This window comes from Dipodomys spectabilis, unplaced genomic scaffold, assembly GCF_019054845.1.
Source record: "Dipodomys spectabilis isolate Male_0828 unplaced genomic scaffold, ASM1905484v1 ptg000051l, whole genome shotgun sequence".
Taxonomy (NCBI): domain Eukaryota; kingdom Metazoa; phylum Chordata; class Mammalia; order Rodentia; family Heteromyidae; genus Dipodomys; species Dipodomys spectabilis.
Genome location: NW_024870728.1, coordinates 20336878 through 20472399, shown reverse-complemented (window position 1 = coordinate 20472399; position 135522 = coordinate 20336878). Strand labels below are relative to the sequence as shown.

At 38.1% G+C, this 135522-nt stretch overlaps 2 protein-coding genes across 3 annotated transcripts; one reads left to right on the top strand and one right to left on the bottom strand.

The window, feature by feature from the left end:
* Positions 1–26963: 26963 nt before the first annotated feature.
* Positions 26964–50936, bottom strand: Idh1 (isocitrate dehydrogenase (NADP(+)) 1). Of its 2 annotated transcripts, none has more exons than XM_042679005.1 (10): positions 50841–50936; positions 45168–45239; positions 42751–42888; positions 39831–40122; positions 37304–37409; positions 35535–35712; positions 34573–34724; positions 30755–30895; positions 29527–29689; positions 26964–27887 (listed from the first exon to the last, which is right to left on the bottom strand). In XM_042679005.1, exons 3-10 carry the CDS (start codon positions 42870–42872, stop codon positions 27797–27799), a joined length of 1245 nt encoding a protein of 414 aa, XP_042534939.1. In that variant the 5' UTR covers positions 42873–42888; positions 45168–45239; positions 50841–50936; the 3' UTR covers positions 26964–27796. The 2 variants fall into 2 exon arrangements, with proteins under 2 accessions (XP_042534939.1, XP_042534938.1); XM_042679004.1 differs by lacking the exon at positions 50841–50936 and adding an exon at positions 46241–46363.
* A 282-nt stretch (positions 50937–51218) lies between these two features.
* Pikfyve (phosphoinositide kinase, FYVE-type zinc finger containing) lies at positions 51219–131985 on the top strand. The gene is made up of 42 exons (XM_042678998.1): positions 51219–51306; positions 54542–54722; positions 56966–57115; positions 60253–60371; positions 60664–60835; positions 64051–64258; positions 67078–67167; positions 71806–71944; positions 73542–73699; positions 74756–74867; positions 76795–76942; positions 77494–77661; positions 85115–85174; positions 87275–87404; positions 88127–88307; positions 89274–89348; positions 92623–92730; positions 97477–97617; positions 98137–98263; positions 98512–99668; positions 101144–101244; positions 102578–102649; positions 103462–103633; positions 105926–106104; positions 107915–108028; positions 108721–108829; positions 108943–109097; positions 110096–110186; positions 113786–113846; positions 114704–114841; positions 115171–115291; positions 117779–117874; positions 119859–119942; positions 120721–120818; positions 124292–124456; positions 125765–125824; positions 126718–126894; positions 127589–127692; positions 128373–128501; positions 129526–129787; positions 130217–130291; positions 130805–131985. The coding sequence occupies exons 2-42, from the start codon at positions 54551–54553 to the stop codon at positions 130918–130920; spliced, it is 6294 nt and encodes a 2097-aa protein (XP_042534932.1). The 5' UTR covers positions 51219–51306; positions 54542–54550; the 3' UTR covers positions 130921–131985.
* The last annotated feature ends 3537 nt before the right edge of the window (positions 131986–135522 follow it).

Here is a 135522-nt window from a genome sequence, read left to right as displayed (position 1 = left end):
CCATGGCAACCCTATGTAAGAATGCAACTTCTTCTTTTTCTTCTTCTTCTTTTTTTTTTTGAAACTCAAGGCATTGAGTTTCTTTGTGCTCAAGGCTAGTGCTCTACAACTTGAATCAGAGTACCACTTCTGGCTTTTATGGGGTAGTTTATTGGGGAAAATAGTCTCATGCATTTCCGGCTGGGGCTGGCTTTGAATTGTGATCCTTAGATCTCAAGTCTCCTGAATAGCTTGGATTATAGATGTATGCCACTGGTGCCCAGCTGCAACTTCTTTTTAAGTGCAGGCTGGAACTTAAAAGTCTGCATGCCGTGCCCAGAGCCTCATGACTAATAAGTAATTGTGCAGGATTTAAACCTATATTTACATTGCTTCAAAATGTTTTCTATTCTCATGGTAGTGTACTTTTCACCAGCTAAATTGGAATTAGACACAAGCAACACATTTATTTAGTATAAATATGTCCTAAATATCTCATGCGGTCATACTCATTTTGTTTCTCTGAAGTTCAAATTTCACTGAATGCCCTGCATTTTTTAAATAGAGCAAGTAAATTTGACCAGTAAAATGTTTTTATTTTATCATTTGAAAGGAGAGAATGTTCTATTTGACTCTTGAAATCTCTGAAAAGGGAAGTTGAGGCCTTTTTGATTGCCATATGAACTAACTTTGACCCTGTCCCCCAGAAGATTGTTTTCTTTCAACTAAAACCTTGATATTGCTAAGAAACCCATCTACTGATGATTTACTAAGCACTGCCATTTGAAAGTTTTTGCAGAAACCAGTCAAATGTCAGACTAAATTCTGAATTATTTCATTCATCACTCTGAAAAATGCTGAGCATTTTGCAAGAATTCCTGGAAATATGTAATGATGGCAATGTTGATATCAGTTTGTAGCTGTCCACATAATTATTTATAAGCTCATTGAAACGCTGTTTTGAAATTGCAACTTTTAATCTCTATGTGAGTCAGCTTTGTACTACTATTATGAAATACCTGACACAGGCTATTTGTATAAAAAGAATATTTACTTAACTCACAGTGTGAGAGGTTTAAAGTACAAGACTTTAAAGGCCATTGATCTGGCCTTTGGTGAGAGTGGCAGATAATGTCATGATGTGTGTGTGTGTGTGTGTGTGACAGTTCATATCACCAACCAGACAGAGACCAAGGTCCCACAGTCCCCTATGAAGGCATGCACCCAATAACCTAAGGATTTAGCACTAGGTCCTTCCCTCCCAAAATTTCCCTCCACCTTCCAATAGTGGCGGGCTGTAACTAAGACTAGAATCACCTTGGAGATCACTGATACCACATACATAGCAGTCACATTATTTAATTTTTGGCTTATAGCTGCTTTATTTTATTTTATTTTTGCTCTTTCATGCTTCTTTTCTGAATAAAGTATGTAGGAAAGTGACGTTCTCAGTTGCCATCTCCTTTAACATATTGGAAATGATTTCTTGGCAATCTACATGATTCTTTAGAGGCTTCTTTAAGCCCTTGAGTTGAAATAACCATCATTTCTCCCCATCATTTTCTTCAGATTATGACCAACTGATTTTTGTTTTAATATCTACTCCTCTGTTTGAATCAAAGCTCCTTAAGAAAGGCGACTCTATCAGTCTTGTTTATTTCTGTTTCTATAAAACTAGAATGGCCTGCTATGTAGTATGTTCTTGAAAGACCTTCGTTGAAAGAATGAATGACTACATGAATGAATAAATTATTCTTATACTAGTACCTCATTGTCCATTGACATTTAACTTTTTTCTTTGTTGGTTGTGGGCCTGCAGTCTGAGCCTGGGCACTGTCCCTCAGCTATTCAGCTCAAGGCTGAATAGCTCTACTACATGAGCCACAGTGCCACTTCCGGCTTTTTCTGCTTATGTGGTGCTGAGGAATTGAACCCAGGGCCTCATGCATGCAAGGCAAGCACTCTACCATTGAGCCACCTTCCCAGCCCCTTATTGACTGTCATGTGTTTTTCTTCCAAACAGACTTTAATTACTTCTTCAAACATTTCTCTCCAATCTCATCTGAAAATACATTGAATTTTTACATTTGTGAAAACTTGATACATTTTAGTAGACTCCATCTCTACATCTCTCCATTTAATTAAACAAAAACCTTCTCTTATGCCTCCAAGTTTAAAAGATAACTCTTAATTTTTAGTCATAAAACGGTTAGCACTAAATGACTTGAGGTAGCTTTAATCTAAAAAAGATGAATACATTTCAGACTGGAAGTTTTAAGTTGTAGGTGCTTATTGCACTTGCCCCAGAGGTGTAGCTTTGAGGTGAAGCCCAGAGGTGACCAGAGTGCAGACTGCTTCATTTAGTACCAGGGATTCGGAGGCATGGCTGGAGGAAGCCGCAGCGATGCTTGAATACATTTCAGTTTATCAATATCTTCTTCAAGAAGAAATGAAGTATTAGTGACAAGGTTTGTTCATATAGCTGTAGTTTTGAGATAGACTCTTGCTATGTAGACAGCATTAGCCTTAAGCACTAGAATCTCAAGATGTGAATTGCCACAGCGAGGTGGCCTTTTTACATATTTTGCTTTATTATTTTTAAGGGTTTTTGTTGCTGTTGTTTTATTTTTCAATGTGCTGGGGTTTGAACTCAGGGCCCTGCACTTGCTAGGCAGGCCTACTGCTGAGCTACTCTGCCAGTCCTTGTTTTATTGTGATAACCTGCTCTGCACTGATATAATATATATATATACACATATATATATATATATATTTTTTGTTGTTGTTGTTGTTGTTGGTCAAGGGTCTTGAACTCTGGTGCTGTCCCTCAGCAGTTCAGCTCAAGGCTAGCACTCTAGCACTTGAGCCACAGTACCACTTCTGGCTTTTTCTGCTTATTTGGTGCTGAGGAATAGAACCCAGGGCCTCATGCATGCAAGGTAAGCACTCTACCACTGAGCCACCTTCCTAGCCCTGATATACATATTGATATTGACTATAAAAACATTTATGTGTTTCAATGTTAAGAACTGCTCCAAGAACTTTAAATAGCATGTGGCCTTTGTTATCTTTCAGATATCTGAAAAATGGGCCAAATTTTTAGATTTCTGATTTCCACATCTTATATTTTTTAGCATATTTCACTAAATCACAGTATCTGGATATAGGGGCTATATGGTTGGAAAATGAAAGACTTTATTAAATGAGTATTTTTCAACACAGGACTTGGCCATCAATAAACAGTAATTTTATGAACATAGGTTCTAATTTTTAAGTGTCTGTAGTTGCTTAAACTAAGATTTCTATGTAACAATAGATACTATCACAGCCTATTCATGCCTCAATGATTTCTTTTACAATTTATGCTACATTCTAAACCACAAGCTGTGCTGGGCATTTCCTTGAAAGCGAGACTCTATAAAGAACATCATTCAGAGAGAGATGATAAATACCCTAGTATAAATCTCTTTATCATGACATTTAGAATAAAGGAATTATTTTAACCAGTATAACATAGTAGTACTGTACAGATTAATCTGAGGGCAAATTCAAATAATTTAGTGAAAATACCTTTTCTCTAGCTTTGCTTGTTATCTCTCATTGCTTAAATTTGAATGAAATATTGTCTAACTTACTATTGGCTTGATTAAAAGCAATCTAAAAAATTTTTTTACTTTTATTATTAAGTTGTTGTACAGAGTGATTACCATTTCATAATTTAGGTAATGTGTACATTGGACAATGTCACCCCAAATTAACTTTTTACTTTTTTTTTTTTTGCCAGTCCTGGGGCTTGAATTCAGGGCCTGGACACTGTCCCTGAGCCTCTCTGTGCTCAAGGCTAGTGCTCTACCAGTTGAGCCACAACGCCACTTCCAGCTTTTTCTGTTTATGTGGTGCTGAGGAATCGAACCCAGGGCTTCATGCATTGCTAGGCAAGCACTCTACCACTGAGCCAAATTGCCAACCCTCGAGCCACATTCCCAGCCCCCAAATCAACTTTTTGATTATCCTTTTTTTTATTTATTTATTTATTTTTGGTCCGGTTGTGGGGACTGAACTCTGGGCCTGGGCGCTGTCCCTCAGCTCTTCAGCTCAAGGCTAGCGCTCTACCACTTGAGCCACAGCTTTTTTCTTTTTTGCTTATGTGGTGCTGAGGAATCGAACCAGGGCCTCAGGCATGCAAGGCAAGTGCTCTACCCCTGAGCCACCTTCCCAGCCCTTGATTATCCTTTTTGATCAGGAATTATTCTCATCTCTGACCAGGTTTTGACTCAAGAGTGAAAGGCAGGAAGAGGAGGGAGAGGTGGCTCTGCAGATTTTTTTAAGGTATTAGTTATTTGTCTTTTGAGGAGAGAAACAGATGCAACTTTGCAGTGAACACAGGCCCTTGTGTTCTCTTCCTAGCCCACCCTTTACCACCAAGCAGTGCTCAACTGAGTGCTGCTTATTCAACGCATGCAAGTAGCCTGTAGGGAAAAAGACTCCATGCTTATGAAGTAATCACTTGAACCTTTCAGATAGGCAAGTAGCTTAGCTTCTCTGTGCTTTATTTTTTTAATCTGTAAATTGAACATAATAAGTATACAAAGTTGATATTGGCTAATCTTTTAGGACATGATTAAATGCTAGCAAAACCAATTTTGCTTACCAAGCAGGAGTTGTTTGGAAGAGACAATTCTGCTGGATTCCTTGTGCTGGCGGAGCTTGCTTCTGCATAGACATTAGACAGACTTTTTTGCAGCTTTTATGATTGCTCAGTTTAAAGAAATCATCAATCCAGAAGTTGATGGAAGATGAAAACCACTACAGAGCTGGGCACCAGTGGTTCACATCTGTGATCTTGGCTACTAAAGAAGCTGATATTTAAGAATCATGGTTTGAAGCCAGCAGGAAACTCCATGAGACTTGCATTTCCAATTTAACTAGCAAAAGCTGGAAGTAGAACTTTGGCTCAAATGGTAGAATGCCAGCTTTGAGCAAAAAAGCTACGGGAGAGTTCCCAGATCTTGAGTTTAAGCCCCAGTTCCCACAGAATAAACAAGTAAATAAAGGAAAATGAAAATCACTACGAAGACAAGTGGGAGAATGGAACCTTAGTATTTTTCTAGATGCACCAAAATTTACTCAGTCCCTCAAGCCTCCAGATTTTGGGATTTTCTTTGTTTCTTAACTTTGTCTCAACTTCCATCCTGTTCCAAATTCTGGGGGCTTGGGGTTTTGTTTCTCCCACTGTGTTTTTCATGTTAGCCCATTTTCATCATGATGGATGTAGTTTTGGTCCTCTTTTCCTTGAATGATGACAAGAATTCTCTCACTGGTCCTGGGGTTATGCATATGGCCCATCCATTTCTATCCACATGTCCGCTAAACTTTTATTAAAGAAAAAAAATTGCTTCAAGATCCCTGGTGAAGTGTGTAGAGAGGACTTTCTTCAGCACCATCTTGTTAGGTACAGGGACCACTGCCATCAGTGGGGAGAGAGAATCGGGGTCAATTTCAAGTACAAGTGGAAATTCATAGCTGAGGGACAGGTTGGGGGTAAGATCAGTGGATAGAAAACTACTGAGGGGAAGTATCAGTGGTTCACAGCATTCTTGCTAAACTGAACTAGAGGACTCTTGCTGAAGGCATAGAAATGTGATCAGAGCAGGGGAGGTAAAGGAAACTGAGGAAGCTCAGGGGGAAGGATGCTTGCTAAACTGATTTACCAGGTTCCTGCCAAACCTGGATTTTACAAGACTATGCCTATACGGGCCTAAGTTCAGTCAAAGAATCTTTGTTATCTTGTCCATGAAATGCCCTCCACACTGCTGTTAGAGCAAGTTTTCCAAAATGGTCAGTCTAATGAAATTCCTTTTGTGTACTTACTTCTCAGTGTCCTACTTGACAGAGGGCATTCATTTGCCTAACAGGTTAAAGTTGGTGTATTGTCATCCTCAAAAAGACATGTGCGGGGCTGGGAAGGTGGCTCAGTGGTAGAGCGCTTGCCTTGCATGCTTGAGGCCCTGGGTTTGATTCCTCAGCACCACATAAGCAGAAAAAAAAAGCCAGAAGTGACTCTGTTGCTCAAGTGGTAAAGCGCTAGCCTTGAGCTGAAGAGCTGAGGGACAGCGCCCAGGCCCAGAGTTCAGGCCCCACAACCGGACCCCATCCCCACCCCCCCAAAAAAAAGACATGTGCAAATTTTAACCTCTGCTACCCATGAAATTGACTTCTTTGGTAACAGGATGCTTGTAGATGGAATTAGGGAACAGGTCTCTAGATGAGATCATCCTGGATTAATAGGCTGGCCCTATGGCTGATGACAATTGTCTTCCTAAGAATGAAGAAACACAGACAGGGAAGAGAAAGACCCAGATGCATTTCTTCAGGTAGAGAACATCCAATCCTGGCCTTTTAGCTTCTGGGGGTGCTAACAATCTTTGGCTTTCCATATTTGTAGACAAATGACTCCTGTCACTCAAAGAAAGTACACATTCTGGATGGTGTTCCTTTTAGCTGAATAATTGGCCAAGCAGAAGACAGAACCCTTTGGGAAGCTAGAAGTGTGGTTCTAACTTTAGAGAGTGCAGAGATCTTCCTAGTGGGAAACATTTTTCTGAGTACCTCCAGAAAATAGGAAGTTGGGATACTGGAAGAATTAAATATGAATTACTGCTTTTTTTAACTTCTAAACTGCTCACCTAAATTTTTCTTACTATGATTTTTTTCCCCAGTGAATATGTAGGATTTAAATTTTGTCTTTCTTTTTTAGCTCCAAATTCTTCCAACTTAGAATTAATGCTATGTATTTAAGATATTCATACAACTTTTCTTTGATGTAGCTTGCAGTGATTTTGTTCCCATTGTGGTAAGAAGGTAGGATGTTGAGAGTTATAAGTCTGTTTATGTATACTTGCAGAGTTTGTCACTCTGAGAATATTGAGTTTGAATCCCATCTTTACGATCTCCCCTCAGTGGCAGATCAGACAGCAGTTCTGCCTTCTTACAGAGTTCACAGTGGCACTACTTCAGCAAGCTGGGGCAGAGGATTGTATCATTCCTCCTCCCTTTAAATCTAGGCAAGCCTGAGATTTCAGCCTATGTGAAACTGTGATTTCCACAGTCAGGTCTCCAAGGTGATATGAGGAATATTACTAGCAATAAACGGCACTGTCAATATATGCATAATTGGCTACATCTCCAGAGCTGTAGTAGTGAACAATGACTATCACCTATTTTTCCATTTCTATGACATTGATGAAATGATGAAACAATAGAGAGAAAGAAGAGATTAATGCTGCCAGCAGACAGGGTGTTAGGGCTGATTGTGACTACTAAGGGATGGCCCAAGGGAATTGTTTTGTGGGACACACACACACACACACACACACACACACACACACACACACAGAGATGCATGTAAAAACTGGCCAAGGAGATTAATCTGTAGCCTAGATAACCATAATGTGCAAATATCAGTTTTCTGGATCTAATAATGTTTTACAGGGATTGAAGGGCTTAGCACTGTGGGAAGTATAGTGCAGGGTTCATTGGACTCCATGCTGCATTGCTAACATGTAATTGATTCAAAATAAAAATATTTGAAAGCCAAGCAGCAGTGACTCACACCTATAATCCTAGCTACACATGAGGCTGAGATCTGAGGATCAAAGCCAGCCTGGGCAGGAAAGTCTGTGAAACTCTAATCTCCAACCACCAGAAAAGCAGAAGTGGCACTGTAGCTCAAGTGGTAGAGCACTTGCCTTGAGCTGAAGAGCTGAGGGACAGAGCACAGGGCCAGAGTTCAAGCCCCATGACTGACAAAAAAAAAAGTATTTGAAGTCAATAAAACGTTCTACCTATCATCTTGGATGCTTGGATTTGGAGCCTGTGGCTACAATGTTATGAGGACATGCAGGCCACATGGAAAAGCCATGGAGGAGGTTTTAGATGAGACTCAAAGAAAGAAACCGTCAAGGTGACTGAAGTCACAGCCCATCTAATTGCATCTCAGTGGAAGATGCTGAGCTTCACTAAACGAGGATCTCCCAGCTGAGTCCAGCCAGCCTCAGAGCCATGGAGGGGGGGAAGGGGGTGACAAGAAGCCATTCTTGTTGTTGAGATAAGCCAACAAAGTTTGACATCATTTTATAAAGGTATTACAGGTGAGCAGATTAGCACTAAAGTCACTCTGTGACTTAGTTTTCTTTTAATTTATAAAATGGACTACCTTCACAAGCTTATTGCAAGCATAAGCAAGTATAAGACAAGAATCCAGGGCAGCAGTCTATATGAGGTTGACAAATAGTAGCTAGAGTTATTATAGTATCTCCAAAAGAAAGATGGAGATTCACCCACATAGCTCAAATGACACTGAATGACTTTTTGCCTATTAGCCCCAGAGACTGAGACTGAAGCCAAAAGAATTTGGCAATCTAATGGCTTTTATTTTGGGCATATCCTTACATGACCTCTATCTCTTGGTTGGCTAGTTTGATAAACATCTTCTAAATATAACTGATGGTTCTATTAAGTTGTCTCCTTTTCCTCATCCCTGGAGGTTGTACCCTTGCTCTTTTTTTATGGGCCAATGCCTAAAAAGCAAAAGGGATTTATGGGTGATGATCTCTCCCCTGGGGTCAAAGGCCGGTCTTTCAATGTTGCTTGAACAATACTGGAACTAATTTGCAAGCCCATTCTTGTACCTCACAGCACTATAAAGACTTCACTATTTTTTATCCAATTTAAGCAGAGTGTACAAAATCAAGGTATTTTTAAGGTTTCCTTTTTTAAAAAACAAACAAACTACATCATCTATGCAAGCACTCTACCACTTGAGCCATGCCTCCTTTACTAGTTCATCTATAAAAAGGTAATTTCAAGTCTCCTGAATTCCTACCATACTCATAATCCTGAAAGCTGAGATACTGTCTATGTCTCTGTGGCTCTCAGGGGACAGGAAGAACAGGCAGAAGGGAAGGCAGAATTGAAGAGACAGAGTTTGGAATCCTGAGATCACCCTTAGGAAGTCTGAGTTTTCCTCACGGGCTAAGCTATGCCTGGTCAGGAAGCAGGAAGGAGCTTTTCACTCACAGTGCTGACTGTGGCTGGCAGGACAGGCATTCCATGTTGTTTCAAAATGCTGCATTTGGAGAAGTATCTAGAACTTCAGACTTTGGAAACTGCCACATCATTATTTCTTAGTTTCTGGTCCTTGCTCCTGATCTTTGAAGTTTACCTTGGAATCTGGATTTGACTGACTGATTTTGATTGACTCAGCCAAGTCAGTTTTGTCTGAGAAACTTAACCTGCAGACAGAAGAAAAGGAGAGAGGAGACTGGTATGTGAGACAGGCGCATTCTGGGTAACACAAAGGACAGGCACGCGAGCACACACGTCCTTGGCCGATGGAAGATTTATTTAATCTGCTTCTCCGAGTCATCGCAATGCACACAATAAACGGGACTCAGTTACGCAACAGGATACTCTTGATGTATTTGTAATTAGCGGCCTCTATCATTAAAGTTTTCACGTCAAAAGTAAGTTGATGTAAAGTAGTTAGAAATTTGAATGTGAATCTACCCAGGAGAGTCTGAGGAAAACCAGGGCAGATTTCTTAGCTGTAGAATCACCAATCCTGATCACCAATGTCCCTGCTTCATGAGATGTTATAGGAGACCTTGCTATTCTGATGGCCCAACCACTGGGAGGTGGGGTGTGTGTGTGTGTGTGTGTGTGTGTGTGTGTGTGTGTGTGTGTGTGTGTGTGTGTGTGTGTGTGTGTGTGTGCTGTTCCTTGGACTAACTCAGACCTGAGTTTTTCATTTAGCTTTTTCTCTCAAAGCTGGCACTCTATCACTTGAGCTACAGTTCTACATCCAGCTTTTTGGTGGTTAAAAATTGGGGATTAGAGTTTCACAGACTTTTGCCCAGGCTGGCTTCAAACCTTGATCCTCATATCTCAGCTTCCTGAGTAGCAAGGATTACAGGTATGAGCAACAGGCACCCAGCTACAAGAGCTCTTAAAGAATGAACTGTAGAGGGGGGACCAAGATGGCGACGGGGCAGTAGGGAAACGCCACAGCTCTCTCCAACCAAAAAGAGAGTTCGAGTTCCAACCTTTAATCTCCCCAAGAGACCGACAACAACAAAAAGACGAACACTCAGAGAAAAACCAGAGGTGGAAAATAACAAAAAAAAGAAAGAGAGGAAAAGAAGAATTTCAGAACAGAGAAGAGCGAAGACCCCTCCCCCAACCTTTACTGGCCGCGCGGCAGTGCGCCAAGCCGCCGGCCAGCCGCCCGGCGGGGGCTGCCGGAGCCACAGAGACACAGGGGCTGCTTGCAGATCACCAGGTACCGGATTGCAGAACAGCGGATCACCAGGAACAGAGAAACCGGGAGTCTCCAGGAGGATCCCACCCCACCCATCACTCTCCACCGGAGCGGAGAGGCTCCATCCCGCCAAAGCCGCCCGGCACCAGCAGCGCAACCTGTCCGCAGACCACCCGCCCAATCGCGATCGCAACAACCCGGCGGGGGGCCGCCCAACCCAGCCTGCAACCACCCCAACTGAACTCGGACTGCAACAACAACTGACGGACTGCAACAACAACTGACGACCTACAGGGTGAGTACCCATCAGGGGACAGGGAATCCATCAAGGGAGACCAGAGCTGGAGGGAATCCCCAGACCCTGACCTAGACTCCCTACCCCAACACCCGGACCACAGGACCCACTAAAACTGGGAACTGTTCGAGAGCTCCACCAGCCGGTGGAGCACACTCTGCTGGCCAGGCCAGAGCAAGAGCGCCCCTGGAAGGGAGCTTAAATGCTCAAGCCAGGAACAGTGCCCCTGGGTCAAGACTACCAACAGTAGAAGAAATTTGAACTGTGTCCTCCAGGCTGCATAACCAAGGTGGTATACACATTAGCACAGGCCTAACGAGCGCGCTCCAGGCTGGGGCCGGAACCAGGCCAGGGGACCGGCGCCTGAACAAAGCAAAAAGGGTCAGAAGTGGGGCTGTGGCTCAAATGGTAGGGTGCCAGCCCTGAGCTGAAGAGCTGAGGGACAGCACCCAAACCTAGAGTTCAAGCCCACAACCAGCCCAAAACAAACAAACAAAAACACATCAGGAGCCCATAGCAGACTCCAGTATTTGGGAGAGTGCATCCAGAGCATCTGATCTTCCCAAGAGCACCCGCAGGCGCAAACACAAGCAGTCTAGGCTGCTCAACCCTTCCAAAGGCGGGAATTGCTACAGCAGAGAGCTGAGAATCCTAAGTGAATAGCAGCTGGAAATAGGCTCCCAACAGAATCCAGATCAGGCACAGACTCTCTCTACCAATACAGAATCAGCAACCAAGCAAAGACAGACACACCAAAACAAGATTGAAGAGCAGTCTCCTGAACCCCCATGCGAAAATCACAGAGAAAAATCACAAGGTTTACCACTACCCAGGACAGCAAGCTCACCTCAAAAGCCAGCAGCCACGCAGGGGAGAGCCCCAGTGGGAGCAAAGCAGGAATGGAAGACAAAAACTACATCCAAGGGTTGCTGGAGGCAATGACTCAAGAAATAAAGCGAGAAATGGATCAGAAATTGAAAGAGCACAAGGATGAACTATCAAAAGATATACAGGATATCAAACAAAAATTGGATGCAAAAATAGAAGCTGCACAAACCTCAGTAAGAAGTGAGATAAACGCCAAATTAGAGGTAATGCATACTGATCTCACCTCATTGAGAGGTGAGATCAGTACCCTGAGAACCAACATTGAATCCATAAAGGGATCCATTTCCACCATGCAAACCACAATAGAAGCCACGGTCAACAGAGTGAATGAAATGGAAGGTAGAGTGTCAGATACAGAAGACAGAATACACCAACTGGACCAAAAAGTGACAGATATGGAAAAATCACTCAAATTAAACCAAAGGGAAATTCAAGAGCAAGCAGATAATGCTAAAAAATTTAACCTTCGCATAATCGGAGTGGACGAAGGTGAGGAATTCCAGAGCAAGGGAATGCAACACCTATTTAACAAGATAGTCAATGAAAATTTTCCCCACCTCAAAAACGACCATCTTAACTACATCACAAAAGCTTATCGAACACCCAACAAGCAAGATCCCAGGAGAAACACTTCTAGGCACATAATAGTAACAATGATGGATCTGAATAATAAGGAAACAATCCTGCATGCAGCAAAAATGAAGAAGGAGCTATACTACAACGGGAAAAAAATTAGAATCACTGCAGATCTCTCCACACAAACAATGAATGCAAGAAAAGCCTGGGAAAGCACCATACGAGCCCTGAGAGCCAATAACTGCCAACCCAGACTGATATACCCGGCAAAGCTAGCATTCACATTCGATGGAGAACTGAAAACTTTTAATAGCAAAGAAAAACTAAATGAATACATAAACATTAAGCCAGCATTACAAAGAATTCTAAGAGGGGGGACACAACCTGAAGAAAGCAACCAGGAACTGGGACCTGCCCCAAACAGGCATTACTCAAAGTCTAACTGAGCAAGCACAGGAGGAAAGGAAAGAAGAAAAACTTAGGAAAACGGAATGGCAGGGACAACAATGCATCTCTCTATACTTTCTCTTAATATAAATGGGCTGAATTCGCCAATTAAAAGAAAACGAACTGAGGACTGGATCAGAAAACAAGACCCATCCATCTGTTGCCTTCAGGAGACCCACCTCTCAGCCAAACATACAAACAAACTCAGAGTGAAGGGGTGGAAAAGGATCTACCAATCAAATTCCCCCAATAAGAAAGCAGGTGTAGCTATCCTGATATCTGACAAAATAAACTTTTCATTAAAATCAGTACAGAAAGACAAGGACGGACACTACATATTAATAAAGGGAACAATCCAAGAGGAGGATATAACCATCATCAACTTATATGCCCCAAATATCGGTGCACCCAGATATGTTAAACAAATGCTCTCAAACTTACAGAATAAAATAGATCCCAATACGATAATACTAGGAGACTTTAACACGCCACTCTCACCAAAGGACAGGTCTACCAACCAGAGGATTGGCAAAGAAGCTACCGAATTAAGTGAGGCCATACTTCAAGCGGAATTAACTGACATCTACCGAGTATTTCACCCTAAAACAACACAGTACACATTCTTCTCAGCAGCTCATGGAACTTTCTCCAAAATAGACCATATCATAGTTCATGCAAGGAACTTAAGCAAATACAAAGGGATCGACATAATCCCCTGTATCCTATCTGACCACAGTGGAATCAAGCTAGCTCTCAATAACAAAGCATACCGCAGAAATTTCTCTAATACATGGAAATTGAACAGCACACTCCTTAACAAGGCCTGGGTAACAGAAGAGATCAGAGAAGAAATAAAGCATTTCTTAGAACTCAATGAAAATGAAAACACCTCACAAAGAAACTTGTGGGACACAGCAAAAGCAGTCCTGAGGGGCAAATTTATTGCCCTCAGTGCCCACATCAAGAGAATGGAGACAGACCAAGTAAATAATCTCATGTTGCAACTAAAACAGCTAGAAAAACAAGAAAAAATGGGACCTAAAGCTACTAGACGAAGCCAGATAACCAAATTGAGAGCAGAGATTAACCAATTAGAAAATCAGAAAACCATAACCAAAATAAACCAAACAAAAAGCTGGTTCTTTGAAAAAATAAACAAAATTGATGGCCCGTTGGCAAGACTAATTAAAAAAAGAAGAGAGGAAACCCATATTAATAGGATTAGGGATGCCACGGGAAACATCACAACACGTACCCAAGATATCCAAACAATTCTAACAGACTACTTTCAAAAGCTATACTCTCTAAAGGAAGAAAATCTGGCGGAAATGGATGCATTTTTAGAGAAATACAAGTTACCCAAACTGAGCAAAGAAGAAGTTAACCAATTAAATAAGCCAATATCCTATAATGAGATACAGGAAGCTATCAAAAGTCTTCCAACAAAAAAAAGCCCAGGACCAGATGGATTCACAGCAGAATTCTATAAGACCTTTAAAGAAGAACTAATACCCATACTCCTCAAGCTCTTCAGAGAAACAGAGAAGGAGGGAGCTATCCCAAACTCATTCTACGAAGCCAATATCACACTCATCCCCAAACCAGGCAAAGACCCAACCAAAAAGGAGAATTACAGGCCAATCTCCTTGATGAACACAGATGCAAAGATCCTTAACAAGATTCTAGCTAACAGAATCCAGAAACACATAAAAAAAATAATACACTATGATCAGGTAGGCTTCATCCCAGAGACACAGGGATGGTTTAACATACGTAAGTCAATAAATGTAATCCAGCATATCAACAGAGCCAAGGTCAAGAATCACATGATTATCGCCACAGATGCAGAAAAGGCCTTTGATAAAATTCAACATTCATTCATGCTAAAAGCTCTGGAGAAAATAGGAATAGAAGGAACATTTCTAAAAACAATAAAAGCCATTTATGACAGACCAATAGCCAATATTATACTTAATGGAGAAAAGCTACAACCAATCCTCCTAAAAACAGGAACAAGGCAAGGATGTCCACTGTCTCCACTCCTCTTCAACATAGTCCTAGAACCCTTAGCCAGGGCAATAAGGCAAGAAAAAGACATTAAAGGGATCCGCATAGGGAAAGAAGAAGTGAAACTATCCCTTTTTGCAGACGACATGATACTATACCTCCACGATCCCAAAAACTCCATCCCCAAACTTTTAGAAATCATAAGTCACTTCGGCAAAATAGCAGGATACAAAATAAACCCACAAAAATCAGTTGCCTTCCTATACACTGATAACGCACAGGAAGAGAGGGAAATAAAGGGAGCAACCCCATTCACAATAACCTCCCAAAAAATAAAATATTTAGGAATTAACCTAACCAAAGATGTAAAAGAACTATTTAATGAGAACTATAAAAAGTTAAAGAAAGAAATTGCAGAAGACACTAGGAAATGGAAAGATCTCCCATGCTCCTGGATAGGCCGACTTAATATAGTAAAGATGGTGATACTTCCAAAACTAATATACAAATTCAATGCAATTCCTATTAAAATCCCAATGACGTACATCACTGAAATACAGAAAACAGTCCAAAAATTTATATGGAACAACAAAAGACCTAGAATAGCCAAAACAATTCTAGGGGATAAAGACAATATGGGAGGGCTATCCATGCCGAACTTCAAACTCTACTACAGAGCTATAATCACAAAGACAGCATGGTACTGGCACAAAAACAGACCCGAAGACCAATGGAACAGAATAGAAGATCCAGAAATAAATCCACAGGCCTACAGCCAGCTGATATTCGACAAAGGAGCCAAAGACATACAATGGAAGAAACACAGCCTCTTCAACCGCTGGTGCTGGGAAAACTGGGCAGCCACATGCAGAAAACTAAAAGTGGACCCCAGCCTATCACCATGCACCAACATCAACTCAAAATGGATTAAAGACCTTAACATTAAACCTGAATCTCTGAAACTACTGCAGGACAGAGTAGGAGAGACACTTGAACTAATAGGCACAGGAAGGAACTTCCTGAACAGAGTCCCAGGGTCACAACAAGTTGGAGAGAGACTCGACAAATGGGACTACCTTAAAATAAAAAGCTTCTGCACAGCTAAATCTATCGCAACTAAGCTAGAAAGACAACCAACTAATTGGGAAAAAATATTTACCAGCAATATATCAGACAAGGGGTTAACATCCTGTATATACAGGGAACTCAAGAAACTAATCCCTCCCAAACCTAACAAACCAATTACTAAATGGGCAAGGGAACTAAAGAGGGACTTCTCAAATGAAGAAATAAAAATGGCAAAGAAACACATGAGGAAATGTTCATCATCCCTGGTGGTGAAGGAAATGCAAATAAAGACAACCCTGAGATACCACCTTACCCCAGTCAGAATGTCCCACATCCACAAATCAGCCAACGACAAATGCTGGAGGGGATGTGGAGAAAGAGGAACCCTATTACACTGCTGGTGGGAATGTACACTTATACAACCACTTTGGAAAGCAGTCTGGAGGGTCCTTAGAAAGCTAAAGATTGACCTCCCTTACGACCCAGTCATACCACTTCTAGGCATCTACCCTGAACAACAGGAACCAATATACAAGGACACGTGCACCTCCATGTTTATTGCAGCACTGTTCGCAATAGCTAGGATATGGAAACAACCTAGGTGCCCCACCACAGATGAATGGATCCAAAAATTGTGGTACCTATACACAATGGAATATTATGCAGCCATTAGAAATGACAAAATAATGGCATTTGCAGGGAAATGGATGGAGCTAGAAGGAATCATGTTGAGCGAGGTAAGCCAAGAACGAAGAGACAAACGGTACATGGTCTCCCTCATAAGTGGATGCTAAATCCAAAAGGTTAGGTGATACGACAAAACTAACAGGACTTAAGAAACAAAGAACTCCCGCTCATCTGGTTGAACCACTACTAAATATCCTCATGCTGCTGATCACAAATATGGTATATAACATGTGAACACTGTTATATATTACAGACTGTGGTAGACAATTTGCTCCAGGGAAGTTAGAATGAACTTGTGACTTTGAAATTATGTAATCATTTAATCACAATCAAAAAAAAAAAAAAAAGAACCTCGGGGAAGGGAGGGAGGGAGGGGATGGTAGGGGGAAAACAATGGAGGGGGTAACAATGTTCAAGAGGAAGTGTACTCATAACCTCACTCATGTAACTGTAACCCTCTGTATAGTAGCTTTACAATAAAAAAAAAAAAAAAAGAAAAAAAAGAGAAAAAAAAAAAACATAAATAAAAAAAAAAATAAATAAAAAAAAAAAAAAAAAAAAAAGAATGAACTGTACAACTTATGGAGGAGTGGGGTCAGAAGGGGAAAAACTGAAAGAAAATGAGGGAAGGTGACATTATTCAACAAGAAATATACTCATTATCTGACTTTATGTCACTCGAACCCCTCTATACCTCACCTTTAGAATAAAAATAAATGAAAATGAATTATTGTGACCCCAACCCCAGTTGAAGTATTTGAAGAACTGAGATAAAAGAAGTTGAAAACAATAACCTGGAAAAGTGGACTTCAGAGAAAGTCTTCTATAAACAAAAACTTGGTGATGTCAGCAAGAGACAGTAAATGATTGGTAAGGATATTTTGTGTGTTAGGTTGTTCGAATTACTTTCCAGTAGTTACCATCACTCTTTTTTAAATGGTGGATACTATTCAATCCAGACTACATACATTTACCACATCAAGTGGTTTTACCTAAACCTTTCCATAATTCTCAAAATTTACATTTCATAAGAATCTCATAAGGATCTTGTTAAAAGAGAATGATTCAATAGGTAGAGCCCAGGAATTTGTATCTGAATATCTTACAGGATGCTTCCAGTTGAGTTATCAAATAAAGTACTCTCCCCATCCAATGTAAGCATATATGGAGCCCTGGATCATGTTTTAAGTCAGTCTAGATTCATGGAGAATATGGTAGCTTGGCCTTTGTTCTGCTACTTTCTGGCTGACCCTGAGCAAGTAATTTCTATTCTGTAGGTCTTCATTTCCTCTGCCGTAAATCTCAGTGATGGATTATGTTGGGAATTAAATGAAAATAGGAGGATTCTAAATTCAAGTTAGCCAGAGCTAGTCAGCTCCTGTGTGTGTGCAAGAGAGAAAATAGAGGGAGAGACAGAGAGAGAGAGAAAGAGTGAGAGAGAGAGAGAGAAAGAAAGAAGAAGAAGGAGAAGAAAGGAGGAGAGGAACAGGGAGGGAATGAACGGAAGGGGAGAGAAAGGAGGGGAGAGAAGGATGAAGGGAAGAGGGAGGAGAGGAGGAGGAAGAGGAGAGTAGAAATCCCTATGAAGTATCACATTACAGAGCAAAGATTCAGTTCCCTCAAACTTCACCCCAATTAGAAACTGAAGAGTGGCTACATTGCTTCTCTAAAAATTTGTGTTCTTGGGGCTGGGAAGGTGGCTCAGTGGTAGAGTGCTTGCCTTGCATGCATGAGGCCCTGGGTTCAATTCCTCAGCACCACATAAGCAAAAAGAAAAAAAGCTGGAAGTGGCCCTGTGGCTCAAGTGGTAGAGCACTAGCCTTGAGCTGAAGAGCTGAGGGACAGTGCCCAGGCCCAGAGTTCAGGCCCCATGACCAGACCCAAAAATAAATAAATTGTGTTCTGACAAATGACTGGATTCTCTAAACTTTAGAAATGATCTCTTGGCAAGCTTGTACTTTGAACCTGGTTTAAAGTTAACCTTATTTACTGAAAACTATCTGTCCAGAAAACCACTTACTTTCTAGTGCTACAGATGGCCAATATAAATGCTAAAGTCACTTAATTTTGCCTAGCCCTAACTGGCATAACTTCACTTACATATTCCAACTACTCTCTGTCTAATGGTTGTCACTCTGTCACCATTTTAGGGTTTGGTAAGGCTTTCCTTTATTCTTCCCTTTTCTTTATATTTTCTTCCAATACTTTCCCTCTCTCCCACTGTTATGAATTTCTCATAAGATGTATAAGATTAGATTAAGAAAACTATCCTAGGACATTAATATTTCTATAGGTTTATACAAATTAGATGAAGAAAATAATTTCAAGACACTTTACACTTGACTGAGCAATAGAACTGGATTTTCTATGATCAATGGATGCAAATTATGAAACAGTGGATTTATATTAGTTTTGCAAAAGTAGCCTGTATAAGGTGTGTATGGGCCATTAACTGCTGTTCTAGAGTGAGGTATAACTTTGCAAGTCCCTCTTTGTTTTGGGCAACATAGGCCTCACTGGGGCAGGAGCCAAGTCTAACTTACCAGGTGTGCCCATTGGCTGAACCCCTCCTGGGCAAAATGTATTCTTGAATGAATGCATAGTTTAAATAGAAATTGAATTTCTCTTAGAAGCTTTTTCGGGTGTTTATGAGCATCCTGTATTTTGTATTTTCACTGATGATGGTTTTACTTCATTCAAGGTAATTCCTAATCATAGATGGCGAAGGGTATCAATCTAGAAGATGAGAATGTGTTAAGTTTCAGACAAATAAGTAAAGTCACACCACTACTGTAGTACCTTCTGAAAACAGTGTCAGGTGTGTACTTCTTATCCAATGCCTCCTTGATATGGGCCTTAATGTCCTTTCCTAGATTTATCCAACATCTGAGTAGTGCAGTCTAGCAAGTCCTGTGATAGCGTTTCTGATGTGCACACTATTTTTTTTTTTACAGTACTAAGATTTGAATTCAGGGCCTCCCACTTGCTAGGCAGGTGCTATATGGGTATGCCATGCCTTCAGCCCTGTTTTTCACTGGTTACTTTTGAGATAGGGTCTTACATTTTTCTTGTGCCTGGACTGCATTCTGCTTTTTTATTTTTTCCTGGGATGAGAAGCATGTGGCACCACATCCAGTTTTCCTTCACTGAGGCAGAGTCGTGAAGATTGTTCTGCCCAGGTTGGGAGCTCCTCCTCCCAATCTCAGCTTCTTACATAGTTTAGGATGGCAGAGGAATGCCAACACACCCAGCCTCTGGGTGGACAAGGAAGCTTCATGAACTTTTCTACCCAGGTTGGCCTTGAACCATGACCCTCCTATTGTCAGCCTCCCAAGTAGTTACAGATGTGAGCCACTGGCACCCAGTCATATTTTTATTATGTCCATACATAATTATTATAGAGCAGGGGCTGATGACTGCTCTAATTCTCTTTGGGAGGTGCTCTCTTCTATTATGTATTTATTTGTTTGTTTGATTTTGTCAGTTGTGGGGTTTAAACTCAGGGCCTAGGCACTGTCCTTGAGCCTCTTTGTGCTCAGGCCTAGTGTTCTAACCACTTGAGCCACAGTGCCACTTCTAGTTTTCTGGTGGCTAATTGGAGATGAGTCTTACCAACTTTCCTGCCTGGGTTGGCTTCAACCCATCATCTCTTCTTTTTTACTATTAAGACAATTAAATCTAACTGCTGAGTAGATAATGAGGAAGCTAACATGTTGTCATTTCAAAGACACAGTGGGTTATAAATCCTTCCTCATGACTCTGAGTCAGGGAGCCTGTGGAGCAGTACTTCTCCAGTACTTCTCCACTGACTGCCTGAAGGAAATAGAGTGTATTAACTGTGTGGCATTAATACTTTGGAACCCCATAAACTCATCACAGCTGTGACAAAGGCCAAGGATTAAATCATCCCAAATACAGATAAAACTATTGTTATCTTGCCATAGCTTTCGGATATTTGAAGAACATGTTTATGAAAAATGAGAGCAAAGTTCACTCCAAATTAATTCTGAAGGCATTCCTGTTATAATTGTGAAGAACCACACTAACATAATGGAACAAACACAATGACTCAGAACTCAAGCTGTCTGATACTCAGAACTGGTGCAGTTGGAGTACCTGTAGATATGAATACTGGCTTCCAGAGGCTGTGGGTCCGGTGGAATTGATTTCCTAAGAAAGGATCAGGATTAGAGGACATAATCAGATTTGTGTGTTGGAGTAAACTGGGTTCAAGGACATAAGTGAGGAAAATACTACTCCTATCAAGATGGAAAAACCACACTGAAAACTTTGGCTGGTAGCCACATTGTAAGTCTTCATGGAATAGTACAAAGGCATGGTAACTTACAGGAATAAACCAGTCAGCAATATCAGGCTATCTCAAGCAACAAAACCAGAAACATGGCCAAAGCAAACATAAACATGTAATTCTGGCAAAAAGAGTAACTGCAAATGGTTAATAGGGAAAAGTTCAAGTAGGTGAGACTAGCTTGGAAAATTAAAATAAAAAAATGCAGAGTGCAAGTCATTGCAGGCTTTTGGAGTCAAAATCTTGTGGGAAATGAATGTAAGATTCTTGAAGCAGGAGAGAATTAAGAAAAGAATTTGAAGTGGGTAAAAATTTAGCGCCTTAGCAGGGTGCTGGTGGCTCATGCTTGTAATCCTAGCTATTCAGGAGGCTGAGATCTGAGGATCACGGTTCAAAGTCAGCCCAGACAGGAAACTCCATGGGACTCTTATCTCCAATAAACCACTCAGAAAACCAGAAGTGGCGAAGTGGCTCAGAGTGCTAGCCTTGAGCTGAAGAGCTGAGGGACAACATTCAGGCCCAGAGTTCAAGCCCCATAACTGACAAAATAAATAAATAAAAATATAAAAATAATAAAAATAAATAAAAAATTAGTGCCTTGAAAATGTGATTCAGTTAGACTATGTTTTGAAACTTAGGCTCTGAACGTCTAAATAATATGTAAACATTAATTCCAGATAAAACAAAGCCTCAGTCGGGCACTGGTGGCTCATTGCTATAATCCTAACTACTCAGGAGGCTGAGATCTGAGCGTCCCTCTTCAAAGCCAGTAGGGGCAGAAAAGTCCCTGAGTCTCTTATCTCCAATTAACCACCAGAAAACTGGAAGTAGCACTCTGGCTCAAAATGGTAGAGAGCTAGCACTGAGTGTAAAAGCTCAGGGACAGCATCCAGGCCCTGAGTTCAAGCCCCATGACTGACAAAAACCAAACCAAACCAAAACAACAACAACAACAAACAAAAAAACAACTCAAAGCTTGACCAACTAGGAAACAGTAATTCTCATACAGAAAATTGAACAAAAGTTGCTGACAGGAAGAGTCATGGCTTCTTCATGTTGAGGAAATGAAAGTCCAGAAAGCCAGTTACTTCTTATAATTCTTAATGCACAATCCAGTTGAAATTTACTGGAATATTCCAATTGAGCAATAGAATATCTTTCCTTTTTCCTTTTTTTTGGTGTGACAATACAAGGGCTTGAACTTGAAGCCTGGGACCTGTTCCTGAGCTTTTCCACTCAAACCATCTTTACCATTTGAACCACAGCTCCACTTCTGGCTCTTTGGTGCTTAATTGGAACTGAGTTTCATGAACTTTCCTGAGCTGGCTTTGAACTGTGATCATGAAATCTTACCCTTGAGTAGCTAAGATTACAAATGTGAGCCATTGGTTCCTGGCTCAGAATTGCTTTTTATTTTTTTTTGTGGGTTGTGGGGCTTGAACTCAAGGCTGGGGTTTTGTCCCTGAGCTTTTTCTCTCAAGGTTAGTGCTCTACCACTTGAGCCCCAGGGCCACTTCTGGTTTTCTGGTGGTTAATTGGAGATAAGAGTCTCACAAACTTTCCTTCCCCGGGTGGCTTTGAATGGCAATCCTCAGATCTCAGTCTCCTGAGTAGCAAGGATCACAGGCATGAGCCACCTGTGCCAGGCTAGAATATCTTCTTAAACAGTAGTGTTCTAGCTTATTTGTGGTAAGGATAAGATAAATGGGATGAATCATGTTATTCTATCTAAGGCACAGCAAAAGGAAAAAAAAGGCTTTATTACAGGAGGTAAAAACACATCAGAAGAAAGGTTCTTGGCTCTCTGCCTGGAGAATGTGGCCTTGTGCTGTTGGCCTAAGGGAATTCAGAATGTTTCTGAATATAGTTAAAACTTTTTTTTTTTCTTTTTACTGTTAAAACATATAGTGAACCATATAAAATAAATATAGCTGAACAAATTTTTACAAGGCACTCTTCATTATGACCCTTGTAAAGACTGGCACTCTGCCAACTGCCCCGCAGCTCCTCAGTGCCTGTCCGATTATCATCTTTGCCCCACTGATTATGACCTAACTGTGTATCCCATAGACTATCATTTAGTTTCAATTGTATGATTTCAAGATCCCTTATCTGCAAAGCATCAGTGACTCTAGCACTCTAGTTAGTACCTTTGTTTGCTTGTAAACAGACTTGTCTTTTAGTGGTGGTAGCAAGGTTTTCTGTAAATCTCCAGTCTCTGGAGAGCCCATGTTGAAAAAATGTGGGTTTCCTGCTAGGTCTTCTGTTGAGTGATTGGCAGAGGTGAGTGTCAGGTCCCAAGACTCAGTGGCTGAGCCTTTGCCTAGCATGCCCACGAGCCTGGGCTCATCCCATTAAGGAAGCAAGGCTTACACACATTTCAAGGTACTGTCTAGGAATCTGGGAATGTAAACTTTTTTTTTTTTTCGTTGGTCGTGGGGCTTAAACTCTGGGCCTGGGCGCTGTCCCTCAGCTCTTCAGCTAAAGGCGAGAGCTCTACCACTTGAACCACAGCGCCACTTGAGCCACAGCGCCACTCTGCTTTTGTTTCTATGTGGTGCTGAGGAATTAAATTCAGGGCCTTATGCATGCAACACAAGCACTCTACCACGGAGCCACCTTCCCAGGCCCTGGGAATGTAACTTTAGTCACTGACACTCTTTGGCTACAGGCATCTGCAAAGGCTCAATAATAATAGTATCCAGGGACTCAAAGTGTTTGTTAAGACGCTTTTGGACTTTTGTTTTATGGACATTTTTTTTTTGCCAAGCATATACAATCTTTTCTTTGTCTTCTACCATGCAATCCTATTCTTTGCCAGTACTCAATAGTAGTTTCCTATGTAAGAATTTTACCATTTTGTAACAAATCTGCATTGCTTTCCCATTTTTCCTGCCTTCTTCAGAACCCAGACTTGGAGCTATATAGCTTTATGAGCCTGCTTCCTGAATTGCAGTTACTATGATCTCCAAATAAAGTACTTTTAAAGTTTCTGGTTTTGAAGAGACTTGACAGATAAATGTAATGTGCAATCCTGGACTGGATCCTTGAGAAAAAGTGTACAAACAGTAAAAAAAATTGGCACAGCAATGTCAAATTGGCTCAAATTTCAAATACTGAAATTTGCATGTTAACTTCCTTTATTATTTTTTTCAGCACTGGGGTTTGAACTCAGCTTCCATACCTGAATCATGTCCCTGCCCCTTTTACTTTGGTGTATTTTTCAGGAAGGTCTAACTGCTTTTGCCAAGGGACAGGCCTCAACCCACTATCTCCTGTTTCCGCCTCACACAAAGCTGGGACTACAAGCATAAACTATGATGCCCAGATTGCTTTTGCCTGTCTGTGCTAGACTTGAACCAATCCTCTTATCTCACTCAGTCTTCCACATAGCTGGGATTACAGATGTGAGCCACTAAGGCTGAATTCCCTAATTTTGATCACTGTAGTTATATGAGAATTCCTCATTTCTTTTTTTGGGTGAGGGACTGAGGGAGGCCTACATACCAAAACATTTAGGAAAAAGTGAGACAAATGTGCTGGGTACTGGTGGCTCACATCTGTAATCCTAGCTACCCAAGAGGCTGAGATCTGAGGATCCTGCCAGCCTACGCAGGAAAGCCTGAGACTTTTATCTCCAATTAATCACAGAAAAAGTTGTTAGTGGAGCTGTGACTAAAGTGGTAGAGCAAAAGGAGCTCAGAGAGAGCATTCAGGCCCAGAGTTAAAGCCCCAGGACTGGCAAAGAAAAAGAAAAATGTCTCAAGTTACTCTAAAGTAGTCAAAGAGAAAAAAATTGTGTGTGTGTGTGTATGGAGAGAAAGAGAGAGAGAGAGAGAGAGAGAGAGAGAGAGAGAGAGAGAAGATTGGGGATGAGGTACAGAGAGGAAAGAAGAGCCAGAGAAGGGGAAGCGGGGAGAGGGACAAGGAATTAGCATAGCCAGTAGCTCAGGCCTATAATCCTAGCTTCTTAGGAGGCTGAGATCTGAGGGCCATAGTTCAAAGCCAACCTAGGCAGCAAAGTCTATGATACTCTTACCTCCGATTATCCATCAAAGTGGTAAGTGAAGCTGTGGTAGTGCTAACCTCAAGCAGAAAATTTCAGGAACAGTGCCCAGGCCCTGAGTTCAAGCTCCTGTACTAGCACCACCACCAACAAAAAAACCCCGGAATTAACAGTCTGGAAGTTACTTTGTCCCTAATATTAAGACTATGAAATAAAAATGTCTACCAGTAGAGATGATAAAAAGCCTAACATTTTCACCATTGTTGAAATAAATGTTCAAAGTCTTCATTAAAATTTTCTATTTGCCTAGGGGAAATTTTATATTAGTTTCAGGGAAGTTTTTATTAAGTATTTAAATGATAAAAAGGAGCTCACTGCTCAGTGTCTTAGAGGCCTGGGATTCCAATTGTGGAGACTAAACTTAAAATATTTTCATTACAAATTCTTTCTAAGTCATACCTGTGAAATTGGAACTTTCCTCTCCCTCTCCTCTGTCTCTGTCTCTCTCTAGCCTCCTGGGGCCATCAACGTTTTTTGCTAAAGGCAGTCATTTTCCAGGTCAATAAGGCTGACCCTCTGGCTGTTACAAGATAAAACCATTAGCCTGCGGCTGTGTTGGCCTGCATTTGTGCATCTGCTGGCTCACTTAGAACCTGTTCTTGGCTAGTCACTGACACTGACAGTGTCTGTCACCCCAGAATGCTTGAGAGGTCAGGGGGACTTTAAATCACCTACTCTAATGCCATCATGTTGTTTCACATGTTTTCTTCCACCCAAATCTGACACATGCAGGTATAGTGAGAAAAGCCCACCTCAGCCAAAGAATTCCCAAGGAATTCTGCGGATTGGCCCCAAATGGATTTGGCAATCTTGGTTAAAAGTGTCTCTCACTGCCTCAGTTTCCTTCTCATCATGCAGCGATAGTGAAAACAAGCCATCCCAAGTGAATTAAAATCATCTCAATGGAAGGGGAAATGGGTGTTCTTGCTCTGTGTGTATATGGGTTTGTATATGTGATGTGTGCGTCAGTACCATGGCTTAACCTCAGGGCCTTGTACTACTCTCAGCTTGTTTGCTTGGTACTCTCACCACTTGAACCATTCACCAAGCCTGGCTTTTTGCTAGCTAATTAGAGATAGAGTCTCATGGACTTTTCTGCGTATGCTGGCTTCAAAACTCAATCTTCAGGTCTCAGCCTTCCGTGTAGGTAGGATTGTAGGTGTGAATCACTGGCACCCTGCCTGGGATATAGATGTTCTAATGGAGATGTTACTAATCAAAAGTCTTAACAGAGGGTAATATGTTTAGATGACAGGAGAAACCAAATACGTTTTATTTGACAATTAAAAAAAGGTGTTTGGATCTCACTGGGTTGCCCAGACTGGGTAAAAATATAAGACCATCACAAAGGGCTAGGGGATGTATTTCAAGTGTACAGTGTCTATGCAAGGCCCTGAGTTCAAATGTCAATATTGCTAAAAACAAATTCAAATTCAAGCAAATAAAATACCAACAGACAGCTACTTCAACTCAAGTCATTTTGGGGGTCCGGTCGTGGGGCCTGAACTCTGGGCCTGGGCGCTGTCCCTCAGCTCTTCAGCTCAAGGCTAGCGCTCTACCACTTGAGCCACAGCACCACTTCCGGCTTTTTTCTTTTTGCTTATGTGGTGCTGAGGAATCGAACCCAGGGCCTCAGGCATGCAAGGCAAGCGCCCTACCACTGAGCCACCTTCCCAGCCCCAACTCAAGTCATTTTGAGGTGTGTGTAAAAGCTTGTAGAGCCTTCTCCACCAAGATGCTGGGATGCTACCAGCCTTTATCTAAATGGGAGCCACACATATGGGAAGCAACTGACTTGTTCTCATCTCCACTTAACCTGCAAGCAAGAACCATTCAAGCAACTTCTTTACCTTGAGATCCAACCCACCCATTCTCTTCACTGCTTCTGCTGCATCTTTATTGCTTCCCACCTAAGGCACTGCAGCAGCCTCCCTCAGGGCCCTCCTCCCTCAGCTCTGCCCACCACTTTACTCCTCAGCACTCCTTTCCAAAAGCTGCTGAGTACTAGCTTTAGAAGAGAAAATATGACCAAGTCTATTCTTTCTTAAGTCTTCATTGGCTTCCTATTATCTTGCAAGGTAATGCCTAAACTCCCCAGCATGTATACAGATTGACTACAGTATTCTACAATTATTCCTGTAGTTCTCTTCGGTCGTCCTCATGCCTCGCTGTGTGGGACACTTCCTCTGTCTGTATACTTATTCATTTCTTCCAGAGCAAGCATCTTGCGAGTAGAGACTGTTTTTCAAATCAAATTCCTATGGCTAGGATGCAGCCCGTGTGTGGCATGTAAACATACACAATAAATAGAAAGTCTAGAAAGTAATTAACACTTAATTTTAATTAACATTAACAGTTCAAACAAAAAACAGGACTAGAATAGTGTTTAATACCAACCTCAGGAAATCACATTTATGTGAGAGAAATAAAACGGGACAGCAGAAGTCCGAAAAAAAAGGGTACAGCTTACATTATTGCACATCGATGAAATATGTTGTTGAGGGTAGCATCATACTCCGGGGCCAGGCTAGATCAGACCAGAGGAGGAAGACAAAGACAGAGCGCAAACCTCCAGGTGGTGTTTATTCTGGATTCTGAACTCTCTCCAAGATATGCAGCGGAACAGACATATTTGGTAAGTTCTTTACAAAATGACTACTGTGTCTCCACCACATGTTAGGTACACCATTTCTGTACTTCATTCAGAACACATGCAAGTTCAATGTATAACCCTACTTCCCATAACAACACCTGAACACCAAACCCCTAGGGCCCTCAGTCATGGAGCAGAGTTGCACAGAAGGAATTACTCTCATACATTACTGGGGTAATCAATACTCTTCATTTTGGTCATTTATATCTGAACATGAAAAAAAAAAGTGACAGTGAATATGAATGAGTACTAAAGGAATTCCTGGGCTGCTACCAGAAAATAAAATACGATTTATTAAAAAACTTCCTGCCACATATACAAAGGTGGCAAAAACTATGTAAATAAGAAAAAAAAATGACTATAAACGTATAGAAAAGATCAACTGTCTTCTAAACAAATTACAAAACTGATTTCAATTTTACCCTTGAGTATTATAAAAAAAAAATGTAAACCTGTGGATCTAGTTATTACCAAAACTCTTGCCTTAAGCCCAAAGAATGACCTTAAAGTTTGGCCTGAGCTAGTTTTATCTTCAAGTTGTCTCCAAGTTTGTCCATGAAGTCGAATGTATTCAAGTAGTCTGAACGCTGCACACTAACAGGGAGAAAAGAGAAAAGAAGGAAATTTAGTTTGTCTAATCAGAGGAGGGAAAATTCTAGAAATGATACTTAAAGTAATAGTTTACTAATATGTAGGAGAAAACTGATTTATGTTAACAAGCCACAAATCTATCCGGAATACTGTGCTCAAGGCTGAGCAGGCTGAGCAGGCTGAGCAGTCTGGGTAGCTCATGCTGACAGTCATTCATACACAGAAGGCTTCTTGCCAAGTGGCTTTGAGGTTCAGTTCTAACTAATGCTGACTGAAATTGTCCAACTTCTTCATTCTTGGAACAAAACCTACTTCGGGTAATAGGTAAGCCTTTACCCATATTCCCACATACTGCCATTCATCCTGAAAACAAATGAGCTATAAGGATACTGATGAGAACATTTCAAGCACTGTATTTTGTTGGAAATTTAAGTTATGAAATATGTAATGACTAAGAATAATCCCTTAACTGGGAACACACTGGTTCAGACACAGTATTAGTGGTCAATTTCAGTAGATTCTTTCTGCTTCCTACTCTTCCTTCCTTTTTAGTGTTGGTTACTGGGGCTTACACTCAGGGCTCTGAGCTCTCCTTTAGCTTTTTGCTAAAGTAGAGGTTGGTGCTCTACTACTTGAGCCACATCTCCGCTTCCAGCTTTCAGCTGGTTAAAAGTCTCCTAGATTTGCCTGCCTGGACTGGCTTCAAACTGTGATTTTCAGATCTCAGCCTCCTGAGAAGCTAGGATTATAGGTGTGAGCCACTGGTGCTCAGTCTTACTAGATTTTCTTGAGGTAACATAGTCCCAAAGTTGGACTTTGAGGAAGAAGTCTGCAGCTAATCCAGCTCATCTACTAATTACCTAGTCCTCCTGTCTTCATAAAAACCCTGGACAAAGACAAGGACCAGTGGCTTATACCTGCAATCCTAGCTACTCAGGACGTGGAGATCTGAGGATTGTGGTTCAAAGCAGCTTGGGCAAGGAAAGTACGTTAAGACTCTTATCTCCAATTAACCTTCAGAAAAGCGGAAGTGACACTGTGGCTCAAGTGGTAGAACTTTCACCATGGACTGAAGAGCTCAGGGACAGCTCCCAGGCCCAGAATTCAACCCCCACAACTGGCAGAAAAAAAAAAGCAAAAAACAAAAAACAGGTTTTTTGTAAGTGAGGATACTTAAGGAAGGGACAATATCAACTGGACATCTTACTTGTGTGGCTTACTATTCTCATTTGTAAATTAAAGAAAGTAATACTGTTAGAATACCCTAGTCTCTGAGTTCTCTTTGTTTCTAATTATTTTCTTTTAAAAATCAAACAGATGAAATCAGAGGTTGCCATATTAAGGCCCTGCCCCTGGACCAAAGAAGTTTGATTGGTATGCTGTGTATCCATGCATTTCTGTACTGTCCATCTTTGCTTCCCTCTACAATGGCTGATGCAGAGTTGGGTAGTTGCAAAATGACAACATAAAAAATAGACCACAAAGCCCAAAAATGTTTTTTGTCTATCTGACAATATACAGATACTACTGCAGATCCCAGAAGATAATGGGCAGCAATTCAAATAATTCCAAAAGGCATTGGTGCTTTGAGTCCGGTGAAGAGAAATGATCTGACCACAGAGGTCAGCTTGGTTATCCTTACTTGGGTAAACCTTTGATGCAAGCAGCCAAATCCTTGGTCATGAAGCCAGCCTCAATGGTCTCAATGCAGACTTCTTCCAGAGCCTTTGCAAAGACGGCAAGCTCCGTGTTGTTATCAAGCTTCGCTCTGTGGGCTAGCCCTCTGGTCCAGGCAAAAATGGAAGCTAAGAAAGAAAAACAAAGGAGGAAAGAAGAGGAAGCCAATGCAATCATTATATTCAATGTACAATATATAAGAACTGAACTATGTGACTTGAGGGTAGGGATGGGAGGGAAAGACGGGGAAAATGACGGAAGGGTGGCACGCATGGACTCATTGCACTCATAATCTGACATGCAATTCTAACTTCTTTGTACAAATTTTTAACAATATTTTTAAAGATCAAAAATAAATAAATAAAAGGAAAAAAACCCCAAATCTGGATTTCAATCTTCCTACTTAGGAGGATTCCCAAATGTCTTGCTTTTTCCAGAAACAAAAAGTTATTGTTTTTTTAAATGCAAGTGGATTACATTACTCTATCCACATTAGCTAGAAATGTTAAGTTCGATATAGTTTATCAAATAGAAAATTTTAAGAACACATTTTAATGGTGTAATACTACTGCTTGAAACTTAAAGTACTTACTAATTAAGAAAAGGTCTATTTGTTTATCTTTTGCCCACACTGGTCTCCTCTTTCTAGGCTATAATCTTTGTTTGTTGTGCCAGTCCTGGGGCTTGAATTCAGAGCCTAGATGCTGTTCCTGAACTTGGTAACCCACTCCCATTAAGGCTAGTGCTATACCACTTGAGTCACATCCCTACCTCTGGCTTTTGGTAGTTTATGAGAGGTTGAGTCTCATGGGCTGTCCTGCCCAGGCTGGTTCAGATCTTAGTCTCCTTGGTAGTTAGGATTACATGAGTGAGCCAGAGGTACCTGGGTATAATCCCTTTCTAAAGTACTATTCTAGAAAGAAGGATTTATCCACCTGGCTTATAAATTTGTAGCCTGCACCAAGTGAACTGGTGACTACACAGGGAAATGCTTGTTGACTATACTTCTCTCTGACATACATGCTTTCACAAAATAGAAACCCCCTCATTGCCTATTTTAATGATATCAAAAGACTCTTCGTAATAGAAGGAATCACAAAACACTGAAGAGCTAAAGATGTGTCTGAATTCCTCTGGAGGTTTTCTCTGGAAAGGACTCTGGTCAGAAACTAGCAAAATAGATGCCATCTTACCAATGGGGTTGGTGGACGTCTCCTGTCCTTTCTGGTGCATGCGGTAGTGACGGGTCACGGTCCCGTGGGCAGCCTCTGCTTCCACAGTCTTGCCATCTGGACAAATTAGCACACTGGTCATCATGCCAAGAGAGCCATAACCTGGAAGTGGCAGAGCAGGAAGAATTGGGTCGAACTGCATGAGGAGTGCTGGTCTCCAAGAGCTAAGACTGAGTCAAGTCTGGGGAAGACTTTGTAACTATAACTATACCGAGCCATCGATCATTCTTCTGCCTTCCAGGAAGCAGAGCAAGGTCACTGCTCCAGGTCTCAGATCGAAAGACCTACAAAGGATGCACCATTTCCTCACTGATCTCAGAGAAACCTGGTCAGTGCGTACTCTACCCTAATTCTGTCACTTCATGGCTACTGTGACTCAACTTTTCTATCTGTAAAATGGGAATAAAAGCACCCTTCTTTGAGTTGTGAGACTGGAGGAAAATATATTCTTGAATATATGAAAATATTATAGAAAATATATTTTCTATTATCAATTACTACAGAGAAAGCTCAATGTTATTGTTATTCTGATGTGCATGTGCTTGAGCAAGAGCTCAAGCTCATTCTTGCTAGATCAAGAGCTCAATATGTTATTTTTAAAAAAATATTTTGTGCTGGTCTAGGATGTGAACTCAGGTTCTAGGTACTATCCATGAACTTTTTTTTTTTTTGGGCCTGAACTCTGGGTCTGGGCACTGTCCCTCAGCTCTTCAGCTCAAGGCTAGCGCTCTACCACTTGCGCCACAGCGCCACTTCCGGCTTTTTTCTTTTTGCTCATGTGGTGCTGAGGAATCGAACCCAGGGCCTCAGGCATGCAAGGCAAGCGCTCTACCACTGAGCCACTTTCCCAGCCCCCATGAACTTTTTTTGCTCAAGACTAGTGCTATGCCACGAGAGTCACAGCTCAGAGCCTAGCTTTTGGCTGATCAATTGGAGATAAGAGTACCACAGACTTTCCTGTCTTTCCTGCCTGGGCTAGCTTCAAACTGTGATACTTGAATATCAGCCTGCTGAACATCTAGGATTACAGGTGTAAGCCACTGCCACTGAGCTTGTTCTTGTTAATCTTAAGAGCAGATGCTCTGCTTTCTGGGGAAATAAAAATTAAAGAGGCTCCTTTGGTTCGCCCAATGGCTCACACTCATAATCTTAGCTACTCAGGATGCTGAGATTTAAGGAAGATGGTTTGAAGCCAGTCCAGGAAGAAATGTCTATATAATTCTTATCTCCAATTAACCAGCAAAAAGCTAGAAGTAGAGTTCAAGTGTCAGTGCTCCAGCCTTGAGTCAAAAAGCCAAGGAAGATTGTGAGGCCTTGATTTCAATTCTCAGAACTAGCATAAACACATACTAAAAGAATATTTTCCAACCTTCAGACTAGACTCACTGTAATGGGATGAAAAGGCAGATACGAACAGGTTGGGTTGGATTTAAGAACATCCCACTTGATTTTCCTGTTCTTAGGACCCTTAAGAAAATAATTCTCACCGGGTGCTGGTGGCTCACGCTGGTAATTCTAGCTACTCAGGAGGCTGAGATCTGAGGATCACAGTTCAAAGCCAGCCCGGGCAGGAAAGTCCGTGAGACTCTTATCTCCAATAAACCAGTAAAAAAAAAACCCAGAAGTGGTGCAAAGGCTCAAGTGGTAGAGCGCTCACCTTGAGCTGAAGAGCGCAGGGACAGTGCCCAAGCAAAGAGTTCAAGCCCCATGACTGACACAAAAAAAAAAAAAAGAAAAAAGAAAATTCTCTTCTGTGTTTTCTATTTCAGAGCACCATATTCCAGCTTAAGGCCGTGCAACTTCTTTCTTTCTTTTCTGTAACTTTTTGTTCAAATTGAAAGAACATTTTTCTAATTTTTGCTATTTGCCATGACCACTTGGGAGGCTAATAATATAAACTTATAATTATCTATATTTTTTTTTTCCTGGTTTGAGAGTAAGTGGATTATTTCTTTAAAAATCTTTTGGGTCATCTGTGAGTGCAATTGAGGCATCTGAGGCTGTACTTCCTGGCCTGCATGAGAGAATCAGCTCTCTCCACTGTGTGCATCATGCGCTACCACACCACAGCTAAAAGCAGCTATGCATGGACAGAAACTTCTAAAACCGTAAGCCAGAATAAATTCTTCCTCTTATAAGTTGCTAACTCAAGTATGTGGTCACAGCCATCCAAAGTGTGACAAACATAAGAACTCATTATTTTGGATTTTGGTAAGTAAAGGTATAGAATGGGTAAAAAAGTGCTCTGTGTGGGATTAGTAACTCCTATCTCACTCTGTTGACTTGGGGCTTCATAGACACTCAAAAGTTACATTGATTAGAGGTTCAGGACCATGACATTTAACATAGGACACCATGTGCTAGCAACATTAGGACACTCGCCGATACTACTATCAAAACAGTGATAAGTGAAATGCTGTGACTCTCAAGTAGTTTACATCTCTAGAGAAGAATGAGGGACAGGATAGCTCTGCTGCCTTGAGATCACTTCATTGCAGGCTCTGCCGTAAAGGGTCTTCAGTAAGTCCTTTATCAGGGCTTGCTGTGCTTCAGGACTCTTAATCACAAACTGCTTTCAATTTGCATAACTTGACATTTACACATGAAATACTTCTCTACATACCCTTCTCTATTACCAGGAGGATACTTGAAAACAATGTATTTGAGCTTCTTACACATAACCTCCAGCATGTGTCTATTCCTCCTTCCTGATTTGTCCTGATTTGCGAGGTAAACTTTTGCTAAACTTAAATAAGTAAATAATATAAAAACAGAAGAATAGGTACAATATAGCTGAGTGGTAAAGTGCAAACCCTATGGTTTTATCTCAAGTATGAAACCAAACCTCCCCAAACAAAGAATGACTTTGAGTCCCTTCTCCAGAACTCTGATGAAAAAGAATAGTTTTCCTTATCCACCATGTAGCCATCATAAAGTGTTCCTTCCTCTGTCCATTCAGTACAAATGATTGTAAAGAAGGAAGAGTGGTAATTCATGTATCCTATATAAAGTTACCTTTAACTGGGTGAGTCTACTGATTTTCAGAATGATTAGGAATGTTTGAGTTTCATAAGGGAAAAAGCGGTATGGTCTGAGGAAAAGTAAACATAATTAAAGCTAACACAAACATTCATCTGGGCAGATCCAAGTGATCCCATGGACAATTCAAGCTGAAGAGCAATTTGGTACTGAGGAATTTGGGGAAAAGAGAAATTCTGTTGACTTAGCCTTTATCCTTGGCATATAGCCCACAGTTCTTTGCTCAATTCTTTCATGTTAGAAGTGCCTTCAAAGTTGGCAGAAAGAGCATGATTAAATCATGTGGCAAGATGAATGAACCCTTAGAGGCACTTCCCTTTGACCAAACAGGCACCTCACTTTACTCTTCCCTGCCTGAATACCTTGGTTTCTTTACATTCTCAACAGGGAAAATGAGGGCAGGGAGATTGAGTAATTAGCAGATAAGGTACTAGGCTTCTTGGTGGAGGCTTTAAAACTTCAAATGGAGGAAAGAAACAACAACTTGAGATCTAAGCTGGAGTCAGGAGTGTCAGCACTGTTACTTTCTGTATGACCCTGAATAAAGTCACTTCCCTAGTCTGAGCTTCATTTCCTTATCTGTCACATGAGATGAAGAGCCTGAGTGTCTCACAGTGTTAACACTTCATGATTTTATAACTAAGGGCTATAAAATCCTCATTCTCAAACTGGAGAATTATTGTGGAATGACCTTATTGCTACTGGGCTCTGGTGCCTCTCTTGGTCCTCTGACTGCTTACCTTGGGCCACGGAGTCAGACTGTACATCACCATCATAGTTTTTACAGGCCCAGATGAAACCTCCCTCTGATTTCATAGCTTGGGCCACCATGTCATCAATGAGCCTATGCTCATACCATATATTCTGGGCCTCAAATTTGGATTTGTATTGCCTAAAAACAAGAGAAAATGAGAACAGCTAAAAAGTATATTTTTGTTAGGGACATCATCTACTTCCCCCAAAGGGTGTGGGGAAGAAAGCAGTAGTTTTAGTAGAAACATCATAAGCTTGGGAATTTAACAGACTCAAATTATTGCCCAATCATCTTTTGGCCATCTGTAAGATAGATTTCTTCTGCCTTATGGACAAGGTGTGAAAAGTGAGTGCCCAGCAAAGATTCTCATAAAAAGCCCATCCACACCCTGACCTAAACACTGGCATTTAATCAGGGGCTTGGTCTTCTTAAATTTAAATAACAGTGAAAAGTAGATCTTTCAGTCATAACAATGGTCTTTAGAAAGCAAGAGAACAGGCTGGGAAAATCAGAGCTTTCTATTACTCATCTGGATTTCATTTCATTTGTTTTTATTTATTTGTTTTATTTTTCTATATTGCAGGTTGAATTCAGGGCCTGGTGATCATTAGCCAAGGGCTGGACTACCTGAATCATGCTTCAAGTCCATTAACAGGATTTTTTTATTCAAACTTTAAATAATTCTGGTTCTACAAAACAGTAACAACACCAACAAAAAACTAATAATGTGGGGCCTGCATTTAAGAACATGTTTACTTCCTAGAAACAACTCACACTACTAAATTTCAGATTTGTCCTTATTTAACTTACAGGGCTAATGGTAACTTTCACTCAATCTGTCTCAGAATTGAAGGGATAAGGAGATGTAAATACACCATAAGTGCCAGTTTACTTAAAAAAAAAAAGAAAAAGGACAAGAAGGAAAAGGAATGAAAGAGCTGTAGTTACTTGTCATAGATCTCCTGAAAGATGTCTTTAAAGCGCCCGTCGTATTTCTTCAGAATAGTGTTTTTGGTGCTCAGGTACAAAGGCCAGCCCTTTGACAGAGCCATCTGGAAGGAACTGTGTGCAAAGTCTTCAATGGATTTATCTTGATTGTACATCCCCATGGCAACACCGCCACACTCTGCAGAGGGGAAAGCAACAGAAGGAAAAAAAAAGAGAAAGGTATATGTAGTATAGTTACAAGGCTAAAGTAATTTCTAACAACCAAAGGACCAAAATCATGGCTATCCAAAATAGCCATGACTTTAACAGTCCCAGACAGGCTTCCAAGCTAAACAGACCATGAGTTCCTGAGGCACAGCATGGGACAATGTCAGTTCTTGGAAAAGCAAGAGAAAGTTATTAAAAGGCAATGAAGAAAGAAAAACACTAGTCTTTAGAATCCTGAAGATACTGAAATATCAAAAACTACTATTGTGAATCAGAAATATGCTGAAGAATGAACAAATAATTATTTATCTGTCTCAGACATTATTATTATTTTTTGGTTAACAGGTATTTTAAACTTAGGGGTGCACTCAATTCTCAGTCATTAAGAAAGATACACATTTCAAATAGTTAATGAATATTCTCCTAATTTCCTCTAGATACTGACCAGGCCTACCATAATTGGTGGAAGCAATTATGTTATAGGGGATTAGTAGTGTTTCTTAATTGAACTCTGTTATTACTAAAAGTTAGAACTTGAACTCATTCCAATGTCCCAGGTTAACTTGGCTCAGAAAGTGAAAAGCACTGAAACCTATAGAACTAGATTTTACTAAAATGATATTTTTGACAGAAGACTGGGCCTCTCACTTAAGTGATGAATGTTTTCATACTCTAGGAGATTTGTCCAAATCATCCTTTGAAGCAGCTAGGAGAAATAAAGTCAGAATTTTACTCGCAAAGGAAAAATTCCGAGAAGGACAAGAGGAAACTTTTAGCAAATAAACAAAACAATTCCCAAATATAAACTCTTACTAGAGCACAGGAAATTTGGGGGCTATTAACATTTAATTTATACAACTATGATAACATATTCCTACCTAATTATCTCATCTTTATCTATATACACTTCCAGTGAAGTGGCTACTTTCTTTTTACTGTTCTTTCTACCTTTGCTCAAGTCATGGTGAAGCACTGAAGCAAAGTACTTTTTTTTTTCTTTTTTAAGTTTTGGGTTCTGTAGAAATGTGGTAGATTCAGTTGTATTTTCTGGCAGTTACCTAGCTAAGTTAAAAAAAACAAATTAGTAATAATGTTGCCTAAATAATTTTTCTTCCAAAGGAGCTGTGTACTAGAGGTCCATTGCTAATACTCCTAGCTACCTGGGAGGATGAAAGAAGGAGAATTGTGGTTCCAGGCCAGCCTGGAAGTTCACCAAAACTCCTTCTTAACTCATAGTTGTGTACTAGCTTACATGTGCCGTACCAAAGGAGTGGGGCTAAGATTGGGAGGATTGCAGTACCAGGGCAGAGCTGTAAGAAGGGAAGCTGGATGTGGTGGCACAGGGACAAGAGGAAGCCTAAATTAGGTGGGCTCAGATGCCCACCTGGATGAGAAGCCAGACTGTATCCTAAATATAAACAGTGAAAACAGGGCTGAAGGCATAGCTTAGTGGCATCATGCCAGCCAAGCAGGCTGAGTTCAAATCTTCAGTATCACAAACAACATCAACATCAACAACAACAACAACAACAAGAAGTAGCTTATGATGAACTTATACATACCTTCAAAGTTATGGACCAAATATGTCACCTTTTGAGTTCCATCATTTGGCGTGTAGGTTATCTCTACTTTTCCAGGTCCAGGAACAACAAAATCAGTTGCTCTATACTATGTAGGGAAGGAAAAATGGGGCAAGAAAAGAAAAATAATCTACCAGGAATGATAAGGGCACAAAACAAAAGAGAACATAGATTCATGAGATGGAGAGGTCTTGAGATATTTTTTAATTAGTGACAGTACCCGTTAAATATCAGTAAGTATTTATTAGCTGCCTATGATATATAGGACAGTTTTATGAGTGCAGACTGCTTTCTCCTAGGAAGCTTACAATGTAATAGACAAACATAAGTGAGACATACCAAAAGAGCTTTCAATATCACCGGAGAGCTATACCTACTCCTCCATCACCAAAATATGCTAAAGCTTTAGGGTGACGGAGACAGAAGATGAAAGCCTGGAGTAAGGGAAGCCTTCCTGGGAAAGGTTGACAATATTTGATGCAGTGGTGAAGATGATTGTAGAGAGCTGATGCTTTGTCCTTACTATGTATCTATCCGATGCTTTAGATGCCCACCTCATTTGATTCTTAGATCTTATGAGGAAAGAAGTATAAGGCAGGGGAAATAATGGTCCCAGGGTCAAAAGGCTTGAGATCTGGTTCTACATATATTTTTAGGGCTCAATCTGACCATGGATCGTCACAGTGACAAACACTAGGCCACATGTAGCAGTCTTTCTCCAAGCGCATGTGATAGGATGATGACCCTAGGGCAAGGGCAGTTGAAGGAATGCCATCCCTTCACCAGCCTGAGCACTCCAGTGAAGAAAAAGGCCTGGGAAATCCTAGGCATTCACAAGTCACTCCTTCAGGGACCTGAGTCACTTAATGACTTGAAGTCAGGTACCAGCAAGAGCCAGCTACACCTATTGGTTTACACTAATACTTACAAGAGCTGGTGAAAGAGCAGTCAAGTTAACAAAAACAATTAAATACCTAGTCTACGTCTGACTAATGGAGTCCTTCATTCTGAGTGGCAATTTGTTTCTAATTTGTACATTCTGTCTATGTACATTCAGACAGCAAACCAACCTGATATTTGAGATTTTCAATCTGGATTTAAACAACAAGAATGTTCATTCTTCTAAATGACCAATGCCATAACAATTAACCCAAAAAAAAAAAAGGACTGAGTTAACTCATAAAAATGTATCCAGGGTAGTGTTCCCTAGATATGGATGTTTGTATTCCTGCTATCTTTGTTCACTTGTCTGTGTCTCTCGAAAGCATCTGTGAAGGAAAGGCCAGGATGAAGGGCTAGCTTGAGCTACAGAGTAAAACAAAGTTGGCTGATCCCTGGAGGACTGATTGGGTAACCTTATCCCCAGGGATAGAGACATTACTCTGGCCACACTGTTCTCAGGGATGAATACATGAAAGTCTCTGGATATCATCATTATGGATTCCTGTTTCTCCACTTCTTTTAAGCTATAGTTTTCTGCAAAAATATAAAACCTCAATTTCAGATTTCAAGTTTCAACACAGAATTTAGAATTTGTGTAGCTGGCAATTTCGTTACTAACTATGGCAATAAGCTTACTTGTGCAGAAGGACAAAAAACATTTGTTTCTCAAGCTGAACAGAATGCTTTAACAACACTGCTTTTAGGTACTAAGTTTTCCCTCATCCATATTCAGGTTTAATAAAATCCTTGGTGGTTCTCAGCCCATTAGAATCTCAGTACATTAGAATCACTTTAGAAAACCTGAGCCCTGGCAGAATTCAGATTTCAGTCACTGTAGGGTGGGACTCAGATATTGGAATTAAAACAAACAAATAAATAAATAAAAGCAAAAAAACCAAAACCACCAAAAGACTCATCACTGAATACTATTGTACAGCTGGTGTTTAAAACCATTGATTTGGTTGGCTATATGAAATTATCAACAGGAAAACAGAAAAATCCTGTATGATAATATAACATAAGAAAAAGATAAAGAACACATTTGAAAAAAATTCATAAGTAGCTGGATGCTAGTGGCTCACACCTGAAAATCTAGCTAAGGAAGAGGCTGAGATCTGAAGTATAGAGGCTCCAAGTGAGTGTGGGCAGAAGTTTTTGCAGTTCTATTTCCAATTAACCAGCAAAATGTTGGGCTGGAGGCAAGGCTCAAATAGAGCAGTAGCTCTAAACTAGAAGCTGAAGTATGAAACCCCGACTTCAAGCCCTTATGCAGGCCTACACACATAAAAAAAAATCCTTAATGCTGAGATGTGTGCATATGAAAGTTTATCTATATTTTCCTTTTCTTAAAAGGATGTCAATATACTCTTATACATAAATCTCTGTATTTCTCAGTCTTGTACTTTGCTCATTGGGCACAGATACTCAAAGGTAAGAGTAAAATATATAGGATAGAGTGGTCTAAACAACAAAAAATAAAAATCAACAGAACAAAACCAGGAAAAGAATAAAACACAGAATCAGACTGTTTGGGGCCTGGTAAAAGAATATACCCCAAATGACTTACTTGGTCCCCATATGCATGACGACCAATGATGATAGGTTTTACCCATCCGCTCACAAGCCGAGGGATATTTTTGCAGATAATAGCTTCCCTGAAGACAGTGCCACCCAGGATATTCCGGATGGTGCCATTTGGTGATTTCCACATTTGTTTCAGCTTGAACTCCTCTACTCTCTTCTCATCAGGGGTGATAGTAGCACACTTGATGCCAACATTGTACTTCTTTATGGCTTCTGCAGCATCCTTGGTCACTTGGTCATTGGTAGCATCGCGGTTCTCTATGCCTAAGTCATAGCTTGGGAGGGGAAAAAGTAGAAGCATGGCTTTTCAAACAAGCTGGTAAGATTATAACCTGTGAGAAGAGTGATGGTAGGCAGCTTGCTTGTAGAAAGGTCCTAAGGACCTTTAGTAATAATGCACTGTAACTAGAGAAGATGGCTGCCAATTAGGAAAACAAAACAAAACCAAAAAACAAAGAAGAGAAACAGAAGGCTGGGCTAGGCCTATTCACTATAGTGGAAAACTTCCTTTCAGGAAACTTCATGGAAACCAATTGTGCCAAATTATCTTCTGTTTTTCACAGACAGAAGCAGTAAAAGCACAAATCTTTGGTCTAGTTTTCCATATAAGTAGCCTACAAATTACATAAGTACCACTTTCTTTTTCCTGCTGTAAGTACTGTGCTCTAAAAAAAAAAAAAGAGATGGAAGGATTAAAGAAGTGTGTGTGTGTGTGTGTGTTGGCATTAAGTAGTCAGAGGCATATATGACAGTCAATGTTCAAAGAGCTAACAATTCCTTCATTACTGTACTAGTTATAAGTTGAACCTTCCTTTAAATCTTGAGGAAGTCTGTGTTCTGGAATGAAGCCTACAGTTTACTGGGTAATGGAATCCACCTCAACAATCTTGAGCACACTAGAGAAATTTAACTAAATACACATTAGTACCTATACTGCCCAATGACTGCCTGTTGCTCATGGAGCACAGGAAAATATTGCAAAGCTTCATCTAAAGTATGTAATACTTGGTTGAAAGGGGTAAAAACTAAATAATGTAATGATTTATTTTGTTGCCGGGATGTTAAAATGCTTCGATTTCCAACAACTGCTAAACTATTAAGACTCTAGATTTTCCTTTTTAGTTTTTTTTTGCATCTTTCTTTCTTTAGATATCCCAACTGCTAATGCAAACATAGAAATAAAAATCACGCTGTATTTCCAAATAAAAATTTCTAACTGCTTCAACCTTAGATAATTCATGTGAATCTAATAAAACCATATACACTCTTGTCTTCTTGTCTAGGAATGTTGGATATCTAATCCCAATTCCATAGTAAGTGTGGTAAGCAGTTTTCATGTGGTTGGAACTATTTCTCATCAGAAGAATCTACCAGCAAATTACTAGGTTATTTTCCCTTTTCTCCTTAGTATTTCTAAAAGACATGAAAGAATAAATGGCCTACATTATGGTATAGTCAACAACAGCAACAACAACGAACCAAACCACCATCCCTCCCAGGAAACTCTCCAAAGAAAATCCCAAACTAACTACTCTTCTACTCTTCAAAAGTATTTGTTAGTCATAACAGTGATTTTGGAACAACTTCAGTCTGTAGTCAGTGACTTTTTCCTCCTAAGCATAGAGGTTCTCGATCTCTCCCATTTTAGTGTCAGTCCTGGGGCTTTAATTTAGGGCCTGGGTGCTGTCTCTGAGCTTTTGTGCTCAAGGCTACCGCTCTACCATTTGAGCCATGGCTCCTTTTTTGGCTTTTTTTTTTGTGATTAATTGGAGGTAAGAGACTTACAGACCTCTCTGCCCCAGTTGGCTCTGAACTGAAGTCCTCAGATCTGAGCCTCCTGAGTAGCTAATATTACAGGGGTGAGCTACCCTAAGTAGGTAGGCTGAAGAGGCTCCAGCATTTTTTGCAGTTATTATATTGGACCCTATGAAATGTTATCAATTCACCTATTGTCATACAAAGTTCTAAAACAGGAAAGAGTTTTAAATTGTTTCTTTATCCACTTGGGAGCTTTTTTTAGTGCTTCCTTCTCTATATGTTGGGTTGACTTTTAATACAGACATTATCAGTGACTTAGAGTCAAAACAATTGAAAGGGCATTTATGGAAATGCTATCCAAATGCCTACACTCCACCAAGTAACAGTCCTCAGAACACATTCTGCCCAATTCTAGGTCAAGGCAAACACACTTAAGAGTTGCCAATATTTTGTCTGAGATATGTTGTTCAACACAATACCATTCCAATCCTTTAAAAATTCTGTCTTTATCTAGTTTAAATGTACAAAGAAGAAGCTTTCCTATGTTATTGATGAAAAACCTGGGGAAAGAATGAGAGGAAGACCATACTTTCGCATGCATTAGTCCTCACACACTGTAAGTTCAGGGCAAAAATGGACACAGATGATTGAAGGGAACTGCTGATGAGGCTTGGTCAAGGAGGTGACTGCAAGGATTCTTTGTGTGCTGCTGCTGTATGAAAAATGCCTGAAAGATTTCCACTGACTAAGTACGGTGATAAATGATTCAGTGTGGAAGGACATAATTGTGCTCCCTCCGATTAGCTTACTGTTCTTAGATCTCTTATTTTTTTCCCTCCCACAAATAATACATTGTGCTACTCCTGGCCACTGATTTATTAGAAATAAAACCTTTGCAGGAAGCAGAAAATTAGACCTAATATTCACTTTGTTTTCCTTAGAATGCTCGAGTTCTAAATGATAGATCCAGGTTTTCCAGTGATATGTTAAAAGAGAAAATTGAACGGAATGAATTTGGACTTAAAAAAAATAACCTTCACTTATACAATATAACTACAGCTACGTAAAATAGCTAGCTGAAACGCTGAAATAATTTAGATCATGCTTTCTGAATTTGTAGCTATATGGTAGGGTAATGCATTTACCTATGCAGATCCAGTTCCACATAGGGAAAAATAAGTTTTTCTTTAATCAATTCCCAAATGATTCGAGTCATTTCATCTCCTTGCATCTCTACCACAGAACCACCGTGAATTTTTTTGGACATTTTGACTTCAATAAACCTAAAAGAGATACACATAAAAAAGTAATTTTTCAATCTTTTAAAAAATCATTTTTCATTATAAAGTATAAACAATTAAATAGAAATAAAATATAAATAATTTGGTGACTACTAAAAGAACAATTTATAGTAGCCTAGTGGTATAATATTCTAGTTACAACATTTACCATTAGAATCAAACACCTTCTTGTATATCACTGTGTGATGTCTGAATCATCTCTATAAGACAAGCAAACCTACAAGATGTGTATTATTTAAGAGAAAATAAGCTTGGAAAAGGCCAACTGGCTAAACACAGGGGAGCCAGACACTGTAACACACCCTTACTAATGCAACCAACATTTTAAATTATTGTCTTATGAAATTATTATATCCATCATATCATGTTAGTTGAATGCTTCTACTCAATTTGTTATTTTATTGGGCTCCCAGGATGAGCAGAATGAAAAGTGGTATCATTTACTTTCTTTTAAGAAGTCTGTTTTGGGGCTGGGAACATGCTTCAGTGGTAAACTACCTGCATAGCAAGTCCAGACCCTGAGTTCAAACTCCAGTTTGAAAGAGGAGGAGGAAGAGGGGGAGGAGGAGGATGGTGATAATTTGCCTGTGGCTATTTTGGCCAAGCATGGTGGTTTACACCTGTGTAGCCAGCACTCCAGAGGCAGAGGGCAAACGCAGGAGAATCAAGAGTTTGAGAGGCAATTAGGCTATACAGCAAGAACCTGTCTCAAAAACCAGGCAGGGTTGGTGGTGGTGGTGCTCCAATAAAACACTTAGAAAACCAGAAGTGGTGCTGTGGCTCAAGTGGTAGAGTGCTCGCCTTGAGTTGAAGAGCTGAGGAAAAGCGCCCAGGGCCAGAGTTCAAGCTCCACAACTGACAAAAAACCAAATATTATTAGATAAGAAGCCCAAAACATTCTCTCTTGAAAAGTTGAGTTAAAATAATTTGGCCTTTAAATTTAAAAAATAGGGGGCTGGGAAGGTAGCTCAGCGGTACAGTGCATGCCTTGCAAGCATGAGGCCCTGGGTTCGATTCCTCAGCACCACATAAACAGAAAAAAGCCGGAAGTGGCGTTGTGGCTCCAGTGGTAGAGCACTAGCCTTGAGCTGAAGAGCTGAGGGACAGCACCCAGACCCAGAGATCAGGCCCCAAGACTGGCAAAAAAAAAAAAAAAGAATTATTTATAGACAGTAACCTTCAGGATATGTTTCCAACTCTCAGGCCCATTTTCCCTTCTCAAATTTGCAATTCCAGTATTCTTATTAGTTTTGAGGAAATACCCTAGATCATTACTGGAGAATTTTCTAAAATTCAACTAGAATAAAAGAAATGAACCAACTAATGTGGAGCAATCAATTGTTTTCATCAGTTATTCTAAGAATAACTTGTACTACAGCTTTAAGTAGATGGTTCAGGCATGCTTAATGCCACAATCACATCTGACCTTTATTTAAACAAAACATAGTAAAAAAAGAAAAGAGACAGCAAACTTATCTCGGTTTTAGTACTACATTTTCAGGGCCATAGTATTATGCAACAGGTATGACTTAGCTGTTTTCCCTTTATGGCAAATACAATTATCAAAAGAACAGAGTCTAGTGAAAAGGTCATGTGTATTTTTTTATTTCCTTCTCAGTGAATGCAAATATATTCTTTGGAATAATTTTTCAATATTTCATAATACATAACCAACTTCTTAGGTTTTACTCACTTTATGCGTTCATTGTTTTAGCACCTTAAAATGAAAAAGTGCTTCTTTATTAATATAACTATATAAGGCATTACTGTATTTATTCTGGATTTGATTTCCACAGGTGGGGCTTTAGGTCCCTTTAGCGCTTCAGATTTTGTCTCCATCCAACCCCCCAACTCCTCAAGGAAGGAGTTTGAAGCACAACCAGCCACCAGCTCATTAGTTTAGTTTGAAGGCAGCTGAATTCCAGCCTCCTGACACGTTGTGAAATTCCAGAAAATAAACCTGGAGTAATAATACACAGTAGTCTAAGGAAAACACACACACACACACAGTCCTACCCTTTGCCCTATCTAATTTTTCAATCCCAAGCTTTTTAGCCAATTTTGTTTTTAGCTGAGATCAAAATATTCTGTTACAGAGAAGGCAACGGCCTCAGAAAAGAAGGAAGCAGTTACAATCCTGTTGGAAATATTCCTGAATCACTCTTACTTTCAGTGCCAACAGCTGGGTCCCACACCAATTAACAACCATGGGAAAGCCACATCAAAGAATGCAAGGAAGAGGGGAAATGGATAATTCTTACCTTCACAGTGAACTGATTTCTAGTTTGTGAGTCCTCTCAGTCTTGAGGTCTCAAGTGAATGCAGTTTTACTTCTGCAAACAAAACAAAATATTAAGTCTTAACAACATACTCTGTCTGGGAAGATTTGGTTAATTTTAATACCATGTAGATAGCCCAGTTTATCTGGTTTAAAGTATAGTGTTGAGTGTATCCAGAGGGGCAAAGGGTGGCTTTAGATCTGTAGGCACCTTGCAAATAAAGGTCAAAGGGAGTACAAGCATCTTCTGTGCACCTTCGGGGCACGGGGTCGGTTAGCCGGTATTGGGGTTTTCAGGTCCTTCCGTGACAAGGCAAAGTCTGTAAACATCTTGCTAGCCATTGTGCAGGAGATAAGCAAGGAAGCTGGCTGGGTTCCGCCTTCCAGATTTCCATGCCCTTCCTCTATGTGGTGCCCAGACCTTTTAATCTCACAACCCTCCTAGCAGGCCTGGGAATCTCCCCCCATCCCAACTCCAAATCGGGGTGTGTGTGTGTGTGTCTCCCAACGCCCCTCTCACAGGGCACCCCCGGGTGCCCTAGCAATTATTCCAAGTTCGAAGTTATAGCTCTTCCCGCACCCCCTCCCCGCCAACCCGGGCTCCTCCGCTAGTCTCACCCAGGTCCCGGCCTACCGAGTTCTCCGTACACGCCCCAATCCCCGCTTACACCAGTCTCAGCACCCAGCCCTCCACTGTCAGGCGGTTCCTTCCCCCAACAGCCCAGACAGCGAACTAGGCTTCCCTGGACCCCCCGCAGCTGGCTTTCCTCCCCCAGCTGCAGATCTGGTCTACTTCTCAATGCATTCAACTCCCTCGACGCCCGATTCCCCCTCCCGTGCACCCGAGCCGCTGACACCAACCGAGCACCCCAGCACCCACTTCCCCTGCTGTCCCCGTGCCATGCCCAACACCTGGACTGGTGCCTTCTCCGCACCCAGGCCTTCCTACCCCAGATTTGGGCTTTCTTCCTTTCCCCCCATTTTGGCCTTCTCTGGAATTGAAGGGCCCCGCCCCCCAATAGCTCGGGGCAGTCGCCCCTCCGAGCCGTAGATTACCTGCCGAAAGGGAGCTGAAGAGCAGGTGTGGGGAGTGTTACACGGCTGCTCTCCCTCTCAAAATGCGGCACAACGCTCGCCACCCGGCCCCCGGCAGCCGCCCAGGCTCAGGCTACAACTCAGCACGAACCCCAGGACTGCAGGGCGGGTCAGGCTTTTCCTCTTCCCTGGCTTTTGTCCCCTCCCAAGCCCCACCTCCTCAGCCCACCTCCCTAAGCCCCGCCCTCTACTCCCCACCAATCCACGCACGCCGACTTCTCTGGGGGCGCCCGGACCCGGGCGTGGGGGCGGGGCCACGCGCCTGGGGGCGGGGCCCACGGTGTAGCCGGGGCTGCGCTCCGGGTGGGGGAAGGGGCTGCCACGCCGCCGCCGGAATTCCGCGGGACTCCGGCAGCCCAAGACCGACAATGCCACCTGCAGGCCGGGAGAGGGGCGCGCAGGACGCCGCGGCCTGGGCTTTGGACCGATCCAGAGCACCCCGCAGTGAGCCTGCAGCGGGGAACTGGACCAGGGCGGGTCCTTTCCTGGTGCTTTTGAATGTGGACTGGAGTGAGTCTTTAAAAGAAGAATGCTCCCAGTCTTCTTTGGGTTTTTTTAGATACTGCTGGGACACGAAGGGTGGAACTCATACACGGCGGGAGAGCCACGGGTGGATAACAACGCCACCACCTGTGACTAGCTCTTTAGCCTTGGGTATCTTCATTATTTTCATGAAATAAATCTTTTTGCCATTTGCTTTAGAAGATAGTTAAGGGGATCATTATCTGGGTTTAGTGAAGTTGGACTGGAGGTGTAAAGTCAGGGTGTGTGTGAGTGGGTGTGCACACAAGCACACCCTTGCACGCTTGCTTGCTTGCACCTGGAGTTTGAACTTAGGGCCTAGGTTCTGTCCCAAGCCACAGCTCCACATCCAGCTTTTCAGTGCTTACCTGGAGATAAGAGTCTCACAGACTTTCCAGCCTGGGCTGGCTTGGAACTGCCATCTTCAGATCTCAGCCTCCTGATTAGGAGCCCTAAAATTAGTTTTCAAAAATTATGTCTAGTACTGCATTCTAACACTACTCTGAAATTGTTTCTTTTATTTTATGCACACAATCCTAATAGTGATACTTCTCATACAACCATAAAGTTATATAGGCAAACTGACTAGAAACAAACTACTATAAAACAATATATTACAATTTAGAACACCAATTAAATTTTATAACTGATGTTTGGCTAAAACTAAGTTACTGCTTGAAATGTTTAGATGAATCTCACTGCTTATAAAACTACTAGAAGAAATCACAGTGGGGGAAAAGTTCTGTGACTTTGGCCTTGGTAAAGAGTTTTGGTATGACTCCCCAAAAGAGACTTATGAGATTATATCAAAACAAAAAGCTCAGGCAGGCGCAGGTGGCTCATGTCTGTAATACTAGCACTCAGGAGGTTGAGATCTGAGGATCGTGGTTTGAAACCAGCTGGGGCAGGAAAACTAGCGAGATTATTAACTGCAATAATCTACTCAGAAAACTGAAAGTGGCACTGTAGCTCAAATGGTAGAGCACTAGCCTTGAGCAAAGAAGCTAAGTAACAGCATCCAGGGACCAATACTGACCAAAAAAAACAAACAAAAAAACAAAAAACAAAACCAAAAAACTCTTTCAAAACCAAAGAAACAACCAACAGAAGAATAGACAAACTTATGGAATGGAAGAAAATATTTGCAGACCTTATATCTGAGAAGCCACTATTATCTAAAATACATAAACAATTTGAACAACTCAAAAGCTGGAGAACAAATTAAACCCAATTATAAAAAGGGCAAAGGGTATGAATAGAAAACTGGCCTAGGAGCAAGTCGTTTAAATAAGGATACAGGTGGACCCATTGCAACAATGAGAAGTACAAGTAGTCATGTTGAAAACGAATTTTACAACTTTGGTGGGGAGGGGGGGAGGATTGGGTGAGGGGGGGGGAGGCTGGGAAGGGATGGGAAGGGGAAACAAAGGAGGAGGCTACAATGCTTGATAAGAAATGTACTCATTATCTTGCCCATGTAATTGTAACCCCTCTGTACAGTATTTTCACAATAAAAAATAAATAAAAATTAAAAAAAAGAAAACTGGCCTAGGGGTATATGGAAAAATGACAAACATTGCTATCAGAGAAATATAAATTAAAACAATGCTAGATATCATCCAGTTATGATGCCTATAATTAAAGACAAAAGGTAACTCCTATTGGAGAGGATGTGGAGACAATGGAACCACTACAAGTGGCTGGTGGGAATGTAAACTAGCACAGATATTATGCTAAAAACTATAGAGGGTACTTAAAACAATGAAAACTAGAACTACTCTATGATTTGGAAGTCTTACTTTTTGGTACATATACAAAGAAAGGAAATCAGTAAGCCAGAGACATATGAACCTCCTATGTTGTTCATTGTAGCATGATTCATAATAGCCAAGATATTAAAATCAACCTGGGTGTCCGTCAAATGAGAGAATAGGTAAAGGATAATGTATATATGTGCCACAGAATACCATTCAGCTTCAAAAAAGAAACTTGAGATAGGGGCAAACCTCAAGTGACAGTTTGCACAGCAAGTCCAAGGACCTGGATTCTATCCCCAGTATGGTAACAAACAAAACAATACAAAAGAAGGAAATCTTATCATTTGTGACAACATACATGAGTCTGAAGGACATGATGTTAAAATAATCCAGGCACAGAAATCCATTTATATGGCATGACTTGTTATATGGATCTATAAAAAGATGAACTCACACCTGTAATTCTAGTTACTCAGGAGGCTGAGATCTGAGGAATAGGGTAGTTGAAGCTAGCCTGAGTGGAAAAGTCTGTGAGACTCCATCTCCAAAATAACCATCAAAAAGCCAGGCTGAAGGTGTAGTGCAAGTATTGAACATCAGCTGAGCAAGCAAGCTGATCAAGCAATCCAAACAAGTGTGAGGCTCTGGGTATGGGTGATTAAAAAAAGAGGATCAAAGAATGTAAAAATGTATAGTGGCAGAAGTAAATTATAACATCCTGAAAAATAAACACAAGTCCATGCTGATACTAATCAATAAAGAGAGAAAATCACGAGAGAAAAGCTACTTGTTTTCAGTAAAATGTAACTAAGACATATAGAAGATAAGTAAAGTTCCATAGTACTATATACACTATAAATACTATGCTTTACTTACACCCAACTTGGCAAGAATCAAATGAATGCTCAGATGCAAGTTTGAGGGAAAAATTTTTTAAAGAAAGAATCTCTGTAGATGAAATGCATCTGGAGTGCATTTTGTATGTCTAGTATGAAGTGAGTACCTAAACAGACTTCTTCCCTAAAACAATTTTCTATCTCTTTTCCACAGAAATGCAACTGTTAGCTAATATCGCTGTGAGACTGGGAAAGTGTGGAGGTCACTGACTTTGTCATGTTCACAGTTTTATCCCTAGCACAGCACCTACTAACTGACACATTGCTGGTCCAATGAATGACCCACTGTGTCTGTTGACTGGCGTTTCTTTTTACCATACATCAAGTCTCTCTCTCTTTCTTTCCCTCCCCCTCTCCCGCTCTTTCGGGTCTGGATTATCTATTCTGTTCATATGATCAGTTGGTTTTCAAATATTAACATCTGGTATGTTAACTTGAGTTTTTTTTTTTTTTAGCCTCCTCCTTCTCTTCCCCCACCCCTCAAGCAGAGGCTTGAGCATGAGCACATTTATGGTATTGGTAAAAGATTGGTAAAGGGTTGGTAAAAGATATCCAGCAACGATATAGGAGAGGGTAGATGGGGCCAGACAGGCCAGGGCCCCATTCAGGTAAATGTTGTGGTGGGGGTAGTTAGGTTAAAGGTTACATCCAAAGCAATCTGGGCTTATTTTTCACTAAGAATGACAGTTTGAGATACTGTGGGTCAGAGAGAGGGAAGGAGAGAAGATTGGCACGGAGCAGTAGTGAAGAATCCAGAGGAAGCTCAATACAGGATTTGCAGTTACCAAACTGCAGGGTTCAGTGGTATTTTCCCAGTAGCTGAAAAGACCAATTCGAGGAAAACTCTTGAGGAAAAGAATCCACAGATTCGAATTCAGAATAGCACCTCTCTTATTCCCCCCAACCCCCTTGCCTTGCCCTTTCCCTGATCCTGGGCATGCTCCCTTGGACAAACCTCAGGATTTCGATCAGCAGGTTTAAGCGTACTTTCTACACTCTTGGCTGCACGGAGCTAGCGGACCAAGCTAGCCAGATGGAGCAAGTCGGGTCTCGGTAACTTTATTTGCATCCGTACTTGCAGCACAAAACCCGCACCAAAAGCTTTACGGAGAGTCATTATCACCTACTCAGGGTAGGACCGCTGCCACTCACTTGCATCAAGCGCTTTGTTTTACTTAGTTTCCCCAGAAGAGTTCGTTAGAGTCGAGAACTGATATTATTGGTCCATGCTGCACACCAGAGATCAGAGACGGACAGAAATGAGCCGTCTGTCCCAGGTCACCACGGTAGCTAGGGCCCGAGTCTTGCCGGTCTGAATCCGCGTCTTAACCCCGGCGCCGTGGGCGCGGTAACTTAGGGAGAGTGCCCACCGTGTCGAACACATACGGTAACTGCAGGCCAGCCAGCACGCGTCTGCTGTCCCGGGGACCACGCACCCATCCGGTGACCCGCACGCGTGACGCTCACGCGCACTGTGGCCGCAGCGTCCTCGGGGAAGGCGGAGACGGCCGCGTTCCACCCGAGCAGTCGAGGACGATCCTCTCTGGGCTCGATTCCTTCGACCTGAGCATCTGATCGGAACGTCGCGCGGCTGAAGGAGGAGGGGGCGGAGCCCACTCGGGGAAAGGTTGGGGATTGGTGGGAAGGAGGAGCGAGGGGGCGGAGCCTCGCGGGCGGGCCGGCGGGGGTGGCTAGCGAGAAGCCGCAGCAACCTTGTAAGCAGCTTCGCTTCCAGGCGCAACCGCCGGGGTTTGCTTTCGCTGCGCTCCGGGGCGGGCTCCGCGCACCGGAGTTGGGGCGGGGGGGAAGCGGTTGGCTGCGGGAGGGAGGCCGGCGACGCCGGGAGGGAGGCGCGGGGATCAGGGAGCGGGCCTGGAGCTGGTAGTGGGAGGAAGGCCGGCTTCGCAGAGCCCGGGCTGGAGCGGGAGGAGAGGTGAGGTGAGGCGGGAGCCGGGGTTCCACCGGCCGGGGCCGGAGGCCGCTGCGGCCGAGGCCGGGTCTCCGGGCCAGGGAGGCCGGGTCTCCGGGCCAGGGAGGCCGGGTCTGCGGCGAGCTGCCGCCGCCGGTTCCCGGCTGCGCCCGATCTGGTGGATGGGGCCGGGTGGGGCGCTCCTGGAAGAGGTCCCCTGGAAGCGCGGTCCCCGGTGCCCGAACTTACCGGGAGGGTGGCTGCGTCCTCTCCGGGGCGGACGAGCCGGGGCGGGGTCGGAGGTGAACCGAAGTTCACCAGTTTCCCTCTTCAGAGCTGGCCCCTGTCGTGGTGAACCCGTTTCCTTGTATTTGTTTTTGATGCTCCAGTGGCTTACGCGTTACCCCCTTTGTTAATCGTGTTCCTCGCAAAGAGGAGAGGGGAACGTGGGGGTGCACCGGGAATTGGGCGTCTTTTTGGGGGGGGTAGAGAGGGGTGTACAGGGTCTTAAACTCAAAGATAGGCTGGGTGTTGACATTGTGTGCACACCGCGTTCATCCCTGGGTGCGTGGCGTGCGCAGCGTGGTCATCCAGGGTGTTTAATCCCCAGTGCATCCCGTGGTGTACAATTGCTACGATATTGGTGGTAGAGGGAGTCTCACCTGGCACATCCAACTCTTCTTTGGATTTATCCGAAGCTTGTTTTGGGCACTCCCTGAGTTCCACTCTGGGTCAGAGACATTGTTAGTTTTTTTTTTTTTTTTTCTTTTTCTTGTAGGTAGATTGGCCCTTCTGAGAGCCGAGACTATTTTCCTGTGTGTGTGTGTGTGTGTGTGGGGGGAGGGGGGGGGGCAAATTTTACTTTCTGGGAAGAGTTACAGAAATCAAGTTTCTGTTTTTTTTTTTCCTTGAGTATTTCTGTTGTGTTGGTTATAATTGAACCACAACACCAACGCTTCCTTGATGGAGACTAGCGTTACTAAATATTCAGATGATTATCTACATTAGAAAAATGTCCTAAAAATTACTAGGCCGATGTTTGGATGTTGACCTAACCCTTGATATTGGCTGGTAAATAATCAGCTTATTTTCTGTGGTTGATGCCTCTTTAGTCTTTGACTTTACCAAGATAGTGTAGTAAGTGTGTACCACACTTGCCTTGAAAAGAGGTGTGGTACATCAAGAAAATTGGTCAGGAATCAAGAATTGGCTAGGTAGGTTAATACTTGTAATTACCTGTCAGGAAACAGTTTTAGTTCATATAGTAAGTACTTAAAATGTCAAAAAATGGGAGTTTCAGTGTAATTTCTTTAGAATACTGTTGTCATGATAATTAAGAGGTTAACTATATGCTTGCATTTATGTTTCAGCGACTGTATTTACTATGTGTTTTCATGTTTTTGGTAGTACTAGAGATCATTTTCATGGTAATTTCATATCTTCAAAGCCTGATCAAGTTTTGTGTCAAAATGTCCTTTACAAGTAATGCAGAGACATTTTAGGCAGATGCTAAGTCTGTTTCTGATGTTACTTTTGTGGAAGAAGAATGTAGGCTGTGTTCCCAGGCTTGGGTTTGTTATTGCCAGGATATTCTCCTTTCTCTCCAGTGCTCTTTAAGCAAAAACAAAACAAAAAGCCCCTTTTGAGTTATACTTTCTCAATCACCATCTGGTTTCCTACATCCCTTCATGCTGGATGTAGATTTCATGGCATTTTACAAAGATTGGTGACTGCTTTCTCCTGTAGAAGATGATACTAGAAACCTTTCTTCCTTCTCTCCCTTCTTCTTTCCTTCCTCCTATTTCTCCATCCCTTTTCCTTCCTCTTTTTCTTTTCCTCTTTTTTCTTCATCCCTTTCAATAAATGTTTATGGCCCAAATCCTATTCAAGTCAGTGTTCTCACTTCTGCTCCAATTTGTTAATTAAAGTATCAATCTAGAAAGTCTTATGTTTTGAAGAATGTAGGTAGCCTAGAATTGAAAGTCTGTGAAGAGCTACAAAACCAATTTCAGTCTAAAGAACTTTGTGGCATGATTTGGGGTCTAGTTCTAGCTATCTTTGTCTCCCCACTCCTTCCCAAGAAGGGTTCTGTGCACCTTGATTTCTTCAGAGGTAAAATATAGTTACAAGACTTTCTGTATGCACTTTCCAGGATTATTGCAAAAATAAAATAAGCTGTATAAAGAATTTTGAGGGAGAAAACATTTTATGAGTCTGATATCTTCTCTGTAAAGGGCAGATTAGATTATAAAATGCAACCTCCATCTTAACTGGAGTTACAATTAATTCTTCTTAAAGTATAAATCTGTTGGTCAAGAAATAAACCTTAGTGATTTTCTGATAGGATAATTTACCGTTTCCAACTAAATTTTTTTTAGTTATTTAGGGAAACAAAATCTTTGAAGATCTTTAATTTAGTTTTTGAAGTTAGATTTAAAGGGGAGAAAAGCCCAAGATCATGTGTCCAGGAGAAAAAAGATAATACAGGACAGTTTATTGAGTTGAATACTAGTTACAGGAATGCCTTGAGCTATTTGTTGAAGTAAGAGAGAAATGTCATTAAAGAGCTTGGCCCAGTTGCTCACTCCTGTCATCTTAGCTTCTTGGGAAGGGAGATATGGAAGACTAGTTTGAAGACTGGGGTCCCTACCTTGAAAGATAACAACCAAAAGAGAGAAAGGTATTATGGTTCATGTGAGTCCCTGAATTCAAATCTAACTGCTAAAAAAGGTGACTCTTCTTTTAGATATATAAAAGGGAAGAGTTGAAATAAGTAGAACAAGGCTGAAGAATTTATATGCTTGTATAAAACCGGTTTTCTCCTGTAACTTTAAAAAGTTATTCTTTTTTTTCCCAAGTAAGCCTAGAAAGATATTATGCTTTTTAAAATGTATGTCTAATTCATATTTATGCCTTACCTGTGATTTTTTTAAAAATTAGCTTAAGATGTTAAATAATTGACTAGTAATTAAAGTTGGCTACATAACCATAGTTAGGTGTTGAGACACTCTTCCTTTTGAGGTAGCCCTCATTTGGATATGGCCTTACCATATTACTTATTTTGTTTTTTTAGATAAGAACTTTTACACAGATCTTCCATGTAGTGGCTTGTTGTTTGGAATCACTTTTTGGTTTCTGAGGAAGTTAGATGTTTTGTTTCTTTTTTTTTTTTTTCCAGACTCATGAAATGGCCACAGATGATAATTCTTCCCCAGCCCTGGACTCTGCTAATGATTTGCCTCGGTCTCCTACTAGTCCCTCTCGTCTCACACACTTTAAACCTTTGACTCCTGATCAGGATGAACCACCTTTTAAGTCAGCATATAGTTCTTTTGTAAATCTTTTTCGATTTAACAAAGGTAAGACTAATTCTTAAAGATCAGAAAACTTACAGGTTTTATTCCTTGGGATTTCCTGATTTAACTTTCCTGCTGTGTCTTTGCAAGAAAGTGAAATAGTAATAAGTTACCAGGTCTTTCTGTATAAGAAGGAAAAGCTAGATTTTTTTTTTTACTATAATCTCTTTTTTTTGGGGGGGGGGGTCCAGTTGTGGGGCCTGGGTGCTGTCCCTCAGCTCTTCAGCTCAAGGCTAGCGTTCTACCACTTGAGCCACAGCGCCACTTTCGGCTTTTTTCTTTTTGCTTATGTAGTGCTGAGGAATCGAACCCAGGGCCTCAGGCATGCAAGGCAAGTGCTCTACCACTGAGCCACCTTCCCAGCCACTATCATCTCATTATTTGTGTGAATTAAAGCTAAAATATTAAAAGGAGGTTCCTTTTTAAAGAGAAAGTAGGTTTTTTTTTTTGTTTTGTTTTTCATTATGAGCTTCAACTTTAAATTCAATAATGGACTTAAGGGTAAAAGATTTTATTCAAAAGAACAAAATTAAAAGGAGCAATACATGAAAGTAAAGGTTTACACTTTTTGAAAATGGGAAAATTTTAGCAGGTCTCTTGTGACTTACATCCATTCATGTATACGTGATACCAAATGAAACAATTCTAATGAATTTTCCTTAAAAATATATGTTTTTGTTGGCTAGAGGTAGTTCTGAGTAGCTTGGTTTATAGGTATCTAAGCTACTCAGAAGGCTGAGATGTGAGAAGCCAGCAGGAATGTCTTGAGAGACTCTATTTCCAATGAACTACCAAAAAGCCAGTACTAATCTTTGTCAGATTAAAGTGTGATACTATTAGATGAAAAGATGTATTATATTGGCAGTAGTAGAGTTTGAACTCCAGGACTCACACTTTCTAGATGGATGCTTTACTACTTGAACCATTTCACCAGCCCTTTTGCTTTTGTTATTTTTCAAGTACGGTCTCACATTTTTTTGTTTGGGTCAGCCTGCACTGTGATCTTCCTACTCAATCCCTCCCATGTAGCTAGGAAGAAAAGCGATTTCCTCCATGCCTACTTTGCTCTTCTATTGAGATGGAGGTTTGGATAACTTTTTTGCCTGGGCTGGCCACAAACTGCAACCTTTCCTATTTCTGCTTCCTAAATAGGTCGTAGCAAGCCCAGTACCCTGAATTCAAACCCTAATCCTGGCACCAAAAAAAAAAAGCTTTCTTAAGCAATAATTAGGAAATGCTTAGTAAGTCCCTGTTATTTGGGCCAGTGTGAATAGTGTAAGGGATCTTTCACATAAGCAGATTTAAAAATACCCCAGGCTTGCTGAGCATTGGTGGTTCACATTTCTAATTGTAGCTACTCAGGAGGCTGAGATCTGTGCATCGTGGTTCAAAACCAGTCTGGGCAGGAAAGTTCATGAGACCCTTATCTCCAGTTAACCAACACAAAGCTAGAAGTGGAGCTAGGCCTCAAGTGTAGTGTACTAGCCTTGAGCAAAAAGCTCAAGGACCACACCTAGGCTGTGATTTCAACCCCATAATTGGTGCTACATGTGTGTGAACACCTGCAAGGGCACCCCCCCATCCCCCCCAAAAGTCCAAACCACAAAACCCAGGCTTTGTGTGGAGCTGATGTTTTTTTTCCTTTATATGTTCAAATTTAATCCAAAACACAAATAGTATAGTTACTTATTAGTAATTGTTTGCCATTGTTTCAGTTTGTTTTTAAAACTTAGAGTAGACCCCTGGTGTTTTCAGATGTATGGTGTCTAAGAGTCTTAAGAGTCTACTACCATTAAGGAAAGATTTCAAAAGCTCAGAATGCATAGAGTTCAGTTCTGTATGGTGGGAGCTTGATTTATTTTTCTAGATAGACTTGCTGCCTTGTCACTTAATTGGGTATATTCACTTTTAACTTGCTTTTGGGGGACACCATTGCTTTTTGGGAGATACAGTTTTACAAAATTAAGGGCTAGAAAATACTCAGCAGATCACAAACAATTTAAACACAGGACTGGCTGAACTTTTCTGAATCAACTCACCCACATAATATAGGCATGGGAATTTACATTAAAAATTCAATTTATTAATTTGTTTGACTGTGCTTGTCAGAACTGCCTATAGCAAATTGATGAATTAAGGTGGGCTCACTATACATACATATTTTGTCTAAAAATTTTATCCGCCACCTCTTTGCTCATCTCTGAGTCTTAATTTTGCAAATAACACCAGCTTTTTCCTTGCTGCAGAGAGAGGAGAAGGGGGCCAAGGAGAGCAGCAGTCTCCAAGTGGAAGTTGGTCCAGCCCTCAACTCCCTTCCAGGGCACAATCTGTGAGGTCACCTGTACCTTACAAAAAGCAGCTGAATGAGGAACTTCAGCGTCGCTCATCAGTATTAGGTAAAACATAGTGTTTTATTTCACTTAGGTATTTACGTAGTTTCTCACATTGTTTTTTGCATTTAACTTTCTGTTTATTAAAAAGTCAAGTACTCTTCAGAATAAATAAAATTTTTACCTTAGGTAGTGGAAGAATTGACACTTAAAATTTTTTTAAAACATGTCATTAAACTTTGCTAGGCAAGACACAGATCTCTTGATTGTTTGTTCATTAATTACTTGCTTGGGTTTCAGCAGAAAACAGTTTGCAGCATCCCCAGGAGAATTCAGGTTAGTTTCAACTTTGTGAATGAATTCTGCATCTGTTCTTGGGATGCTAGTGAAATGTGGTGTGCATGCCTCTGGCTGCAGAACTCTTGTCAACTCCATTAATGGGCTGCATTTGCTCTTGGCCTCTGTCCTTGTTGGGGTGCAAACTGTCAGTGTGGCTGAATAAGCTGAGCTCCCTTTGTCTGCTTGTGTTCTCCATCTTGGCCTACTAATAATCATCTCATTCATTTTCATGCTCTTCTCATGAGTGTGGGCTGGGATCAATGTCTGAGTTCAGAGGCTAGATGAAGTTTTATTTCTGTTAGATTGTTATACTCTGTGTAGAGTGGTTTGCTCAGCTCAAGATGATAGAAAGACAGTGAAAGAGTAACAGAAGGGAAAGGAAAATCAGGGAAAAGGAGAATCAGGTGTTTCTGAACTCCAGCTCCTGTCTGGTCTGGCCAATCTTTCTTATGAGGGCCTTCAGGGAAATACAGGTATAAAAAACGGTGATTGGTTGGCAGAAGGGTATTTTATTGCTTGTTGAACTTGGTGTACTGGAAGAAGAGGAGAATCCAAGCAAAAGAGGAATTTCTGCTAAAGGACTGGGGCAGCCTCAGTGCATGTGCCAGTTGGATAAAAGAGCAGCGAGATGGGTAGATGGATGTGGAATGTGTGAGAGAGACAGAAGGAGACAGGAAGAAGAGGAGGAGGAGGAAAATAGGAAGGGAAGGAGGGTGAGGGTGACAGCGAGAGCAAGAGAGTGAGAGTGAGAGAGAGAGAGAAAATCAGAAGAGAGCAAACTCTCCTTTTAGTCCAGTTTATCCCCACTGTAACCTTTAACCTCAGCAGACTCTGTTTAGCTCTTAAACCTGATTCATGGCCAATACTAAGTTTTGTTTAGGAAGCTCTTTGAACTGAATTAAGAATTATTTTTTTGTTTTTGTTTTTTGTTTTTTGAACAGAATTTCACCTACTGCTTTGACTTTGCAGTTTTGAATTAGTTTTTCCAAATACTATCATGCTTTCCTTTGTTCTACAGAGGGAAGAAGAGGGGGCCCGGGGCCAAAGAGAGCACCATCTCTTTCTTTCGCATAGAATTTCTTCAAATGTTAACATGGAGGAGTCAGACTAGAATCTAATCTTTTAATGGTTGTAAGGTGGCATCTTGCCAAACTCTGTCTTGGGTGCTTTGCTCTAGTTGAATTTAAGTATTTCCTGGATGAGCTTGGAGTCTCTGCCTGCTATTCCCCCATTCCTTTCTATCTATCCTGTCCACTTGAATTTGGATTCTGCTTTGGAAGCATTTGAGCCTCATAAGCTTGTTTCTTTTCCCACTAAAGACTGATTGGGAGCTTTCTAACCTTAGGAAAGTTTTCTAGTATCCATTTAGCTTTCTTACCCATTTTGAAGGAGAAGTAGCTAACCAAGGTTAGTTGTCTAGAAACTAGACCAGATTTGTCTCATATCTACTGTATTTTCATTCTTGGATGGATTTTATTCTTGAGTGCAAGGAAGGATCTTGTTCATCCTTTTCCAGTGGATGATTCTTTTAAGACTTTTCTCTGTTCCTCAGTATTAAATGTAAGGGGCTTCACAATTCATTATCACCTGAAAAAGGGAGCACTGCTGTTTTGAGTCTTGGCTATATCTGTTTATTTTTTGTAAGTCATAGAGAGTTGCTTTATTATTTGAGACTGAAGAAACATCGAATCATTCTAATATTTACATATGACTAACAAAATATCTAGTCTATATGCTGAAATTAAGATACAACTATAGAAAGGTAAAAGTTTTACAAATTTTCTAAAATAGGTACAGTTTAGAGGTAGTAATTATTTGAGTTAATATGATTCTTGATAAATTTGGGAATAGGTATTAACCTTTCATTTTTTTTTTTTTTGTAATTCTTTCTTTCCCACTCTTCCAAAACAAAGCCACTTAATACAAGTCTTGGAAATGGTGAGTTGAGGCAGATTCAGGATGGGATATTTTCTATTTTATAGTAATATGTGCAGGGATACCTCTGAGACTCTCCAGTAGATGCCTAAAGTCACAGATAGTATCAAGCTCTAATTTATAATACCTTTGATAAAGTTTAATTCATGCATTAGGCACAGTAAGAGATTATCAATAACCAATAGCAAGAATAAATAACTACAACAATATAACAAGAGTTATCTGAATATAGTCCTTCTCTTGGAAGAATCAAAACAAATGCTAATATTTTTGTTCTGCAGTTGATGAGGGTGTTGAAAGTTTGGAAAGCAAAACTGCAGATAAGTAGGGGCTACTTACCTGTACCACAGGTTATGTGGAACCGGGAATAGATAGAAATTTGAAGTGTAATTTTGGTCTCTTTAGATAAAAATTATTTCCTTACTTTTAAGGAAATAATAGGTGGCAGTTTGGTTGGCATATCCCACTTAAGGCACAAAACTGGAATTTGAGCTTTTAAAAAATATTGATAGTTTTAGTATTTTATTGCTATTTCAGGCATAAAAGACCCCTTCCAGTTTGGAGCAGCAGGGTTGAGCAGGTGAAAAGAGCTGTAGGAATAGTTTTAGCACTCCTCTGGTTAACTCGGTTGAGCTCAAAGGGTATAATAAATCATTAATAAATTTGGCCCTCTAAGTGATGCTTCCACCCTAGACCTCAAAATCATCAATCATCTCAGACAGTTCTTGTCTTAAGTATCCCTTACTTGCTTGTGAAACTTTTTTAAATGATAAGTACTTTCAATAAACTCTTAGCATTTAATTCTCAATCCCTTTCACTGTCTGGGAGAACATCAGTAAGGCTAGCAATAAGGACACTATCACGTATGTACAATGTTTTATAAAGACACTAGAACTCTTAATAAGATTGGTTTTTAAAAATTCGGCTAGATACAAGAAGGAAACCGGAACCTACCTTTGGAGGTCATGATCCTCGTACAGCTGTTCAGCTTCGAAGCCTCAGCACAGTATTAAAACGTCTCAAGGAAATCATGGAGGGGAAAAGCCAGGTAGGCACTGTTTGTCTAGAGGCTTTGGGAAATTCCTTATTAAGCTCTTTGGGGGCTACTCACTGAAAATGGCTTAATGACTCTTGAAGGAAAGTTTATTACCCATTGGATAGAAATATGTCCTTTAATTTTTTTTCCTTCAAGTTGTCATTTTTGCCTTTTGTGTTTCATTTGTTCCTTAGAATTAGCTCATTATTTTCTGTAAAAGATACCTAAGATTTCATTTGCCATTGTAACTTTGCCATAGATAGTCACTGTTTCGAAAATTTCTTCACATATTTTGTTGTTATAGGATAGTGACCTGAAGCAGTACTGGATGCCAGATAGCCAATGTAAAGAGTGCTATGACTGCAGTGAAAAATTTACAACCTTTAGGCGCAGACACCACTGCCGTCTCTGTGGGCAGATTTTCTGCAGTCGTTGCTGTAACCAAGAAATCCCTGGGAAATTTATGGGCTATACAGGTAATGTATTTTACTGACAGTATTACAGGTTTTATGGATTGTGATAATAAAATCAGTATAATGCAGGACCAATGTTAATCCAGTTTTTATTTTGAGTTTTATACATAAGAAGGGAAGCTGCATGCACTCGTGGCTCACACCTGTAATCCTAGCCACTCAGGAGACTGAGATCTGAAGATCGTGCTTCCAGGCCAGCTCAGGCAGGAAAGTTTGTAAGACTCTTACTTGCAATTAGCCACCAGAAAACCAGAAGTGGCGCTGTGACTCGGTAAAGTGCTAGCCTTGAGCAAAAGAGCTCAGGAACAGCACCCAGGGCCTAAGTTCAAGCCTGTGACCAAAAAAAGAAAATAAAGAAAATAAAGGGAAGGGGAACTTTGTAGTTAATAAAGTAGGTGGCAGTGTCCACAAATAATTAGAGTAAAAGTATAAAAGTATACTAGTATCAAAAAAAGTAGACTAGTATCATAAGATACTATCAAAAATTATAGGAGCATTAGACATTATTAGACAAGGTAGATTTTTAGACAAGATAGAACATTAATTTTTATTACTATTAAGAGTTTGTTTACAAAGATCTTTTACTCAGTCTTTCATAAGGAAGGTAAAATATTCTTAATACAGAAAATTTAAGTTATTATAAAGACAGAAAAAGGTAAACAGTGTTGTGTGGTTTCATATAATGATTTAAGAACGCAAAGTTGGTAGAAATTACCCGAGTGAACTTTTTCTTGAAAGGCAGGATCTTGCTATTTAGCCTAGTATATGGAACTCTTTGTAGCCCATGCTGGCCTCAAACTTGGCAATGCTCCTACCACAACCCTCCTGAGTGCTGGGAATATAGACATGTATCACCATAGTTTATAAAAAATTTTTAAAAATAATTTTTAAATTTTATTTTTTTCTGGTTCTGTACTTAAAACCTAGGTTATGCATGCTAGGCAAATACTGTACCACTGATACATATCTCCAACTCCCTCCCCGCAGAACACTATTAATATCCCTTTCATGTTGTTTTTATTATTGTACAGATCTTTTGCCCTTACTTTTTCTTTTTTAATCTAAATTGTTAAAAAGTTTAGAATCCCATTATCTTTGACCCAGATTATGACTTTAGGTTTTTTGTTTTTGTTTTTTTTTGGTCAGTCATGGGGCCTGAACTCTGGGTCTGGGCACTGTCCCTCAGCGCTTCGGCTCAAGGCTAGCACTCTACCACTTGAGCCACAGCATCACTTCTGGTGCTTTCTGCTTATGGTGCTGAGGAATCGAACACAGGGCCTCATGCATGCTAGGCAAGCACTCTTCCACTGAGCCACCTTCCCAGCCCACTCTTTTTACCTTTAGTTTTCCCCATATATTGCATTGCCTTTTCATACTCTATAGTCAGTGTTCTTTTTAAAATGCTAATTTAATCATATGATGGTATTACCCTGCTTAATAATTTTTTTTTTTTTTGGTGCTGATCCTGAGGCTTGAACTCAGGGCCTGGGCACTGTCCCTGAACTTTCATGCTCAAGGATAGTGTTTTACTACTTGAGCCAAAGCTCTACTTCTGGCTTTTTGGTAATTAATCAGAGATAAGAGTTTCATAGAGTTTTCTGCCACTGGCTTCAGATCTCTTTACAGTCTTCAGATCTCAGCCTCCTGAGTTGCTAGGATTTTAGGCATGAGCCTGGCTCCAAGTATGATTTATTGTGGAAAAAAGTAGAAAAAAAGCTACTAATATCTTAACAGTTCTGTTTTACTGCTTGAGCTACAATATTTAATCTAGAATTTGCTTATAGGGCCCATATGAGTAAATTTGGCTTGATCTAATTTTATCCTCTTGGAGTACAACCCATATCCTCTTGGTCTTACTTTGTACTTTTTTTTTTTTAAAGGATCTGCTAGAACTTAATAATAAAGGCAGGGAAGGGAAAGTCATTTGGCTTAAAACAACAGCAGTTTGTTGTGTCATATTTCTGGAGGCCAAATATCTGAAAGGAGTTGGCAGAGTTGATTCCTTATGAAGACTGTGCTGGAAAATTCATCCCACACTTCTGTCCTGGCTTTTGGTGGTTGTTGGCAAGGCTCATTGTTCTATGGCTTGTAGACAGATCCACTACTATAACTCTTATGTTTCTATTTCGCATTTTCCTCTCTTTGTGTTTGTGTTTCAGTTTGAAATTATTGGTTTGCTTTTCAACATTTCACTGAGACTGTATGGTGTTAGGGTTTTGTATAATTTATTTGTTTTCTTGAGATGCTGGGCCTTTTGCTTGGTACAAATATTTTAGCAACTGTGCCACATCTCCAGCTAAGTTTTACAGTTGTTGACCTTGGAATTTGAGTCTCTGAGATTGTCATTTTCTTTCCTTTGTGTACTGCAGTTAGGAGCAGCAAGCTAATTATATAATTGATAAACAAAAAGATTGTAAGATATTAAGTATATGTTTGCCCTGAACCTCATTTCTTCTAAGTATTTGATTTGGAGTACATAGGGTTTATTACTTCACAGCACCATAGCTTAGTAATATTGTCCCCATTACTGGAATTCACTATTAGTGCTTTTACATCTAATCAAATGAGAAAACCAATTCCAGAAACCTGTGAGCCAATGCAGAAACCTTAAGGTTATATTACTTTAAAACTTTTCTTAGTACCAAGATCTCTACTAGTCAGGATTCTTCAAAGAAACAACTAATAGGGTCCACAGTGTGTGAGTGTATATGTAAGTGTGTATGGAGAGAGAGATTGAGAGGAGATTTCACCGGTATTTTTTTTTCTTTTTGTTAGTCGTGAAGCTTGAACTCAGGGCCTTGGCACTGGCCTTGAGCCCTTTCACTCAGGGCTAGTGCTCTACCACTTCCAGTTTTTGAGTGGTTAATTGGAGATAAGAGTCCAATAGAGACTTTTCTGCTAAGGCTGCCATTGAACTGTGATCCTCAAATAGCCTTTTGAGTAGCTAGGATTACATGTGTGAGCCACTGCCTGTCTGTTCACCTGTATTTTAAGGATCTGGCTGGCAAGTCTGAAATTCTCAGGTAATTTGATACTTTGATGAATTTGCCATAGTAAAACTATAGTAGTCAAACTATTACAAATTCACTTCCTTAAAATGCCTTGTTTGTTAGTTTTTGTTTGAAAATATTTCCCTGTTATTAGTTTCTTATTAAATATTTAGTTAAGTAATATATTACTACTACCTTTTAATTAATTTTTTTTCTTTTTTTTCCTAGGGGACCTTCGAGCTTGTACATATTGTAGAAAAATAGCTTTAAGTTATGCACATTCTACAGATAGTAACTCCATTGGAGAAGACCTGAATGCTCTTTCTGATTCTGCTTGTTCTGTCTCTGTACTTGATCCAAATGAGCCCCGAACACCTGTTGGCAGTAGAAAAGCCAGCCGGAACATATTCTTAGAGGATGATTTAGCCTGGCAAAGGTACTCTCGCTTGGATATAATTTTACTTAAATTGGAAAAGAACTAATAGTGACTTTTGAGTGTTTGGGGCTAACATTTTTTTTGGATTGGTTCCTGAAAATTCACATTTACTCCTTTTCTTTACAAATATTTATGGATAGTAATGATACTAATTAATTAGAATGTTACATTCTTGAGAGGAAACTTTAGCTTTCTTATCATTGTTCTGTTGTTGACATCAAAACAAGTGCTTTTGGGAGTGTCTGGTATTGATAAAACTTGTTTAGGGGCTGGGAAGGTGGCTCGTGGTAGAGCGCTTGGCTTGCATGCATGAGGCCTTGGGTTCGATTCCTCAGCACCACATAAGCAGAAAAAGCCAGAAATGGTGCTATGACTCGAGTGGTAGAGCACTAGCCTTGAGCTGAAGAGCTGAGGGACAGTGCCCAGGCCCAGAGTTCAGGCCCTACGACTGGCCAAAACAAACAACAACAACAAAAAAAACTTGATTAGATAATGGAAGTCATTGAGATTAGTAATTCCTAAAGTAGTCTTCTTTGAAAAGGCTAGTGCTTGTAATATGTGTATTCATATTTCCAAATCAAATTGCATTATTTTCCTTCCAAAGGGATATTTTATGTCTTTCTATATATGTAAATACTTTTCTGTAGTGGATGGTAATGGAAGATGCTGCTAACTTTCTCATGGAAGTTACTTAAAATTGTTTAATTAGAATCCTTGGTTCATCAGTTTCTGGTTGTTTTACTTAATTTAGCTAAGTAATTTTCTTAAGCATAATACCAAATCTGACCATGTCAAAGAGCTTAGACTTTTCTCAGCTATCTCTTCAAGAAGTGAGGAATTAGTATATTATATAACCAAACAAATAAAAAATAATTACAACTATATTCAACAAGTATAAATCTCAACATACCATAGAATAGAAAAGAAAGTCACCTAGTCAAATGTCAGTTACTAATCCTTTTACATAAAGTTCAGAAATATATAAAATGAATATCTTCTTTTTCAGAGAAAGATAATGATGAACATAAAATTTGCAATAGTGGTTTTATTGAGAATAGAGAGAGAAGTAGGACTAGACAGAACACAATTACTACAAAAAAAAATCACTGATCAAGCCAGGAGCCAGTGGCTCATGCATGAAATCCTGATTACTCTGGAGGCTGAGATCTGAGGATCGCAGTTCAAAGCCAGCTGGGCAGGAAAGTCCTTGAGACTCTTATCTCCAACTAGCCACTCAAAAACTGGAAGTGGAGTTGGGGCTAAATGTAGTAGAGCCCTAGTCTTAAGCAAAATTGCTTAAGGACTATGCCCAGGCCACCAGTGACAAAAAGAAAAAGAAATTCATTGGTCAGGTACTTTTTTTTTTTGCTTATGTGGTGCTGAGGAATCAAACCCAGGGCCTCAGGCATGCAAAGCAAGCGCTCTACGCTCTACGCTGAGCCACCTCCCCAGTCCTGGTCAGGTACTTTTTAAAGTTTTCTGACTTACTCTGATTGGTTTATTGTAGATAAGAGTCTCCTGGAGTTTCCTGCCTGGGCTAGCTTTGAACTGTTATACTCAGATCTCAGCCTCCTGAGTAGCGAGGATTATAGGTGTGAGCCACCAGTGCCTGGCTTCCTGAGCTTTTTTGCTTAAGGCTAATATTTTCCTGCTTTAGCCACAGCTCTACTTCTGGACTTGTGGTAATTAATTGGAGGAAAGACTCTCACAGACTTTCTTGCCTGGGCTGGCTTTGAACTGTTGTACTCAGATCTCTGCCTCCTGAGTAGCTAGGGTTACAGATGTGAGCCCCTGGTTTAGGCTTATTATGATTCTTGTACTAGATAGATAGATAGATACTTAACTTAAAGAACTGGTTCTGTGTTTTATTAAACAATACAAAATACGAATTCTTCAGATTTTGCTTGTTTTAGTTAAGCCGTTCATAGTTGCAAATGGTCCATTTGCGAACCCAGCATTGGCAAGTGTGATTTAATAAAATAAATCAAGTATGAGAACTTGAGAGATGTAAGATACCTGAGAGATCTAAGAGAGAGGTCAGAAGTAGAATAATAGTTCAAGGCTCTGCACTAATTGTTTAGTATTCTTTTTTAGTCTTCTTTTGTTAGTTACCATATCTCTAGTAGGCACTTTTATTTTTTTATTGGAGTGCTTGGGCTCAGAAAGATAACTAATGAACCCCAGATCACATAGAAGGGCAGCCTACACTTGGACCTAGTGTTGTGGTGCTGGTGTTCAAATGTGTTGTGGTAACTGATATTAATATTTTGAAACTCATAGGTCTCCCTTGAATCAATTCTATTTTGTATGTGTGATATTGGAAGGATTTTTATAAATTACCTATTAGACTAATTTTTTTACTTAATCCACATTTAATACACTTTAATCCTTTACTATTTTTTTTGGCATATGCTATACTTAGAGAAAAACCATGCCCAGTTTCTACCTTAATTAAAGGAAGAAAAAAAATGCCCAGATTCTCACTATGACAGAGAAATCATTTATGGCTTTTAAATGTTAAACAGCTGGGTGCTGGTAGTTCACTCTTATAAAGCCTGTAAGTCTACTTGTTTAAGAGGCTGAAATCTGAAGATTTGAAGGTCAGGGGTCAAAGCAAGTCTCCAGTTAGCTAGCAAAAAAAGTTTGACTGGAGGCAAAGCCTGGTGGAATGCCAGATGTGATTGAGAGAGCCTACTAAGCGTGTGAGACCCAAAGTTTTAAGTTTTACTGCCACAGAAAAAAATAATGCTAAAGAACGTCACTGAAATTAGATTTGCCCTCTGTTGTCCCAAATTATCTCAGTATTATTTTCTTTTTAGTTTGATTCATCCAGACACCTCAAATACTGCTCTCTCCACAAGACTTGTTTCTGTTCAAGAGGATGCGGGAAAATCTCCTGCTCGAAACAGGTAAATTGTCAAATAAAAATCATGCATCTTGTGTCTGATTTTGTTTGTTTTCTTAATAGTGAGAACAAACATAATAAATATGAGATTGCTTGTCATACAATTTCTTAGGTAGAAACTAGAGTAAGCCATCATTTCCTTTTTACTGAGCTCTTTTCATTTTTATTCTCTCATTTAAAAAGTTTTGTATCTTGTAATTTTTGTATTGAAAAATGTCCAACTTGCAAAATAGTTATAATAATATGAAAATAAATGTTAATGTATTCTTCATTGAGATTTTACTGATTTACATTTTGCCTGTTTTATTACTTTTTATATAATATACAATTTTTGTCAACCATTTGAAAATCAGTAGTGGATATCATTATTTTGTTTGTGTTTTTAGTTAATAGTTTGCAGTTTTAGGTTCACTTTGGCTTTTCTCAATGATACGCATTTGTTTCTTGAATGCCTTGGTAACTTACTTTTAAGTGCTATTCTGAATAGTATTCCATTTTTTAGATGCAACATGGTTTATTCATCTGTTGAAGGGCATCTTGGTTGCTTCTAAGTTTCAGCAATTATACAACTGTTGTTAACATCTGTGTATAGGTTTCTGTGTTTGGGCAAATACCAAGGAGCAGAAAGCTGGATCATGTGGGCAAAGTAGACTTAATTTCACAAGACTTTACTAAACTTGCTGTCAATGTGAGGCATTCTGATGTCCTACCAGTTGACCCCCACACACTTCCAGTCTTACTCTGGTTATTTTTGAGAGAGACTTCTCACTTTTTGTTTACGTGGTCCTGTACTGTGATCATTCTGTTTTTATCTTTCCTGCTGTAGCTATGATGATAGGTATGATGTAGCTATGATGCTGTAGCACCATCACATCTAGCTATTGATTGAGATAGGATCTCTAGAACTTTTTACCTGAGCTGATACTCCTTATTTCTTCTTTCCCAGTAGCTATAACATGAGCCGGCAGCATCCAACCTGAACTGTTTTAAAAGGCACATTTTGGATGCTCTGTGAGTAGCATAGTAAATCCAGGCAAGAAAACTGATTTAGATTAGAATAGGAGAAATGGTGGTAGTGGAGGAGATCAAATGAAAAATGGTCAGACTCTAGATAGATTTTGTACAGATAATCAGTTATACAATAGAGACATCAAAAGTGACTCAGTTTCGAGCCTGAGCAGTTGAAAGAATGGAATTGGCTTTATTGACATGTTGACATGTATTAGACATGTATTAGATGTCAAGAATTTAGAGGAAAAGTGCAGGCTTAAGATACAAACTTCGATGTTGTCATCATGTGAATGGCATTTAATTGCGGTAATGAATCTGCATGGACATCATCAAAACAGTGAGTGATAAGAGTAAGTAGGATTGAGATTGAGTTTGGGAAGTGAAGAAGAATCAGAAGAGGACTGAAATGTAGAGGCCAGTGAGATGAGAGGAAAACTAGGAAGAGGATTTTTATTAGCAGTGAAGTAAAGAAGGGTTTAAAGGAGAGAGGAGGTATACTGCTCATGTTTTAAATAAGATGAGGAAAAACTAAGTATTGGATTTAAAATAATATTGGTAGCTGGGCACAGTGACTCACTGCTGTAAACTCAGCTACTTGGGAGTAGAGACTTGGAGGATTACAGTGTGAGATCAGCCTGGGCCAACAAGGAGACAGTCTTAACAAACAAGTTGGGCATGGAGGTATGTAGCTATAATCCCAGCTATATGTGAGGCTTAGTTAGGAGGATTTTTGTCTGAGTTTGGATAAAGTAAAAACATAAGATATGACCTGAAAAGCATTCTAAAGCATGGAGTGCTGAAGTTGTGACTCAAGTTGTAGTTGCTTGCTTGCCTATCTAGCATAAGGCCCTGAATTCAAACCTCAGTACTACAATAATACAGTAACGTTGATCACAATAATAGACAATTTCAGTGTGTTGTAGAATAATTGGAGATGGGGTTTTTGGTACCAAAGGAAGGAGGAAAAGTACAGCAAGGGGAAGTGGAGTTAAAGATTTTTGAAATCTAAGACCAATGATGGCGTTCCTGTTGGCATGTGCACAATTGTAGAATTGTCTCCAATTTATAATGTATCTCCAGGTGTTTCAAATTAATGCTAAGATGGATGTAAGTTTTGAGACAGATATAATTTGCTTGATGAGTGCTACTTTAAACATAATTTTAATTATCATCCTTGCCACAACATATTTATTAGTGCTTTGACAGCAAAATTAATGACTTTGTTTTTATTGCCACTATGCTAGAATATTTGTAGGGATGATTGTTAGATAAGTAGAATGCATGAATTAGTGCAGCCATCGGAAAAGAGATTTAAATTAATTGAATAAAACATAGTAGTCTTTGACTAAAGGAATAAATGCTAAAACATAGCTGATTGCTTTAAAAAATTGCCTTGATATCAGTGGTCTCCCATTAACTGCTAATAATTAATGTGCTAAATTTTGAATTATTTCTTACTTTAAAATATTTTTACAAATACTAGAGAAATTTTTTTTGTGGGGGTGGGTGGTCCTGGGGCTTGAACTCAGGGCCTCGGTGCTGTTCTTGAACCTCTTTGTGCTCAAGGCTAGGGCTCTACCATTTGAACAGCAGTGCCACTTTTTTCTGAGTAGTTTATTGGAGCTAAAAGTCTCACAGACTTTTCTGCCCGGGCTGGCTTTGAGCCTTTATCCTCAAATTTCAGCCTCTTGAATAGCTGGGATAGAGGAGTGAGCCACTGGCGCCAGGTTTGAGAGAGGATTTTTTTTAATCCAGACAATTTTGAGTTGTAGTCCTTATATTTTATAAACTGAGATACTCTACACAAATTAATATCTGAGTAATTATTCTCTGATTCTTGATTTTTTTATAAAATAGAGCTGGTAATTATTTCTTCATAGAATTCTATAAGGCTTAAATGAGGGAATTTATTTCTTTTACCCTGATGAATGTGTTATGTGGTATCTAATAACCCAATGAATGTATTAAGTGATACCAGGACATAGATGCTGCTGCTTTTAATTACTTACAAAGAAATTAAGATTGCCTGTCTGCTTGTCTGACTTCCTTCCTTCCCTCCCTCGCTCCCTCCCTCCCTCGCTCCCTCCCTCCCTCCCTCCTTCTTTTTCTAGGGTTTGAACTCAGGACCTTGTGTTAGTAGGCAGTTCTCTACCACTTGGAGTCCATGTCTCCAGCCCTTTTTGCTCTGGTTACTTTTTGAGATAGAGTATCAGTTTTTTTTTTTCTTTTTTCTTACCTGGACCAGCCTGGAACAGGATCATTTGATTTATGCTTCCAAAGCAGTTAGAGTGATAGATGAATACAAACCACATCCCTTTCCTGTTGAGATGGTGATCTCACTAACTTTTTTCTCAGGCTAGCCTGAAATCAAGATCCTTCTAATCTCTGCCCTTGAGTAGCTAGAATAAGTACATATAGGTGTTTGGCAAGTTATCTTTTTATTTTTAGGTAGTTAACTCATTTTCTAGTTAATTTTTTTCCAAAGTAGAAGCTTACTTGATGCTGTTGGTAGTATGTTTAAATCATTTGTCCAGTAAATTTGCTAAGGCAAAATTGAAGACATTTAAGTACATGAGAGGAAACTAATTTCCATTATTTTAATTTTACTAATTAGGCCAAAATATAATATTTGAGGACAGTATTTTAAATATATCTACTAATGGGAAAAAATGAATTCTTGGGCTTTATTTAGTTGGAGTTCAGAATTAGTGTTCTCAGGCTGGGCACCGGTGGCTCATGCCTGTAATCCTGGCTACACAGGAGGCTATCAGAATTTGAAGCCAGCCTGGGCAGAAAAGTCTGTAACTCTTACCTCTAATTAACCAGCAAAAAGCCAGGAGTGGAGCTGTGGCTCAGGTAGCACAATCTTTGAATGAAAAGAGCTAAAGGAGAGCACCCCCTCCCCCCCTCCCCAACAAATTAGTGTTGTCCATTATTAAATTGATTGCAAGATAGTTATCTATAGAAATGATTCTTAGTTCTTAGACTGTACATAAACAGGAAATTGGCTGCAATTGGCCTGTAAGTTGTAGTTTGTATTTTTTTGTCATTCTCCTCTCCTCTCCTCTCCTCCCCTCTCCTCCTCTCCCCTCCCCTCCCCTCCCCTCCCCTCCCCTCCCGTCACTTCCCCTCCCCTCCCCTCCCCTCCCCTCCCCTCCCCTCCCCTCCCTTCCCCTCTTTTTCCCTCTCCTTCTCCCAATCCTTCTCCTCTTTTCTTCTACCAGGGCTTTAACTCAAGGCCTTTGACTTGTTTTCTTGGTTGGCATTCTATCACTTGAGCCACTCCTCTAGCCTTTTAGCTTTGTCAATTTAAAAAAAATCCAATATTTGTACCAAGAGTTTATATCTATTTCTTTTGAAATATTACCAGTATATGAATTATATGGTTGTTTTCTTGTAATCTTTCTGTAGCAACTTTTTAAAAAACTTGTTTACAAATATAGACTCACTAGAAGTTGCAAATGTAGTGCAGAGAGATCTAGCTGTCTTCTTCCTTGTTTTCCAAAACAGTAATACAGATAACTATTGTAACATTGGCAAGGAGTATTTACTTAAATACGAATTTCTACTGTAACTATTTACTAGTAAAGAATTTATAACTGTGATTTTTACTTTTTGTTTTTATTTCCAGATCAGCCAGCATTACTAACCTGTCACTGGATCGATCTGGTTCTCCTATGGTACCCTCATATGAGACATCTGTTAGTCCCCAGGCTAACCGAACATATCTTCGGACAGAGACCACAGAGGATGAACGAAAAATTCTTCTGGTACCAATTTAGTATTTATGACCTATATTAATTTTGAAAATAAAGTTACTACTTCATTGGTTTCTCTCCTTTCTTTTTTCCCTCCCTTTGACTCTTCCTTCCCTTCTCTTCCCTTCCCTTTTCTTCCCTTCCCTTCCCCATTCCCTGTCTGTCTGTCTCTTTCTCTCTCTCTTTGTTAAGGAAACATAAATGAAATAGTTGGGCATGAAGGCACATGCATATAATCTCAGCACTTTTAAGTAAGGCAGGAGACTGCAATTTTAAGATTATCTTTGGGCTACATTGTAAGACTGGAAGGAAGAGAAGAGGGGGAGGAATCTAGGGAAAGAGGAAGGGAGAAGGGAAAAGAAAGGGAAAGGAGGAGGGGAATGGGAGAAGTGAGAAGAGAAGAAGAGAAGTGGGAAGAAGAAGGGGAGAGAAAAAGGGGAGAAGAGAGAAAAAGAAAGGAAGGAAACAGAAATAAGTAGCTTATTTTTAACTAGGAGTACGAGAAGTTGATCAAGTGTTCTATTCGCACTCATTGCATTAATATTTTCTTTATGCTTTCATTTGGCAAGCTCATTAGCTGTTTGTACAATAAGAGAGCTTAACTTTTAGTTGGGTCTCAGCTTGTTTAAGCTTTGAAATACATTTCTTACACACATGGAACACTCAGACATTTAGTTCCTTGTTTATGTGAGAAAATCAGTTAAAAGTTCTTCAGTGTTATTTGTGTAAATTAGTGTGTCCTATCCTAAGAGTGATTCACAGAATTGGAAAACATTGCTTCTGATTTCACACTTATAATTCAAAGACTTAAACCAGGTCATTGAGAAGGTCCTTAATTGTAGAAGAAGTAATAACAGCAGAAATGAGTGTCAAATAAAATAACTATATGCCATACAGATTAATCATTAATTAATCATTAATACTGAGGGAGACAGGAATGGAACAAGGGATGGAACAGAAAAGTGAATCTTTTTTTAAGTGTAAGAAAAGATACATGGCATTTCAAGCATACATAGCATTTTTCATGGAGTGACATAGATTTTATTAGTTGGAAGAGTTAAGTCTATTGGCAATGAGAATGGAAAGTTTTTGAGACTACCTAGTAGAAGGCAAAGAATTAAGTCTTTCCTTACAAGTTTTGATTTGAGCCTGTAGTTGCCTAAGAACACTGAAGTTTTTTTTTGAAATGAAAATAATTCATGGGAGGTTTTTATTTTATTTTTTAAATGGACATATTGGGTATAGTTGGGTGTAGATAAGAATAGAGTGAAGTGAAGGTTCCTAGCAGTGTTTATCTTAGATTAGTAAGATTGACAGTGGCCTCCTACATCTCCGAACTAGACAGTTTTGCATTTAACTTAGAGACTGATAATATGTGTCATTGACTGGAAAAGAAAGTACTAGTGGTAATTGGTTTTCCATAGAAGAAAATGGTGCTTGGAATTACATAAATTGAGTTCAAGCTATTCTGTGTATATGTCCTTTGTATTCAATCATAAAGAAATGCTTTTCAAATTCCTTTTATGCATCTCAGAATCACAAAAAAGAATCTGGAGATGTGTATAACATCTTTCTGAGGGGTAACTATTTGCTCGTAATGTGATTACAGGACAGTGTTCAGTTAAAGGATCTGTGGAAAAAAATCTGTCATCACAGTAGTGGAATGGAGTTTCAGGATCACCGCTACTGGCTGCGTACACATCCTAACTGCATAGTAGGAAAGGAGTTAGTCAACTGGCTAATCCGAAATGGACACATAGCCACAAGGTATTGTGATCTCAAGAAAGAGGTCTTGAAATTATTTCGTAATTTATTTGTAATGAACATAAATGTTTGAAAACGTAAGGGTAATATATCTTTGTGAGTCAGAGTTTTATGTGTTTGATGATTTGGGGAACTAACTAATTAATTGCCTTATACTTGGTTTTAATTGTTAAGAGAATAGTTTCAAGAAGCCAAATTGGGGTCACAATTTACCATATTCAAAGAAGTACACAGAACCCAGTAGTAAAGCCAGATAGAATGTAGATAGAAGATGCCTGCTTCTGTTCTCTAATCTAGACATTACCGACTATGTTGAGAATTGGTGATAAGGCATGCTTGAAGCCCTGATAGTCTCACAAATAATTTGTAACAAAAAAGGAGTAGCAACAGGGTTTGCTTCCTTTTTAAGTCAACATATCCTCTATTTTCTCTACTTGTAGATGAATGACTTCTCTTGGGAAATAACAATAGCTAAAGAAAAAAATAAAACCAGACAAAAAAACTTTTAAGCTTTACCAATTTTGACTATATCTTCTTTTAGCTTTGAACCTTTAGTGAAATTATTCAGTCACTTTGAGACCTGAACAACTTAGTTTCATGTTTAGGGAAATACTTGGTACTGTGAATAAGCTGTGGGCATGAAATGGTTAAGTGCTCTAAATTGTAACATATGTTGAATGTCTTACTTTGTTCATATATTTATATTTACTGTATATACATATTTATAACATTTAGCATTGTCTTCTCATTAAGACTGTAAGCTCTTTGAGTGTAGGAGCCATGCTAATTTCAACATTTTGTACCTCTGCTTAGGAAAGGGGTATTGTGTACTCAATGAATGCATGTTGGGATTAAAATTGCCAATAGGGTTTCCTTTTACTATGGTACCTTGAAGAGTTTTTCAATTTGCTTCACATTTCTCTTGTTTTGTTTCTTACCTACCCAAGGATCATTTGAAATTCCAATGGTTAGAACTGAAAAGAAATTAGATAGTGTCTTATTGTATATTTATAAAACTATTCGGATTGATTTTTAAAACATTTCATTTGTTTTATTCAGGGCACAAGCTATAGCAATTGGACAAGCAATGGTTGATGGTCGTTGGTTGGATTGTGTTAGTCATCATGACCAGCTTTTTAGGGATGAGTATGCATTGTACAGGCCTCTGCAGGTAATTATCAGTGTTTATTCCTAATGTAACAAACTTGTTTGAACTTCTTCATCAGTAAGAATAAAAAGTAGTTGAGTTATCCAAAGATACTTTTTTCTAGAATGCTTTTTCCTGTTGTTAGAAGATAAAACTTTTTTTTTCTTTTGCAATGCTTTGGATCAAGCCAAGCGCCCTGCACATGCTAAGCAACTGTTCTGTTACCAAGCTTTATCTACATTCCCAACCCAGTTCTGAGGTTACCTCCTACCTTCCACCACTCCTTTCTTTGCCCTTTTTCCCTTTCTCCCCCATCTCTCCTATTTCCCACAGTTGACTATACCACTTAAGCCACATGTTTGGTTAATTGGAGTTCTGTCTGGGCTGGCTTCACACCTCAATCCTTAGATCTCAGCCTCCTGAGTAGCTAGGATTACAGATGTGAGCCATCAGTGCCCAATTGTCTTTTTCTTTTTAAATGTATTTAGTAATGAAATCCTCTGATTAGGATTAAATGCTTTATTTGATAATGTTTTTTGTGGTATTACAGTTATTTGCCATTTAATTGTCATAATTTTCAGCTATATCAAGTATTTTTAGAGCTAAGAAAATGAAATTATGCATGATAAGGTGATTGAAAATTTAATGTTAACTATGGGAATAGATTTTGACTGTCAATGGTAAAATAATGATTAACCTTTAATTTTAGGGAAATGGAAATTACTTAAATGTAGAACTTGAAAAATGATATGCTCTTTTACTCTTGAGTGTGTATAAAAAATACTGCGTGCGTGTGTGCGTGCATGCGTGCATGTGTGTGTATGCATGTATATGTGTGTGTGTGTGTGTGTGTGTGTGTTTGTGTGCTTGTGTATAGTTTTGTGAACTAGAATTGGAAACTCAGGAAGAACAGTTTGGTGTAATAAAAAAAAAAATCTGTATATTTCTGGATAAATTTTAGAATTGGGAGAGGGTTAAAATAAACTCTTTACTATCTTCCTTCAGTATTAAAAGATTAATCTGTGAAAAATGTATACCAAAGAAATATTTTATTTATAATGTGCTACTTAATTCTTCTCATTAAAGAAAAAAATATTTTTTAGAATTATCAGTATAATGCTGTTGTATAGATTAGTTTTTGTTAATTTTTGGCATTACTGAGGTTTGAATTTAAGGCCTGTGTTTACACTCTGCTATTTTTTACCATATTCTCAGCCTTTTTTGCTATAGAGGTGTGTGTGTGTGTGTGTGTGTGTGTGTGTGTGTGTGTGTGTGTGTGTACACTCTGCTATTTTTTACCATATTCTCAGCCTTTTTGCTATAGAGGTGTGTGTGTGTGTGTGTGTGTGTGTGTGTGTGTGTGTGTGTGTGTGTGTGTGTGTGTGTGTGTGTGTGTGTGTGTGTGTGTGTGTGTGTGTGTGTACTAGAACATAAGACCTATACTCTCACTTGGCTTTTTCACTCAAAACTGATATTCTACCCCTCGAGCCACAGCTCCATTTCTAGTTTTTGGTGGTTAATTGGGGACTTTTCTGTCCCATTGACTTTGAACAACAGTCCTTAGATAATAGCCTCCTACGTAGCTAGGATTACAAACTAAAACTACCAGTGCCTGGCTGGCTTTAGACAACAATTTTTGAGAGAAGTCTTTGTTGTTTTACCAAGGGCTGATTGCACCACCATTCTCCTACCTCCAGTCTTCCTTTTACCTGGAATTAGAGGCATATACTACCTCACCTAGCTTATTTGTTGAGAAAAGGGTCTTGCTCAGTTTTTCCTTGGGTTGGCCTTAAACTGAGGACCTCCTATCTCCTCTCACAAATTACTATTATTTTAAAATATAAATATATTCCGTTGTTAGATTTGTAGAAATGTTGCCTTACACTTTATTTGTAATGTGACACCTTCAACATTGAAGGTCAATTGCTTGATGCTGCTGTGATCCTTTCAGAGTACAGAATTTTCTGAGACGCCTTCTCCAGACAGTGACTCAGTGAACTCTGTGGAAGGACATTCTGAGCCATCCTGGTTTAAAGACATAAAATTTGATGACAGCGACACAGAACAGATAGCTGAAGAAGGTGATGATAATTTGGCTAGTGAGTTTGACTTTTTTTTTTTTAACATTGTAGTTTTGTGGACCATTACTGTGGATCATTACTGTGTTTGTATGATAAAATAATGTCTTGTTTAGTGGAATTACATTTTGTGATTTATGGCTTTCACTAAATGTAAACGATCTTGATAACAATCCTTGTCTTAGATACAGTATTTTCTAAAGAAACCAACTTGGTAGGTGCCTGATGTTTCCAGATTTTACCATAGTCTGTAGTTTGCAGCAGCTTAAAAATAACTCTGAGCTAATCATATCGCAGCAGACAACTTTCTCACCTCTTTACTATGATACCAGACTTTCTCTCTGCAGAACCTCCAATACATTTCTTCATTAAAATTTTGATTTTTATATTTAATTTGCTCAATTTCATTAAGTCTATACAGAGATACATGAAAATACTGTATCCATTTTGGTATTGCACATTGGGCTTGTATATTAAAAATCCATTTTTCTCCTTTCCTCCAATACCCTGATGAAACCCATTTTTACTCCCCTCCTCTCCCTATATTTCTTTCCCCTTCCCAACATTAAAAGATTCTGCCAGTCCTAGCAAGCGCACCTCAGTCAGCAGTTTCCAGTCCACAGTGGACAGTGACTCAGCCGCTTCTATCAGCCTGAACGTGGAGCTGGACAACGTGAACTTCCATATCAAGAAGCCCTCCAAGTACCCACATGTGCCCCCTCACCCTGCTGACCAAAAAGGTAGGAGGTAGTCACCATTTGGAATCCAAACAGGCTGGAGAGCTGGGCCATAGGATCTGTGGCAGCCTGTCCTGCTGGCTTCCTCTGTCCCATATAGCCAAGGGGATTTGGACTGGGTTTTATTCTACCCTTTCTCATTTTCCCAGCACTTCCTCCCCCACACCTTTTTTTTTGTTGTCGGTTGTATTTCTTTTCCTCCCTCAGTACCACCAGACCCAGTTTAAAGCTTGTAGTCTTTACAGTGAACTACATTTGACTGCTCTTCCCATAATGTGCAACTTCCAAGGTGGCATTTCTTTGCATTCGTAACATGGATGTTCTGCTCTATTCTTTTCTCTTTCTCCATTTAACATTTTTAAGCCTATTTGCCTGTGCTATTTTGCAGTAACAGTATTTCTCTAAGCTTGTTCAGATGCTTGAGCTTAGATTGGGGGAAACTTATTCCCACATTTCAGAGTGTCTTCCCACAACAATTTAAAAAACCTATTTGTGTATATTTAAAAACGATTCTGTAATTAATAAAAAATGAATTATTCTTAGAGATCTTACATGTTACTCCACTGACTCATAGATAATAATGGTACATTTAAAATCACTTAGTGTAAAATGTAAAACAAGGTAACCATTTCTAACACCTAACATATTAGTAAAAAAATAAAAGACCTTTTTAAAAAATGGATGATTGCTACATGCAATTAGGAGCCAATTTAAATTATAGTCCAAATATGATGTTAGGTGAAGGTAAATAAAACATGAGTACATAGATAAATAATAATGGAAGTTCATTTTGTCATAATAACTGAAAGAATATTATAAAGATCTTGAGGTCATGATTTCTCTGGAGTTTGAGTATTAAATATTTAACCCTCTAAGTTGAATTGTCTCTTCATTTAGATCTGAAATGCCTTTCTGATTCTTTGCTACTATTTTTTGTTAAAAAAAAAGATTTTGAATTAAAAACTCTACATTAAAATAATTTGAAACCTATTTACATTTTCTCAGCAATTTTTTCATATCAGTGTAAGTTTTCAGCAAAATATGGTAAAAGACATGTTAAGAATTACAATACAAAAAAAGAATTATAATACAAAGGTGTATCTTACTTAAAAGTAAGAAACTTAGAATCTAGGAAGAGATCTGATTTTCAGTAAGCCATAAGTAAGATACATATCAGGCACACATCTTTGTAGGAATCCTAAAAACAGAAATTGAAAAATGATGGAGAACATTTGGGTGAGTATGCAGGACAAGGAAGTACATCTGACACTTGTTGACAGTTGACTGTTATCTGATTACAAGGAGGATGTTATAATGTCTAATGTCTTTTAATATGAATGTACAGATAGTGAGGTATTGTATATCATGGCAGAAAACAATCTGTTCTTTGGACATTCCTTTGATAGTTTCATTTTGCTGAAGGCAGAGTGAAAAATACACTTGTGACTTGCTAATGATTTTCACCTTTTAGAAAAGTTAAGATTAAGTTTTGAAAATCTTGAATAAGTGATGTCAGAATTCATAATGGCAAAGGATAGACTGTTGAATATAGGTCCCATATTTATTTTAGGAAGCTTGCTTTAAGGTACTGATAGAGGAATGAAACAGCAGGCTTCAGTAATGACATTATTATAGGGAAGAACAAATTGAGTACACTCATATATCCCTCTCCTTTCCTCTAGGCAATGAAAGTAAGCACCAAAACAAATGAAATCTGAAATTAAAAAAAAAAAGAACAAATTACATCTCTAGAGAAAATGAGAGGTGAAGCATATGTAGTAGAAATTGAAAAACCTGTTTTTCTAAAACCTCTCTGACTTTAAACCTTTAAAAAGATTGCAAAAGTTGGGAGCAGACACCTAAAGATGATGATGAGTCTGAAAGAGGTGCCAGCACTTGTAAGAAAAATGACAGGATAGCAGAAGTCCAGACTGCATTAAAGGTTAGAGAAAACGCTAAGGATTTCTGAGAACAGATTCAAATCCATAGAAAGGAAAATTAAGGCAAATTATTTAGGAAAATTGATTTTTTTTGTCAAGATGAAACATATCAGGAAAGAATATACATCTAAGAGAAAAGTGAAGTAAATCAAAGTGTGTGAAGAGATATAGAGAATACCTGGTTATGTGAGTCTATTATGTCTATTACTAGGTTTAGGCAAGTAATATGCCAGATTATTGAATTTGGGTCTGTGATCATGGAGTTGGGGTTTGGTATCTTTGAAGAATTGTGTGAAGTTGAGAGCGTCTTAGATAACTTTAGTGATGTATGTGTTAAAATTTTTTTAAAAGGTAGCTTTTTGTGGCATTGGAAGGTGACAAAATTGTAGAACATTTCATGAACAGTGCATACTGTGATGTCTAGAAAAGGATTAGTGGTGACTGCACCTGGTTGACTGAAAAAGAATTTTCCAATAACCATTTCTGTCTTAAGATAATAGGTTAGTGGAGCAGGAAAATATGATGTTTTTTCTTTACGTTGATGAGCATTTGATGGTTCTCAATAGCTTTGTCAACAGAAGTGACCATTTTGTACTTGAAATATATTAAAACAATAAAGGAGATTGTCATTATTTCTTAAAAGCACAGGTTCTAGAGTTAGTATGAGCTCTTTAAAAACTGTAAATTGAGCCTGGTGTCCGTGGCTTATACTTATAATCTTAGCTAGTCAGGAGGCTGAAATCTGTAGAATCTGAGGATTCTTAATACAATAATTTATCTCCAAAAAAAAAATGAACAGTTTGCTAGAGCTGATAAAGATTTGAATTTCAAACAGACCATATTGTCATAACTTTAAATTGATATTGTTTTTAATTCCCAACTAAAAGTACTTCACAGCTGAGTGCTCATGCTTGTAATCCTAGCTACTGAAGAGGATAGGATCTGAGTCTCTTATTCAAAGCCAGTTCCAGCAGACAAATCTGTGAGACTTTTATCTCCAGTTAACCAGCACAAGTAGTAGAGCAGCAACTGTGCAAAAAGGCCAACTGATAGTTAAGAGGACTGGAGTTCAGATTCCAGTACTGGTATAAAAACAAAAAATTGTAAATTGATAAATTATTTTTATGGGACACAAAGTGTTGTTATAACATATATACAATGGAATGTTTAAGCTAGTTAACATACCTGTTACCTCAAATATTTACCATTTCTTTATGGTAACCTTTGAAATCTGATTTCTTAGCAGTTCTGGAATATTTAACACCCTATTATTATCAACTGCAGTCATCATGATTTATAATAGAACTAAAAAAAACCCCCCCAAAACAAAAAAAACCTTATTTCTGGCTATCTCACTGAAACTTGCTCCTTATTCCCTGGCCTGTAGCAATCATACAAAGCTACAAACTTTTTTTTTTTTTTTTAATGAAAAGCCACACAGAATATGGTGTGTTTGGTGAGTGAAAGAGCTCAGCAGTTCTATTACTAAATCTTAACACACGGACCTGTAGCTCATGTTAATGTTTATGCCATATATCTAAGGATCAGGACCAGTCTAACATCAGGAGGAAACAGTTATGTGATAGAGAAGTGTTTTTTTTTTGTGGGGAGGGGTCTGGGTGTATTCAATATTGCTGAGCATTTTTTTCCCCCCAGCACTTTTTAAAAAAAGGTCTATACTTTCAGTGTTTTCCAGATCCACAAATCATTAAATTTACTAAGTCATTATGATCTAGAAAGAATAGCTTGAAGAAATAAAAATTTAAATACTTTATTTTCTTAAGTAATAGACTAAGAACAAGGCTTTAAAAATGTTTACTATTAATATTCTGGGAGAAACCATTCTGAGTTATTCATCTGATTGATAAAACTTCCCTTCCTCTTGCTTGAGTGCAGTGATGTTTCTTTAGCAATGGTCTGATGTCTAGAATGAGGGCCCAATTTGAAGTTTTTTTTTCAGTTTAATCTGAATAGAGGGTGAGGCTGCCAGGATCCTGAGACACTTGAAAATGTTGCTAAATTAAGATTAAAGGGCTTTGTGACTTAACTAAATATCACTATCTTACTATACTGTGAAAATTGTGAAATTTATGTAATCAATCACAATAAAAAATTGCTATAAAAATGATTAAAAGGCTTACATGTTGAAAGTGGGGAAATGAAGGCTTTCTGTTTGTTGCCTATAAGTATCTAAAGAGTCCCCCAAAGAAATTGTATTTTGTTTCTGGCTAAAGGAAAAGTTAGGCCCAGTAGTTAGGAGTTGTGATGCCACTGTGCGTTGATATGTCCAGGCACTGACACATGCCTAGATGTACACCTGTCAGGGTTATGGAACAGATACTGCATTGGATGAGAGGCTAGGTGGACTTAGTGTCTTCTAAAGTTCCTTTTGATTTCAAGTATTTGAAATGGAAAATCTTGATTTAGAACAAAAAGTTATAATAGAGAAAATTCCAGCATTAGACAGGAGGTAATTATAAGGTAGACCTGTGGTCATCTGCTACCTTGATAGTCTATAATTTGAGGACTTTAAAGATTCCTTAAGGCACAATTCTTTCTCACTATTTTTTTTTTTCTTTTTGTGCTAGTTTGGGGCTTGAAGTCAGGGCCTGGCTGCTGTCCCTGAACTTCTTTCACTCAAGACTAGCACTATACCACTTGAAAACAGATCCACTTCTAGCTTTTTGGTGGTTAGTTGGAGATAAAATTCTCACTAACTTTATTTCCCAGCTGGCTTCAAATCATGATCCTCAGATCTCAGCCTCCTGAGTAGCTATGATTATAGGCATGAGTCATGGACCTTACTAGGCTTTAGTGTACTAAAAATTATTCTTTATCTCTTTCTCTTACAAGGTTGAAATATAATAAAATGTTTTGCTCTGAATTGTAGAGAAGATGAACATGTACTACTAGGAAGTAAAAGTTTTCATTCCTGTTAAATAAATAAAAATGGGAATAGCTGTCTTTTCTTTTGAAATGAAAGATAATACTTAATAAATATTTTCTTATGGCTTAACCTATTTTTTTTTTATAATTTATTAAGAAATTTTTTTTTGTTGGTTGTGGGGCTTGAACTCTGGGCCTGGGCGCTGTCCCTCAGCTCTTCAGTACAAGGCTAGTGCTCTACCACTTCAGCCACAGCGCCACTTCTGATTTTCTGGTGGTTTACTGGAGATAAGAGTCTCACAGACTTTCTTGCCTGGGCTGGATTTGAACTGTGATCCTTAGATCTCAGCCTCCTGAGTAGCTACGATTATAGGCGTGAGCCACCAGCACCTGGAGCCTATACTTTTTATGGCTGAGGAAATTTAGATTTACGAAATTTGTTTTGCTTGTGGTTTTTTCCAAAAAGCAAACTGCTTAGCCAGATACTGGTGGCTTGTTGAGAGGCTGAAATGAGGGGGATAGAAGTTGGAGGCCAGCCCATGCAGAAAAACTTGCAAAATCTCTTATAACCGAAGGTGAGCATGGTAGCACATGCATATTATCCCAGTTATTACAGGAATCTTAAGGTAGGAGGATTGTAGCTCATGTCTACACTAGGCAGGAAGCAAAACTCTATCAAAAAATAACAAGTACAAAAGGGCTGGAGGTGTGGCTGTACTAATAGCAGAGTACCTGTGTAGTAAGCCTGAGGCCCTGAGTTAAAACCCCAGTATCCTTCACCTCCCGAATAAATGGTTCATAAAATTTCTAAGTCTCTTATTTTTAGAAATTTCTTAAGGGAAGTGTGATCTTTAGTTCATTTTTCATTATTGGACTTGGAGGTTTGTACAATTAAAATATATTTTGTTATATGTTGCAAGCAGGGTTCTGAACCATTGTTGGAAAGTTGGACAAGTAGAAAGTTGGACAAGTAGTACTTAGAAAGTGAAAAGCCTGTAGATCTAATTTTCTCTAGGTAGGAAAAAAACTGGATAGAAGAGCAGTTTAAATATACAATGAAGAAATAGTTGCTTAGGTCCAGAGTATGTGGCCCAGGACATTTGTCCTATGTTCTCCAAAATTCATCATCGTTAAAGGAAAAAGGTAGGAGGTCTTGTGGATTAGAAAACAAAGAGAGACAACCAAATTGACATATATGAACTTCATCAAGTTTGATGGAAGAGAAAAGCTATTAAAGACATTTAATGGTTGAATACATTTTAATTTGATATTAAGATGTCAGTTTTTTAAGGATGTAAATGGTATTGTGCTGTAAAGAAGGATGCCCTTATTTTTTAAAACTGAATGATGAAGTATTAGGGATAAAGTGTTTTAAAGTTAGTCAGGAAATAGTGTAGAGAGAACAGATGTAGAAAATCCTTAACAGTTATTGAATCTAGATAGACAATACAATATATTGAATCTAGGTAGAAATATATGTTTGAAAATTTTTTTCTTGTGTATGTTTGAAAATTTTTTTCTAATGTATTAAGGAAAAACAAATTCTGTAATCTAAGTTTTGGTGGAAGAAGTAATGCTTGTGTAAAATAATACTTAGTTGAACTATACTTTTTTGAGGCAAATGGAGAAATAAGGCATAGTATCTGTCTTATATGCATACTTGGTTGTTTATGTTGTATTTTTGACATGATGCACTTGCACTTTTGAAATATTTCCTCTGCTTTTGAGAGATGCGTGTATTGGCTTACAGTGAATACATTGGATTTTAAGGTCCATTTGTTTATAAATGAACTTGGAAAAAAGTTTATCTTGAAGGAGTTAAATTATATTGTGGTCACCTGTCATCCCATCAGTTGAGAGAGTAAGACAGGAGATCAAGAAACTTGGAAACTAGACTACCTGGTGAGACTTTCTTTAAAAAAAAAATAAAAAAGTGTTGTGGTTTTATTTGCATAGTAGAAAGAACCAGGACCCCATTTAAGTTATGTTGGCTCATCTACCAAAAGAAAAGTTTAAAGAGGAAGTTTCACTTGTAAGAAAATCATTTAAATTTTTGAAAGCAGGAGTATATTCAGTAAACTGTTCCAAAACTTTTTGGAAGGATTTGGTTAGAATTCAAAACTTTAAAACCTGATCTTTTTCTTTTAGTGTTACTTTTATATGAATTTGTTTTGTAACTTATGTTCTGTGAAACTAAAAACATTTTACATTGTTTTCTAAGGTGGCTTCTCTATGAACTACTTTGTATGTAGACAGAGTCATTATTTGTTAAACTGTGTAGTTGTACAGTAGAATGGGCTAGTCATTACTAAAAATTTGAGTTTTCATAAACTTTTTCAGCTTTGGTAACTGAACACTTCTCATTTGGGAAAATGATCTATTATAGATGAGCTAACATTTGAATTAAGGCAAACTATTTAATGATTCTGTTAAATTATTCAAGTCTATTAAGGTTAGCAGGAAATGTATACAAGTATGAAGAAGTTTCTTCAGTTTACTGCATAGTTATAGGTTTAGTATGAGTAATAGACTGCTGGTTGTGGGTGTGTTCTCTATAATTAGTTTGGCATATTGTAGTCATATGTCTTTTTTTTTTCCTTCCTCCTATCTGTTCTCTCCCTGCTTTGCAGAGTATTTGATTTCTGACACTGGAGGACAACAGCTCTCAATAAGTGATGCCTTCATCAAAGGTAATTTTGTGAATGGCTGTGTATGTATGGGGTTGTTTCTTTTGTTCTTGATTGTATACTTAGGTCGTAATGCATTGATTCCAACAGAGGAAGGGCTGAAAGTATGTTTGTTTTAATGTCACATGAAAGTAATTTTGAAGATGTTTAATGACTTGTGATAATGTTGAAAGATAATATAAACTTGGACTTGGTTTGAGAGAAGAATATTTCTGATTTGAAAAGTAATTGTAAAAGTTTTTTAAAAGAATTTGAATTTTATGGTATAAAATAGCTTATACTTTCTACACCATGACTGTAATAGTAAGGACTGATAGGTACATATCATCAAGGATTGGCAAGTTTGTCAAAAAGCTCACAGGAAGATATTCAGCTACTTGAGGGTGCAACTTACATTTGTTAAGTTAGAAAGAGAAGTTGCAGAGGGATAAAGAAATAACTCTGCTATTCAGCTTCTTTGGGACAAAGGAGTATAGAAGAATATAGGCTTTTTAAAAATCTCTTCGTATTTTGCTTATTATGGAGTAAAGATATTCTAGTTAATACACAGCTGCCACAGTTTAGTCCTCAAATAAAGGGATAAGAGGGTCCTTTTTGGCTTTCGGTTAAGGATAAAAGAGAGAAGGTAGCGCACGGTAAACTGGGGAGGCCAATTGCAGCTGATCTCATAACTTGGCAGTCTTTCTAGTTTACTTCCAAATATCTGGTTCAACTGGAAGTTTACAGACTGGCTGTTTATGTAATTGGAATGTACTAGTCATAAACTTCATACTCAGGCACTTGCTTTTAATATGGTTGTTTGCTGAATTAGTGGAAATTTTGTTTCTTGATTGGTTTGCTTTAAAAGGATAATGGTAAGCATTTTGCAAACATTTCCCACCTCTTTTCAGTTATTTCATCTTCCTATTCAGTAATAATAGTGTTCAATAATAATGTGACTGAAAAATAGTTTAGTGAGCATTGTAATTGTTTAATGAACATCATTTTTGCAAAGCATTTGTTTATTAATTGTTTTATCTTGATATATTTTCACTCATCTGAAAAATGTAAAGATTTTACAAAATTTGATATAAATTGCTTGTGTGTGTATGTGTGTGTGTGTGCATGCATGTGCTAGTACTGGGGCTTAAACTCAGGGCCTAGACATAGTCGCTTAGCTTCTGTGCTCAAAGCTAGCACTCTGCTACTTGAGTCACGCTCAACTTCCTGCTTCTCTGGTGGCTAATTGGATAAAAGTGTCACAGATTTTCCTGTTGGTGCTGGCTTTGAACTGCACTCCTCACATCTCAGCCTCCTGAGTAGCTAGGATTATAGATGTGAGCCACAGGTCATGCTTTTCTTCATGTTTTAATATTTTTATAGCTTAATTTCAGTCAGTCTTGTTAAAATTTGGTTAAAAAACCTCAGTACCAATATTGAAAAAGTAGTACCATGGAGGACCATCTGAGTAGACTTTCTGCATTGTTACCTTACTGTTTGGGATATATGAGTGGGGCTTCTTTCATGAAATTTGAGTACCTACACTATCATACATTGTTGTACCAGTATTCAGATTTTAGTTGAATTCAGTTCCAGTTTGTGATTTTTGTAGGGAAAATTACCACTTACTCTACCAGTGCTCAAAAAAAAAAAAAACAAACCCAAAACAAAAAGAACAGGCAGTACAGAAATTTCATTTTTCCTTTTAGAAGCCATGTTTGTTTTAGTGACATGAAAGTCCTATTTACTTATGGAAAGTTACTTTTTCAAGTTTTGTCTCAAGTTTTAGCTTTTACCAATTGTTTCTGTAATTTTTTTTCTTGTGTGTGTGTGTGTGGTGCTGGGTATTAAATCCATAGCTTTGTACATAATTATGTAATTGCTCTATCATTGAGCTATACCTCAAGTTGCTGTATTTTAAATGTGATTATGTATGTACATATGTATTTGTGTATTATATATTTTTATGCATTTATGTATTACATTTTTTGTAGCTTATATAATTCATGTATTATGTGTTATTGCCATTTTATAGCAATAAATAATAAGTTTTTAAATTCTAAGCATATGAGTAGATGACATAGAATATGATAATGAAGTAATGACTTCTTGTCCTATACTTAGAATCCTTATTTAATCGTCGAGTAGAAGAAAAATCCAAAGAACTGCCTTTCACACCTTTGGGCTGGCATCATAACAACCTGGAGCTTCTAAGAGAGGAAAATGGGGAAAAACAAGCAATGGAGAGATTGCTGTAAGATAATGAGCTTTTAGTTTATTTATTTACTTAGGTGCTAGTACTGGGGGTTGAATTTAGGGCCTGACATTGTCCCTGAGGTGTTTTTTTTTTTTTTTTTTTTTGCTCAAGGCTAAAACTCTACCACTTGAGCTACAGCTCTACTTTTGGCTTTATAGTGGTTAATTGAAGATAGGAGTTCATGAAGGGCTGGGAAGGTGGCTCAGTGGTAGAGTGCTTGCCTTGCATGCTTGAGGCCCTGGGTTCGATTACTCAGCACCACATAAGCAAAAAAGAAAAAAGCCGGAAGAGTTCATGGATTTCTAGCCCCGACCAATTTGAATCACGATCCTCAGATTACAGGTGTGAGCTACCGCTGCTTGGCTGGCAATGAACTTTTTCATTTTAATTTTTATATCTTTAGTATTTTAGGCTTATACACAATTCTTTCTTTTTATAAAGTCAAAAGTACTATAACTACTAAGGAGATATATTTCTTATAAAAAGGGCCTAAACGACTTGTTTCCATTTAAATTTACATGTCAAAATTTCACTTGCGTAAATTAAAGGGAATATCTGATAGTCATGGATCTCATTTATGTGTAAAACTAAGATAAAAATGTATTGAAAGAATAAAATTGATCTATAGCCATTGAAATGCTTGTTTTCTTTGCAGATTGCTTGTTTCATTTGTAGAATTACTATATTAACTATGCAACTTTCTTGTAATGTTTTTGTAGTTCAGCCAATCATAACCACATGATGGCACTACTCCAGCAGTTGCTCCATAATGAGTCATTGTCATCATCTTGGAGGGACATCATTGTGTCACTGGTCTGCCAGGTTGTGCAAACAGTTCGACCTGATGTTAAGCACCAGGATGATGATATGGATATACGTCAGTTTGTTCACATCAAAAAGGTAAGTTCTGTTATATTTTTCTAATGCTAGGAGCTGATGATAATTGGTAATTTGTCCTTTATATTAATCTTGAGTCTTTGTCTTGAGTTTAGCTAGGTGATCAGTGGAGGGTTTTGCTGTCTACTTAGCAAAGTACATGTAGGGATTAGTGGGGGGCCACTCATAGGAAGTGAGAGTTGGACTGAAGGCATAAGTTGGGTAGAGTTTACTGAGAATCCAAATAAATATAGTTTCTTCCTTTGTTACTTCCTCTTTTTGACACATCTGTTATGAGAAAGCCTGTTCTTACAGTTCACTGTCACTATTCTGTGGAAAAGTGATGGGTAATTTCTTTAATTATATAGTAGTAGAATACTGCATGCATTTTTTTTTGCCTAAGATATTTAACTTAAATAATTGCAGATTCAGTTGCTGTAGGAATCAATTTTGTTAGTATTTTAGAGTATGATAAATCACATTAGAGAATATGTGAGGAGCCTATTTTTTCTGCCAAGGGCCATTTGGAAACTTCACTCATGGGCCATACAAAATTACTAACTTAGAATTTAGCTTGCTATATTTGACCAGGTGTTTGATTAACTCACTCCTAATGTGATGGCTAGAACTGCTTGTTTTTGGTGAGGTGTGTGATGTTTGCTAACATTGATGTTTATGTTGCTATGAAAAAAGCTCCTATATTTACTGAATTGTAAGTCCTACCTGCTATGGACTTGGCAGAGATAGACCAAATATTTTCAAAGGCTCATAGGTCCCCATTAGCTGGACATTCCCCAGCCCTCCATACAGTGAGAAAGGTGTAAAAAAACAGGCAGTCACGCTGGGTTGCCATTAATGATGGGTTGAAATGAAGAACTATGTCTGGAACATTTTGTCCTTAATCTTTTAAAATGTTAAGATATAATAATATCCATCTATGATTTAAGACTTTATCACTGAATTTTATTATTTTCTTGATTGCTCCATTAGATCCCAGGTGGAAAGAAATTTGATTCTGTGGTTGTCAGTGGCTTTGTTTGTACCAAGAACATCGCACATAAAAAGGTAATATGATTCAGATCAACAGTGAAATTCTTCAAAATATGACTGGGTGAGCAGCTAATACATTGGGATTTTTTTTGTGTGTGTGTGCCGGTATTGTGGCTTGAACTCAGGGCCTTGGCACAACCTTTAGCTTTTTTGTTCAAGGCTAGCATTCTGCCACTTGTGTCATATTCTGTCACTTGCACATTTTTTGTGGTTAATTGGAGAAAAATGTCACAGACTTTCTTGCCCTGGCTGGCTTTGATCCACAGGATCCTCAGATCTCAGACTCCTGAGTAGCTAGGATTACACTTAGGAGCCACTGGTACCTGGCAACTTTTTAATCATGGTAGTAAAAAGTAGAATGGACATAATAGGGCAAGTAATAGGAGGTTTTTGGAGGGTCTCCAGAGCTGTGGACAAATAGATTGAAATTTTGGTAACGGGAATTCACCAGATGATATCATTTCAAAGAGATAGGGTTTCTGTAATAGATAGGAGTCTTTCAAAAAGCTTAGCATTGGAAAACTGGACTTTCTTGTAGGGTGAACTATAGAGCTATCTATCACTGTCACCTTCTCTTCTGCTGTATCTCTGCTCTCTGTCTTGAGGCTTCTTCCTAGCATTAGAACAAAATGGGGTTAGGTTACATTGGATATTAAAAAATTTTCTAATCTCAAGAGCTTTGTTTTCCACTACAGGTCTTTTTTTTTTTTTTTTTCTGTGCATTTCTTTTTTTTTTTTCCCATCCCACCCCTACCCACCCAGTCCTTCCCCCCCACCCCACCAAAGATGTAAAGTTCATTTTTCGACATAACGACTTGTATATCTCATTGTTGTAATGGATCCACCTGTATCCCTATTTAAACAATTTGTTTTTTCTCTTCCCCTCCACAAATTATATCAACATCAAATACAGTGAAAGCATGGGTTATACCGTGGGGGAGGGACATACAAATCAACAAAGAAATAATCTTATAAATAAATATGTTAGAAACAATCCCAGGAAAGAAACATTTGAATACTTATCTTTCACTATAGGTCTTTACTGGACTTGAGCCACACCCCCAGCTCTGTTTATATTTGTTTTTGAGATAGGGTCTTGTTAACCTGGTTCTAGATGACTTCCTACCTCCAGGTCCCAGTTAGCTTAGATTATAAGTATGAGCCACTTTGCCTGACTCCTCTAAGCATCTTAAGCTATGTTATGAAGGCTTCTGATTCTTAAAGTGCAGTGTATACCAAGATCATTTGTGAATCCAATAAATGTGTGGATCCCTAAACTCATCTGGAAATTATCATTCTATAGATATAGAAGAATAAGAGTATGGAAAAGATAAAGAGAGAAAGAGTGGTACAGCATTTAATGTGGACAGGCATTTCACATATTTCCAATGTCATTTGTCGGATCTCATGTTTTCAGAAGCCATTGATCCACATCCATGTTTGTAGACCTTGGTATGCTTCAGAATCACCAGAAGGAATTTTAAGAAACCTAGAGATACTCTGTCCTCATCTCTGGGGACACTGATTTTGGTATAGCAAAAGTTGAGGCAAATTCTAGCCTGAGCAATTAGATGACTGGACTGTAGTCCCATAGTCTGTTTCATTCTTGTAAGTGAAGACTAACACAGTTAGTTGTCCTTTGGTTTCCATGGGTGATTGGTCCTAAGGTCCCCTGGGGATCTGAGGATGCTCAAGCACTGTATATAAAATGGTATGGCATTCAAATATAAACACTTTCCTATATAATTTAAATTGTCTATAGATTAGTTATTCTACAAGTTAAATGGCATGCAAATAGTTTTTATGATGTTTTATTTAGGGAATGATGATAGGAAGAAATTATCTGATCATATTTTGTAAGAGCCAGTATTCTTCTGTCCGATATTTTCTGTCTGCAGTAGATTGAATCCCTAGATTGAGTTCACAGATAGGGAAATTGTGATATAGAGGGTTGACTGTAAGGGAAATTGTGATATAGAGGGCTAACTGTAAGGCATTTAGCCTTCAGAAAAATTTTAATGATCATAAATAAAAGTATGTTTTATTATAAAACAGTATTTTATTGCATTGATCCAAAATCATTTGGCATCCTCATATATAGTGTTACTAAAACAATATTATCTTTTGTAAGTAGTATTTAAATCCTAATTAAATTATGGTTATTGAATTAAGAGGTATATATGTTACATTCTCCAACGAGTTGAAGAAAATCATAGGTGGGTGTGGAAGAAACATATGCATGAATTACTGTTTTTTTCCCACTAATCATATTTAGTGATAGTCTTTAATTTGCTGTTGCCAAGAGTCCTGAATATAGATTCCTATTTAGTCTCTGTTCTCAGAACTGTTTGCCAGTTCATAGTCTGTGAGCTTGGTCAGTTTGAAACTTTTATTATAGGATTCAAGCTATTCTGTCTTTAGCTTTATTTGTATGGTTGGAGTGTATTGTTCAACTCTGTTCTTTAGAAATGCTTTCAGGTTTTCTTTTTTAACTTCGTGTTACCCAATTTAGCTTGCTTGATTAACGATTGATAAAAGCATGCTTAGAGGAGGCATTTTTAAATTTTTTTACTCCACTTAATTTTTTTTTTTGTCTGAGACTGAGACTTGAACTCAGTACATGACACTTCCATTCATTGGCAGGCATCCTACCAGCTGAGTCATGCCTCCAATCCCCTTCTTTTGAATTTTGGAAAAATTGAAATTGTGAAATAGATTGCCTGTAAGACTTTACCCCAACCCATGTCATAACATCTCTTCTTACAATAATAGAAATAACTTTAAAAAATGGTTATGTGTATAGAGGTTAAGCTAGTAATAATAAAGAGTCAGTTTTTGAAGCATTTTGTACTAATCTGAAAAGCAAGTTTATTTACTTTGAAAACTGAAAAGAGGCTAGCCCAAAAGAACCTAAAGGGAGTGTAATTACACTAATATAGTGAAGTTAGTCAAGTACTTTTTTTTCTTGTGCTACTGGAGCTTGAACTTAGGGATTGTACTTTTGCTCAGCTTTTCACTCATGATTGATACTCTGCCCCTTCAGTCATACCTCCAGTTCCAGTTTTTGATGGTTAATTAGAGATAAGAGTCTCTTGGATTTGTTTGTTTGGGCTAGCTTCAAACCTCTGTCTTCAGATCCCAACCTCATCCCACCTGATGAGCTACTGGTGCCTGGTTGTGAAGTACTTTTAAGTTAGGAATTATGAACAGTACAAATTTAAAGTTATGATTGAAAGTCATCTGAAGTATAAACCTTTAATAGCTTTAGCGAACTGCTTTTTTTTTGTAGATGAATTCTTGTATTAAGAATCCCCAAATTCTTCTGTTGAAGTGTTCCATTGAGTATCTCTACAGAGAAGAAACTAAATTTACTTGCATTGGTCCTATTGTGCTTCAGGTAAGAACTTATTAATGAAAATAATAATTTGGGAGAATGTTTGTCTACTATGATGTTTGCCATCCCTTAGTATTTAAAAAGGAAACTTGTTACACGCCATGATTTATTTTAAAGTGCACTTTTATGTATTTCACTTTAGAATTAGTCTACCAAAATCTCGGTCATACATTAAGGTTACAAAGTGTGTAAAGGAACACATAACTGGCTATATATAGAAGGAAAAAGTAAAACTGTAAATTCTGGTTTGTTTCTCTTTCTTGTTTGGGCCATTGATTTACTGGCCAAATTTCTTCAACTTTTCAGATCCCAAGTAGAATCTCTAGTTTTAATACGGTATGACTATATTCACTTCTGGAACATCAGCAAACTTGCATGTAGTTGGCAGGTAGAGGAATAATACCAGATAGAAATTGCATTAGTTTCTTTGTAGGTTTTTTTTTTTTTTTTCCTAAGCAAGGATTTTTGGAATAGTTGGAGTAAGATTGTAACTCTCATCTGGAAAAGAAAACATCCTTGGATCATCTCCAATGCAAATCTTTCTATTGGTGTTTTAAAAAGTTTAAAGTGAGTGTCTTCTTGCTGGACTTGCTCCCCAGGGAGGCATACTCCCCAGCCTAGAGTTTCATCTCTACTGTACTGTTGCATTTGTTTTTGTGCATTTTAAATTTCCCACAGGACAGTCTCTATCCATGCTGAACTATTTGCCAGTGTTGTTCATATTCTTTGATAACTCACCTAATTATTTTGTTAGTGCCATTGATGTGAAGTTGGTTGGTTTTTAAGTGTTCTGACTCAAGCCCTATGTCCCATAGATCATTTGAAACAGGAGGTTTTCAGAAATGTAAATACTTTATTGTAGGGAAACATACCCAGTTCCAGAAATAGGAAACTGGGAAAAGTTTTGAAAATTTATAAGTACTCACATTGTTTGAAGGAACAATCACTTTTGTACTGAATTCATAGATATGAATAAGTAAAACTGAGTTGTGGTATTATTTAATAAGGTCGGTTACCTGGAAGCTTCTTGTATAATTTGACTGTGTTGATCAGCAAAAATAAAGGGTTTTGATTAGATTTATATCAGTTTTTTCTTGCTCTGATTTGCTATTTTTAATAGAGAACTTATGAGGAATAATGAGAAACATAATTATTCTTGTATAGGGAACTTAAGATATTTTAATGCTGAGTCTTGTTTCTGGTGCTGGGGATTGAACCCAAGGCTCGACACTTGCTCCTCATGAGTTCTACCACCATCCCAGCCCATGTGCAGGGTTAGATAACAATTGGATTGATAGTTTGATGCATCCTGGTTGTGGAGAAATTAAAATACATAAAATTAATGTGTATAATAAAAATATGTATGTCTTGGATTTGGTGAAATAGGCTAGTTGTAATCTACAGATATTATTTATTAAAGTTATACTTCAGCTCTGGGTGCTGGTGGTTCACACCTGTAATCCTAGTTACTTTGGAGACTGAGATCTGAGGATTGAGATTCATAGCCAGACTGGAAAAGAAAAATCTGTGAGACCCTTATCTCTAGTTAGCCACCAAAAAGCTAGAGGTGGAGCTGTGGCCTAAGTGGTAGAGCACTAGCCTGGAGCCCAGTGACAGTACCCAGTCCCTGAGTTCAAGCACACACACACACATACACACACACAATTATACCTTAATTTATGTATTATGACTCCATTCTTGCAACAGGTTAATAAACTTAAGTCTTTTTATGTTAAAGAGGAATGTTTTGGTTTGGGACAAATATGTATTGAAACATGATTTCAGGGCTTAGTGTTGCCCATGTGTAATTCCAGCTACCAGGGATGTGGAGATGGGAGAATTACAGTTCAAGGCTGGCCCTGGGGAAAGTGTGAGACTGTCTTAGATAATAATGAACTAAAGCAGAAAGAGTGGGTGGGTGTGACTCATGTGGAAGAGTACTTACTTGTCTATCAGGTTGTGACTGACTTTATTATGTCTTCACAAGGCTGATTACATTAGATCTCTTGGCCTGCTCTGATCCACTGTGCTCATTGGCCTACCTCCTAACACTTAACTGACTAGACTCAGAATAGACATCCTATATAGCCATAGTTGAATGGAGTTGAAACAGAGGACAGTTATTGCTAGTCTGGTACCCAAGGCAGAAAACTTTTGTTTCAGACATGGTCTTGTTGTATAAATCAGGCTAGACTTAAACTTGAGATCTTTGGGCCTCAAGTGCTAGGATTATAGGTATTTGCCATCATGTCTGGCTTAGAAATTTAATTATACTTAATTGGAGCTGCAGAAATAAAAAATTAAGTATTATTAAGTTATAATTTAGTGAACAGTGTAGGAACTTCTTCTTCAGGAAAAAAAATCCCTCCATATTGCCAATAAAGGCAGAATTGGAAAATGTAAAATTTGTTTGGAGATAGGGTCACACTGTGTAGCCAGGGTGGTCTAAAACTTATGACTAAGTTGGGAGCCTGTCAGTGCCCCAGCTATTGGTACTCTAGGAGTACACCATCATGCCCACTGGAAATAAATAGTTTCTATCAGTAAAACAAAGAAAGGGTAGAAGAAGTGTACTTCATAGAAAATACATTACTTTTTGTAATGTTTTTGTACTTTTTATAATGTAATGTTTTGTGCAGTGAATAAACCCATGCATTCTTTTTTTAAAAGTTGTTATTGTAAAGGTGATGTACAGAGAAGTTATAGTTGCATAAATTAGGTAATTAGTAATTTCTTTCTTTCTTTTTTTTTTTTTTTTTTTGGTCATGATACCTGAACTCTGGGCCTGAGCGCCGTCCCTCAGCTCTTCAGCTCAAGGCTTATGCTCTACCACTTCAACCATAGTGCCACTGCCGGCTTTTTCTGCTTATATGGTACTGAGGAATTGAACCCGGGGCTTCATGGATGCAAAGCAAGCACTCTACCACTGAGCCACCTTTCCAGCCCAGTACATTTCTTTTTGAACAGTGTCATCTCTTCTTTTGTTTCCTCCCAGTTTTTCTCTCCTGACCACTCCCCTTACCAGTTGTATAGCTCATTTTCAACATAGTGTCTAGTGAGTATCACTGCTGCATTTTTTTAGCCCTTTGTCCCATCATTCCTGTGTTCTCCTTTACCCTCCCAAAGACAGATAAACTTACATATAAGACAAAAGGTACAGAAAACAAAAACTGGCAAAGGAGGAAAAAAAGACCAAAAAGCAAAATACCAAAAAACCTCTTGGTGAGGGACTGGGAAGGTGGCTCAGTGGTAGAGTGCTTGCCTTGCATGTATGAAGCTCTAGGTTCAATTCCTCAGCACCACCTAAGCAGAAAAAGCCAGAAGTGGTGCTGTGGCTCAAGTGGTAGAGTGCTAGCCTTGAGCTGAAGAACTGAGGGACAGTGCCCAGGCCTAGAGTTCAGGTCCCACAACTGACAAAAAAAAACCAAACAAACAAAAACCTCTTTATGACTCTGAACATTAATATAGTCTTGCTTGGAAAACACTTTGGGGGCTGGGAAGGTGGCTCAGTGGTAGAGTGCTTGCCTTGCATGTATGAAGCTCTAGGTTCAATTCCTCAGCACCACCTAAGCAGAAAAAGCCAGAAGTGGTGCTGTGGCTCAAGTGGTAGAGTGCTAGCCTTGAGCTGAAGAACTGAGGGACAGTGCCCAGGCCTAGAGTTCAGGTCCCACAACTGACAAAAAAAAACCAAACAAACAAAAACCTCTTTATGACTCTGAACATTAATATAGTCTTGCTTGGAAAACACTTTGGGGGCTGGGAAGGTGGCTCAGTGGTAGGGTGCTTGCCTCACCTTGAACCCAGGTGAGGCCCTGGGTTCAATGCCTCAGTACCATAAGCAGTAAAAAGCCGGAAGTGGCGCTGTGGCTCAAGTGGTAGGGCACTAGCCTTGAGCTGAAGACCTGAGGGACAGCGCCCAGGCCCAGAGTTCAGCCCCCACTACCAAAACCCCCCCCCAAACCAAAACCAACAAAAAACACTGGGTACACAGAATAGAAGTTACAAATAGGCTCACTTTTTATTGTCTCCTTTGTGGAGCCCAGAAGTTAAGGAAATGAAAGTTAAGGCATTTTGTCATCCTCATTGTGTTATTAGTTAGTCTTTGGTTTGAAACGAACCCTTTGTGATGAAATTGTGAAGCATTGTATTCTATCTTTAGCTATAGCTATCATGGATAAAACAATATGATCTATTGGGAGATTGGAATTAGAAAGTAGCTGAAGTACATTTTCTGGAGAGTTATTTTTCCTGATAGCCAGAAAAAGATATATCCTAGTTGGCTTCAGGATTAAGAAGGCAATTCATAACTATATTAAAGATGCTTAGAAATTGTTTCCATTGTGAAGGTTGTAAAGTTAGGTTTTGTTGTTCTTCTGGTTTAAAAGAAAATCAAGAAATCTCAGAGGTTGGTATTGTATTATAGGTTATTATGAATTAAAAATCAAAGATGTCTTTTTAGTATAATAAGTATTTAGAATGATGATTGAAATTCTTGGTATATTTGAATTTATTTGGTTATAGACTTATGTATGGATAAAAAAATTAGATGTGATAATAATCTTCAAACTGTCTTGTTATTTTCTTTTTTGTTGTTGTTTTGAGACTGAGACTCGATCTAGGTTCCTGATGATTTACTCCTTTACTGGCATTCTACCATCTGAGCCATGCTTCCAGCCCCAATCATGGTATTTTAATATGTCCAGATCCTGAATCATACTAGATATAATATTTCTGATTTGTCTAACTTAGGAAAGAGAATTTTTGAAGAATTATGTTCAACGAATCGTTGATGTTCGACCTACATTGGTTCTAGTTGAGAAAACAGTGTCTCGAATTGCCCAGGATATGTTGTTGGAACATGGCATTACTCTGGTCATTAATGTAAAGTCAGTAAGTGTTCTTATTTTTCTATTTTTATATCACTTTTTAAAAATTACAGCGTTTAAATTTGTATTCACATATGGTAGATATGCAAGAATATTTCTTTGCTGCACCATATTCATTGAAAATGAGACAGAAAGCATGGTAGCTATTTCATCATTAAGATTGGAGAATCTCATATGGGAAGGAAGTGTGGTTATTTTTGTTACACTTATTATAGATATCTGTAATGCCAACCATGGTGTGGACATTACTTAATGAGTATGTATTTGTTGGTTCTTACTTGGGTTGGGGAATGATGTGAGCAGAAATGTTCTTTTCCTTGAAAAGCTTTCCTGCAGAATGCAGGAAAATTCTCAGGCTGCAGTTTGTTTCTTTGTCAGTCTGGAGCGAAAAGTTTTTGTTAGAATTATTTATTAAAATTTTGGAAATTTATTGGGAGGGTTTTTAATTTTCCTGTTACTTTTTCAAGTTCATGTGGTTTTTAATTATATCCAATTTTGTAATGTAATGTTTTTCTGATTGTAGCAAGTTTTAGAACGGATCAGCCGGATGACACAAGGTGATTTAGTGATGTCCATGGACCAGCTACTCACGAAACCTCAACTGGGTACTTGTCACAAATTTTATATGCAGATATTTCAGCTGCCTAATGGTGAGTCACCCTTAGCAAAAATTCATTTGATAATGGGGATCTGAAGAAATAAACTACTTTCTAATACACATTGCAGTACTACAGTACTTAGAAAATATCTATTAGCCGCGGTGAAGAAAGGATAAGTATCTGTGGTCTTATTCCCACAAGGGCTTTTTCTTATGTAGATGTTAATATTGTGAATTAATTCTGACTGTACTTCTGGGTTGTCATCTAAGCCTCTTAATTTTTTGTTTGTTTCTTTGTAGAACAAACCAAAACGCTGATGTTTTTTGAGGGCTGTCCCCAGCACCTGGGTTGTACAGTTAAGCTCAGAGGAGGTTCTGATTATGAGTTGGCTCGAGTTAAAGAGATCCTAATATTTATGATATGTGTAGCTTATCATTCTCAACTCGAAATCTCCTTCCTCATGGATGAATTTGCTATGCCTCCTACATTAATGCAGAGCCCTTCATTCCATTCTCTTATTGAGGGACAAGGGGATGAGGAGGCCACACAGGAGCAGTGTAGCGGAAGCTCCCTCCCCCGGGATCCTGACTGCTTTCCTGACTCTCTGTCCTCTGATGATAGCAATTTTCTGGAATCAAGGATTACCTTTGAGAAGAGTGAGCAAGAAAATAAAAGTGTTCCACAGGCTGTTAATTCTTTGAAGCACCAAGAATATGCCACCGCTACTTGCCCAGCAGGAATCCCCTGTGCTCTCTTTCAATCAGTACCTGAATCATTATTGCCAGTCCACGTGGACCAACAGGACACTGTAGTCAGTGAACAGCCAGAGACTTTGCGTCCAACAGATGATCAACAGGATCCCAAAAGCCAGATGAGAGCCTTTCGAGACCCTCTACAGGATGACACTGGATTGTATGTTACTGAGCAAGTCACCTCCTGTGAAGATAACCGGAAGACTTATTCTTTGGCCTTTAAACAGGAATTAAAAGATGTGATCCTCTGTATCTCCCCTGTTATAACATTCCGGGAACCTTTTCTTTTAACTGAAAAGGGGATGAGGTGCTCTACTCGAGACTATTTTCCAGAGCAGATTTATTGGTCTCCTCTTCTCAATAAAGAGGTCAAAGAAATGGAGAGCAGGAGGAAGAAACAGCTGCTTAGGGATCTCTCTGGACTTCAGGGTATGAATGGAAGTGTCCAGGCCAAGTCTATTCAAGTCTTGCCCTCTCATGAGCTACTGAGCACCAGGATTGCTGAGCATCTGGGTGATAGCCAGAGTTTGGGTAGAATGCTGGCTGATTATCGAGCCAGAGGAGGAAGAATTCAGTCAAAATATTCAGACCCTTTTGCTCACTCAAAGGATGCATCAGGTACTGCAAGTTGCAAATCAGGAAACAAAACTGAGGGTGATGAAGAGAGAGGGTTCATTCCAGGTGATGCAGTGTGGTCGACAAAGGTAAGCCAGGCAACTTTTGGGTGCTCTTATAAATTTAGAATGTGTTGGAAAAACTGCTATGGCAGGGTTGAAATATATTAGTATGATAAAGTGCATGCCAATTTATTAAACATTGTCTTCTCCTGTGCTCTCTGTCCTATTCCTACTATTATCTCTAGCCCTATCCCAGTCTTATCCTAGCTCTTAGCTCCTTCCCTACCTTAAGCTATCCTATCCTACCCTACCTTACCTTACCCTACCGGACTCTGCCCTACACTACCCTACCTTGCCCACCCATGAATCTCCTAGCTTCTAATATAAAGTAGGATCATGAAGTAAGTGGGCTTTGGGATTCTTATAATAAAGAAAGAGCCCTGATGTAAGGGGAAGTGTGCTTATAAATTCTGTCAGCATGGCTTAGATGTGGTGATGCATCCTTGATTTTTTTTTTTCCCCCTCTTGAGACAGCATCTTGTTTCAAAACCTAGGCTGGTCTGGAACTTGGGAACCTCTTGCCTCAACTTCCCAAGTGCTGGGATTACAGTTGTGCACCACCATACCTGTTTGGTTCTTTTGTTAGTAGCAATGGGAAAGAGCCATAGAAGATTGTAGGAAATAGATATGTTTTGAAAAAAATGTTAAATTCATTTATTTTTTAACATGACACACTTTACATTATTTAACCAGTAGCCCTTTTTTTTTTTATAGAAAGGTAATGCTTAGGTAAATAAAAGGTATGAGTAATTTAAAAAGATTTGTTTATGGACACATTGATAATGACAGTAATAAAGCTAACAAAATCTTTAGGTGAGGTGTAGTAATTCTTTAATAAGACAAAAAGACATACAGTTTCACTGGTAGTCATGGAGGTAATTAATAGGGGTGCTGCTGATTTTTTACTTGTTAACTTGTTCTTGTAAGATAATTTAATGAGATTTTTATAAAAATAATGAGTATTTAAGAAAACAATCTATTTAGGCTTTTTTGTGTGTATTTTTATTTTATTTATTTTTGCTGTGCTGGGGGTTGAACCCAGGGCCTTAAGTATGCTAGGCAAGCATTCTTCCACTGAGCTACAATCCCAGCCTGTCCTTTTGAATTTTTAAGTTTAAGCTAAGGTTTTGAGATCATCCTTCCCAAGAGACCCAGTGTCCTGTCTGTCGGTCTTTCTGTCTTTTTCTTTCTCTTTCTTTCTTTCTTTCTATCTTTCTCTTCCTTCCTTCCTTTTTTCCTTCTTTCCTTCTTTTCTTCTTTCCTTCCTTTCTTTTTTTTCCTGTGCTGGTACTGGGGTTTGAACTTAAGGCCTCACTTGATTGGCTTTTATACTCAAGATTGGCAGCTCCACTTCTAGTTTCTTACAGTTTTAAATCTTCACCAGAATGCTTGTAGTTACGATAGGAAGCTTTATTACTACAGAGGAATGTATTCCATGTTAGAAGCATGTATGGTATGGGAGTGCGTATTCAGTTTCAGTTGCTTATATGTTCCTTCTTCAGGTGGATTGTCTGAATCCTGCTAACCACCAGAGGCTGTGTGTGCTCTTCAGCAGCTCATCTGCCCAATCCAGCAATGCTCCCAGTGCCTGTGTCAGTCCTTGGTAGGATCCTTTTTTCCAACTACATCATTGCACTTAGGAACAAAATTCCAATGGCTTCTAAAAAAAGAAAAAAAAAAAGGAATCAAAAAGACTTACAAATTGTGAAGTAAATATAAAGGTTGTCTTTGGTTAGAGGTGAATGAGAGTATGTTAGGTATAAGTAAAAAATAATGAGATATAGAAGAGAAGTTCTACTTATAAAAGTGAGACAATTGACAGAAGTTAGTTTTGAAAAACAAAAACAAAAATTTAGTTCATTATTTCTACAATTTACAACCAGTTTATGTTGATAACATGCAGGTTTTCCTTCAGGCATCATTTTTCAAAGATAGTCATTTTTGCTTCACTATTTTTGTGTTAGGGATTGAACTTGAGACTTAGCGCATGTTAGCCATGCACTCTACTACTGAGCGGTATTATGCCCCCCTCAACCTTAATAGGTTTTACTTTAAGACTTAGTTTCAGGTAAATTAATAGAAACAATATATTTTATAAAGTTACAATATTTCAAACAATAGCAAAAAAATTTCATGTAGTCTTATATAGCTTTATATTTCATAGTTTACCTTCAGTTGAAAAAGTAATATGGAGGGATTTAGGATGTAGCTCAGTTGTTTGTACTTAGTAAGTCTGAAGCTGTGGGTGTAATCATTAGCACCACACATACAAGCAAGCACTGTAGAAACTCACAGTACTTTTGTTGTACTATTGCCAAGAGAAAAATATTTACAGCGGTAAGATCAACAATTCTTCTAGAAGAGTAAAGCTCCAACAGGTATACTTCAGACTTGGGAATGTGGAAATTTATAAGAATTTTCTCCTCAGTACAATACATAAGATATGACTTTCAATATGGCCAAACTCTCTTATTTGTGGGCATTTATAAATTAGACATAAAGTTAAGAATTGGCTTTTAGTTAGAATAAGAACTGTTGTTCTTCATGCTTAATAAAGGTAGGGATTAGGTAGCAGGAAACAGAGCCCTCTTTTATGTTGACAGGGATTCAAGTTTTGTAAAGAAAACTTTTGCCTCTTCCTAATACGTGTAAGTTTTACTCAATCAGTCTTGTGGTTTATGCATTTTCATTAGTTTTATAAGATCCTAATGGACCAGGAAAGGTACATATAATGGGGCTAGTCTAAACTTGTTTGATAGGATGCAGTGAAACCTATTCTATGGTGGCAGTAAACACTACCTGATATAACACTTCATTGTTAAACCAATACTACCTGCTTTAATACTTCATTTAATAATCAGAATATGTAGACTCTTGAAGTATTTACTTTGTCATAATTCTTATGACGTATTTCTACAACTGATGTCTTATTTTAGGATTGTAACAATGGAATTTTATGGAAAGAATGATCTTACATTAGGAATATTTTTAGAACGATACTGTTTCAGGTAAGAGCTAAATTCCACCTTATGCTTTATTTGCCCATGTTTGTTGTGTTTGTGTGCTGGTAATAGAGCTTGAACTCAGGGCCTCTCTCTTGCTCAGCTTTTTTACTCTTGACTAATGCTTTATCACTTGAGCCATGCCTTCAGTTCCATCCATTACACTTTTTTGTGTGCTGGTCCTGGGGCTTGAACTCAGGCCCTGGGCAGTGTCCTTTGGCTGCTATTGCTCAAGGCTACCCCTATAGCATTTGAGCCACAGCTCCACTCTTGGTTTTTTTTTTTTTTTGGTGACTAATTGGAGGTAAGAGAGTAATTGTAGGTAAGAGTCTCATAGACTTTCCTGACTGAGCTGACTTTGAACCTTGGTCCTTAGATCTTAGCCTCCTCAGTAGCTAGGATTACAGACATGAGCTACTATTACCCATTTTTGAAGTCCAGAATTTTAAGCAGAATCATAGAAGAGTGAGTATCAAGTACTTTGTGTGCCTCACTTTCATACCAGATCATAGAAATTCATACAGACTCTATTTCATGTTCAGACTGGGATATCTTGTCATAGTAAGTTCCTGAATAATTGCCTATCTAATTACTCTAGTATACCTAAGATTTCTTCAGGATGTCTGTTTTTACAGTGATTCAAATGCAAAATAAGGAAAGTACTGGACCTCAGTTTAAGTTTTAGCACTGTTACATTCTTAGAAAAATATAGCTTGAGATGTTGAGGTGTCATGTAAGAATAAGGACATCAACTCAAAAAGAACAGAGAGATGCTGAGATACCTTGACAATGGTTCTGAGTTTCTCTGTTTGTCACAGGCCTTCTTATCAGTGCCCTAGCATGTTCTGTGATACCCCTATGGTGCATCACATTCGGCGTTTTGTCCATGGCCAAGGCTGCGTGCAGATAATCCTAAAGGAGTTGGATTCCCCAGTACCTGGATACCAGCATACAATTCTCACATATTCTTGGTGCAGAATCTGTAAACAGGTAAATATACTCTGTTACTGTAACTTTCATATGACATACCTTTATTTGTATAGTTCTGTTTTGGGGGTAGGGAATAAGTGGTCTATACCACTTTGCAATTTATTGTTATTGGGCCCTTTAAAAATTTTTCCTGTACTATATGTTCAATCTAATATTTGCCTTTTGAAGATTATATTTTAGGAATATATCAGTCATTAAGTGAAAATACTGAGGCCTTGTTCAGAAAATACATTGAGATTGTATCAATAATTCTGAATTATATTTATTCATTGAGCAGACATTTAGAAACACCTATGTGCCAGGTATTGTGCTTGGCCCTACAGATGAAAAGAGAATAATTAATGACTTCTGATTACTAGGGCAGCAGACACACTTATAAAGTAAGAAAAGTTACAACATATATGACCAAATAAAAATACTTAATGGTAGATTTCTTTACGCCACAGTAATGGAAAAAAATGGGCAAAGACAAAAGAATTTAATACAGATGTCCAACAAATACGCAGATGAATTGTACTAACTAGTAATCAAAGTAAAAATGCAACCCAGTATCAGTTAGGAAAATGTCTTCCTCTTTTTTCTTCTTTTTCTATTTTTAAAGATACCATATCACCTGGCTTCATGAAGTACAAATTGTGTGTGTGTGTGTGTGTGTGTGTGTGTGTGTGGTTGGCTTCATGAAGTACAAATTGTGTGTGTGTGTGTGTGTGTGTGTGTGTGTGTGTGTGGTTGGCTTCATGAAGTACAAATTGTGTGTGTGTGTGTGTGTGTGTGTGTGTGTGTGTGGTTGGCTTCATGAAGTACAAATTGTGTGTGTGTGTGTGTGAGCCAGGTGACTATGGCTCATGCCTATAATTCTAGTTATTTAGGAGGCTGAGATTGGAGGCTCATGGTCCAGAGCTAACCAGGGCAGGAAAGTCCATGAAATTCTCATCTCCAATTAATCACCAAAAAGCCTGAAATGAACTGTGGCTCAAGTGGTAGAGTGCTAACCTTGAGGAATAAAGCTCAGAGATAGTGCCTAGGCTCTGAGTTCAAGCCCTAGGTACACACACACACACACACACACACACACACACACACAATTTGTACTTCATGAAGCCAACCACACACACACACACACACACACACACACACACAATTTGTACTTCATGAAGCCAACCACACACACACACACACACACACACACACACACACACACACACACAATTTGTACTTCATGAAGCCAACCACACACACACACACACACACACACACAATTTGTACTTCATGAAGCCAACCACACACACACACACACACACACACAATTTGTACTTCATGAAGCCAACCACACACACACACACAATTTGTACTTCATGAAGCCAACCAGAACAAATAGTTTATGAGACCCTATTTCAACCAGTTCTTGGATTCATGAGAGGGATGTGATCAAAGTTCTAGGTCCCACTGAACAAAACACTCTCAAGACCCCTCCCAACAAGAAAAGCTGGATATGGTGGCATGAACCTATCATCCCAGCCACTGCAAGAAGTGTAAATAGGAGAATCATGGACCAGGCAAAAAGCAAGACCCTATCTTTAACCAAGCAAAAAGGGTCACGGCTCATATGGTAGAGTGCTTGCCTGAAAAACACAAATCCCTGAGTTCAAACCCCAGTGATGACAGGAAAAGAAAATAAGTTATATTTCAAAGATTTGTAATTAATTCCTAGGATTAGTAAGAAAGTAGGGAGGTTGCTGTTCTCATGTATTGTTGTTGTTTGTGTCAGTACAGTTTTTGAGAAGTGAATATGGTAAAAGTATCCAAGGCCATTAACCCAATGCCTTTTGATGAACTGATTTCTACCTTTACTAATTTATTCTAAGGAAATAATTTTGGCTATTTCTAAGTACTTGTAGGCAAGGATGTTTATGGAGGATAGTTCAAATAGAAAATCTTGTGTCTGGCACATTAGATGCATGCACCCTATAGGAGAGGATACTCTGAGGCCATTTAAAAAATTGTAAAAAGAATGTTCACGTGGGAAAAGATGATACATTGCTAAGTAGATAAAGAACTTATGAAGTTAATTACAAAAAAGTGTTTTTAAACAAATATACTGGCTTTTATCTATGTATTTACACATAGAAAGAGTGCAAACATATAGTCATTGCTCTCTTTCTTCAATGACCTTCAAAGAGTTTGTTTTTTTTCCTCTGATTTTCTTCAGCCAGAATATTTTGTTTGTATTAGAAAATGCACTTAAGAAGAGATTTTCTTATAGTATATCAATCATTTTTTCCTGAACTCCAGGTGACACCAGTTTTTGCTCTATCCAATGAATCCTGGTCTATGTCATTTGCAAAGTACCTGGAACTTAGGTTTTATGGGCACCAGTACACACGGAGAGCCAATGCTGAGCCCTGTGGTCACTCTATCCACCATGATTATCACCAGTATTTCTCTTACAACCAAATGGTGGCATCATTCAGGTAAGAAGACAAAGGGTTGTTATATATTATACATTCTTTGAAGGCTTTTTAACAGTTCCTTATTACTAGATTGAATCTGTGAGTGAATCTGTGTCATTCCCCACCTTCACCCTCGCAAATATGCAGGGCCAGACCAGACTCTGCTAATAGCTTTAGTATTAATTACTCCTTCCCTAAGAAACAAGAAACGATCATTATCCTTACTTACAAACTTTATAGATGTCGTACATGAGGATAATGATACTGTATTTCATTTACTTATCAAGGTAGTAAGATAGATTCATGATTTGAACCATGGTCAGTTTTCTACTACTGGTCTTACTCTTAATGATTGTTTTGACATCTGAAAGTGTCACAGTTTTGGATAAGGTACTAATTAGCATAAAGGTAATAAATTACTCTGGTAAAGATAGAATTCTATGTTCAAAGGATAGCCACTATTATGGTGCTAAATAATTTGTGAATGCTTTCTGTCTCTGCCTTGAGAACAGATTGAGACTCTGACACTTCACCACTCCCAGCGTGCCTTTCCCATCACTGTCTTTCCCTATGATGATTGTAGTAGTCTCAGCCTGCCTTCTTGTTGTCTTACCCCTACTGTAGCTGATGCTCATTGCAACAATCAGATGATCTTGTTAAAGGAAATCAGGCTTAGTTTACTCCTCCAAAGGATATATGTTTTGCCCTGAGTGAAAACCAAAATCCTTTTACTGGCAAGTAAGCTCCTGTATGCTCTGGCTGCCCAAGGCCTCTCTGTTCTTAGCTCTTACTACTGTTTCCTTGTTCATTCTGGTGTAGCATCCCTGGCTTTCTGGCTGGGCCTCAGCTACGTCATAGGTTCTGCCTGTGAGCCTTGGGCCTGATCTTTCTTTCATGAGATACATTTTCCCCAGATATTTGCCTGCTGTGTTCCTACTTCCTGTGAGTGTTGGTTCAGATTTTACCTGCCCTAACAACCTTCTTATGCTCTTCTTTCTTTCTTTATTCTCCCATAACACTCTTACATGTCTTAAATATTATATATTTTATTACCAAACTTTGTCACTTCTGAATTATGTGAGCTGGAATTTTTGGAAGTTTCTGGCCATAATACACTCTCAGGAAACATTTGCTAATTAGAGCTTATTACTTTTTTTACATTAGAACTTTAAACAATAAAACTTCGTTGGATCAGATCATTTACTAGTTCATACCTCAGGTGAAAAGGACATGAAGACTCATGATCTGGGGAGGTAGTGAACACTTAAGACTAAGCTCATTATAAAGAGGCATCCCTTTCCTCATACATAGAGAAGGTTTATAGTAAAGTCATTTTTGTTTTCCCAACAGGTGAGAATAGCCTCAAAAGGGTAAATGATGGTATCACATTATAGCTATAAAGCAGCAGAAAAGTTTTCCACAATTGGGAATTTTTTTAACTTGTCCTGGCCCTTGAACTCTGGGCCTGGGTGCTGTCCCTGAGCTCCTTTTGTGCAAGGGTAGCACTCTACCACTTGAGCCACAGCATCACTTCTGGCTTTTTCTGTGATTAATTGGAGATAAGAGTCTCACAAACTTTCCTGGCTTCACACTGTGATCCTCAGATCTCAGCCTCCTAAGTAACTAGTATTATAAGCGTGAGCCATCAGCAGCTGGCTTGGGGGAGATTTTTATAATGATTAATAGTTATCTTCTATATCTTTGTTTTAAAATGTCATTTTATAGGTTTATTTTCTCTAATGCTACATTAGGATCTAATTGACCACCTGAATATGACTCAAGGTATTGAAATATTTATTATTTTTCTGTTATTTGTATTTTCAACTCACAGTTATTCTCCCATCCGGCTTCTTGAAGTATGTGTTCCACTCCCCAAAATATTCATTAAACGTCAGGCTCCATTAAAAGTGTCCCTTCTTCAGGATCTCAAGGACTTCTTTCAGAAGTAAGTTTCAGTTTCTTCAACCATCCAGTTTTGTTTAGTAATGTCTACAATTTATAGCTGTTTTTTTTTTTTGGTGAGAGGTTTTTTTTTTTATTGTGAAAATACTGTACCAGAGGGGTTACAATTACATGAGTAAGATAATGAGTACATTTCTTATCAAGCATTGTAGCCTCCTCCTTTGTTTCCCCTTCCCATCCTTTCCCATCCTCCCCCTGCCCCCCCATCCAATCCTTCCCCCCAATCCTCTTCCTTCCCACCCAATCATCCCCTCCCCCCCCCCCATCATGCCCTCCCACGGCACCAGAGTTATAAAGTTTGTTTTCAAGATAACGACTTGTACATCTCATTGTTGCAATGGGTCTCCCTGCTGGTTTAAATGATCAAATTTAACATTCTTTGAAAATGTAAATAGCTTTATTTTTCTAATGGTACATTATATGCTGGCTGTGAAAAGAGAAAAAATGTAAATAATACAGGAATGTATTGAAAAATAAATTCTCAGTCATACAGAAAATTATAATCTTGAAGTATATCCTTTTAGGTCTTTTTTTTCTCAACAAAATTATATGTGATTTTTTTTAAATTAGAACTTTCAGTTTTTATTTGTATATAACATTTTCCCCTGATGTATGTGAGACAAAGTTTTTTTTGCCTCCTTTAAAGTTAATAATGTTCTTTCCTTTCATTTTAAGAGTTGCACAGGTATATCTAGCTGTTGATGAAAGACTTGCATCTTTGAAAACTGATACGTTTAGCAAAACAAGAGAGGAAAAAATGGAAGATATCTTTGCACAAAAAGAGGTAACTCATTGCTTTGATAAAAAAATCCAATTGATTTAATTTATTAGAAATGTCTTTAACTGTGTGTCTGTATAGGACCTCTGTGTACCAAATTTGTATCTGTTACCTTCTAGATGGAAGAAGGTGAGTTCAAGAACTGGATTGAGAAGATGCAAGCAAGGCTTATGTCTTCCTCTGTAGATACCCCTCAGCAACTGCAATCCATCTTTGAGTCTCTCATTGCCAAGAAACAAAGCCTCTGTGAAGTGTTACAAGCTTGGAATAACAGGTACTACTTTACAATCTTTTGTCAACATCCGACATGATATTTTAAAATTTAAAGTTTTGATTATAGTTACATTTATTCTCGAGTTTTTTTGGGGGGGGGGTTCTTACCCCCTTTTTCTTCATTCTTTAAAAGCCAATCTGTTAATCATACATTTATGTGTTTTTGTTGTTGTTAGTCGTGGGGCTTGAACTCTGGGCCTGGGCGCTGTCTCTCAGTTCTTTAACTCAAGGATAGCACTCTACCACTTGAGCCATAGCACCACTTCCAGTTTTCTGGTGATTTTGGAGATAAGAGTTTCATGGACTTTCTTGCTTGGGCTGGCTTTGAACTGCGATCCTCAGATCTCAGTCTCCTGAGTAGCTAGGATCACAGGTGTGAGCCACTGGTGCCTTGCTTTAATTGTCCATTTATGAAGATACAAAAACCAAAGTTGGAAATAGCTTACTTGACACATTTGAATCATTAGCGTTAGTATGCTATTAATAATAATTGGCTTTAGGTTAGAAAGTTCAAATATATTGTTATAGAGACACACATACAAACATACTTCTCTTTTTTCTTTTTTTTTTTTTTTCTGTCCTGGGCCTTGAATTCTGGGCCTGGGTGCTGTCCTTAAGCTCCTTTTGCTCAAGGCTAGCACTCTACTGCTTGAGCTACAACACTACTTCTGGCTTTTTCTGTGATTAATTGGAGATAAGAGTCTTACAGACTTTCCTGGTCAGGTTGGCTTTGAACCATGATCTTCAGATCTCAGGCTCCTAAGTAGCTAGGATTAGAGGTGTAAGCCACCAGCTCTCAGCTTAGAAATTTTTTAAAAATATTTTTCCTTATAGTAATTTGCTATTCTTTTACAAATACAGTATAGTTATATTAGCAAGTACTTTTGATTATTTGATATGACAGAACTTAGTTCAGGTTAAACAACTTTAAAATATAATTCAAATATAATTCAGAATATTAGAACTAAAACTGTATTTTTCTTTTACCTTTGGTTATAGGTTGCAGGACCTTTTCCAACAGGAAAAAGGCAGAAAGCGGCCTTCAGTTCCTCCAAGTCCTGGAAGACTGAGACAAGGGGAAGAAAGCAAGGTAATATGTAGTTTTTTGTGTGGTCCTTCATCAACAAAAATACAATTAGTTCTATTTACTACTGTTAAGAAGTGGTCATTGAATATGTTTTAATATTAAGTATGGGTTTTCATCTTAAAGTACGTTTCAAGTTATATGTGCCTGGATTTCTTTAACAAAATGTATTACAAATAATTTTTTAAAAAATATTTGTAAATTATCTACTAACATTACTAAGGTAATGTTAATAATGACAGCAAGATATACAAAGAAAAATATGTATATGCTCAGAGTAGTAGGGTTTTTATTTTTCTTACTCCAATTTTGTGTGTTCTTTCTCTGTGCCTAAACGAAAAGCTCTTAATGTTTCTGAACTGAGCACATTCTACTCATTAACCTAATTGACATTTTCTAACTATTAGTTTTCTCTTGCTTAGCATTCAAAAATATTTAAATTTTTCGTACTTTTTATGGTTGAGTACTATCTTCAGAATCTCACAAATTTCAGATCAACAGTTATAGCTAGGCCATTTGTCTTTTTTGAGGCTCTTCTTCCAAACTCATTCAGATTGTTGGCAGAATTCATTTCCTAATAGTGATAAGGCGGAGCTGTTCTATTGATGGTTATTGACTAGAGATCATTCTTAAAGTCTTGGGCACTGCCAGCATTCTTTTTTTAAAACCTCAACAACAATTGCCCCTTTTTGCATCAGATAAATTACTTTCTCCATCTCTGAGTTATATACTCAGATTTAAGAGCTTATGATTATGTTAGACCTATATATACTTCTATTTTAACTATATTTGTGAGATTCCTTCATATCAACCAGTACCTAAATTGGTACTTGATGGAGGGAGGTGTGTGTGTACCAGAGGCTGGCAATGTTGACTTCTGTTCTGGTGGAACTCTGACTGGATATTTGTAATGTCATTAAAGTCTTTTCTGGACTTAAGATGTCTTTTATAGTGTTTCATTGAATTACTTGGTAACATCATAGAAACTTTGTGAGGAATTTACATAGATTATCTTTATTGAACAAGAACTTAATCATTTTGGGTATTTTTCTATAAAAATTATGTTAGTGTTTTATTTCCTTCTGCAGAGACTTTGCTTTATCCCTTAGATAACTGTGTAGGAATCACCATTTCCCTAAAGTTTAGAAGAGGGTAAGAATAAGGTTATTGAAGATCATCTGTATGTTAGTATTAGTCAACCAGTCCAGGGCTGTTAATGATTATCACAGACTCTTCATGGCCTTTTTCTTTCCCTCTGAAGATACTGAATGATAGCTAATAGTGGAAATTCTTTAGATTATAATAAGTAGACAGAATTAAAAGTATTAAGATCACTCAGTAGTTAGTCATCTTTTTTGTTTTTGTTTTTTTTAAATATATTTTTTATTGTAAAGATACTGTACAGAGGGGTTGCAGTTACATGAGTAAGGTAATGAGTACATTACCTATGGAGTATTGTTACCCCCTCCTTTGTTTTTCCCCTACCATCCCTTCTTCCCCATCTCCCCAACTCCTCCCTCCCCCCCAAAGTTGTAAAGTTCATTTTAACATAGTGTCTTATATATCTCATTGTTATAATGGGTCAACCTGTATCCTTATTTTAGCATTTTTTTATTTCCCTCCCCTCCCCAAATTATAAAAATATATAAAAATTACAAGATGTAGGGTACCGGAATCAAATATAGTGAAAACAGGGGTTATACCATGGGGGAAGAACATATAAAAGAAACAAAAAAATCACATAGTACATTGTAAGTACATTGAAAACAACAGCAACAAAGATAAAAAACCTCTTGTGTCCCTATCTTGGGGTTTATTTCACTTAGCATCGTCTTATATGGTCATATGTACATAGCTTTTGACCTTTTCTGCTTGTCCCAGACATATACTAGTTATTGCAAATAAGGGAAACCATGGGACCTATGTTTCTTTGGGCCTGGCTTACTTCTTAGTCATCTTTTTGAAAGATTGAAAATTGATTTAAAATTCTGTTGCACTGGCTTTATATTTATTCATATCACAGTTTCTGCACTTGTGGATTGGGTGTCCTTCCATGCTCCCTCCCTTCTTCCCCCTTCGCCCCCGCTCTCTTTTCATCATCCCTTGTGTCTTTCCTTCTCTTTCTGCTTCATTCCTCAGGGTCTGGGTTTGTAGCCAAGTATGGTCTCACACTGTGAGACCTCTTTAGCCTCTCAAATAGTAGGATTATAAGCCACCATACCTGGCTGGAGTGGACATTTTTCTAGGTTATAAGGCATTCAGTTGTGAAAAAAAAATCACAGCTCTTATAGTAATGATCCATTGTCTACTGAGAAAGAAGCTGATAGGAATCAGGGATCCCATGGTAATGATTATTACCAGGTATAAAAAGTCTATGAAGTGCTATGTTGAAAAAACTTTGCAGTTTAGGTGAGGAGGGTATGGGAGGGGGAAATGTAGTTGAGGAGGTGGGAGGGAAGGGATGGTAGGGGAAAAACAAAGGAGGAGGCAACAATGCTTGATAAGAAATGTACTCATTACTTTGCTCATGTGACTGTAACCCCTCTGTACAGTATTTTCACAATAAAGAACTTATTAAAAAAAGTCGGGTCTGGGAAGGTGGCTCAGTGGTAGAGCGCTTGCCTTGCATGCATGAGACCCTGGGTTCGATTCCTCAGCACCAGATAAGCAGAAAAAGCCAGAAGTGGCGCTGTGGCTCAAGTGGTAGAGTGCTCGCCTTGAGCTGAAGAGCTCAAGAGTTCAAGCCCCATGACTGACAAAAAAAAAAAAAAAATTAAAAAAATAAGTCTATGAAGAACAACACAAAGGAGAGAGTAAGTTTTGCTAAGGGAGTAGATGCTGGTTTTGAGTTAACAAACTAAGACTATCATGTTGCATATTGTAAGAAGCTAGGTACCCAGAGAGTTCTCTCTGATTTGATTAATTAGTAATATAAAAATGACTTTTAATTAAATTGTATGTGTGGCTGATAGTTATTGTAGAAATATGTTATCTGTATATAATAGGAATAGAGATGGTCCAGGAGATAATAAAAAGAATTCTAGGCTTAATGGACAATCCTTATATTTTTAATAGTTTCAATGCCAAGAAGTAAACTACTGTTTAGAACAATTTTCACAAAGTGTGATTCTTCGGGCTTCAAATACAGTTCTACAAGTTTACTCTTTATTAACTGTGTGTCTGTATGAAGTCAGCATTTTAACTTCAACATACTAAATACAGAAGTCAGATAGGGATCTAGCATTTTCTAGTTAAATAGACAAAGAAGATATTTATAAAATGCTAAAGCAATGATATTCTGTCACTAATTTTTTTATTTTTGAAAAATAGGTATATTTTATTTAATCAGTATTATACTCATGTTTATATATAATGAATTTATTTTTAAATGAGTTACTACATTGAAAAGTTCTAGGTTTAATTTCTGAGAAACTAAAAGCTATTGGAGACTTTCTAACTTTTGAGTATTTGTAGACTTTCTAACTTTTGAGTATTAACAGGTCCTGAGAGTAAAAAAAAAAACAAACCTTAAGATTCACTGGCTTAGACAAAACAAAAATGTGATTTTAATATTTCTTTAAAGCAGAATATGTATTTCTCTATAGATAAGTGCAATGGACACATCTCCACGGAATATTTCTCCAGGACTTCAAAATGGAGAAAAAGGTTGGACATTGAATCTTAGTGTCAACTTGCTATTGTATTTAAAGAAATTTTTTAATATATCAAGTGTTTATCAATTTTCCTAGTATATAAAAAGCATATTTTGAGCATTTTCTTCATGGTGCAGTTGTTCCTAGACATAGACATCATTTTTTTTTGTAGTTCTTATCAGCCTATCCTATAGCTTATTGTAAGAAGATACATTAGGATATAGAAACATGTAAAATATGGATAGATGTACTGTTAAGGAAAAAAAGACAGAGAAAAGAAAATGGAAATTTTATTTTTGTTTTGCTTATTTCTAAATCATTCTAAGATGTACTGTTAAACATCTTAGAACACATAATTTCTATTTGTAATGTCATTAAAGTCTTTTCTGGACTTAAGATGTCTTTTATAGTGTTTCATTGAATTACTTGGTAACATCATAGAAACTTTGTGAGGAATTCACATAGATTACCTTTATAGAACAAGAACTTAATCATTTTGGGTATTTTTTTATAAAAATTATAAGTTAGTGTTTATTCCTTTCTGCAGAATCAGCATACAATTTTTCCCAGTGTTGTAATTTTAGTTACTATTAAATTGAATGATAGTTAGATAGACTTTGTGGTATAGTAGAAAGAAAATATTAGATAGAATCAGAATTGGTTGATATGTCTAGATTTGATTGTGTTTTAGTCATACAACCTTTCTGGATTTTTATGTGTTTTTCTATGACTTGACCAACACAACCTAAATAATTTTTAAAATAAATTTCTATATTTTAGGAAATAGAAATGTGTTTTAACATTAAAAATATTGGTAACAGCTAAGACTTAATGTTTTTAAAATAACTCTTTAAATTGTGTTTTCTATAGAGGATCGCTTCTTGACTACCCTATCCAGTCAGAGTTCCACCAGTTCTACCCATCTCCATTTGCCTTCTCCACCAGAAGTCCTGGCTGAGCAGTCTGTAGGAGGACCTTCTGAACTTGACACAGCCAGTGGTTCTGAAGGTACAGCAGTTTAGATCATACCATACCTCATTCCCTCATGGATGCTACCTGATTGAATCATTGCTTGTAGGACCTTCTCTGTTTCAGAGAAGGTAAAAGTGTAAGGGCAAAGACCTGCTCCTTGGAATCAATGCAGTGTGTGTTTCACTATCACTTTCTGTTTTATCCACTAAGAATCTTTTTTTTTTTTCCTGTCAGAAATTTAAGATGTAATTGTTAATGGGATGTGTGTATATCAGCCCCAAAGGAAAAGAAGTACTAAAATTGGCACTTTTACTTTTTATTCTTCCTGAAATGTCAGTATATAAATAGAGTATTCTTTACTTTAGATGTGTTTGATGGACATTTGTTGGGATCCACAGACAGCCAAGTAAAGGAAAAGTCCACCATGAAAGCCATCTTTGCAAATTTGCTTCCAGGAAATAGCTATAATCCTATTCCATTTCCTTTGTAAGTATTATTAAAAAAAAGTAATGGCTAATTGGATGTTTATGTTTTCTTTAAAAAAAACAGATTAAACTTTACTTTTCCTCTTTTATATTTAAAAGTCTTTGAATGAAATAAATCTTATTTCTATTTCCATTAGTAATGGACTTCTCAGGGAAAAGTGAGAATTAGTCTAATGCATTCTAAAATATAAATATTTCCACTTTTTTAAAAATTGTGACAATACTGTACAAAGGGGCTACAATTACATGGGCAAGGTAATGAGTACATTTCTCATGAAGCATTGTTGTCTCCTCCTTTGTTTCCCCTTCCCATTCCTTTCTACCCCCCCACCCCCGCCAAAGTTGTAAAGTTCATTTTTTGACATAACAACTTGTACATCTCATTGTTGCAATGGGTCCACCTGTATCCCTATTTAAACGATTTGTTTTTTCCCTTCCCCTCCACAAATTATCAAAATCAAATACAGTGAAAGCAGGGGTTATACCGTGGGGGAGGGACATACAAAGCAACAAAGAAATCATCTTATAAATATGTTAGAAACAATTGCAAGGAAAGAAAAACATTTGAATACTTATCTTGGGGTTCATTTCACCTAACATCAACTTATTGACCTTTTCTGCTTGTCTCAGACATATAGTAGTTACTACAAATAAGGGAAGCCATGGGACCTATGTTTCTTTGGGCCTGGCTTACTTCACTTAATATAATTTTTTTCAAGTCTTTCCATTTCTTAACAAATGGGGCAATGTCATTCTTTCTGATGGAGGCATAGAATTCCATTGTGTATATATACCACATTTTGTTTTTTTTTTCCATTCATAAAACTTTTATTCCACTTACGTGAACTTAATACATGTGTTTTTAACAATTATGCTTGGATTGTTCATGAAAATTTCCTAAAACATTAAACAAAGCTAGCCATCATCTCAAGTTATTTTCCTGTTAACTATTTTCACAGCCACCTGCATGTTAGGCAAGTATCAAAAAAGAAAAAAAAAATCACAAAAGCAAAAAAAAAAAAAATCTAAAAAAAAGTTAAAATACATGGGGGTTTTTTGTTTACTGCTGTGCTTGATATACATGAATAATGAATACCAAGCAGTTCATTTTTACTACATCTTTACTTTTACATTTGTTCTTATATACCACATTTTCTTGATCCATTCATCTACTGAGGGGCATCTGGGTTGGTTCCATATCTTAGCTATGGTAAATAATGCTGCAATAAACATAGTTGTGCTGGTAGCTTTAGTATGGTCTTGTTTGTGATCATTTGGGTAAATGCCCAAAAGTGGGATTGCTGGGTCATAGGGGAGCTCTATGTGGAATCTTACATTTTCTTATAACTAAAAAAACCTCTAGATTTATTACTTACATATTTTGCTATATTTTCCTCTATAAATATGTATTTATTGATTTCTAAATTTAATATAAGAGATGTCATTTGACACATAATTTACTGACATGTAATCATTATTATATATGAATAGAAGAAAGCATTAAATAATGTTGCATAGTGTGTGTATATATATATATATATGTATATTTGTGAATTCGTATATATGATGTACTGCTACATATGTTGATCTTATAGTCTTAAAAATGTATTGCTAGTTATAAGGGGATAATTCAAGTACATAATCTACTGGAATTGTGTTTCTGTTCTAGCAGTAATGATGAGTTATAATAACCTACATAGGTTTTTAAATGAACATTTTTTTGTGTTGGGCTCACTGGGAATGAGAAGGAATGTAGGAGTAGAAATCAGGGGAACAAAATTTGATTTAAAATGGAGTCACCATTGAGTTCTATGTTATAACAGTAGAGCAACTTTGTTATGTCTAATAGTAGGTTTTCTTCACAATTCCTAAAATACTTTCCTTTTCAAATTTTATAATAGAAAAAATATTGTACATTTAGAGTTTTTTTATTTAGAGTTATTTTTGAGACTCATATGGCTAAAGTCTTGACAATAAAGAAAGCTTTGTTGGGAGTGACTAGGCCAGAACCTGATTTGAAACCTACTTCTGGTATTTTCCAACTGCCTTCAGAAGTTTTTCTTGCTATCTTCTCAGTATCTTCATATATTTTGGCTTACTTGTTGTTTTGGTGTGCCATTGCTGGGGCTTGATCTCTGAGTGTCTTGCTCTCATTTGGCCTTTTCACTCACTGCTGGTAGTCTGCCACATAAGCCACACCTCTAGTTCCAGCTTTTTGCTAATTAATTGAAAATAAGGGTCTCTTGGGTTTGTCTGTTCAGGCTGGCTTTGAACTGCAATTCTCAGATCTCAGCCTCCTTAGTGACTTGGATTATAAGCATGAATCACTAAGCGTATTCTTATTGTCTATTATTTAGTTAATATCACTGTCCTGAGATTTACTGGTAATTAATTTTAATTAATTTACTGGTGTTAATGCATTTATATTTGGTTTTCTTCTGATGTTATTTTTAGTTATTTAATTGATTTTTTAAAAAAATTTGAACAGTGATCCAGATAAACACTATTTAATGTATGAACATGAACGGGTACCCATCGCAGTCTGTGAGAAAGAACCCAGCTCCATCATTGCATTTGCTCTCAGGTATTAGTCATGAGACTTATTGTCATATGGTTATATCTATGTATTTTATGTTGGGGATCTTTCACATAAAGGATGATGATTAAATATAAGCAAAACTTTATTCTTTAGGCATGATAGTCTTATTCTCTTCAAACCTCAAAATTTCTACCCAAATAATGATGTATAGCTAGCATGACTTTTAAGCAAGTTTCTTATAACTAAGTTGATTAGACAGATTGTTTACTAATCCTTATCTCTAACCATTCTCTCTGTTTTAATTATGTATATATCTTATATCCCTTACTTTGTTACTTGGAATATGCCTACCTTATGTCATCTAAGAATGATTTTTTTCCTGCATTCTATAGATACTAAGCCAAAGTTTCCTATTTAGGAAACATTTCTGTGCCTTATTCTGTAGACTTGTTTGACTTTTAATTTACATAATTTATCATGTATTTCAAAGAAGTATCAAATTTTAGAAATGTTTATATAATATGTTAAAAACCCCAGCTTCGGGCTGGGAAGGTGGCTCAGTGGTAGAGCGCTTGCCTTGCATGCCTGAGACCCTGGGTTCGATTCCTCAGCACCACATAAGCAAAAACGAAAAAAGCCGGAAGTGGCGCTGTGGCTCAACTAGTAGAGTGCTAGCCTTGAGCTGAAGAGCTGAGGGATAGCGCCCAGGCCCAGAGTTCAGGCCCCACAACCGGACTCAAAAAAAAAAACAAAAAACCAAAAAAACCCAGCTTCTTAGACATAGAAGTTATCTTAGAGTTGGTTGAACTTAGTTTAAGTAGAGTCAAAAGTATTGAGTTAAGTTTTTTCCTAAGATGAGGGATTAAAATGAACATTTTTCTTTTCAGATGTTGGCCAAAATATATCTATCCAACAAACATTAGAATGTGGTATTGAACTTACAGGGATAAACAAATTGTATACAGCTTCCTTTAGGGATTTACAATTTACTGTTTGGATAATAGAAATTATTTTCCTTTATTAGAGTCCACAAGCTATTATTTTATTCTTGCATTTTTATCTTTTATGAAGCCAATATTAGCTTCTTACCATGTAACTCATTAATAGATGAAAAGTATCAAATGAAAACTTTTTTTTTTTTTTTTTTACTGTTGGGAAGCAAGTATCTAGTTAGGTCATTTCCCTTAAGTGTCTTAGAAAAATAATGCACTGTACCATTTGTCTCTTGTTCTATGAAATTTGTTTTATCTATCTATCATGACCTTAAGGCTGCTCTCTAAAAGGCTTTATGGGGGGGAGCGGTCATAGAATATGAAAAGCTTTTTTTGGGGGGAGGGGGGCGGGTCCGGTCGTGGGGCCTGAACTCTGGGCCTGGGCGCTGTCCCTCAGCTCTTCAGCTCAAGGCTAGCACTCTACCACTTGAGCCACAGTGCCACTTCCGGCTTTTTTTTTTTTTTTGCTTATGTGGTGCTGAGGAATAGAACCCAAGCGTTCTATCACTGAGCCACCTTCCCAGCCCCTGAAAAAGCTTTTTCTTAAAATTTAGTATTGTTAAGTAGAAAAGCGCTCTTAAGTTCCTTACTCTCTATTGTGGTAAAGGTAAATTTTCATGTTTCATATTTTTAACTTGCCAGAAGCCTGAAGTTATTCACTCTATTAGTAACGAGATTTTTTTTTTTTTTTTGTTCTTTCTCTGGTTCTGAGGGTCTAACTCGGGCCTTGAACATGCTAGATGAGCATTCTATTAGGTGGTTACATCCTTAGGGCTTGTAACTTGGCATTTTTGATCATTGTTAAGGTTATTGATCCTCCTTTATCAAAAGTCTTTTTTTTATTTGATTCTCTGTGAAGATACTGGCTTTCTTCATAGAACTTCTACTTGATCACTTTTGTTAGGTAACCTAGATGTATTTGTTTAAGGATGTATTTGTTTAATGTTTCTGTAGTATTAAACTTATTCTAAAGCTTGTAATATATTTTTAATGAAGAGGCTAACATTTAACCTTTTTCAATCTATTTCTACCCAAAGTTGTAAAGAATACCGAAATGCCTTAGAAGAATTGTCTAAAGCAACTCTGTGGAACAATGCTGAAGAAGGGCTTCCAACAAATAGGTGATTCGTAATTGACTAAAGTCTATTTTAATTTAGCTGTCTCATCATTTTTATAGCTTTTTGCTTTTGTTATAACATATGATCGGTTTGATCCAGATAATGGCATTTATTTTAACTAGTAATCAAGACAATAAAATTTAAGTATGACTAGTCTTTATAGTCTCTTGCTTTTCTGCCAATTGACGTACATATTACAAGTTTAAACTTATATCACTTTTGAAAAGAAAGTAAGTTATTTTTATTTAAAATTAGAAAATTAATGCAATTAATTTACTGCTGCATGGCTTTATAGTTTTAGGTGTCTGAATTTTCTATAGTAACTAAAAATCCTGATACTTTAAAAGCGTTCAAAAGAGTTATTTTAGATATTTAGTATTTTAGAATGAAGTGGTTAAAGGCTCATTACTAAAGTAGATTTTTCCAACTGTACTAAATTGACAAAATAAAAGTTAATATGGATAATTTGGAGAAAATAAAAATTGATACTTTTATAATTGACTTGTGGGTACTTACATAATTCTAATGGCAGTGGGGGAATATTACAAAGATGCTTTTGTACATCTTGCATTCATCTTTATAATTATAGTGTTTTACTTTCCAGTAGATATTTTAAGACTTTTTCTTCCATGTTATAATCTATATTTATCTAAGTTATAAATCAGAGAATTTATATTGTGGGAGGGATTAGTTGAGGGGTAGATTCGTGCGGGAATTAGTATATTTGCTATTTTGTGTCTTAATAGTTTAAAATCAATCTTCCCTTTGCTTTTCATCTTAGTGTTTTAGATAGCAGACCAAAGAGTAGCAGTCCTATTAGATTACCTGAAATGAGTGGAGGACAGGCAAATCGTACAGCAGAAGCAGAACCACAACCAAGTAAGTTTACAAATGTATAAATACTTTCTGTTTCTTTTATTTATGATTATGAATGTCATTCATTAAATGAATTTAAACATATTTGAATATTTATTTTCCATATCTTTTGCCTTTCATCTTTTTTACCTTAAGTATAGGTTCAAATTATTGAATTTTAAATTCCTAAAAGCTACTTAGTGTATGTAAAAAAAGGAGGAATCTGTTTTTTGAGAACTTAAAGTTTAGAACATTATATGATAGCATATAATCTATAACCTGATTATATCTCTTAACCTATGAAATGTAATTGCAACTTACATGTTCAATTTTATAGTGTGATTGGCACTATCAAAGTAAATTGTTACATATTACCTCCTTTATTTTCCACTATAACCACATAAGGATTATTTGACATAACTCCATTGCAGAAAGTTAAGAATTAGACTAACTTGCCTTTGATTTATTGCAACAAATCAAAGACTAGATAAGTGGAATTCAGCAAACTGAAGAATTTCTGCATGGCAAAGGACATAGCTAGCAAGATAAATAGAAAACCTACAGAATGGGAGAAGATCTTTCCTAGATATGCATCAGACAAAGGCCTCATATCTAAAATATACTTAGAGCTCAAAAAATTAAACCCTTCCAAAAACAAATCTTCAAAGAAACAACAATCCAATTAATAAATAGGCTAAAGACTTAAAAAGAAACTTCTCAGAAGAAGCAAGAATGGCCAATAAATACATGAAGAGATATGGCCATAAAAGAAATGCAAATTAAAACATTGAGATTCTACTTCACCCCAGTCAGAATTGGCCATTATAAAAAAAACTAGTAACAGATGCTGGTGGGGATGTGGCCAAAAGGAAATGCTACACTGTTTGTGGGAATGTAAACTTGTAAACTTGTTCAGTTACTCCAGAAAGCAGTATGGAGGTTCCTCAAAAGACCAAACATAGAGCTTCCCTATGACCCACCATTCCTACTCCTGGGCATTTATCCAGTTGACCACAAACCAGGCCACACTAAAGCCACTAGCATAACCATGTTCACTGCAGCATTGTTTATCATAGCGAAGATATGGAATCAACCCAGAAGTCCTTCAGTGGACGAATAGATCACACACACACACACACACACACACACAAACACACACACACTCACACACTCACACACACAATGGAATCCTACGCTTCCATCAGAAAGAATGATATTGCCCCATTTGTAAGGAAATAGACTTTGAAAAATTTTATTAAGCCAGACCCAAAGAAACATAGGTTGCATGGTTTCCCTCATTTGTAGTAATTAGGATGTGTCTATAAATCTATAAATAAACACAGTGGATGGTAAAAGGCAAAAATTTATACTTGGACATGACAAATTAAACAGGACTCTAAAGACACAATGAGAGCAAAGGAGGATAATTGTTAGGTGAGGATCACAAAGGCTCATAGCTATGTGCAGTAAACATCATAGAAAATGAACTCCAAGAACTAGAAACAAGAGGTTTTTTTCATTTTACTTGTGTTTATTTCTTGTTTTGTTTTTTGTTTTCCCCTTTTGTCACTGTTTTTGATTTCTTCACCTTTTGTCTTGTATGTAAGTTTATCTATTTTGGGGAGGGTAAGGGGAAGCACAGAATGGTGGGACAAAGGGTGAACTAATTCAGCAGTGATACTCACTAGACAGGGTGTTGAAAGTGAACTATACAACTTGTTGGGGAGGGAGGTCAGAAGGGAGAAAACTGTGAGAAAGCAAGGGAAAAGGTGACAAAGTAGGTTAACTTGCCTAACATTAGACTTTAGTCGTAGAAGTGGAATTTGAACTTGGATCTTCTTACCTATTTGTCAGCAATGCATTTGGCTACCCAGGTAACACAGTTCAACAGACAGTTCAACCCCATTCATAATATAAGAAGTCTGATTCATAATTTAGATAAATATGGGTTTCAACATGGAATAAAAAGTCTTGAAATACCTCCTGGCCATAGGAAAAGGTAAAATGCTGTACTATATGGAAAAATATTCAAAAATGTAGGCTTTATAATAGTTCCCCCACCATCATTAGGAATACCTCAGTATGGCCTTAAACAAGTGATGAATTTTCTAAAATAACTTCCTGGCAGTGGGCAATTGCTGGCATTTGTTAAACTGCACAGTATTTTTTTTTTTTTGGGTCCGGTTGTGGGGCCTGAACTCTGGACCTGGGCGCTGTCCCTCAGCTCTTCAGCTCAAGGCTAGTGCTCTACCACTTGAGCCACAGCGCCACTTCCGGCTTTTTTCTTTTTGCTTATGTGGTGCTGAGGAATTGAACCCAAGACCTCATGCATGCAAGGCAAGCACTCTACCACTGAACCACCTTCCCAGCCCTGCACCGTATTCTTATAGCAATATATAGTGGATAGTTTCTCTTGGATTATCTTAAGTTTTCCTCATAGATAAAAATATTCTGATTTTATTTACATTTGAGACAGAGAGCAGGAGAGAAGGGGACAAGGTGTACCTGTTGTCTTGTATTATGCGACTATATTATCTTTGCCTCCTTCAGTCTAGTGGTCAGAAGTGAGTCGTACAGGCACCTGTACCAGTATAAGAGATCATGAAGGTAGCAGCAGCATACTCTGGTACAAGCCATGATCTATTTCTTTGGCCTCTACACATAGCTCCCCCTACAAAAAACTCTTTTTCTTGCAAGAATCCACATTGGAGATTATGAACTATATTTTCTGAGGATACCAACAAGATTATAATGTAATTGATGAATTTACAGTATTAGAATCAACACTAATACCATGATTGAAACTAAATACTAGAAATAAAACTAAATGGCAAGAAAATCAATACATAACTTAAAAAAATAAGGGAAGGAAGAGCTGGGTTGAGAGTGGTGAGTGAGAATGTTGACAGGGGTAACATTGATCAGGATGCACTGTATTCATAAATGCTGTGGTGAATGTTAACTCCTTCGTGAAACTACTTAAAAACAACCAAAATATCACTTAAAAAAAAGAAAACTAAAGAACAAACTTTCATAAATTCTTGGACATCCTGTAGTGTTCAATTTTGAAAGATGCTATATGCAAAAGGTTTTCCTGTTAAAATACAGGAACACAAGATAAAAAAACGTTAATTTATTAAAATTTAGCTTTTGAAATAGTTTTGTGTTTACTTTTTAACTATATTAAATATTATCAAAATTAACTTACCCTTGCTCATGGTATGGTTGAAAAACATTTTTGAAGAGCCTTCTGGAACATTTCTCACATTGTGATATTCAGCTAGCTGAGCCCTACTCTCCTAGTTCTGATAATAAGGGCACTTAACTACCTAAAAACAACACCTGTAACAGCATATGGGATAATCTGTGCAAATAAAAATATTTCTGTAACTCAGATTTACTAGGAGTATATAATGGTAACTGCTAACAAAGTTGAAATTTTTTATTTTTTATTACAACAGCCTGTACTTAAAATTAATGTTACTTCTTATTTTCAGCAAAAAAGGCTTCTGGAATGTTGTCTTTCTTCAGAGGGACAGCGGGGAAAAGCCCTGATCTGTCTTCACAGAAGAGAGAGACCTTACGTGGAGCAGATAGTGCTTACTACCAGGTTGGGCAGACGGGCAAGGAGGGCATGGAAAATCAAGGCATTGAGCCCCAAGGTTTGTTAAGTAGACCAAACATACTTATTCTCCGTTTTAATTTTAATGATTAGTTTCAGTTCTTTCTTATGGGCATCACTAGATAGTTCTTGTTGCTGAAGGTAGAGCTTTCCCTGTGTTCTCACTTGTCAGTATGGTGGGTAGCAATGCCATAATGTGATGCTTGGAGAGTCCATCTGGTTTCAGATGTTATTTTCACTTACTGTGGTAGAACCAGAAATCCTTGGTTGCCATCCTTATAAAGAGGCAAAAACAGAGTCTTCTCAGCCCTCAGGCTAAATGGCTTCTGCATGTAAATCATCTGTCTTGTTATGTAACTTACAATATATACTCAAGTTTTTTTCCATTTCACTCTTTCTCCTATGTTTCTTCCTTTTCTGATCTCTGGAAGACTGGCTATTTATATCCACATTTATTTTAAAATGAATCTACCATAAGCACAGTGGATTTAGCAGTAGGTTTGCCAGAAAGACCAGTAAAATAAAAATAAAAAAACTAATTAAGACTAATGAGCTGGGGAAGCATCATTCCATACACCTGGGAACACCTGATCATATGCTTTATGGAGAAGTCATGGAGCTAGGCACTGGTAGCTTGTGCTTATGTTCCTTATATCCCAGGAGACTGTGATTCAGAGAACTGTGGTTCAGAATCAGCCTGGGCAGAAAAGTCTTGGAGACCCCCATCTCCAAAACAACCAGCAAAAAGAAGGATGGAGATGTGGCTCAAGTGGTAGAGCACCAGCAAGTAATCACAAGACCCTGAGTTCAAGTTCCAGCACTGCAAAAAAAAAAAAAAAAAAGGCTAGGAAATTCTTATTGTAAGAGCTGAGTTACTGTACTGTTACCATAGGAATCACTTAAATGTCAGAAAAAGTATTCAACCCAAATTCTCTTTTCATTTCTCTTTTTTTTAACACATTGAGTGATCATAAAATCATATACATTTTAATTGTAATCATCTGAATACAGTGCTTATATGGTAGTAACTTAACTCAATTTTTTTTTTCTATAATGGGGCTTAGGAAAGCTTGTATTTGCTTGCTCATAGCTGGCATTTTACTATTTGAGCCATCTCTTCAGACCTACCTGGTTAATGGTATCTCTCAGAGCTTTCTTGGCTAGCTTTGAACTTTGATCTTTATGCCTCAGCCTCCCAAGTACCTAGGATTCCAGGCATGAGCTACTGGTGCCTGGCCTAACTCAAATCTTTTTATAGTTGACTTGTAAATTTGTGTTGCTGTATCCAGGAAAAGAAAGGACAATTTAATCTAAAATTTTACTTTTATTCCTGATATTAAATCTTTAGATGAAATAGATGGAGGAGATACACAAAAGAAACAACTCACAAATCCTCATGTAGAACTTCGTAAGTATGCAATAATATATTGTCTGTGTGGGGAAAGTGACCATAACTGAGCAAATTCCATTATGTGAGATTTTTAGATTTGTACTCGATTAATATCCTGCCCCTTCTTCTTGCTTTTGGTTTGTTCATGAGTGTGAGATGTAGTTTTGCTTTGTAGCCTAGTTTGGCCTATAACTCATGGTGCTCCTACCTCAGTCTCTCAAGTGGTGGGATTATAGGTACCCATCATGCCTATCAAATATTTCAGAAATGCATATTAAATCTATGTTGAAATAGGTTTAATTATTCTATAAATTTCATTTGGAATATGTATCATTTAATCTATAAATTTCATTATAATTTAAAAATTCTACTTTTAAGTTTTAATATTTAAGTATTTTTTAACTAGGTCATTGAGAGCCACTAAGATTCACAGACATTAAGATGCTTATTAAGAATTTCACCTAGGCGCTGGTGGCTCACGCCTGTAATCCTAGCTACTCAGGAGGCTGAGATTTGAGGATCAAGGTTCAAAGCCAGCCTGGACAGGAAAGGTACTGTGGCCCAAGTGGTAGAGTGCTTGCCTTGAGCTGAGGAGCTTAGGGATAGCTCCCAGGCCCAGATTTCAAACCCCATGACTAACAACAACAACAACAACAAAATTGGTATAAAATAATAATAGCCAGTGTGAAATTAGAACTTTTAATTATTTTGAAAATAAGTAATAGTGAGTAGATAATGTTCTCTAATAACTCTGAAGATCACTTTATCCAAATTGTGCTATATAGGGATTTAGACTTCACCTAAAAGACACTGTCACAGAAAAACCTAAATGATGGCATTCAGTGCTTTGTGGAATAGACAGACATTTTCCGACTTATTAAAAGAGTTTTTTTTTTAACTTTTCTGTGTAGAATTTTCTGATGCTAATGCCAAGTTTTACTGCCGTCTGTACTATGCGGGAGAGTTCCATAAGATGCGTGAAGTGATTCTGGGCAGCAGTGAGGAAGACTTCATCCGCTCCCTATCCCACTCCTCCCCCTGGCAGGCTCGAGGGGGCAAATCGGGAGCTGCATTCTATGCCACGGAAGGTAAGTCTTTTTTTAAAAAATCATTTACTGGTTAGTATTGTCCATTTTTTCCCCCTTGAGATAATTTACACATTACTTGAACTGTTAAACTACAGTATTGACTGTTTACAACGTTTTCTAGCTATATTTCTATTTGTGAGAAGATGTGATATTTCTTTAAAAGATAAGCACACACATTTTTGTAATGAGACTCAGACAATGAAGTCATTATTAAACTGTGTAGTTCTGAGTTCTCTAAATGTAGATAGAAATAGAACTTGTACAAAACTCAAATGAACTGATGAGAGAACAATATGGGAATATTTACAGAATATTATGACCATTTATATTTATTATTCTCTCTGTCCACAGAAAGCAAAATTATTTAAGAAATTACAAGAATTTTGCTACCTGAAAAGAAATTTCATAAATCTGACTTACTGGATTGTTAGCAGCAAAGTGGATGAAATTTTACTTGATAGTGCAAAAATTTAAATGATCTAACAATGAAATTGACTGTGGTACTATCAAAAGTAGAAGCTAGAGGATCCCTTCAAGCTTTTCAAAAGAAAACTGTGTTCTCATAAAAAATTCCATTGTGACAGCAAAAAATACTCCTTAAAAACAAAAGCAAGCAGATAATTTGGGATCTCTAGGATTATTTATTGTAGTTGAAAATATATATTATGTCTTAGTGAACTTTCTGCCTTTATAGATGATAGATTCATTTTGAAGCAAATGCCTCGTCTGGAAGTCCAGTCTTTCCTCGACTTTGCACCACACTACTTCAATTATATTACAAATGCTGTGCAACAAAAGGTAGAAATCCTAACTCTTGGTGTATACTGAAAGTTTACTTGTCTTTTTTACATCTTGAAGGTTAGTCCTCTTGGCAGTTTTCCTGTGATAAGAGCAGAGCGTACTTAGATCTCTCTATGCTATTGAGGTATACAATAGAATGCAAAGATTTCAAACTTTATTTCTTTTGTCCTTGCCACTGAGGCATCAAATGACTTCAAGCAAGTTCCTTTTAATTGGTGTGTATACTAAAATATTAAAACTAGATGAAATTAGTTGTACATTTACTAATTTGTCATTTGTTGAGAATTGATGAGAAAGAGTTGTGTCTACTTGTCATTGAGCACTGAACTCACAACCCTATGAAGTTATAAAGAAGTTAATAGTTTTGTTTACTTTTCTAATTATGTTTTATTACATGTTTATTAAGGGGAAATTACATGTCATAGTAAAGGTTTTGAGTTTAAATAACTATGAACGATCATCTTCTGGAGAATTGAAAGATCTACTATTTTTATTGGCATTGCTGGTACACTAACTTGTGAGATCTCAGGGTGAGATTTCTTTCAAAGTCCTCTTGTTATATGAATAAAAAGTCATGTTTGGATATTACATGAATAATGCAGCCATTGATATTAAATTACAAATAATCCTTATGGTTAAAGTGTTAGCTTTCATCTTTGTTTTTTGTTTTTGAATAGAGGCCTACTGCTCTGGCCAAAATTCTTGGAGTTTACAGAATTGGTTATAAGAACTCTCAGAACAACACTGAGAAGAAGTTAGACCTCCTTGTCATGGAAAATCTTTTCTATGGGAGAAAGATGGCTCAGGTAAGATACTGTACTATCTGAAGCACTTTGTATTTCTGGTTCTTAAATACAATGAATCCAATTACTACCCTATTTTATGGTAAATAATTTAGTTTTGGTTAATAATGCATGTAACTTTTAAACTTATTGAAAGACAGTCTAAAGAAAAATTATTTATGACTTGTTTCTTAAATTTACATTTCCAATATTTTAGATTCACAGAATTGGTAGACTAAGAAAGCGGATCTACATTTGCCATGTCAGTTTTAAAATGAATTAGCTGAGACCCAGAGATTGAGTACCTTATCAAAGTCACTTTGTTGCTTTTAGATTTCAGGTTTGTCTAGAGCTACAGCAATGCTCTTCAAAGAGCTAGTCCTCACACTGTTTCCTGTCTGAAAATAAAGAGCTTGTGCCTGACTATAACTCAGTTGTTGCTTTCTTCATTTTGCATATTTTTGTATAAGAAGAGTCTGAGCTCAAGTAAACTAGGTGCTTAGTAACCTAATTGATTTACATTCTGGCTCCTCAGCATCATCATTAGCTAGGAACAGCCAAGCAGCACTGGTCTGCAGAATGTTGTGCAGACCTTCACCTTTGAGTACATTGCTTTTCCTGCCACTTGAATATTCCTATTCATAGCTGTTGCTTCTGCATTGCCATAAGTAATTGCATGGGGGGTTTGGTGTAAAACTTTTAATTTTCTGAGATTATTTGCATCTCTTGCTTTTTACTCCTTTATTATCAGGTATTTTTTTTTTTTTTGGAGTTTCTTGTGAAGTTTCTTAAATGGAACAGATTATTGTCAAATTGTTTAAGTAACTCAGTACCTGAGAATTTCATATGCTACAATCCTATCACTCTGTCTTTTATGTGTAAGAAAATATTGCCATGCATTTAATGATTTAAATTTTAAAAGTTATAATTAAATTTTGTAAAGAAATTTAATAGTAGAGACTTCAAAGAGTGTTTTTGCCTTTTTAGTTTAATTTAGTTAAGCATTGTAACCTTGCACATAAGTGACAAATACTTTTTTTTCTGTTAGGTTTTTGATTTGAAGGGTTCACTTAGGAATCGAAATGTAAAAATGGACACTGGGAAAGAGAGTTGTGATGTGGTCCTGCTGGATGAAAATCTCCTAAAGATGGTTCGGGACAACCCTCTGTATATTCGTTCTCATTCTAAAGCTGTACTGAGAACTTCCATCCACAGTGACTCTCATTTCCTTTCCAGCCACCTCATTATAGATTATTCTTTGCTGGTTGGGCGAGATGATACAAACAATGAGCTGGTAGTTGGAATTATAGGTAAGTCAATAGCAATACTCATAACACACTGTTGAAGCTGGAATAAATCATAAGAATTTTTTGAACTTGGACCTATTAGTAGCTTAGTATATTTCCACAAACTTTCATTTTAGATTTCAAAAGTAATGGTTTTTCACTCTAGTCCATTGTATCCATTTTCCTTATTTCTATTTCCGTTATCTACATTAAATGTGAAGATATTTAATATGAAGATTTTTAAAAAAATACTTAAAAAGAAGGCCCTGGTTTATTGTTGTAAGGATTAAACAGATTGATGTGGGGGAAAACACAGAACAGCAGTGGGCATAGTGTCAGCACTTAATAAAGTTCATTCTCATAGAAGTAATAATGATAGTCATGGATGTTTTTATGTGCCTATGTTTATTTACAAAACCAGTGCTTATTTTGCGTGTTTCCTCCCCCTCTTAGATTATATTAGAACATTTACATGGGACAAAAAGCTTGAGATGGTTGTGAAATCAACAGGAATTTTAGGTGGACAAGGTGAGCAAGTGTTGTTTTATTTACTCTTTAAGCTAACTCCTATGTTTTCCTTTTCAGTTATGACTTAAAAAGTAGTTGCAGATTTTTTTAAGTTAAAAATTATGTGGTTATTTTATAATTTCCAAAATTAGATGACAGGAATTATGTAAGTGGGAAAATACTGAGTTTAAATTTGTTTTAAAATCCTAGGGGTTTTCAAATAATGATTTTTATTTAAAGCCAGAGATTCTGAATAAGAGCTAGTTGTTGATTAACACTAGTTATCTTGAAGTTCTTAAAGTGCTGCTAGCCTAAGTTGTGCACTTAGATATCTCGAGCTCATCTCTTGAAGAAGAAACTGCCCTCAGGAAGGGGCCTGCCCTGCGCCAGGTGGCACAGCACTGTAGCCCTACCTACTTTCTCAGACTGTGCTGGCATATGGCACTTCTCTGTAAAAAGCAGAGGTGATTGGCAGTTGTTGGGTCAATTATAAATGTATAACAACTTCTTTCCCTTTGTCTTTCATAATCTTAGGTAAAATGCCCACTGTAGTCTCTCCAGAGTTGTATCGGACTAGGTTTTGTGAAGCAATGGACAAGTATTTCCTCATGGTACCAGACCACTGGACAGGGTTGGATCTGAATTGCTAAAATCTAACACATCATTTGAAATAGACTATGATACAAAGACCTTTCAGTGTCATGAGTCTTTAGACTGTTTAAACAGAAGGGTACAAACTCCATTAATTTGCTCTTTGTTTTTTGATGCCTTCAAATTAAACTGTCCATAGATTTGGAAGCTGTCTGACATATTCACACTTAAGCTAAATCCAGATCCATCTCAAATGGCAAAGATTAGAGACCAGAAGATACAATGAAAAACTGAGTTCCTGTAATTTGCTAACTGAATTGTTTGAAGAAGCAAACACTATCTTAAATAGGTTGTGACTGTCCCTGTAACTCTCACATTTCACACATTCTTTACCTAGAAAGCATTTGTAGCACTGTTGAATTTGGTGTATGTTTCATATCTAATAATTTAATGTTATATATTATTAGGAGTTCTGAAATCTTAAAAAAATAACTGTTTCATTTGTTAATGTGATGTTAAACAGGATAGCCCTGTTTTTTATTGAGAAATTTGGCTTAAGTTGAGAATCCTGCCATGTTCTGAATGTCCCAGCTTCAAGTGTATGTGGTATATTAAAATTCTATCTTCTCAGTAGGTGATGAGAATTACACTATTAATTTTACACCCCCTTTATGTTGGAGTAATTCTTAAAAGCTTGTTGTTAAAAAGCTTATTTTGTGTAATTAATATGTTAAATGCACTTATCTGCAAGTGCTCAGTTTTTAGGTTTCTGTTTTTTCTCTCTCATTTTCAGGGAAGCGTAATAAATGAGTCTAGAATTACTGAATCCCTAAAGGATTTTAATTAATAAAGCATTTTTTAATGTAAAAAAAATCAGACCCAATTCAGGAAATTGGATGAGAAGGAAGCACTTAGTTGCTTCTAACCATAGTAAGTATCTTTCAGCACAACCAGCAATTTAAGTGGTGGCTAGAGTTACAAAAGTCTATTCTGTGGACATAACTGCTTTTTAATTTTCTGTACATTGACCTGGTTCTGCTATTCAGAAATTTCAATATATAAGGTTATTCTTAGTAAGGAACTTCTTTTTTGGGGGGAGGGGGGTCCGGTCATGGGGCCTGAACTTTAGGCCTGGGCACTGTCCCTCAGCTCTTTAGCTCAAGGCTAGCGCTCTACCACTTGAGCCACGGTGCCCCTTCCGGCTTTTTTCTTTTTGCTTATGTGTTGCTGAGGAATTGAACCCAGGGCCTCATGCATGCAAGGCAAAGCACTCTACCACTGAGCCACCTTCCCAGCCCCAGTAAGGAACTTCTTGCTTAATGGCTTCCTTCCTTCCTTCCCTCTTTCCCTCCTTCCCTCTTTCCCTCCATCTGTGTGTGTTGGTCCTAGAATTTTGAACTCAGGGCCCTGAACTTTTTCTGCTCAAGGCTAGCACTTTACCACTTGAGCCACAGCTCTACTTCCTGATTTTTGGTGGTTAATTGGAGAAAAAAGTCTCACAGACTTTCTTGCCCCTGCTGACTCTGAACTGCAGGCCTCAAATCTTAACCCCTCGAGTAGCTAGGAGTACAGGCAAGAGCCATCAGCGCCTGGCAATAGCCAGCAATTTTGTTTGTTTTTAAAAAAGTGATCAGAAGTACTGAACTTTGAGGAAATATTGTAAGCCACAATATTTTCTCTTGGCTTCTTTTTGTAGCAAGGATAATATGGAGATTTGTAAAGGTTTAAGGATTCCACTGTTTTTAGACTTCCTAAAAGAGCATATTAGTAGTCACAGAAAAAAAAAAAAAAGAAAGCTGAATGTATCCAGTTTCAGATTATATAAAAGTACATGATGTAGGAACGTCTTGGAAAGTTTGCTTTAGAGAATGAAGGCAGTGGTTTGGCATTTGGTGCTTATTAAAAACATGGTTAATTTCGAACTCAGAAGCAAGTTGACCAAGGGCTTATGGCAGATCTGACAAGAAGCCCCTTACTGTTTTTAAACTTGTGTGTGTGCCTTTGAAGATATATAAAACACTGATGATTTTAGTTTTGCTATCAGTAACAAGTGAAGCAGTTATACAGAGGTGAAAGATGGATGGAACATGGTTAGCTTTTCATGATTTTGTGTCAGACTGGAGATGCCAATATTGTTTTGCCTTTGTTCATTTTGTAGGGTTACTTATCCTGTAGAGCTAGGAAGGTGTCTTCCCCTATCTGTAATAGGGTTATTTCTTTGTTTTCATTCCAGAACCATGTGCATAGCTGAAATGTTCCATAAAAATAGCTCTTGATGATAACATAGCATGCCAGGTTTCATTTCCTTGCCCATGACTTGGAAAACACTGCAACCTATGGTAATTTCATGGTTAAACATTTTGAAGCAAGAGTTACTGCTTTAACTATCTTCTGGGCCTGTGTTATAAAGGGGAAACTCACAATTCAACAGTGTCTTCTGTGTGGCACAACACATTCTTGGCCCCCAGCTGCTTGTTTAGACCATGATATCAGACATAAGGTGCTTGGAGACTGCTGCTCAGTTTAAGCACTGAATGCTTTTCCTCTTTTGAACTCCTTTTCAGTGCCTAGAGAATATTAATGCTGAAAAGTTGGGAATGAGGAGAAAAATCTGTGCTTAGAAATCCTTATAATACAAGATGAATCCTGAAAATAATTGATAGTAGCATGAGAAAACTATGCCAACATATCGCTTTATATGAAAATCTTATTTATAAATGTGAAGCTTTTTGATGCCATCAAAACTTAACAAAAATATAGAAATGGTTTACCTTTTCTTATTCCAGCCTAAGGAAAATAAAAGAGTAGACAAAGCTATTGCAAGCCCTTTTTTGTAGTCTCTTGAGAACTTTATAGATATTCAAACTTTCCTACAGAAAGATGTGTAAGTTTTTCCTTGAGATTCAGGAGTGGTTTTCTAGCTTTGGCTTTTATTGAGTATTACAAATGGTTGGGTTGGTCATATTGTATCAGCTTTTATGATAGCCTTGTAACTGTCAGCTTTTTGGCATTTTGCCCAATAGCAGGGCGTTTGTTTCAAACTGCCAAGGAAAATAATCTACCTGTAGAAAGTAGGGTGAGCTTGGAGAGTGATCCAATTGTAAATGAGCCAGATGGGGAAACTGAGGAGGTCATCTTTTTTCCTGAAATGTTGACACACTGACTTACGCAGTATTCGGCCATCTAGTGCAATGCCTTTTTGTGTTTGTCTTTGTAACACGGGTGCAGTGTATTATAGAAAAAAAATGAAGATTACAATCATAAGCAGTTTTATTAATACTGCTGTGTTAGTTTTGTAAAAATGTACATTATGTCTTTTGACAGATTGAATTTTAAACTAGAGAAATAACATTGTAAATCATAATAGTCTCTTAATTTAATATGACAAACTTGCATTAACAATATTAAAAGTACTTAATGTATTATAATGTATATATGTCTCTACTTTGTTCTAGTTCTTTTATATGATTGATGTATTATTTAAAAGATAACTACCTTGACCTTTTAGAGACTTGTACTTGTAAATAAAGAGGACTTACCAATAAGCTGGAATTTGCTTATTCTACTTAAGTTTGAATCTGCTTGAGGGAATTAGCCAAAGGAGAAGGAGTTGGGTGCACAAGCCTTGTCCTTAGCCTGCCCCTTTTGGGCACTGTCCCCTCTCTTCTTTTCCTGGTGCCACAGTTCATTTTGGCTGACAACGCATATGGCTGTATTGGTTTTCTCATTCTTCCTGTGTTTTGTACTTTCCTGAGAAAGCACTCACTTCACTTCCATGAAGCCCTTTTCTATGAAAGATTGGTGGAATTGAGTGAATGGGACTATCAACTCTCAGTTTCTCTTGTGTGCTTGGAAGCAACTGTCACCATGCTCCTCCAGGGCAGCACTGTCCCATGGTTGCCAGTCTGAAGTGATGAGGCCTACTTTTACCTGGATTCATGAGGACAAAGGTGAGAATGGTTGGCTTGAGGGGCTGGAATTCACAGCTGGTGGCTGTGCCATGCAGGGAGTTGGGCAAGGTCACTGACTGACAAAATTCCCATCTTCATCAATTTTATGTTATAATTCCATAGTACTAAGCACATTCATATCTCTAGGACTTACTTATTTTGCAAAATGAAGCAGTCCCTCTTTCCCCATGTCCCCATTCCAGGTAACTACCATCTGATGTGGTATTAAAAATTCAGCTACTTAATATACCTCATATGGATGAAATCATATAGCTAGTATCTTATGACTTGCTCATTTCACTTAGCATAATTCCTAAAGGTTCATCCATGTTGTAGCACATGGCGTTCCTTTACTGCTTGACTTGGACCAAGGAAATCACTTTAAAGCAGAAATAAATCATTTGCTTTGAGAGAATCTGGAGTCACTAAGGTTATTTAAAAAAATCCTTCAATAAGTTGTACAATGGGGTATCAATTCAACATCAGTTTATGAGTGCAGTGTACTTTGATGAATGTCGCCCTTTCCAGCATTCTCCATGTCTCTTCACCCACCTCTCCCCTCAGTTTACATGGTTCCATTTTCACATGTGTACATTGAATGTTGTGACTGCATTTACCTACCACCTTACCTCTCTCCATTAGTGTGACCACTTTCCCCTTGACCTCACACACCCCGCCCCCTATTGCCTCTACAATACATGTTCTGGATTC

What these genes read in the sequence shown, in the direction of transcription:
- Idh1 (XM_042679005.1), bottom strand. Translation starts at nt 42,872, where the DNA reads ATGTCCAAAAAAATTCACGGTGGTTCTGTGGTAGAGATGCAAGGAGAT. An exon ending in GTCATGCATATGGGGACCAA is followed by an intron (nt 37,410 to 39,830) that starts GTAAGTCATTTG and finishes TTCCCTACATAG; the next exon opens with TATAGAGCAACTGATTTTGT. An exon ending in GACGTCCACCAACCCCATTG is followed by an intron (nt 29,690 to 30,754) that starts GTAAGATGGCAT and finishes TTTCTTTCTTAG; the next exon opens with CTTCCATTTTTGCCTGGACC.
- Pikfyve (XM_042678998.1), top strand. Translation starts at nt 54,551, where the DNA reads ATGGCCACAGATGATAATTCTTCCCCAGCCCTGGACTCTGCTAATGAT. An exon ending in AATGGACACATAGCCACAAG is followed by an intron (nt 73,700 to 74,755) that starts GTATTGTGATCT and finishes TGTTTTATTCAG; the next exon opens with GGCACAAGCTATAGCAATTG. An exon ending in CAAATGGTGGCATCATTCAG is followed by an intron (nt 106,105 to 107,914) that starts GTAAGAAGACAA and finishes TTCAACTCACAG; the next exon opens with TTATTCTCCCATCCGGCTTC.